At 45.6% G+C, this 143,268-nt stretch overlaps 7 protein-coding genes, 1 long non-coding RNA gene, 1 other non-coding gene and 1 pseudogene across 12 annotated transcripts; 4 read left to right on the plus strand and 6 right to left on the minus strand.

The window, feature by feature from the left end:
* Positions 1 to 7,579: 7,579 nt before the first annotated feature.
* LOC133905389 (probable glycosyltransferase 3) lies at positions 7,580 to 12,023 on the plus strand. The gene is made up of 2 exons (XM_062347145.1): positions 7,580 to 8,173; positions 11,625 to 12,023. The coding sequence occupies exons 1-2, from the start codon at positions 7,607 to 7,609 to the stop codon at positions 12,021 to 12,023; spliced, it is 966 nt and encodes a 321-aa protein (XP_062203129.1). The 5' UTR covers positions 7,580 to 7,606.
* On the plus strand, positions 9,000 to 9,138 carry LOC133905603 (small nucleolar RNA Z247). The gene has a single exon (XR_009907655.1). It is a non-coding gene; the product is annotated as a small nucleolar RNA Z247 (small nucleolar RNA).
* A 9,622-nt stretch (positions 12,024 to 21,645) lies between the features above and the next one.
* On the plus strand, positions 21,646 to 27,153 carry LOC133904319 (cysteine-rich receptor-like protein kinase 44). Its single transcript, XM_062345788.1, has 7 exons — positions 21,646 to 21,749; positions 24,252 to 24,420; positions 24,512 to 24,767; positions 24,871 to 25,099; positions 25,182 to 25,332; positions 25,446 to 25,631; positions 26,527 to 27,153. Exons 2-7 carry the CDS (start codon positions 24,292 to 24,294, stop codon positions 26,944 to 26,946), a joined length of 1,371 nt encoding a protein of 456 aa, XP_062201772.1. The 5' UTR covers positions 21,646 to 21,749; positions 24,252 to 24,291; the 3' UTR covers positions 26,947 to 27,153.
* A 7,670-nt stretch (positions 27,154 to 34,823) lies between these two features.
* On the minus strand, positions 34,824 to 37,772 carry LOC133904987 (uncharacterized). The gene is made up of 2 exons (XR_009907541.1): positions 37,343 to 37,772; positions 34,824 to 36,405 (listed from the first exon to the last, which is right to left on the minus strand). It is a non-coding gene; the product is annotated as an uncharacterized LOC133904987 (long non-coding RNA).
* Positions 37,773 to 40,512: 2,740 nt separating this feature from the next.
* Positions 40,513 to 59,943, minus strand: LOC133904347 (mannose/glucose-specific lectin-like). 2 transcript variants are annotated; one of them, XM_062345813.1, is made up of 13 exons: positions 59,787 to 59,943; positions 45,546 to 45,714; positions 45,170 to 45,425; positions 44,838 to 45,066; positions 44,608 to 44,758; positions 43,583 to 43,759; positions 42,736 to 42,942; positions 42,325 to 42,588; positions 42,191 to 42,253; positions 41,749 to 41,964; positions 41,383 to 41,646; positions 41,090 to 41,296; positions 40,513 to 40,942 (listed from the first exon to the last, which is right to left on the minus strand). In XM_062345813.1, exons 2-13 carry the CDS (start codon positions 45,672 to 45,674, stop codon positions 40,715 to 40,717), a joined length of 2,391 nt encoding a protein of 796 aa, XP_062201797.1. In that variant the 5' UTR covers positions 45,675 to 45,714; positions 59,787 to 59,943; the 3' UTR covers positions 40,513 to 40,714. The 2 variants fall into 2 exon arrangements, with proteins under 2 accessions (XP_062201797.1, XP_062201798.1); XM_062345814.1 differs by lacking the exon at positions 59,787 to 59,943 and adding an exon at positions 46,182 to 46,271.
* A 1,906-nt stretch (positions 59,944 to 61,849) lies between these two features.
* Positions 61,850 to 68,272, plus strand: LOC133905391 (serine/threonine-protein kinase AGC1-5-like; annotated as a pseudogene).
* Positions 68,273 to 83,161: 14,889 nt separating this feature from the next.
* Positions 83,162 to 91,070, minus strand: LOC133904277 (IQ domain-containing protein IQM3-like). Of its 2 annotated transcripts, none has more exons than XM_062345737.1 (9): positions 90,605 to 91,070; positions 86,275 to 86,389; positions 86,090 to 86,164; positions 85,764 to 85,852; positions 85,504 to 85,591; positions 84,831 to 84,977; positions 84,619 to 84,711; positions 83,875 to 83,976; positions 83,162 to 83,788 (listed from the first exon to the last, which is right to left on the minus strand). In XM_062345737.1, exons 1-9 carry the CDS (start codon positions 90,790 to 90,792, stop codon positions 83,345 to 83,347), a joined length of 1,341 nt encoding a protein of 446 aa, XP_062201721.1. In that variant the 5' UTR covers positions 90,793 to 91,070; the 3' UTR covers positions 83,162 to 83,344. The 2 variants fall into 2 exon arrangements, with proteins under 2 accessions (XP_062201721.1, XP_062201722.1); XM_062345738.1 differs by having other exon boundaries at positions 86,099 to 86,164; positions 90,605 to 91,068.
* A 1,218-nt stretch (positions 91,071 to 92,288) lies between these two features.
* Positions 92,289 to 96,278, minus strand: LOC133905331 (IQ domain-containing protein IQM3-like). Its single transcript, XM_062347100.1, has 9 exons — positions 95,817 to 96,278; positions 95,407 to 95,521; positions 95,253 to 95,318; positions 94,870 to 94,958; positions 94,607 to 94,694; positions 93,928 to 94,074; positions 93,703 to 93,795; positions 93,024 to 93,125; positions 92,289 to 92,934 (listed from the first exon to the last, which is right to left on the minus strand). The coding sequence occupies exons 1-9, from the start codon at positions 96,221 to 96,223 to the stop codon at positions 92,434 to 92,436; spliced, it is 1,608 nt and encodes a 535-aa protein (XP_062203084.1). The 5' UTR covers positions 96,224 to 96,278; the 3' UTR covers positions 92,289 to 92,433.
* Positions 96,279 to 113,388: 17,110 nt separating this feature from the next.
* LOC133905280 (cytochrome P450 94C1-like) lies at positions 113,389 to 115,083 on the minus strand. The gene has a single exon (XM_062347037.1). The coding sequence runs from the start codon at positions 115,007 to 115,009 to the stop codon at positions 113,474 to 113,476; it is 1,536 nt and encodes a 511-aa protein (XP_062203021.1). The 5' UTR covers positions 115,010 to 115,083; the 3' UTR covers positions 113,389 to 113,473.
* A 23,646-nt stretch (positions 115,084 to 138,729) lies between these two features.
* On the minus strand, positions 138,730 to 141,406 carry LOC133905053 (purple acid phosphatase 22-like). 2 transcript variants are annotated; one of them, XM_062346749.1, is made up of 7 exons: positions 141,196 to 141,406; positions 140,971 to 141,046; positions 140,585 to 140,849; positions 140,167 to 140,458; positions 139,368 to 139,942; positions 139,166 to 139,254; positions 138,730 to 139,044 (listed from the first exon to the last, which is right to left on the minus strand). In XM_062346749.1, exons 1-7 carry the CDS (start codon positions 141,308 to 141,310, stop codon positions 138,825 to 138,827), a joined length of 1,632 nt encoding a protein of 543 aa, XP_062202733.1. In that variant the 5' UTR covers positions 141,311 to 141,406; the 3' UTR covers positions 138,730 to 138,824. The 2 variants fall into 2 exon arrangements, with proteins under 2 accessions (XP_062202733.1, XP_062202732.1); XM_062346748.1 differs by having other exon boundaries at positions 140,585 to 141,046; positions 141,196 to 141,327.
* Between the last annotated feature and the right edge of the window lie 1,862 nt (positions 141,407 to 143,268).

The following is a 143,268-nucleotide window of genomic DNA, read 5'->3' on the forward strand; positions in this document are numbered from 1 at the left end:
TTTGGTAGTCGGATGAAATCCGATGAGCTGTTCTTCTTGTTTAAGTTGTGTCTTCACACTTAGTAAATAGGATGCCTGATTCTGGGAGTTATAGATTAAGGTTGCTTAGTGCAGGAACCCGGTGTCTAATCCTTTCTTGACTTAAGCCCCATGTCATACTTTTCTACACTTACAGAGTACGATATGTACTCACACTTACTATTTTCAATAATAAATATTGCTCAGTTAGAGAAGACCTCATCAAGATCAAGGAAGCTGAAGGCTATATGAAGACGGAGCGTTCCGGGTCATGTTGCCTCCAGTCGATTACCTGTGGTGTGCCCAGAAGATCCTTAGGAGTCCTCTTGTGTTCTTTCACTGCTGTCTTGTAAACTCTGGCATTTATTTCAATAAAGATGTTTTGTTCGATGTAGAACTCTATATCACTGATAATATCACCGCATGTATGATGAAACTGATCCCGGTATACATGTGAAATGCAGTTGGTTATTCTTTTGAAAACCGGGTGTGATAAGTGATATCAGAGCTATATGTCGACTATAGGAATGTGACCTAGTTAGAATGGATTTTTGAAACCCCTGCTACTGAAGATGAAGGTTCGTTGCCGCTGAACATGAAGATTTGACGCTGAAGATTCTCCTTAACGCTTAATATACTCCACTCACTTAGGTTCCATTTTGTTTAGTGAGTGAAAGCTCATCCTTGTACACAACAAGATAGTAAACGTTGTTTGGTGTTTTCTAAGTAAACAAATTTTTAAGGGGTAGCTGATCGCAAGACAAAACCTAAGGCACCCGCTCTTCCTTCTATCTCTCTCTAGACTATCCAAATCTCAGGGCGAGATTTCTTTTAAGGGGGGTAGTTTGTCACACCCCAAAATTCATATTTTGGGTTGTGAGCATTTTAAAACAATAAAATAACTTTTTTCCTGAAATTTGAAAGCTTTTCCAAAATTTTGTTTAGAGTTTAAAAAGAATTTATTTTGTGTGATGAAAAATGTATTTATAAAATATTAGAATAGGTTAAGGAATTTTTAGGTTGGGTAAATCCTTATTCCATTTTCCCCACATTATCCAAAAATCCTCCATGGACAATCTCATCTTGCATCATTTTGATCCAACCCAGCGTGCACTGCTTTTCCTCAATGTTTTTTTTTCTAGCCTGTGGCTCCAAACCAGCATCATGCCATCAACCTTGCATCACGTTGGATTGCTAGCATGACGGCACACATGTGCGCTAAAGCCAATCCAAACTAGCTCTCTTGCATGCGCATGTACCTGATCGTTTCATCCATTTCCAAATGATGTCATCCTTTCGCCTGGTAGCCAAGGCCAGCCAACAAAGCTCGAGTTAGTGCTCAATCAAGACGCATTGACATCCATTTATCCTCTTTCAATTTCTAGCAATTCATAGTGGAAACCGCCGCTTAAATGGCCATAATGGCAATTGAAGCCGGCTACCAGTTACACCTCGTCATTAGCCTCATCTTCTCACGCAGTTTCAGAGTTCAATACGACTTCAAATGCAAATCTTGACAATATCAAAGTTGTAGGTCTCGTCCAGAGCTTCGATTTGAACCTATAGAAGTTCCCTTTTGGATAATGGACCTAGGAGTTATGGCCACTGAAATTAGTGCTGCGCAGATAAGTCTGAGTTCAAATAGTTTATATTGTGGTGTATTTTTAAAAATTAAGATGATATTTTCAGAAGTTCCAATGAATTTCAAAGTTGTAGATATTTTCAAGTACTACAATTTAGAGTACAGAAAAGTCCAATTTGGAGTCCGAAGGATGGAGATATCATCCTCGGAATGGAGAGCCACGAAAAAGAAAATCGTAACTGACTCGAACTCGAATCCGATTCGTGTTCGGCTTTGACTCCACCTCAACCAGTCGCCCCTAACCCTATAAATAGTAGTTGCACATCCTCTCATATCCCTATTCTATGCCCTTAAGCCCTAGACGTCGCTACTTCCCTGTCCGTGCACCGCCGTTCGCCGGAGCCGCCGCCGCCTGTGATGCGCTACCTCATCATCGTCTCCGTAAATCCTTCTTCCCCGATCATCACAACAAGGTGAGGACCCCGAACTAGCCCTTTCTCCTCCTCCTTTACCCTATGTTGTTGTCCCATGTGATCCCTAGCCAAACCCCCATCCCCTCGAATCCATCGTCGTGCCGCCATGGTCGCCGCCGTCGCGGACAGGCGCGCCGTCGCGTTCCCAGACCGATCAGAGCTCGGATCACAGCGCCCTTTAACCAGCACGTACCCCTGGATGTCCCACATGCCCTCACCGAACTGTTTGTCCATTAGAGCCCCGACGCCACCAGGATCACGATCGCCGTGCCCGCTACCCAGTTTGGAGTTCTGCACGTGTAATGTGGGTTTAGATCGCGTTCCCCAGTGAACTAGCAGTCCAATCCACGAGTTCTGTGGCCGAGACGTGCCCCTGCTAGTCCTCTACATCCTCCCAAAATTAGTTTATCCAAAGCTGCAACAAAGCCTCCATTCTCGATGTCGCAATCCTGCCTAGTCCCGTACATGTTCTGCGTACCTAGAATGCCAACCGCGTTCCCCAACGAACCGGAGCTCCAATCGTCGATCCCTTTGATAGAGACATGCCCCTAGTTATCCTCAACAATCCCTAAAAGTAGTTCGGCCAGAAGAGCACCGACGCAGACAATTTTGTGGTCGCTACGCCACTGCCCCCATGTCTGTGAGTGTTCTGCGCGTGCACCCAGAATGCATTCGCGTTCCCCGTCAATCCAGGAGCCGTTTGGATGCACCGACCATGTCACAGTGTGTCCCATCACATCTTCTGTGCAGCCACATGAAGGTTCCCTCGCATCTGCAGTGACGCCACCTAGAACGCGATCCTAACTTCGAATGTCGTTGTACAATCTCGCCAAAGTTCCAATCGATCGATCTCCTTCTCAGGTGAAGCCCTATCCAAACCATCACTGTAGAATCGTGTTACAGAAAATATGAATATTTTTATTCAAACCGTTTCTTGAATATCACAACCAATCTTCGAGAACATGCACGTCTTCTTCGTTGTGTCTGTGCGCTGTCACCTCCGAACCTAGGATCGTTCGTCTCTCTTTTACCGCTACCTCGGAACTTCTCTGACAAGACCAACCATAAAACCGAGCTTGTCTTCTCGCATTCTATGCCCATGCTCTCCTTGATTTGTTGAAACACCATTGTTGCCCAATGTCAACATCAGTGATCGTCGTTGCTATCGCCATCTAATCGTGCACTTCGTCGCCTTCAGCTTGCCGGTGTGCGTGTCCTTCTGTACCTCAGGTCAAACTAAGCCCTTCATGAGTTCATGGCTGCGATGCGACCCCGTCTGCACTATCTCCATCAACCCTGGGCCTTTTCCCTCACCGGCGACGCCGAGAGCCCTTCGTCGGCCGACTCCTCAATGCCAAACTCCCCTACTCTGCTCTCTGATCTCGCTCTCTTGGTGAGAATCCCAAATAACCCCTCTGGAGATCCTTTATTTCTATCTTTACTTTTCTGTTTATGATGTTTACACGTTAGCCCCTACCTTCTATAGTTAATTCTGTTTCAGTCATTATTATTCAAATAGAATCATCTATTCAAATCTTGTTCAGCGAATTTCATTCAAATCCAGGCAACGCTCTATGAATTCACCTAAATCTTGTATCCTATCCAACCATAGAGTTTTTTTATGATGTGATGCCTCTGTTTGATGTACTGTTCTTAGTTATTTGTGTTTTCTCTTTTGTCAGTTGTTCTTGCGAGTAGACGACTAAGTTCTGAAGCAATACAAGGATCTCCAAGAGCAACAGTTCGGAAATCGATGGTTTGCAAAGTCAAGACTTCGAGATATGCCAAAACCGAGTTTACGAATATCACTGAGCAACAGCTATGCAAGTGTCCTTGAACATCTTGCACCTATTTTAGGAATTTATATTAGTTGTTTATCCTTCATTGCATGCTTGTCTAAATTGGAAACCTATGAATAGGGTTTACTAGCTTTTGTCTGAATATCCTTGTCGCCATTGATGAGTCATGCGAAGAAAATGGTAGATATGCTAGTTGTTGTTTTGGTTGGGTTAGAAGTTAAACTTGACTAACGATTATGCAACATGAATCGGGTATGGTAATCTTTCGTAACAACATAGAATAGGGATCTTAACATGATGGTTGGTATGTGGATGGTGCATGAAGGCGCATGTGTTGTGCCGCACAATGGGAATGTATCTGTTCCTGTGTGGGGTCATAAGGATCGGTTCTTGAAGCCTGTAACCCGGCTGAACAGCGCAACCACAAGCCTTATATGGGTACAGTCTGACCAATTATTAGATATCCTCCTTATTCTGTATGCACCAGTGGACGGTTGAGTGGCATAAAAGGGGGCCTCTACTGTGGATGGAATCCCTGTTAGTGGTGAAACCTTAGTGGGTGTATATGGATTTGGAGGTGCTTTGTAAAGGTCTTGTAGTGAGACCCTGGCTCTACACCTCGGAAGTGTGAAGCAAAACGGGAATCACGACTCGTGGGTAAAGTGTGCAAACTCTGCAGAGTATAAAACTGATCGATCAGCCGTGCTCACGGTCAAGAGCGGCTTGGACTTCTTCTTGATTAGTTGGGATCAGGATTCTAGTATGGATGGTCGTGTAGACAGGTAATGGGATTACCTAGTGATTTATGGTAGCCGGATATGGAATATCTGGTGTGTTTGGTAGTCGGATGAAATCCGATGAGCTGTTCTTTTTGTTTAAGTTGTGTTTTCACATTTGGTAAATATGATGCCTGATTCGGGGAGTTATAGGTTAATGTTGCTTAGTGCAGTAAACTGGTGTCTAATCCTTTCTTGACTTAAGCACCATGTCATACTTTTCTACACTTGCGGAGTACGATATGTACTCACACTTGCCATTTTCAATAATAAATGTTGCTCAGTTAGAGAAGACCTCATCAAGATCAAGGAAGCTGAAGGCTATATGAAGACGGAGCATTCCAGGTCGCGTTGCTCCCAGTCGATTGCCTGTTGTGTACCCAGAAGATCCTTAGGAGTCCTCTTGTGTTCTTTCACTGCTATCTTGTAAACTCTGGTATTTATTTCAATAAAGTTGTTTTGTTCGATATAGAATTGTATATCACTGATAATATCACCGCATGTATGATGAAACTGATCCTGGTATACATGTAGAATGCAGTTGGTTATTCTTTTGAAAAACCGGGTGTGATAGAATATGGTACAACTGATTGAAAGAGTTCCTTCTAAAAAAGGGTACTCCAACAATGATGATTGTCCATATGCTTTCATAAAGAAATCCTCCTTCCAAGACTCCTATGGTTGTTCAATATCTTGATACGAAGAAAGATCCATTTAGACTATGGGAGGAAGGGGAAGAGATACTGGGATCCGAGGTTTCTTATCTCGATGCCATTGGAACAATTATGTATCTTGCAAATTGCATCATACTTGATATCACATTTGCAGTGAACTTACTAGCTAGGCATAGCACTGCTCTAACTAAACACAATTGGACGGGAGTTAAGAATATCTTTTGATATCTCCAAGGTACTATAGATCTTGATCTTTTCTTTCAAAGAAGAAAAGATGTGAATATGATTGGATACACTGACACTAACTACTTATCAGATCCCCACAATGCTAGATCACAAACATGCTTTGTGTTCTTATACGGTGGAACAACCATTTCATGAAAATCTTCTAAACAGACTTTAGTGGCTACATCCACAAATTATTCTAAAATAATTGCATTGTATGAAACATCACGTGAATGCGTATGGCTTCGCAGAATAATAAATCACAGACAACAATCATGTGGTATTGATTCCATTGAACCACCAATCATTATCTATAAATATAGTTCTGCATGCATCGCTCAAATGCAAACATGTTACATAAAAAGTACAGTATAACCAAACATATTGCGTCTAAATTATTCTATACTTATGAATTGCAAAATAATGGAGAGATAGAAATCTTGCAAACTAAATTATGTGATAACTTTGCTGATTTATTCACTAAGTTTCTACCAACTTCCACATTCCAAAAATATATTCATGGAATTGGTATGCGATGACTCCGAGATTTGCAAGTTTTAGGGGAGTTGATTTATGAATAATGACATGTTCATATTATATTGCACTCTTTTACTTTATGTGTTTTTCCTATACGGTTTCTCATATAAGATTTTTAATGAGACAATATCTACCTTATTCCTCTTATTTTCTCAAGTGGTTTTTGAGATTTTAATATGATCCATAGATCATAAATATTGTCCTTTAAGCTCACCAATAAGTTTTTCCTATCTAAGTTTCTCATACAAGTTCTCAAAATGAGGCAATAACCAATATATATCATATCATTTTCTCTTTATATTTTTTATTAGGTTTTAAAGGAGCTTTAATGGTATATCAACATATTACTATATTGTTTTCTTCTCATTTCTTCCCACAGAGTTTTAAAGAGTTTTCAATAAGAAATTTACATTACGGATAATTGATCAAGGGGAAGTGTTATGAACAGAGATATCCTTTAACTTGATTAGCATGTGATCAATTAATCATATAAATGTCATTTGCAGTTATCAATGCAATTAACAATTACTAATGAAGGGGCACCCTGTTGGGGAAACTGATCTCCCTAACGGGTGCTTTGCCACTCTTTCACCGTGTGTGTACATATATAAACTCTATTCATCAATCAATACAATTTACTATTTACTCTCTATTCTCTCTGTCTATCTACTTTCTACTTTCTCTAATCCACTGTAAATGATCAACACCGATAACTGCTTTGGCAATTGCTCATATTCATTAGGTGGAAATGTCCGTTCGAAAGGGACATGGCTAATGATACGAGGTGCTGCACTGCTGATGCTGGGGCAATACGTCTGGAGCGCGGATTGGGTCTGGGCTTTGGGTGGCAACCGGGGGACACGAGACGACGATGAGAGCGCGGTGGGGGGTCATGGCCCGGGAATTTCTGCAGCGGTGTATGATCACCGAGCATGTTTTTTTCCAGTCCCTTTTGCCTTGGTTGTTCAGGCTACGTAGACTGCAGTTACAACGATCATGCTATGTGATGTTCCATCGGATGCAAGTCAGTCAGCCATGGATATGGAAGAACATGGCAAACCAGATGCTCTACCTAATGGAGCACACCGTCCTTGTACCTTAATCCAGTTGTTAATCCATTTCAAGATTAATGCTTGATGCTTCAACTTTTGTTAAGTGGACGATGAAGCACACGCGGTCTGATTAATCGACGACGAGCCGAGCCGAGCCAAGCAGAGCAACGCTTTCTTCGCCTCGTAGATCGCCGCCATCTCTCCGCGCCGCGGTGACCATTTGCCGATACAAAACGTACAGGAATCAAGCTCGCCCGTTGATCTGCCGCACTGCAAATCGAGCAGTTTCATATTCACCTCTCCCTCGAAGTTCCCGCGCGCCGCTGACTTCCTCTGCAGTCTGCAGCCAGACCGAACAGAATGGAATCGTTCAGTAGCCGCAACTAGCAACGCAACGCAACGATCGAGAGAGAAGCTACCTACACTGTGCGCGTCGAAACGTGCACGGTGCACCTGCAAAATCTGCTGGCATGGCGGCGGCCGGCGGGGGACGGCTGGGGAGGCAGTGGCAGGCGCGGGGCAGCAGCAACAAGCAGACGCAGCGGACCATCAACAGCATCATGATCACCCTGCTCGCCACCTTCATCGCCCTCCTCGTCCTCCGCGGCACCATCGGCATCGGCCGCCTCGCCTACAGCTGCGTCGTCGTCGCTGGCTCCGACGGCGCAGTGGCCGACGCCGGGATCGTCGAGGACATCGAGCGCGTCCGCCGCGAGATCGGCTCCGACTCCGACCCTGAAGACGATGACGCAGCGTCCAGCTCGGCCACGCAGTACTACGACCACGGCAATGCCTGGTCGACGACGAACTACAGCCTCGGCCCCAGGGTCACGCGCTGGAACGCCAAGCGCCGGCAGTGGCTGTACCGGAACCCGGGGTTCCCGTCCCGCGACGCGAGCGGCAACCCGCGGACCCTGCTTGTCACCGGTTCGCCGCCGGGGCCCTGCGACAACCCCATCGGCGACCACTACCTGCTCAAGGCCACCAAGAACAAGATCGACTACTGCCGCCTCCACGGAATCGAGATCGTGCACAACATGTTAGACAAAGTCAATTGTATTCATAGTTCGGTTAGTGGCGTGCGTGTATGCAGGTAGTGCCGAGTCTATCGGATCATGGCCAAGTCCATGGCCTGAATATTAGGATCGTTAGGTAGTGGCGTGGTGCCGCCACTCCTCTCTCACTCTGTACCGATCTCTATATATACAACCTTGATCCAGAGGGATCGGTGCGTTTTTGTCACAACACCTTCTTCTCATTCTCTTTTATGGTGTCAGAGCCTAAGATCCAAAGCCACACTGCTTCATCACCATGTCCGGCACCCCGGCAACCCCGGTTTCCTCCGCTGCATCCCTCACAAACATTTCCACCTCAACCTCAACCGCTGTTCAGCCAGGCCTACTGCCAACACCAACATTCAATCACTTGATCAACATCAAGCTCTCGTAGGACAATTACCTACTGTGGACGGCGCAAGTCCTGCCCTACTTGAGAAGCCAACATCTTCTTGGCTACGTCGACAGCACTGTGGCGCGCCCCAATCAGACCATCACCATTGATGGCGAAGGTGGTCCTCAGATAGCCATCAACACAAAGTATGCCCTCTGGTACCAGCAAGATCAATTGGTACTGAGTGCGCTCCTATCTTCTCTCACCGAGGAGGTACTCGCAAGCGTCGTCCTCCTGTCTACGGTGCGTGACGTGTGGCGCACACTGGAGACCATGTTCATGTCAAGTTCACGGGCACGTGTCCTGCAAATCCGTATGCAACTCACCACAATTCAGAAGAAGGATCGTAGCATCACTGAATATTTCCGCAAAGTGAAGGGCCGCCTCACCAACACACTCTCATCAATCGGCAAGCCGCTCGAAGAGGAGGAGATCATCTGCTACATGCTGCGCGGCCTCGGCTCCGAATATGATCCTCTAGTGATAAGCATCACAACGTGCCCTGACCCCGTCACGATTTGTGACGTCTATGTGCACATGCTGAACTTCGAGCTACGCATCAAACAACATAACACAATTGTGCAAGTTTCTGCAAACAATGCCAGCAGGAATCATGGACGCAGTGGCGCGAGAAATGGGCGTGGTCGTGGCAATCGTGGCCGATCTTTCGGTGATCGCAATGGTAGCCAGAACTCTAGATCACAACCCAGCCGAGGAGGACAGACTGATGAAGCTCCCTGTCAAGTGTGCCACAAGTTTGGGCACGACGTCCTCCGCTGCTGGCATCGCTTCGACCACACCTATCAAGCCGACGACGCCACCAAAGTTATTGCAGCTGTTTCCAATGGGTACTCTGTTGACCCTAACTGGTACATCGACACCCGCGTGGCGGACCACATCACGCACGACCCTGAGTGTCTGACGACCAAGGAACACTACGCGCGGAGGTTATCAAGTTCATGTTGCGAATGGCGCAGGTCTGTCTATCACTCATGTTGGAAATTCACTTATTGCTGGCTTAGATCGACCACTTCATTTGAATCATATCCTGCATGCTCCTAGAATTTGTAGGCATTTGATTTTTGTTTGCAAACTAGCAACCGACAACAATGCATTTGTTGAATTTCATCCAAATTCCTTCTTTAAGGAGAAGACATTCACAGATGGTACCGTACAGTATTCAAATCGCACCTGTGGATTCTCGTGTTTAGTTACTGTTCATCAACCGACAAAAGCATTTTCTGTTTCTTCTGTGTCTAAACCTGACAGCCTCCAAGCTACTTTGGATCACCCAGCGTGGAGGCAGGCCATGGACAACGAGTACACAACATTGTTGAGAAATGACACCTGGGACTTAATTCCACCAAAACAGGGGATTAACCTGATTGACAGTCGATGGGTGTTTAAACTGAAGAAGAAGGCAAACGGGTCCGTGGATAGGTTCGAGGCCAGATTGGTCGCCAAGGGATTCATACAGCAGTATGGTGTCGATTACCTTGACACCTACTGTCTAGTGGTTAAACCTACAACAGTGCATGTTATTTTGTCCCTTGTAGTCTCTAAAGGATGGACGATGCACCTGATCGACATTCAAAATGCCTTCCTCCATGGTGTTCTTGAAGAAGAGGTGTGTATGAAGCAACCACCGGGGTACGAAGATCCACACAAGCCATCCAATTACATATGTCATCTCAAGAAATCTTTGTATGGATTGAAGCAGGCTCCTCGAGCCTGACATTCTCGACTGACCAGCAAGCTACAAGAACACAGTTTCAGACCGTCAAGAGCTGATGCTTCCCTATTCATATTCAACATAGAAGGGGTAACCATGTATATGCTTATCTACGTGGACGACATAATCATCATCAGTTCATCTCCTGGTGCCACAAGGAAGCTGATCCATCAACTGACAGAAGATTTTGCTGTTAAGGACCTTGGCAAGTTAGAATACTTTCTGGGGATAGAAGTGAAGCCAGAGGAGGAAGGCACTGTTCTACTCTCTCAGAAACGTTATGCTCTTGATCTTCTAAAGAGGGCAAACATGGAGTGGTGCAAGCCAATTTCAACACCCATGTCATCAACAGATAAATTGTCCATAGAACAAGGGAAAGAATTGACGGAGTCTGAGAAACTTCAGTACCGAAGCATCATTGGAGGGCTGCAGTACTTAACCGTAACATGACCCAATATCTCATTTGCTGTTAATCGGGTATGTCAGTTCATTCAATCCCCAACCGATTGTCACTAGGCTGCAGTAAAGCGAGTGCTTCGGTATATCAAAGGCACACTGAATCAAGGACTGAAGTTTTAGAGGTCAACCACATCCACCATTAGTGGGTTTTCGGATGCTGACTGTGTTGGATGCCCTGACGATCGTAGATCAACTGGTGGCTTTGTTGTTTTCCTGGGATCCAATTTGGTATCCTGGAGCTCACGCAAACAACCAACGGTTTCTCGGTCAAGCACAGAGGCTGAGTACAAGGCTATCGCAAATGTTACTGCCGAAATCATTTGGATGCAGTCTCTGCTTAAAGAGCTCGGTGTATTTCAGTACAAACCTCCTCTACTTTGGTATGATAACCTCGGTGCAACCTATCTCACCACAAATCCAGTGTTTCACGCTAGGATGAAGCACATTGAGATAGACTTCTACTTTGTCCGTGAGCAAGTGGCACGTAAAGCTATGGAGGTACGGTTTATTTCGTCGAAAGATTAGCTTGCAGATATCTTCACGAAGCCATTGTCATGAGTTCCATTCAACTCAATTTACCACAATCTCAACTTAAGAAGACTACATTGTGATTGAGGGGGGCTGTTAGACAAAGTCAATTGTATTTATAGTTCGGTTAGTGGCGTGCGTGTATGCAGGTAGTGCGGAGTCTATCGGATCATGGCCAAGTCCATGGCCTAAATATTAGGATCGTTAGGTAGTGCCGCCACTCCTCTCTCACTCTGTACTGATATCTATACATACAACCTTGATCCAGAGGGATCGGTGCATTTTGGCACAACACCTTTCTTCTCATTCTCTTTTACAACATGGCTCACCTGGACCCCGAGCTCGCCGGTTGCTGGTCCAATATCCCGCTGCTGCGCCGGCTGATGCTGGCGCACCCGGAGGTGGAGTGGGTGCGGTGGATGGACAGCGACGCGCTCTTCACAGACATGGGCTTCGAGCTCCCGCTCGAGCGCTACGTGGGAAGCAACCTCATCATACACGCCCACCACGACCTCGTCTTCAAGAAGCGCTCCTGGGTCGCCCTCAACACCGGCAGCTTCCTTCTCCGCAACTGCCAGTGGTCGCTGGAGCTTCTCGACGGCTGGGCCACAATGGGGCCGAAAGGCCGCACCCGCGACGAGGCCGGGAAGCTACTGACGGCGATCCTGAAGGGCCGGCCGGCGTTCGAGGCCGACGACCAGTCCACGTTCATGTATTAGGCTCATGCGTCTTGACTTGTTGTCTTCACTCGCCGTGAACAGGTGTTATTCTCATCATGTGAGTGACAGAGGCGGACCCCGTGAGGCAGCATTCCGTTTGGTATCCTGCATTCGTGCTCGTGGAAACATGCTGCCCATCCTGCTTGAACGACTAACTCATTCGCCAACTACTCGTGACTATGGATCTGTTTGGATCAGCTAGAGTTTATAGAAAACTGTTTTTAAAAGCTCTAACTGATTCAAACAGCATAGCTTTTTGTCCAACTTATAATAATCTAACCACCCAGTTTTTTATAATCTCATAAGCTAGAGAGAGCCAGCTTATTTCAGCCAATACATGTCAAAAAAACCCTTTTGCCCTTCACCCCCTCTCACCCGTACGCGTTTGCATGTCAACAATAAAGGTAAGGGTACTATAGATAATCAACACACAAAACCAACAATAAGCCAGCTTATAATTTAGAGATCCAAACAGTTTCTAACTTTTTACTAGCCAGCTTTTAACAATTCATAAGCTATAAGTCAACTTTCTATAAACTCTAGCTGATTCAAACAAGACTTATATCTGTTCATGGGCAACCAACCCATCTCTCAGAAAACGAGCAACCATGCAAAATTCTTCAAAGGGTGCGTAGATGTCAGGGTCGAAGTCGTCATCGAATCTGACTCCTCCTTCGATCGAAGGGAAATCCATGTGATGAGTCGGAAGATGTGAATCTTTGACTATCTTTTCCACGAACGATGCCAACTGTTGACAATTCGTAAATTGGTATTGACAATTCGGAAATATTGGGAAAAATAGCAACTCAGCGTAGAGGAAATTGGACACAAGAGACACAAGAATTTTTACACAGATTCGAGCTTCTCAAAAATAATAATCATACGTTCTGTTTGGATGTGTATTATATATCGAGAAGGATATGCCTATTCTACAAGGCTACTGGACCCTTAACCTAGTCGGGAGGAACTCGCCGAGTAGGAGGTGGTCTCGAGTAGGTATAGACATCGAGAGCTGTTTCTCGGGACTTGGCTAGATTGGCTCTGCCTTGAGATCCGATTGGCTTGACTTGACTTGAGATGTGATGTGTTCTCTTGTCTTCTATTTTGTTTTCTCCCTCTCCATCCTTCGATTTTACAGGGGAGATGTAGCAGAGTCCGGACCTGATTTTGTTTTGGGATTATATTAAGAAAACGAGACGGTACAACCCCTTTGAAATTTAGGACCCTGAGAAAAGAACAAATAGCAAAAAAACTTTGCAACTCCTCAGCTTCTTCTTCCTCAGGTCCGGGCATTCCTCCTGGTCGCCATCACGCTGCAGAACCAGAGCCAAGCAGCGGAAGGCACCGAAGATCACTCCTCCCACCAAATCCGAAAAAGAGACCCCAACCTTGGAAAGCCGCATGTGGCAGTGCCACGACGCCATAGACGGGACACATCTAAAGCTAATGGGGAGCATCGACAGCCTCTTCATCGGATTGAGTGGAGGTAAGACTTCCCTAGCGCCACCACACTCGAACACGCGAAGGATGAAGACCTAAACTCATTTTTGCCATCGCCGGCATAACGCTATGCCATAGTAGATGGGGATCTCTACCGGTGCGGTGCAGGCGGCGTCCTCCTGAAATGCATCACCCGGGCAGAAGGCGGCGAGCTTCTCACTGAGGTCCATGAGGGCGAGTGCGGTGGCCATACATCGTTCCGCACGTTGGTCGGGAAGGCCTTCCGGTAAGGTTTCTACTAGCCTACAGCCCTCCAGGATGCTTCCGAGTTGGTTCGGCGCTGCAGGGCGTGCCAGTTCCATGCAAAGAAGATTCACCAGCCAACTTAGGCTCTTCAAACCATCCCCCTGTCATGGCCCTTCGCGGTCTGGGGGCTGGACATTCTGGGTCCATTCCCCCGAGCAATTGGGGGCTATGAGTACCTCTACGTCGCCATCGATAAGTTTACCAAGTGGCCGAAGGCGGTTCCTGTCGTCAAGGTTACCAAGAACACGGCGCTCTAGTTCATCCGCGGTATCACCAGTCGCTTCGACGTCCCGAACCGGATCATCACCGATAACGACACTCACTTCACAAGTGCCTTGTTCGGGGACTACTGCGAGGACCTCGGCATCAAGCTCTGTTTCGCCTCCGTCGCTCATCCTCGGAGCAATGGGCAGGTCGAGCGCGCCAATGCGGAAATACTGATGGGGCTCAAAACCCGGACCTACAACATACTCGCAAAGCACGGGAAAGGGTGGATAGGCGAGCTGCCTGCTGTGCTATGGGCCAATCGGACCACGCCAAGAAGCGCTACCGGGGAAACTCCTTTCTTCCTTGTGTACGGCGCTGAGGCAGTCCTTCCCTCCGAGCTCACTCTAGGCTCCCCTCGGGTGCATACCTACTCTGAAGGCAAACAGGAACAACGAAGGCGCGACGACGTCGACTACTTGGAAGAGCGCCGGCGGTGTGCCACCGTCCGAGCAGCCCGCTACCAGCAAAGCCTGCGGCGCTATCATCAGCGTCACGTCCGGGCCCGGTCCCTCGAGGTGGGGGATCTAGTTCTCCGACGCGTCCAATCACGTGAAGGAAGGAATAAACTGTCCCCTATGTGGGAAGGCCCCTTTACCGTGATCGGTGTCCCGCGAGAAGGCTCCTTTTTTGCTGGCTGCAGAGGACAGGCAGCCGCTCCCCAACGCGTGGAACATCGAGCATCTGCGCAAGTTCTTCCTGTAGATGGCATGTATGTGCTCGGGCCAACCAGGCCGGGGGCTCCCCCCCACCCCGCCCAAGTTGGCCGGGGGCTACCACTAACCGGGTAAGTCACCCAGTCTTGTAAAAATTGTCAATACAACATATATATGTTGTCAATGTCCAGTTCTTACTTCAAATTTTATTTTTTCTGGAAACCATATGTTTAATCTGTCTGGTGAGATGCTCGATTGTGCGAGAAAAACTTGCTCTCTCATTTTCCCTGTTGATAAAAGAATCCCGATTGGTACGCGCATGGGCAGTTGCCTCTGACTTATGTCTGTCGTGGTAGGCTGTGGTGTTCGGTGTCATGCCAGTACCCCGGGCATCACCGAGTCCCTGGGGTTCTCGGATAATCCTATCGCTCAAGCAAAGAGTAGTCCGGAGCCTAGGCCCTAGGGGCGGGCTGTCGGTGCTCGGTCTGGTCTGTCATACCCGGGCGCCACCGAACCATAGAACCTCTGGGTTATGCCTCTACCTGTATAGTCCGCCGTTTCAGGTATTCGAGAGGTCTCGGGTCGAAAACGAGAGCAGTCTATAATGAGTACCGCACTAACAGAGCGCACCAAGCAAAGAATCTTTCTATTTTCTCAAGTCACAGATCAACAACCAAGAGAAAAAGCAGCTCGACCGCGAGGGCCTCAGTGCCCAGGTCGCTGCTCGGGCCTAGGGGTCCTCGGTTGGTCCTACCGCTCGGGCATGAGTGGTCGGGATAGCCTGGTCCCGGGCTCCCCATCATGCTCCCCAGTGCTCGGGCGCTCCAACCGAAGGAACCAAGTTCCCGGACACCCCGAGCTTGGAGCGTATGCCTCTCCTGGATCGATCGGCCGAAAAGCTGACAGCTGTCCGGTGAGTGGTTAAAGTTATATGAATTTACATTCAGTAATCTACTGTTCCCGAGTTATCCTCGGGGCCCTCGCATTCTAATCTGTTCAGCGAGATGGTCTTCTCATGCACAAAACCCTGCCCACGTGTCCGCTTTTCCCAAAACGACAGAACGGACAGTAAAAAGGTGTACCGTATGAATGGCAATGTCTTACCGAAGTCCTTCATAGTGGTCATGGTGTTCGGTCCGCTTAAAAGGCCCTGGGCAATACCGAGCCTCTAGGGTTCTCGGGTAATCTCACCGCTCGAGCAAAGAGCGGTTGGGAGCCTAGACCCTGGGGGCGGGCTGTCGGTGCTCGGTCCGGTCCGTCCTAGCCCGGGCACCACCAGACCGTGGGGACTCTTGGTCGTATTTCCTCCCGCACACGTCTCCGGTCTACTTATCTGAGTGGTCGCAAAATGGGAAAGCGTTCACTGGTCCTAGCGTGCCCCGTGCTGGATCGACCTATCTCCCGGGCAAAAAAGTTCGTGCCTTTGTCTCTTGACTTAGCCGCTGCGGACTCGCGAGGGCTTGGGGGCTGAACACGTAAAGAAGGCCTCACTACTCAGGCGATGAGTGGTCAGGGCGACTTCGTTCTCGGGGAGGGAAAGGTCGGGCTTGGTCTGACTGAGTACTCCTTGGGACATCAAGTGAAAAGAACAGAGACTTCATCAAGCATTTGAGAGAACACTGGAGTTGCGACCCCAAAGAAAGGCTTCCATTATTTTCAACAGAAAGGATAGCTATTCTGAGGGATCACTCCCATATTTACATCAAGTCAAAGAAAAAGAAAACTACAAAAGCCTAATCTAAGTCTGAGTCGTCGGGCTGAGAAGGTGGCGCGGACTCCTCGCCGCTGCTGCTAGTGTCCGGCGGCGGCTCCCGCATGAAACAAGCTGCCACCTTGGCGGCGACGCCCAGGACAGCCTCCCGGGCGACCTCCTCCTCGGCCTCGACCACCCCTTCCCGAGCTGGCTCCAGCGAGAAGTTCGGGTCCCGGCTCCGGTAGCAAGCCAGGACGTGCTAGGCCACCGCTTGGGCCAGGCCACGCCCTTCCCGGGCAGCTAGCTCCTGCACGACCTAGGGAAGCGCCTTGAGCCGATGGCTAATCTCCTCGAAGCCGAGGACGATATGGCCGATGGTCGCTCGTTCCATCCCCTTCTCACCCATGTGGACTCGCCTGAGCCCGGCCACCCTCACGGACCTCCGTGCCTGCCGAAGGATGTCTCTCATCATCAGCTTCACATTGGTCCGCTCGGCGCTAACGGTCTCGAGCTCGTCCTTCAGGATCTGTAGCCACTCCTCCAAGCTCAGTCCCTCGGCCGTGCTGGTCGGGACGGCGACGGGTGCCGAGACTTCGGCTTGCTTCTGGTTCACCTGCTCAGTGAGGGCAGAGAGGGCCTGCTCCCGAGCAGTCAGCTCTGACTCCCATTGGGCGGCCCGCTCCTCCCGAGCAGTTAAGGCTGCCTCCGCCTCGGCAGCCTCCGCCTCCCGGCGAGTCAGTAGCTCCTCCCGGGCGTCCAGAGTCGTCGCCGTGATGCCGACGTCGGTCTCACGGATCGCGACGTCCTCCTCCCGACGCTGGAGCTCGGCGCGGCTCTGCTCAATCTCGTCCTTTTGGCGGGCTAAGTCCTCCTGGGAGGCCTCCACCGCCCTCTCGCGTGACAGGATTGCGTCCTCCCGAGCCCGCACCAATCTCTCCCTGGCGAGTACCTCAGGCGGGTGGCTTCTTATTGCTCGGTGATGGCCTCCTCGCGTATCTCGTCCAGGGTCTGCCTCTCTGCGTCCATCGCACGCTGCTCCTTCTCGTGGGCGGTGCGCGCCGCGGCGACGCGGGCCTCCAAAAGGCGGCTGATCTCCACCAGCCGCTCCCTCTCCTCAACAAGGGCGGCGCGGTCCGCCTCAAGTTGTGTCCTCTCCCCCGCCACGGTCACCTCCAGCCGCTCGATCACCTCCCGGGCGCTTCCTAGCACGTCCGGGAGGGGTTCTGCGGCCTGACTGGAATACAGCCGGGCGCTGGGTCCCCTGCGAGCCCTCTCTGCCGAGGTGCTTGGGGTCCCCGAATGCTGCCACGCAGGCACCGCCCTTGACGAGGACATCCGCCCCGCACTCGATGTGCTCAGGGCGGGCTCGGCCGGTGCCGGCTGCTCGGGAGCGGCCTCTGCCCTCGGCTCGGGGCAGGGCGTCGCCTGCAGCTCTGGTTCGGCCGATGCGCTCTGCGGCTCCGGCTCCACCAGCGCGCTCGGCTCAGGCACGCTTGGCTCGGGGGCTGGAGCCGGCCTCGGCGCCTCCGACCATCCTTGGTCTCCGGCGGCGTCTTTAGGCGGCCTGAAAGAGAAAATAAGGTCAGTCTCCTAACTTACTCCAGGCGAAGCATGCTCGGGGAAAAGGAAGAGACTTACGCATTTTTGGGTCTTCGGTATTGCCATCGTGATTCCGGGATCTTGTACTCCGGGCCCGACGGCTTTGGCCAGGAATCTTCCCTCCTCCTCTTCGGTGGGGGGCTCTGCAGGGCCACCGCGGAGTCCGTCTCTGGCGGCGGGCCGGCTTGGGCACTCGCTGTACAGGCGCTCCCGTGCCGGCCTTGGTCTCTGGGCTCTGGCGCCCGGGTGCCCGTCGCCGGCGGCGGGCCAGCTTGGGCACTCGCTGTAGACCCGTTCGAGTGCTGGCCTTGGTCTCCGGGTTCCAGAACCGCAGATGCCGCCTCCGTCGCAGACCCCGCGCCGGACGATTGGCCGCCCCGGCCTCCCTCCTTCGCACAGCCTACCGACGGTCGCTGCCACGGAGGTGACGGCGATGACGAGGACGTCGGCGTAGGAACGAAAGTCCGGGGGCGTTTCCCTTTGTCCCCCGGCGCTGTCGCCACCCCGCTGCCGGTGGTGCTTCCTCCACCGGCCTGCCGCCCATGGCGCTCGAGCCATCGGTCTGCGCCGGGCCGCCCACGGCCCCCTTGCCACTCATCTGCGGCCTGCTGCTAGCGGCGCTCCCGCTGGAGGCACTCGGAGCGCGGCTGGTCGCCTCATCCACCCCTGTAATCTGGATAGTCCCGGGGTTCCGGCGCCCTGGCCGGTCGACCAGCCCTTGGGCGTCGAACTCGGGCAGCGTCGCTTGCAGCACCACCCGGTTCGAGTCGGCGCAAAGCGCCAGCTGCTCCCAGGGAAGCACCGCCCTGGTCAGGTCCTCCACGCCCGTCACCACCCGGAGCAGGCCCCCAGTGCCGCATCGTCCAGGTCCCACTCCGCGCTGATCTGGGTCCTGGTGATGTCCTGGGAGCCCGTGTACATCCAGTAGGGCCGGACTCGCTCCTGCAGAGGCGCCAGGCGGCAGCGCAGGTAGTCCGTCACCACCATCACCAAAGTAAGGCCGGCCTGGCGCAGGAAGTCGATGCGGTCCAGGACCGGCTCCATCCGCTTGTCCGTCTGCGGTGGTGCCTCCCAGATTGACCTCTGGGGCTCCGCCGCCATCTCCGGCAGCATAAGGCGGTCGTGGGGACTAACGTCGATGTAGAACCAGTCGCGCCGCCAGTCGTTCCATTTGCTCCACAGCAACTGGGGAATGTACTGCTCCGCCAAGCCGTCCCACAGCCGGAAGTTGCAGTAGTCGGTGACATCAGTGGTGGAGAAGCCCCTCTTCTTCCCGGCCGGCCGCAGCACGAAGAAGTGTCGGAAGAGCGACACCGACGATGGCACCCCCACGAACATCTCGTAGAAGTGGGCGAAGATCGCCAGGGCGACGACCGAGTTCGGGCTGAGGTGCACCGGCTGGATCCCAAACGTGTCGAGGATCTGGAGGAAGAAGGTCGAGAACGGCGGCACCAGCCCGGCCGCCACAAAGGAGGCGAAGAGAACGATGCGCCCCGGCTGGTCCGTCACCGGTGGGAAGCTCGCCGGCCTCACCACCGAGGCCTCCCGCTGGCCTTCGGGCACCATCATCTTCCGTACTTTGTCCGCCGCCTCCTCATTGACGAACCGGGACTCCGGCAGCACGCTGTCGGGTGTCTTGTCGCGGCGGCTTCCTCCCGCTCTCGGCATATTGTCAGGGTGGGGGATGAGTTGGAACGGTGGGGGAAGAGAGGTGCGCTGATCGCCTAAGGAAGGTCGAGAGCTCAGGAGCGCAAGGAAGAAGAAGACTTGATCGCAAAGATGGCGTAAAGAGGGGGGCGGTTCACTCCTCTCCTCCTTTTATACTCCAGGGAAATTCAAACGTCGCCTGCCGCGGCACACTTGCGAGACGATTTCCTCGGCTAGCGCAACCGCCAGGCGAATCTCCCTCGGGCCGCGCGGTTGTCAGCAGTTGCCAGGCGCACTTTCCTTGATCAACGCGGTTGCCACGCGCGCCTCCTGCCTTGTTATCACGCGCCGCCCGCCTCGTTATCACGCGCCTCGGGAGTCGGCTGGACGCGCGTTCGTTCGGCTCCCCGTTGGGTCGTACCAGAAGCCCAGGCCGAAGAGACCAGCGCAGTCTCTGGGCCATCGCCTGCCAATGGGCCCGGGGGCTGCTGTTGGTGAATCAGGAACCAGAGGTCCCCGAATCCCGAGGTCGGGCCAGAAATCCGTCACGTGGCGCCCTCCCGCGGGGTCATCTCCGCGAGGTAAAAAAGACTAAGTCCCGGTAGAGGGTGCTCGGGGCCACAGTCAGTGGTCCCCGAGTACCCAGGTTCCCCGATGATCTGTGAAGACTAAGTGACCGGCAAGAAAGTGGTCGGGGAGGTGAACAGTGACCCCCGAGCACCCAAGTCCCCCGACGACCAGGAGAACCGAGTACCGGGAGGGGTGTGCCCAGGGCTGCGAGCAGTGGCCCCCAGGGCACCCGAGTACCCCGAGGACCCAAGGAAGGTAGTTCCAGGAGAGAGTGCTCGAGGCTGCGAGCAGCGGCCTCCGAGCACTCGGTTCCCCGAGGATCCGTACAGCCAAGCCCGGGAGAGAGTGCTTGGGCCATGAACAGTGGCCCCCGAGCACTCGGTTCCCCGAGGACCAAGAGAGGGCGTTCTCGGGAGAGAGTGCTCGGGGAGGTGAACAGTGACCCTCGAGCACTCGGTTCCCCGACGGCCCAAGGAGTCTTCCATCGGTGGCCCCCACAGGGGTCCAGCGATGAGGTGTCAGTCAGTGAAAGGCCCGATGCCGCATTTAAGAGCGCGCGTGGCCTGTCACCTCCAACTGCTCCCGCCACGCTCGGTGTCAGTCCCTGCCATACTCTGGTAGAAGGGCGTGGGGACATTTAATGCACGGGTCCCATCCCGTGCCATCCGGCGTGCCTCGGGATAGCATCGCGAGGCCCGAGGCATTTCGTCTGCAGTGCTGCTGTGGCAGGTGAACAAGACCGGGCGGGCACGCCGGGCTGCTCTACGGCTGCCCGGTGGGCCCTATCCACGGCGCCTGTTGCCAGCGCCATTATGATGACTGAAGACTAGGCACGGGGCGCGTTTTCAACCCCCGTCACTTCACGCAGAGGCCATGGTGACGCCCTTTCCATTTATGGCGCATTGGAACTCGTGCCCTCCCTTTCAGGGCACGCTACCGCCGGCGGGTATTTAAAGCAGCCGGCAGCACGGACAAAGACAAGTTGAAGTCTACGATGAAAACAAGCTCGAACACAAAATTGCACACAGAGCCAACAGAGTCCAACAGAGATCGAAGAACACCTTCGTACGAGCATAGAAACCGAAGAACAAGGAGCCCGAGACTCTAGGATAGACAAACATTCTTGTAACTAGCACATTCCTGAGAGACATTCTTAGGGCATTTATAGCATCTACACAGGAGTAGGGTGTTACGCGCAGTGCGGCCCGAACCTGTCTAAAAATCCCCCAGCGCATTTACTCTTTTCTGCATTGGATCATTCTACCCCACCTGCCATCACATTTACATCCATTTATTTCTCCAGCAAACTTATTCAGAATCATTCCCCGGCCGAATCTCTAAAAAGAATCTCTCAGGATCCTTGCGACAGGAGCTAACCCTCCAACACTTACCAATCCAAAAAAAATTATTGTTCACGCGTAGCCGGGTACCTTCTCCCCTCTGCAGGGCCTCTCCCTTGTCAAGTCAATTTAAGGAGAGCTTACTTCTCCCTCTCCATACGCACGTAGGCCGGAACCGTCTCCCCCTCTGCAGGGCCTCTCCTCTTTCCAGGTTAGTGCATGCAAACTCTTGCTTCTATCTATGCTCAAATGTGAGTTTCATATGCACTAGAATTAAGCTGCGCTCTTCCATTTCTATTGGTTTTCTTTATCACTTCCTTCTTGCTCTAGCTCTCGTTAGTTAATCATGTCATGTGAAAGGATTTCTCGCTGGTTAATCGCGTCGAAGCTTAGCTAGTTCTAATAGGAGATATAGAACAGTCTGGAGTAGTAGCTAGCTTTTTGAGCATCACTTTCTATATTTTGCTGCTCGGTTCGACGCTGGAGATGGCACTGAGTGTGCCCTATCTGTGGGTGAACAAGCAGGGCTGCTTTATATTTTCTGTCTTTATAGTTCTGATTTCTGAACTGCTAGCGATAGCAGTAGCTTTTGAATCTATTACATATTCTAACATCCTGGGATCGGCGGCCTCTCAGGCCAGTTCCCTAGCTGTAGCTAATGTTCATAATATGTGGATCTACCCCATCACTGTCGGTTTTAGAAAATAACCGACAATGATGGGTTATTATCACTGTTGCCGGTTCATATCAACAACCGGTGTTTGTTATGCACTGGCAGTGAAATAGGAGCCTGACTCGTATTTTTCATTGGATCCACTTTAGTCACGCGTTCATATCTGCTCATTACTGTCAGTTCATATTAACAACAGCAATGATACTATCACCGCCGATGTTTGTTATGAACTGGAAGTAAAACAGGAGCCGGACCGAATTTTTCATTGAATCCACTTTAGTCATGTGTTCACATCCGCTCATCACTGCCGATTCATAATAACAACTGAAAGTGATACTATCAATACCAGTGTTTGTTACGAACCGGCAGCGAAACAGGGGCCGGACCCAAATTTTCCATTGGATGAGTAATTTGTCCCATGGGCGCGCGTAGGCGCACCAATCATCCTAGTTAAGCTTAATTTAGTGAGAATCTCCCCTATCATAATTTTCCCAGTGCAAAGGTTTATCTAACGGAAAAATGCAAAAACCCCCCAAAAGTCACTTGAATTTTGACTTCCCCCAAAAGTTATTTTGTTGCAAAAAGCCCCCCCCCCCCCAAAAGATTGACTTTGTTGGAAAAAAAACCCCAAAAAGTAAAAAAAATAAAAAAAATCACAAAAAATTCTAAAAACAACTAGAGACAATTATAAGACCTTCTGTGAAATTTGTTTTCAAAAATAATATCCTTTGCATCATATTTCATGAAGAGGAAGTTTGGGAAACAAAGAAAAATGTGCAGCTCATTTATTAACTCGTGTTATTTTAACTTTTTCATGTCTACCATTATTTTTCTTACACAAATAATTGTTTAAGTAAACTAATAAAAGTGGTTTCACTAATTTTGGGGGTGTTATGGATTAGTTATGAATTAATCTATCTGCAACACATTTACTCAATCATGCATGTTACAATAACTATTTCAAGATTTCATGTATTTTTACAAGATAGAGGATCATGTAAGAAGACTAAAAAAATTTGTTTCATGATTTTTGGATTAGTAAATAATTAACTACACATTTAACTCGAATTAATAAATGAGCTGCACGTTTTTCTTTTTGTTTTCAAACTTACTCTCCATGAAATATGATGCGAAGGATATTATTTTTGAAAAAAAAAAATCACAAAAGGTCTTAGAATTGTCTCTAGTTTTTTTAGAATTTTTTGTGATTTTTTTAAAATTTTGTTTGAATTTTTGGGGGTGTTTTTGCAACAAAACCAAACCTTTGGGGGTTTTTTTGCAACAAAATAACTTTAGGGGGGAAAGTCAAAATCCAAATGACTTTTGGGGGTTTGCATTTTTCCCTTTATCTAATGTTAAGGTTCTTTTCTGAACATGAAATTTAATAGAGTTGGTAGCATGTTGCTTTCATGGAGAGATTCATTTCTTGACTTCATAGACTTGACAGCCTTTTTAAAATTTGCAGAGTGCATAAACTAGGACGGAATTAGCTAGGGAGGGTGCATGGAACAACTAGTCGTGTTCATTTGTTGGATTTTGGAAAAGCCTTTGACTGACATGAGGTTTCATCCATGTATGGTCATACGATCCCTGTCTTTCTTTTGATTGCGTAAGGTGCAAGGAGTCGGAGTTTTTGGTTTTTGAACAACTAAACCTTAACATGTCATGCAATACAACTAAGTCCTATGATCAGGTACATATATACAGCTAAGCAAGGCATCTTATAAAAGCAAACATTTTATGTCACACCTGCTTATTACTAGCTTATATTTGTTTAAGACGCCATGACAAGGAGCAGAGCTGGTGGCTTGTCGCCCGGCCTTGTGGACATATTTTAACTTCACCATCTATGTGGCCCGGGTAATTTACTATTGTGCAACTTGCTTGGATGATTAGAAGAGACTAAGCACTTGCAAACAAATTTTAGCAATAATACATCTGCCTGCGGGTCATGATGAATACTCCTAGGGTGTGTTTGGTTACCTTTATACCCCTAGCCTGGCTCGTTGTTGTAAACCTTTAATCTGTTATCAATGATAGTGAAACCTAGAGATGCCCTCGTTTCAAAAGAAGAAACAGCATGGAGAATAATTCACAGCATGCAAGTTCGACGCCAACGGATATTACATTACGATTGCTAGAAGATATTACGCATGATTTTTCTGAGGAGCACAAAGTTGGTAGTGGTGGGTATGGACAAGTTTTCAAGGTATTATCAATTAATATACTTATATTGCTATTTTTCATAAGAAACCCATGACCACGTATATACTAACAAGGCATCTTCATGACTTTAACAGGGAGTACATAATGGGGTAGAGATTGCTGTGAAGAAGCTTCATCACATGCCGGGGCTTGACGATGTGCAATTTAAGAATGAATTTAATAATCTTATGAGGGTCCAGCATAAAAATATTGTACGACTGGTTGGCTACTGCTATGAAATACGGCATAAACATTTTGAGCAGAACGGAGGATATGTTTTTGCTCAGATGGTAGAAAGAGCTCTATGCTTTGAATATTTGGAGGGTGGAAGCCTTGACAAACATCTTTCTGGTATGACAGTGCTCTACTTAGAGTATGCTAATATTTTATATGTAAGTAAAGAGAATTGATCTCTAAATTTACATGGTAACGTACTTTCTGTTTACTTCTACAGATGAATCCTGCGGACTTGATTGGGACACACGTTACAAAATAATTAAGGGGATTTCTGAGGGTTTAGATTACCTTCATAATGGATCCAAAGAGTCAATTTTCCATTTGGACTTAAAACCTGCAAACATATTGCTGGATAAGAACATGATGCCAAAAATTGGAGATTTTGGCTTGTCAAGACTCTTTGCTTCAACAGCAACCTATACCACCAAAAAGATTATAGGAACAGCGTAAGTTGATACTTTATGAGAAAAAATCAATTCTTTTATTGTCTTTTATATAAAAGTGATAATTTTATTTGATACCATGCAGTGGATACATGCCACCAGAATACATCGACAAACGCAAAATCTCACCGAAGTTTGATGTATTCAGCTTGGGTGTTATAATCTTACAGGTAATGGTGGGACCTTTAGGTTATGCCAAATGTGCAGATATGCCTTCCGAAGAGTTTATTGAGCTCGTAAGAATTCTTTTTCCCCCTATATCATGAACAGAAATCTTTTTTGGCAAATAGTATATTGTGCCTTGCTCTACATGCATACCACCTATTGGCATTATGTTTCAACTTTGCAGGTACTTGGAAACTGGGGGAAAAGGCTACAAGCAATAATGCCATGGCATACATCACAGCAACTGAAGACATGCATCGAAATAGCGTTAAGATGTGTGGAGACAGACCGAGCGAAAAGACCTACCATAACCGAGATTGTCGATAAACTCAAAAAGATAGATACTGCAAAAAGATCACTCATAGGCCAGGTATTGTCACACTGATTTCATCAGTGCCTTCCCTCTTTCTTTTTTTTGTCCTTTCTTCCTACCCGTGAAATTCAAGTCTCGAGAAATTCAATAACCGGTTTGCCTTTGTCGCGAGCTACTAACACCATGAACTAGACCATAGAATCAAACTAGAGAACTCGTTTGCATTGCAAGACCGAGAAATATTACGGCAAGAATGTTAATTTTTCACTAAAAGAGCAGGTTTGTCAAACGAAAATTATCCAAACCATAGAGATTCCAAACATAGTAGTATAGAATTACTCATGGACACATTTGTATCTTGGTGCCCTTCTCCAATACAATATATAAATGAATGTAGTATAATAGTTAGATTTCCCATTATCCAGATTTAAGGTAATGGGCACACAGTATCAGGGTTCAAGTACCTCCTTGTCCACACCCTTTCAACAGGGGAAAGGCCTTTGCTTTCCCCTGAGGGTAGAAAAATCATGACCAAGATAGCGGTTGTAAAGCTACAAAACTTTCATCAAAGTGGAATCGTAGAATATCCTGTAATACGATAAGATAGTATATATACAATAGACATAGAAGAATTTAAATTTTCAATTGGAGGTTCATACTATAAAAAATGTAAACTTCTCGGATTTTATGCATTTTTATATCTTTTGGCTGACAGATTAGTAAAGATTTCATAGAAAAATTTGAATAGTTTTAAAATCCTATCACAAGTTAATTACTCATTTTTTCCAGAAAAAAAAAAGTACTCATAGAGTTATTACCGTATAATTTTTAGGGGTTATTAATTAGTACTGTAGGACGTACTTAGGGTAATGGTCCAACTTCAAACCTGAGCTTTTGGATTATACAATACCCTGTGGTGTCATGAAAGCAATAACCCTTTTCTTCCTCACAGAGCTCCGAGTCCGCAGTGTGTGCCGCGATGGACCCCCTCGAGCTACGCTTCCCATTCGAGCTAAACAAGGAGGTATCGTGCGTACTGCAGCTAACAAACAGGACAGACGACACCATTGCGTTTAATACAAAGATGAACCGGGAGAAGTACTACGCACAGCCAGACAAAGGCACCGTCCCACCATGGTCCAAGCGCTACATCATCGTGACCATGCGAGCACAGGAGAACACACCACCGGATATGCAGTGCAACGACATGTTCCTTGTGCAGAGCAGAAGACTGAGTAAGGAAGACCTCACACCTGACAACATTGCCGAACACTTCACGAGACTGATGGGTAAAGCGGTGGTGGTGGATGAGGAGAAGTTGCCGATTGTTTATGTTGGCGTTGCCTCAACCTCCACGCCCATCCCGCGTTAAGGGCCTGATGCGCGCACCACCTGCACCTCCGCCGATCCGCGTGCTTGTTATTTTTCCTTTGAGGGAATGCTAGCTTGTTATGTTTGTTGAACCTTTTAATGACACGTTATTCTGCCACTTTGTTGAAGAGCAAACACATGGCTCACTTACACGGAACACTTTATATATAGTACTCCATATTCATAATAGTGATCGTTTTAGACGTGATTCATGATGCCAAGGTGGGTTAACTATGGTGGCTTGTTTACCATTGTACACATATTAAGTCGAATGCGTTGGAGTCATACGTCACAACAATAAAGCATTATAGTCCATTTTGCAGGAACTCAACTCTCTATGTCAGCAAATACTTGATCGAATCCTAGCACGTATCTGTATCTTTTTGTTTGGCTGCTTAGATTTTTTACTCTTTTTTGGTATTCCTACTGGTTCATGTGTACAATACCAAACGGTTGCACCAGTCCGTATATAGTGATACAAGTATTCCAAGGGTCAAGTGGAGTTTAATCACATAAAACTCCCCAACTCCTGTGTTTCACCATTCTTCCTTCAAATATGCCGAGAGTCTCTCCTCCCTCCGGCTATAATTTCTAAGACCTCCTTTGAAACGTAGGATTTTTTTTCGAATCCTACATTTTTTTAAATTAAACTGATTCCTGTAAAATTCATGTAAATTTTCATAAAATTCCTACATTTCAAATGAGCCCTAAAGCAGAGCAAGGCATAGCAATGACCGACGGTGGAAACTCTTAAGCAAGGGAGTAGTGGATGGACACCTAACTACTAAGAACATCTCAAAAAAAAAAATAGCTATCACACAGGCTATTTCGTTTTTGGCTTAACACTTAGCTATGTTTGAAGATGCACAATTTAAAATATAGTAGTGGTAATACTCCCCCTTGTATCATTGATCTCAAAATGTATAGTGCATAGCTGTTGATTACCTAGATCATCTCAAGATGGCGGTGGAAAGTGGCAACATAAACTAGCGAAAGAATGCCAGTTGTGCCAATCCATGCTATTAGGGTAAGATGGTTATTGTCTCTGAGGTGGTAATTGAAAGTTGTGAGAATGGGTAGAAGCAAATCCACCGTAATCTTCAGGGTCCTTAGTGTCCTCCGGAGATGGAGGCCTCCGAGGGATGGGTCGTTGTGGCATGAAATTGTTGTCCTCGTCGTCATCTTGAGCTATCACGGTAGGAGTACGTTCTATTTCCTTGTTGGCCGTACGCCATGTCGATATGGTGCGTGAACGTCCTCTTGTAGTGTTCCTTGAATCTTCTCCTGTATTACTGCTAGAATATCGAGGCATTGGTGGCATGAAATCATCGTCCTCATCATTTTCTGGTTGAATAGTAGAGGATGCCCTTGTACCCCTTAGGTTCACTGATCTTCGTCGTCTTCTAGCGAACCAGGTATCACACCCCTGCCGAAGAGCATATACATCACCAAGAAGTTTGGGATTTCTTTGTTGATCAACTCAGCGTCTTCCGGGAACGCTTAACGTAAAAGAGGAGCATTTGAATCAATGAAAAAAAGATAAGCAGGCTGACCAAATAGAAAATGATGAACCTGGATGTGGAATGCATACTGGTCGGGTAACATCGCCATCCTTCTTTACCTCATAGAGAAACCTAGCACAGAAGGATGGTCGGCTAGTTCACACACCCTGAGATACATTTGCCGTCGCTCGTGCAAGAGGGCCCTAAGGTTGTTAGTGGTTATATGTTAGAGCGGAGCGGTTAATGCAGAATAGAAGAGTTTTGCATGCAATTTGGACACGCTTGGATTAGGTTATTCTCCTTGAAGGAATCATCCTTTCCTCCATGCACAACTTGCAATGAGGCATTTAATGCTATATTTAGGTGTCCATAAAAAGCATGTACTAGAAGATTCCACCATAGATTTATTGCTTCTTGACTACAATGTTATGGCTCTACACCAAAGTACGAATCCCTCATTATTTAAGAAACATTAAACAATTATTAAATATCATAATTAATATGTAACAATGCTTAATAAATAAGTAAGAAATAAAGTTATGTGCCATAATTATTTGACAAACATTAAATAAATTAAAAGTAATTACATTAGCAATATAGTGAATAAGACATAATAAAGATGACTATGAAAATAAAGTGATGTATACATGTGTCATGAACAAGTACAAGTGCACTACCTACTCAACGACGACGACGCCTCATGCAATCCCTAGGAGTGTAAGCGTCTGGCAGGTGCGTGGCCCTCATCCCAGCGGCATGCGCTGGCCCCTACCACGTGTGCCCTTGCTCGTCATCGTCATCGTCCTGCCCTGTTGGACCCCCACCGAACATATATCCAGACCCGCTAACTCGGCCCTACATGTACCATGATGAAGGATTCTCATGCAGAAGTGTGGATGTATGTAGTACGTGCTCCGATGGAGTCTGGTGTGCCGAAGTCTCACCATGCTGGTACCACTGTGAACCCCTAGGTGCATCGGGATATTGGGGGAACTGGCCACTTAGAAGCTTGGCGAAGTTGCTAGCCTGCATTGCAGTATCCCAGTCAAAATCATGTGGGCCACTCCAGTTAGGCGTTTGCTGCGTGGAGTCAATGACGTCCTCGTGATGAGTCGATACTACAGGCGGAGGTGTCATCGTAGTCTAAGGAGGTTATGTCCACTGCGGGGACTGCGAACCCAGTGTACACTGCTCGGGCTCAGGAGCCTCCGTGCACTCCTTGGCTTCAGCACCGGAACGTGACACATGATGCTCCGTAGCCGAATGTGCCTCTCATGATTGTGCCCGAAAGGGTTCCTCACGGGCACTCGACGAGCGACTGATGTGGGAGGCACGGGACGGGTCCATGGATGGTAGGTCGTACCCCCTGTTATGAAACCATTGTCCGACCTGGATGTCACTATTCTGGTATCCCCAGTTAGATAAGGTGTTATACTCAATGACGGCACAATCCAGCAGCCCAGCACCACGAAAGTACTGGATCACCGGCACCGGGTCATCGTTGTCAGCAACTTCTTCATCCCCGCTACCATCGGCTTCATCATTCATGCATCTTGCATCTACCTCAAAAGGGTCCACTCTAGCTCCCTCTGTACCGAAACTGCCCTCCCCGACATGCCCTCCCTCCTCTTCATGCATCACATGCTGACCTGAAACTTCCACGCTAGTCACTGCATCACCTTGCACCAGTTATGACACTATGTTTACGTATACCCCTATTTCAAAGTTCTCCTCTAATGCCTTACGTGAGTACAAAGCCCATGTGTTGTTCCTTCTCATCTCGAACAACATATGGACAACGACCGAGCTGTTTGGAACAAGACGTGGCTACACACCCTCTGGGATAACATTATAGGACTGTTGGTTCACACGTAAAATGTTCATAACATGTGATTTCAGGCCATCTAGATCAATAGTTACCTCAACTGTACTCTCTATATGTTGGCAGTTTTAAATTGATACGAGCCTCCCGTGCAAAACAACGGGACATTCTCCATAATAAATATGGATAGTCATAGCGTATCTGCTAAACAAACGTACATGTAATAAAATAACTACTTAGATGTATGTACAATACACAACTAATTACGCCCCTCGATAAATAATAAATACATTAACCTAAGTGATTAAGCTAATTAATCAAATTAGTTCTGTTAAACTATTTACTTCGATTAATTATATAACTCTAATAACTCTGATTAAATTACGTAAATACTCTAATTATACGGGTTAATAACATACATACAATTATACTAAGGGAATAATCTAATTACACTGATTAAACTAAGTCAATAATATAATTACACTAACTAATTAAATTCATATAGTCAAACTATTCAAATAATCTAAATACTCTATTTATCAACTTAATATAATTTAATAAATGTAATTTAACAGATTAAACAATCTACTTACTCAAATTACTATTACTAATCTAAATATTAATTACATACATAACTTAAGTACTCTAATTTATCAACTTAATATAATTTATCAAATCTAATTAAACGGCTTAAATAATCTACTTACTCTAATTACTATTAATAATCTAAATATTAATTACGTACATAATCTAATTACTCTAATTTATCAATTTAATATAATTTATCAAATCTAATTGAACGGCTTAAACAATCTACTTACTCTAATTATTATTACTAATCTATATTAATTACCTACATAATCTAAGTACTTACTATAACTGATCTCGCGTTGCTGCTCCTCCTCTCCTCACGCCGCTGCTCCTCCTCTCCTTGCGATGCTGCTCCTCGCCTCGCACTACGCTGCTACTCCTCGCCTCGCGCTACGCTGCTGCTCCTTACCCCGCGCTCCGTTGCTCGCCTCTGCTGTTCCTCCTCACTTCTCATTTTGTAATGGGCTGCAGGCGACGCACCGAAAGCACCAACAATAACAAAACGACGCACTGACACGTAAAAGAAAGCAACATGCATGCATACCGGCCATTCGCGTAGAAAGAAAAGCACTGAAGCGACGGTGATGCGACAAAAACAAGACATGACCGCACTGCAACCGGTACATGCCATATTCGGCACACGAGGTGCCGAATATGGCATTGTAGCCCATATTCGATACCTCATGTGGCGAATACACCTAATTTTTGGCATATGAGGTGCCGAATATAGCTGGATCCGTGTTTTTTCGACGTATGGTGTACCGAAAGTTATTTTTCGGTAAATAAGGTGCCGACTACGGATGCTAAAATTGTAAATACGATAATATGTTATCTATTTCAGCAAATACGGTCACGCATGTTGTCTAATTTTGGATTTTTGCCATTATACTAGTGTGCGTACCTTTTTCTGTGATATGATTCATCTGATGACCAATAAGCAGGTACTGTAATCTTTATCTCTCACTAATTATATTAGTGCATACCATGAGGCAGTTGGAAATATAGCTATTACAAATATAGCCATTGAAATTATAGCTGTTACAAATGTAGTCGTTATAAATATATGGTTAGTTATAAAAAATTATTAAAATATATATATGAGAATGGAATATGAATAGATTGTTGGAGTTGGAAGAAATATGAAAGAAAAATCTTTTTGAATGACCTCCATATGAAAATATAAAAGATATAATTTGACTAGTCTGCTGAAAATACTCTAAAGTGGCTCGTTCTAAGGGTTGGCAAAGCGGTGAGACCTAGGACGGCCAGCATGCTAGCCTGGAGCGACAAGGATGCGAAGTAGCACCGAAGGAAGCGGAAGTCTTAGGTTTCTATGAGCTATGCTGGAGGAGGGGTGGATTAAGAGTGAGCACAACATACCACATGACACGTGGTTACCTATCTCAAAATTAAAAGACAAAGAGCCAGCACTATATATTGTAGGACGCAAGACCCATTCCTAGCGGCTTAAGGATTTGGCTATGAATCAAGCGAAAGGAGTAAGGTTGGGTTCCCAATAGGACGGAGAAGACGAAGACATTGGAGAATATAGCAAAATTGGCACGTGATGAGTACTTGGGAAAGGTTGACATACGTACCACCCTTCTATGCTCGGCCGGCTACAAAGCTGTGGTTATGTCTTATCGTGTGAGTAAAGTTGAATACCTCTGTAGGGTTATCAATCTATACGAATAGTCGAAGTCTTGGTTATGAGCATATCTTAATGTCACGTGTAGTTGAACTCACTCGCTCTAGGTATACTAATACCCAGAGGTTACCCCAAAACCACGCTAAAATCCTAAATCTGAAATTCCCCCATGTACTGGGAGCACTCTGGATAAGAAAAACATATATATCACATATTAATCATATCATGTATATCAAATTCGTCGCCACAGCCCATTACGAAAACCTGAAAATCCATCAGCCCAAACTTTGTACCTTCTCAACCTTACAACACACTTAACTGAACTGAAATTAATTAAATTAGTCTCTAACAAGCTAATATATGTAATTAGAGGTGAATGAAAGTATAAGTGCTCAATGTGAAGTTCCTATTCCCATCCCATGTATGCCGCTTCACTTCGTACCTAAAAACCAAATAAAACACGAATAAAATACAAGAGTGAGTAAAAACACTCAGTAAGTATAATATAGAACTCAAAGAACATGAATATCATCGGATCAGCAAAGAACAAGAATAAACGGTTTTTCTTTTCTTGAAATCAAAACATCAACGGAATAGTACACTACTAAAAAAGGCATATCAGTGCCGATTGAAAAATAGCTTCACTGCCAGTTTTTCAACCGGCATTCTTTACTTGACACTAATAGTCGGCTACTATCAGTGCTGGTTCACCACCTGACAGTGATGCAATTTTCAAAGAATAAAAAAAGAGAAAATTGGTGACGACGGGAGCGGCATCCGAGCCGGCTTGAAATAAGCCGGCTCGGATACCACTCCCGCTACCGCTCCCGTCGCCGCTGCCGCTGATTCCCGTTGCTCCTGTCAAAGCTGATTCAACATCAGCTAATCCTCTTCTCATTTCTTCAGACAAAAACCAAGAAGAAAGAAAGAACCAACCCAAGAAAGGAGAGAGGAAAAAAGAAGAAACAAGAACCACCACTCCTTCAGCGAATCCGAGCAGAGCATTTAGACGAGAGGCCTTCGTTCATGGCTTGGTCTCCTCATCTACACAAGATCTCGGTCTCGGAGGAGCAGGAGCAATCGCACATGACCGCGGCCTCCTTCTTCCTGCCTTGCATGAGCCAGAGGATGCCATCGAAGACCTTGCATGAGCTAGAGGATGCCATCAAAGACCTTGACGTCACAGGGGATCCGGAGCATGCCCTCATGGTAGAACCCGAACTCCTCCTGGGCCTCCCAGAGCAGCTCCGTGAACGCCTAGTGGCCCAGGTACTCGGTGGGGATCACGAACCGCCGCATCTCCTCACCTGCCGGATGTGTCGTTGTCGAGGGATGGCGATGGCGCGCGTGCCACTACCGTTACCATCGGTGGAGGCGCTCGGCCAGAAGACCACCGCTGCCGCCGCTCCCCTCACCATCCACTCTCGTGGTAGCTGCGCCCCTCGCCGTCAAGAAAAGCCCATCTCTAGAGGACTATGTGAGCGCTACTCCTTTGAGCTCGTGTCTGTGAGTGAGTGAGGGAGAGGAAGAGATACGGTGGAGAGAGAGGGAGGAGACAAAGAGATAAGATCATCGCAAACCATATTCCCTTCCTGATTTCCCTCCCCATTCTCATTCCCTTTATTTCCACCCCATCTCCAACAGCTTCCTTTCGAGGGAATTCGTGAAGGCAAAGGAGAGAAAATCCTAAGGTGAAGGGAATGAAGGTGGTAATCCCTTCGTGATGATAACCACGAAGGAAAACCATTATAGCGTTGTAGGAAATGAGAAATTTTAGATCCGTCCGTATCAGTGGCGGGTGATGGCACGAACCAGCACTGAAACCGATCATGAGAGGCAAACTGGATGTGAGCCCTCAGCCAAAACTGAAATTTATTAAAATTTCGGGTCCAATCAAGTTTCAGTGCCGGTTGGTATATGAAACCGGCACTGAAAAAGACTACTAGTCCCGGTTCGTGGCTGAAACTGGCACTGACTGTGACTGGTAGTCCTTTTCAATGCCGGTTCTAAGCAGCTCACTCATCTTTTGTGCGTGGAAGATTAAGAATCAAGACCGATACATCTTCAGTCGCGGTTACTGTTTAACCGACACTGATGGGACACTACTTTTGATCAATTCTGTAGTAGTAGTAGTTTCCGTCTGAAATGGACAGAATATATCCTTAGCGCTTACCAATAAAGCTGAGCAAGTGAGAACAACACTTACTCATAGGAACATGAATATAAGATCTAAACTACACATCCGAAACACCGGAACATGAATGGTATGAAATTACACATCCGGTACTACCAGAAAATGAATGATATGAAACGAATTAACCAGAACTTGAATTGTCAGACCCGTTCAAATTACACTCGGCTTAAACGACAATTAAGTCAATTAAAACGAGAGTAATTCCGACAGTCCTGATATATGCTCAATTAAGCCCAAGATCTCAGTATATACCGTTTACAACATAGTTTCATCACAAGATATAAACAAAGTGCAAAAGTTTTAACTTTTATTACAGACCTTGTTCACAAATATTATGTCTACTTAGTAGCAAGGTTTTCATACACACCGGAAAGATATAAATAAACAAAAGGCTAGTGGTGTCATCGCCGGTAAGGCACCATCAGGACTAACTCAGATATTCCTCTCTACTCCTGACCATCACCGGCATCGACAGGATAAAAGTAGCTATACACGAATTCATCGTTACTTGCATCAACTTAAAGGCAGCACCTTAAGTACAAAGGTACTCGCAAGACTTACATAATATGGGTATATACTATCATAACTATAAAAGATACGTAAGACTTACACAATATGGATATATACTATCTCGACTCCAAAGATAATACATTTAGTTGAATAGTAAGAAATATCCACAAAGTTAATTTGATTTAGCGAAAAAGCACTTTAATCAACATGATGACCCGGACAGCTAGCATTGACTAACAATAAACAAAAACTTTTATGAAGTAAACTTGCTCAACTCAATTAAGTACCAGCACATGCTTCTAAAGCCCACATACTTTCTATTTCCCACACTGAATGGAACTCTATGACTGATGTCCAATGAAACTTAAGCATGCTAATGACCGAGAGCGCAACAATTCGAATTGATATTACACCCTGTAAGAATACATCTTTACCCACACAACTCGGGTCCATCCTCTTGACCCACAAGATAACTTTTCTCATACCCAAAACTATTTACTTGCACATGCTCCTATGACACCAGGGTTACCGTGAGCGTGTCCCAAACACCTCTAGCTCCCTGCCACCTTGCATCTCCTCATCCTTTTTCTTACGCATCATAGGACCGCAAATCAAGTGTAAGCACGGCATACGATAATCAGCTTATCTTACCATTAAATAGACATATGGTAAGTATGAAAAGTGCTTAAACCAACGACACCAACGATCAGTACTTAAACGATGCAAGCGATCTATGACACACGGGTCTCCTCTCTCGAACTACCCCTGATACCCGCCCACATCTCATCTCAAATCTCACCAACTCATCATCCCAACTTGCCATTCCTTTATAACAGTGATTGAAAATCCTGTAGCTCGTGAACGACGGTGACAACCACCGCTCAACTTCTACCAAGGACCTATGCAAAGCTAAGCAATTACCGCATCACTTTTAAGTTAGACCATGACACATTATACCCTAACTACAAGGATCAGGATTAACAACTTTTGTCAAAGTAGGTATGATACAACAAACAGGATCTACCCGATTCTCGACATCGACTTGCATATACGACATATAGCAAAACCTAGCAAATTGACAACAATTCATAAAAATATAGGAGAGATATGATAGATGCTTGTTTGGTGCTGCACAAACAATTTCGAGATCAGGTTCTCGATATTTTCCACGTCACTCTCTATTTCGTCATTCACTAAATAAAGAAACGATACATCACAATGAGTATGATAGCATGAAATAGGAGATGCTCCACAGTGCATGACGACCGTGAAAATACTATGCATCATGTCATGATTTTTAAATCATCAACGATTTTCTTAATTAATTTTTTTATTGTTAATTATTTAATATCTTTCTGGATTAATTAAGATTAGCTCAAAGCTTAACCCTAATTAAAAAATTAAGCATGCTTAACATGAGGGTGGGTATTTTTAATGAATAGGACATAATATAAGAAATTAAACAATTAATTTCACCAAATATAAGAAGATTAAAAAATTAATTTCACCAATTTTAGACTTAACAATAATTAATTATAAATTAATGAAGCTTAAATACATTTCGTTAATTAAACAAATCTCAGTACATATTTCATAGTTCCTAGTATTTTTATTATGTAGAGAATGATAAAAAAAATCTAAAAAAATTGGTTTTACAATTGTTGGAGCTATATTTAATTTCCTATTCATTTTACAAGTTTTTAGCCGATTTACAGTGTAACAATAAATCTATTTCGCATTTTTTCCGAAATATCCGAATATTAAAAGCCCCAAAACCTATTTGCACCCGGGGGACTCAGGCCTCGGAGACAGCGGGTGGGGCCGACTGAGTCTGACCGGGTCAAAATTGACCCGAGGCCATTGCCTCGCCGGCGCACGTGGGGAGCTACGGCGGCGCGGTGTACCGTCGGCGAATGGAGGCGAAACCCGGCCGAACGAGGGCACAAAAAGAACCAGCGCGCCACGGGGAACCCTTCTGGGTGGGGTTTAGCCGGCGGGCCTGGCCGGAAGGTGGCTGGCGGCGACGCACAGGAACGGCGGCGGCACGGCTCACGCGGACAGCCGCGCCGGTGACAGGCCGGAGCAAAAGCGGCGCGCGCAAAAGGAAGAGGTGAGCGAGGATAAGCTAACCGCATGGTCAGCTAGGGCATAGGAGCTTCGGACCGGCGGTGCGTCGGTGAGGGCGGAGAGAGACGCCGGAGTCGGGGAAGACGAGGCCGGCGCACCAAATTCGGTGGGGATTCGAGAGGGAGCCGCTGGGATTTGCTCTAAGACTCTCCGCGCGACCTTCCTCCAGGGTTCTTGCGGCTCGGGCTCGAGGGATTTCGTCGGGGCACAGCGGATTTGTATCAGCGGTGGCGGCACGTGTGCATGCTTTGTGCTCTGCTCTGTCCTGACCCCAGAGAGGAGAGCAAAATGAGGGAGGGAGAAAAGAGGGCAGGGGGAGATAAGGCCGGCGGCAGCAAGAAGGTGCGGCGCGACTCCTTGATGGCGTGACGCGTCGGCCGAAAGCACTGGAAGCCTCGGTGGCCAGCGACGTGGCCGGTTGGCCGACCTCACAGTCAACACGGCGGCGGGCAGAGAGCAGAGAGGCTGAGAGAGAAGGGGATGACGAGCGGGTCCGTGAACAGTGACCGTCCGAAGAGAAAATATCTCCTCTACTTCTCTGATTAAAAATATGTCTTACCATACTCCAAAATTTATAGGACAAATTTTGTGTAGTAAAAAAAACATGTGTAACTCATTTTAACTTTTTTTTGTCAAAACATCCTGAGCTAAATTTGAATTAAAATTCTTTAAAAATGCAACCTCTTCTAACTTGCATAGATTTTTAAGTCTTCAAAACAATTCACAAAAATTTGAGAAAATTCATTAATATTCTTTATATGGCATGGAATAATTTCTAAAATTATTTCCAACCCTATGTTGCATAGAAAAATTGTGAGTTCCTTCATAAAGCATCACTTCAATTTAATTTTAATAATATACTCAAAATAATTAAACATGATGCTAACGACGCTCACAAATGCTTAATGAAATGTTTACAAAATTTGGACTGTTACATGAATCTTTCGAAACACAAATGAGCAATCATGAATCTTGAATAAGGAAATTCGAATCTCATACTCGAAAGGAAACATAAGTACTGCACAATATAAGATCACATAAGTTATGAAAGTACTGAAACCAGAAAGATCAAAGAAAATCCAAACCATATGGCACTCAACAATCCGAGTTCGTCATGCACTTACCTTAACTTAGTGAAGACCCTGCGACACGTCCTCAGCACCAGAATTTTTGAAACCCTTGCAGCAAAGAACGTGAATTTGTGATGAATCCAACAATATCACGGAATCCCTCTTCCTTTCCCTTTTATCCTCTTCTTCTCTTCTTTACCTTCCCCTTCCTTTCTTGTCTCCCTGTTGATCCTTTTGGCTGCAGAGCAGCACGCAGGACAGCACCTACTGATCTTCCCACGTCCGCCTCATCTACCTCTGCTTCTTGCCTTGTATTCCTTCTTTTCTCTTTCTTCCTGGGCAGCAGCTGTAGCACGTAGCAGCAGCAACACGAAGCTCAGTCGTGACGTTCCGGTGATCCATGGCGAGATTAAAAATAAGACTCTATTATTAAATATAAATTGTACAGATCTAATTTTTTTAATTTTTTTAACTAATATACACAGTATACATATACATATAAGGATCTCTGGGTTCTGAGGGCCGGGGTGGCCGCCCCACTGAACCCCCCAGGGCCGGCTGACGAAGGCAGGGGTACGCAGGCAGGGCAGCAGCTGCACGGCGGCACACACGCAGCAGCACACGGTAGCAGCACGCTTCAGCAGCACACGGCAGCGGCGTAAGGTCGCAGCAGCTCGACAGGATGCAGCAGCCAGCGGCTCGGCGGCACGCAGCAGCGACAGCTCGGCGACGCACCGCAGCGGCAGCTCGGCAACGCACAGCAGCAGCAAGGCGGCAGCCGACGGCCGGACAGGACAACGGCCTCCGGCGGTGGTGTAGCCGGCGATGGCGGTGGCCAGGCTAAGCAGCGGCGAGCAGGGTTCACAAATGCGATGAAATGCGCGGTTTTTGACCGATTTGGTCCGGTTCGCATTTAGAAACCGAGCGGTTTTCGATCAAATTCAAATTCGAAATTAAAAAATTTGACAAAATTCGATTAAATTTGACCAAATTTTGACGAATTCTCCGGTTTTCGAAAAATACGCTGTGTCCAGTTTTCGGTCCTCGGTCGCATTTGTGAACCCTGAAGGTGAGCAGGGGTAGCCACTCGAATGAGTTGGCAAGGGCGACGGTGAACAGGGGCAGAGGAAAATGGATGGGTCTGCAGCCGGCCCATCCGGGCATGGGATTTTCCCTTTTTCTTCCTGAAGTGAATAGTAACCCTAGTAAAATCAAACAGCCAAAAATTATGGGGCTCGCTGCGGCTTCATCCGTTGTCCAAACGAAAGTATGAATAGTCAAACAGACTCGTTTCAACGATTTCTACACATCCACAGTTTCCAATCGTCCATCCAAGCTACAGATCAAAAGGTCAAATTTTTGCCACTCTGGACTGTACCCAGTCAACGTTCTAGTTTCCGTGTTTTCATATTAGCCGGGGTATGACAGTCATAATGTGTTCTTATGTCTTGGTTATGTTCTATGTTACTCAAGAGTACTTGGTCATAAAATAGATGTGTCTTCATGGGCATTTGGTGGATGAATATGTAGTATTAGTAAGATGTTTACTTGCTGTCCTAAAATGGTTTATTGCTTTTATTTAGATCAAGTAATGTTTTCATCTCATTTATATTGATAAAACCAGCTTTATGCTTAGAAAGGAAAAGTAAACTTGGCCTTATCCTTGCTAAATCCAACCATATGATCCTTGAATTGTGGTTATATATACATATATTAGACAAGTCTTACGAGTACCTTCGTACTCACGTGTTCTTTTTCGAGTATGGAGGCCGAGTATGGCTACTTCTGACTCGCGGAAGGTGGCGCGGAAGGTGAGGAGTAGCCGAGCTACTATAAGCTAATCCTGGGGTCGCTTTATGGGCAACGCACCACGGCTTTTGTGTTTTATGTAATATATATCCGCTGCGTTTTTAGTTGGAACTATGTCGTGATCGAGTTAGGTTATCAAATACTTGTATATGTTGGTCGAGAGCTTTCATATTAAGCACTTTACAATACAATGGAAAGAGATGCAGCATGAATGAAAGCAGATTTCGTTGACCATATTGTGAATTATTCATGCGTAGAACTCATAATAATGGGGGCAGGAACATGTTTGCGCACCAATAATTCAATCAACCATTGAAATTCTGAAACATCAACGAGCAAAAATATAAGTTGAGCAGTCGACAACCAATGCTCAATATTCAGACAAATTCACAAAACCAATCTAAGTAGCACGAGTCCTGCCGCATAACAGCTATCTTTTCAATTCTTCTTAATAACCATCACAAGAACAACTATGTGGAACAAGCTATAGTACGAATTAGCCAACATACACACCAATTCCGCCAACATATTCGTTGGCATCGGCAAAGAAGCCAACAATGCTACCATTGCTCTGCAACGGACTGCGGAAAGGAATTCCCCCACCTTCTCCAAAAGGTCCATAGATACCAGCATTGGTGACAAACAAAAGTGACGTAACAGCATTGATAACTTCACTTACTGTTCCAGAAACTTCCTTCAAAATCTCTGAAAGGCCAAACTGAATCTGCAAGAGAAGAAAAACGATTACCAACCTAGCTATTTGTACAAGGAGATACTTAATTGGTAACATGGATTAACAAAAGAAACAGAAAAGACAGACATTTATGCTTGCTTATCTCAAGAAGATAACTTTAATAAGACTGATACTCACCGTATGAAAGCTCCCATCATGACGCGGACCCTCTCCCCATGAACCAGCAGTCCGCTGCTGTCCATCACAATCACTATATGTAAACGCAAGTGAATTGATTACCTTGCCGCTATGAACAAGCACGCTTATCAGACGTCGGGGTAACACCTCCACATCATGATACCCCCATGAATTTCTACCCCAAGGCCCAATTTTCGTAATCAAAGCCTGAGTGCAAAACAATCAAACCAAAATCTGAAGAAAAAACTGAAAACTAAATAAATAGATAGAATTAATTGGAAGTAATTTGGCACCTTTTCTTTCATTGCTTTCCTCTCATGGTTCAGATAGACACCAATTGCATCAACATACCCTGTGGCATGGGCAAAGAAGCCAACAATGCTTGCATTTCCCAGCACTGGACTGTGGAAAGGAATTCCTTTTCCTTCTCCGAAAGGTCCATAGGTACGAGCACTGGTGATAAACTTAAGTGACGTTACAACATTGCAGTGATATTTGGTACACAGACCAACTGTTCCAGAAATTTCCGTCAGAAACTCCGATGGGCCAAGCTGAATCTGCAAGAAAAATTATTATCAGCCTAGCGATCACTACAAGGAGACAGACACATGTATTCTTTCTTGTCTTCAAAACATAGCTCGAATAAGATTTACACTCACTGTATCAAAGGTCCCACCAAGAGAAGGTCCGTAAGACCCCCATATACCTGCATGGTGCGGCTTTCCATAGTCGTCACTGTACGAAAATGCAAGTGCAATTACGACGTCACCGCTACGAATTGTGATGCTGTTCAGACGTTGGGGTACCACCTTGATGTCCATGTCCCTACGCCAGCCTGATTGTCCACCCCAAGGCCCAATTCTAGAAATCCATGCCTAAGTGCAAACCCATCAAACAAAAAATTAGAAGTATGAAAAGGAAATAATATAAGAATTAGGGCTTGTATACATTGATTCCAACTAAGTAGATTCCACTTTTGAACCTGAATGGTTCATGATTAGTAAATAAACAAAGCCCAATGTATGTTGGATATTAAACTTGGTGGAAACAATTGTAGCATCAGAGACTTTGGATGAGATTGGTGGTGTTGCCTAGGCTCACCTTATTTTGCTCCTTTATATCACCTTCTAGCTTTCCGATGGCACTTGCGGTCCCACCATCATCCTGCAAAATCCATATCTTACTGGAATCATTTTTTTATGAATGATCACAACAGCCTGCAAGGTAGGTGGTACCTCTTCTTTCACTGTTTCCCTCTCAGGGTTAAAATAGACACCAACTGCGTCAACATGCACCCCGGTACGGGCAAAGAAGCCAACAATGCTGCCATTGCCCTGCATGGGACTGCAGAATGGAGTTCCTCCTCCTCCTCCAAAAGGTCCATACCTACCAGCATTGGTGACAAACAAAATTGACGTTACAATATCTGCTGCATAATCTGGACTCCGACCGATTGTTCCATTAACTTCCTTCAGAAACTCTGATGGGCCAAGCAGAATCTGCAAAAGAAGAAAAACAATTATGAACCTAGCTATTTGGACAAGGTGATAGCTAATGGGTAACATGGATTAACAGAAGAAATAGAAAATACACATATTTACACTTGCTTATCTCGAGAAGATAATTTTAATAAGACTGATACTCACCGTATGAAAGCTCCCATCATGAGGCACACTCTCTCCCCATGGACCAGCAGTCCGCTGCCGTCCATCACAATCACTGTATGTAAACGCAAGTGAATCAATTACCTTGCCACTACAAACTACCACGCTTATCAGACGTTGGGGTAACACTTCCAGTTCCAGATCATGATGCACACCTCCAGGTCCACCCCAAGGCCCAATTTTCATAGCCTGAGTTGCAAACCGATCAAGCAAAAAAAAAAAAAAAAAACCTATTAACTAATGATCAGTAAATATGCAAAGCCCAATATACATCTTGAATATTGCTACGGAATGATGATGGTGTGGAACTTATCGTGCCGATGCAATGCCTCTACTTAAATGCACTTGGTTATTTTGTGTTTTGTAACAGTATGATGTGCTTATGGTTCTAAGTGACATATTGGCGAGGAGTCTGGGATGTTACAGCCTTGAGGGGATGAAGATTTCACAATAACTTGAGCTCAAAACTCAGAAGAGCCATTCTTCCATGAAAACATGACTATTTTTTAAAAAATCAATAGAAAAAAAATCCTTCTCTGGAACTAAGGAAAAAATTACCTTCATGCATGTAAATGCTTTAAACTAAGGGAAAAGGGTAGTTCATTAGCAGTTAAGAGTATTACTGGGCTTTGAACTCCATAAATATTTACTAGTTCATATGAGTATATAGTTCTTTTCTGCTAATAGTAAATAAATGTTCTGGTTCACACTTGGGCAAACATTATAATTAACTTAACAGAGTATATGGATTGATAGTGTCTTATCATACCTTATGCACAATTTCTGCCACAGTGGGTACCTTGCCCACAATTTCTGCTACAGTGGGTACCTTGCCCACAATTTCTGTCTCATTCAGGTTATGCACAATTTCTGCTACAGTGGGTCTATTCTCTCTTTCAGTACCCACACATTTTATAGCTATTTTGATACATGTGTCCACTTGATATAATTCTCCTGTAGGGTACAGTGATGTTGTCTGTATCCTATTCCTCCAATTCGTATTTACCTATGAAATCGAAATACAAAGAAAGAATTGAAGATGGAGTGGTATACAAAAGTAGAGAGAATTCCCTGTTTGCCATCAAAAGATGTGGTGGTTCCTTATTTGCCACTGAAAATTTCCATCTTCCTTATTTGCCACTGCTTCTAATTTTCATTCCTTATTTGCCACTGCTTCTAATTTTCTTTCCTTCCTTGCCATTTTATCCCAAAAAAAGACAGATTTGCCCTTGGAGAGCCACCGACAGTTAATCGAAGTTTAGGACTATTTAGGGACCGAATCATAGAATGTGATGTACTAGAGAGTTGTAAAAAAAAAAATTTATGTTTCCATAGAATTTTTTAACGCTGAATTTGGATGAATAAATCAAGAGATATGAATTTCTGAAGTTGTGTTGTTTTCCAACATTTGTGACAATAATTAGGCATAACAAAATTCAGAATTAATTTTTGTGGTGAATACCAAAGTTGTATATAATTTTATTTAGATAATTTTAATGTCCAAATTTGTTGTGTTTACTGTTGTAGAAAAATAGATATGAAAATAACAAGGTGAAATGCAGTTCATACCTATGTGTATAGTTCACTTTGTTATTTTCATATCTATTTTTATACAACAGTAAACACAATAAATTCGTACATTAAAATTATCTACACAAAATTTTATACAACTTTGGTATTCACCACAAAAATTAATTCTGAATTTTGCTCTGTCTAATCATAGTCACAAATGTTTGGAAAACATGACTTCAGAAATTCATATCTCCTGATTTATTCATCCAAATTGTTCAAATGACAATTGTTCTTTACATAGACAAATAATTTTTCTTTACGTAGACAAATAATTTTTCTTACCAGCTCAATAAATTCTTGGGAAGGCATATCTGCATATTTGGAGTGGCCCAGAGGTCCTGTCATTATGTCTATGATTATCACACCTAAGCTGAATACGTCATACTTTTCAGAGATTTTGCGCTTTGTTATGTATTCCGGTGGCATGTAGTTACTGCATGATATCGAACACAACTATTTTCATACAAAGTTAGTAAAATAAGTTGATCATTTCTCATAAAGTATCAACTTACGCTGTTCCTATAATATTTTTGGTGGTATAGGTTGTTGTTGAAGCAAAGAGTCTTGACAAGCCAAAATCTCCAATTTTTGGCATCATGTTCTTATCCAGCAATATGTTTGCAGGTTTTAAGTCCAAATGGAAAATTGAATATTTGGATCCATTATGAAGGTAATCTAAACCCTCAGAAATCCCCTTAATTATTTTGTAACGTGTGTCCCAATCAAGTCCGCAGGATTCATCTGTAGAAGTAAACAGAAAGTACGTTACCATGTAAATTTAGAGATCAATTCTCTTTACTTACATATAAAATATTAGTATACTCTAAGTAGAGCACTGTCATACCAGAAAGATGTTTGTCAAGGCTTCCACCCTCCAAATATTCAAAGCATAGAGCTCTTTCTACCATCTGAGCAAAAACATATCCTCCGTTCTGCTCAAAATGTTTATGCCGTATTTCATAGCAGTAGCCAACCAGTCGTACAATATTTTTATGCTGGACCCTCATAAGATTACTAAATTCATTCTTAAATTGCACATCGTCAAGCCCCGGCATGTGATGAAGCTTCTTCACAGCAATCTCTACCCCATTATGTACTCCCTGTTAAAGTCATGAAGATGCCTTGTTAGTATATACGTGGTCATGGGTTTCTTATAGTTAGTAATGTGGTGGTATCATTAATATGAAAAATAGCAATATAAGTATATTAATTGATAATACCTTGAAAACTTGTCCATACCCGCCACTACCAACTTTGTGCTCCTCAGAAAAATCATGCGTAATATCTTCTAGCAATCGTAATGTAATATCCGTTGGCGTCGAACTTGCATGCTGTGAATTATTCTCCATGCTGTTTCTTCTTTTGAAACGAGGGCATCTCTAGGTTTCACTATCATTGATAACAGATTAAAGGTTTACAACAACGAGCCAGGCTAGGGGTATAAAGGTAACCAAACACACCCTAGGAGTATTCATCATGACCCGCAGGCAGATGTATTATTGCTAAAATTTGTTTGCAAGTGCTTAGTCTCTTCTAATCATCCAAGCAAGTTGCACAATAGTAAATTACCCGGGCCACATAGATGGTGAAGTTAAAATATGTCCACAAGGCCGGGCGACAAGCCACCAGCTCTGCTCCTTGTCATGGCGTCTTAAACAAATATAAGCTAGTAATAAGCAGGTGTGACATAAAATGTTTGCTTTTATAAGATGCCTTGCTTAGCTGTATATATGTACCTGATCATAGGACTTAGTTGTATTGCATGACATGTTATGGTTTAGTTGTTCAAAAACCAAAAACTCCGACTCCTTGCACCTTACGCAATCAAAAGAAAGACAGGGATCGTATGACCATACATGGATGAAACCTCATGTCAGTCAAAGGCTTTTCCAAAATCCAACAAATGAACACGACTAGTTGTTCCATGCACCCTCCCTAGCTAATTCCGTCCTAGTTTATGCACTCTGCAAATTTTAAAAAGGCTGTCAAGTCTATGAAGTCAAGAAATGAATCTCTCCATGAAAGCAACATGCTACCAACTCTATTAAATTTCATGTTCAGAAAAGAACCTTAACATTAGATAAAGGGAAAAATGCAAACCCCCAAAAGTCACTTGGATTTTGACTTTCCCCCCTAAAGTTGTTTTGTTGCAAAAAAAAACCCCAAAGGTTTGGTTTTGTTGCAAAAACACCCCCAAAAATTCAAACAAAATTTTAAAAAATCACCAAAAATTCTAAAAAACTAGAGACAATTCTAAGACCTTTTGTGAATTTTTTTTTCAAAAATAATATCCTTCGCATCATATTTCATGGAGAGTAAGTTTGAAAAAAAAAGAAAAACGTGCAGCTCATTTATTAATTCGAGTTAAATGCGTAGTTAATTATTTACTAATCCAAAAATCATGAAACAAATTTTTTTAGTCTTCTTACATGATCCTCTATCTTGTAAAAATACATGAAATCTTGATATAGTTATTGTAACGTGCAGGATTGAGTAAATGTGTTGCAGATAGATTAATTCATAACTAATCCATAACACCCCCAAAATTAGTGAAACCACTTTTATTAGTTTAATTAAATAATTATTTGTGTAAGAAAAATAATGGTAGATATGACAAAGTTAAAATAACATGAGTTAATAAATTAGCTGCACATTTTTCTTTGTTTCCCAAACTTCCTCTCCATGAAATATGATGCAAAGGATATTATTTTTGAAAACAAATTTCACAGAAGGTCTTAGAATTGTCTCTAGTTGTTTTTAGAATTTTTTTGTGATTTTTTTTATTTTTTGACTTTGGGGGGTACAAAGTCAAACTTTTGGAGGGCTTTTTGCAACAAAACAACTTTTGGACGCGCCTTATTTCTAGACTCCTCTAGCGCACTCCCCACCCCCAAAAATGCGAAGGGCAGGAAGAGGCCGTCAGGATGCGTCGAGCGCCAACAGCGTCTTGCCGAGGTCCCGCCTCATGAACGAGGAGGGGGTGGAGAAGGTCCGGAAGCTAATGGTCCCCGCTGGCCAGCGTGGAGCGTCGATGGTGACGCCGGCCAGCTACCCACCCACCCCGCGCAGGCCCGGGCAGATCGTGGTCTTCGTCTCTTTCGTCGCCACCGGTCTGGTGCCGCCGTTCTCAGTGTTTCTTCTGCAAGTGCTGGACACCTTCGGCGTCCAGCTGGCCCATCTGAGTCTGAACTCAGTGGTCATCCTGGCGGTCTTCGCCCACCTCTGCGAGATGTTCGTGGGGGTGCCACCGTCAGTCGCACTCTTTCGCCATTTCTTCATCCTTCGAGCGGCCAGGAAGAAGAAGGGGTCGGACGAGGTAGAGGTCGTGGGCTGCTGTAACTTTCGCCTGCGGGAGGGACTCGGCGACGCCTACATCCTGTAGGTGTTGTGTGGCAAGTAGGATGACTGGCGCCGGGACTGGGTTTACATCGACGTCTGTCCCCACGACCGCCTCTCACTACCCCGATCGCCGACGGAGCCCAACAAGCCGATCTGGGAAGCCGCCCCCGCGGAGGATGCTCGCCTGCACCCAGTGCTGAACCGCATTGAAGATCTACGCTGGGCGGGGCTTACCTCACTTATGGTGGTCGCCGACTTCCTGCGCGCCGTCTGGCCCCCCTGAGGGAACGCACCCGCTTCGCCTGGATGTACACCGGGTCCCGCGACTTGACGAGGACCTGCATAGGCGAGGATGGGGACCTCAACGAGGGGGCTCTGGCGAAACTGCTTAAGGTGGTGACCGGCGTCGATGACCTCGCCCGGGCGATCCTGCCACACGAGGAGCTGGCGCTTTGCGCAAACCCGGGCCTGGCGGCTCTGCAAGAGTCGATGCCGGCCTTTGACGCCCCGGGGCTGGTTGACCGTCCAGGGCGTCGAGACCCCGGGACTCTGCACATCCCGGGGGTGGACGATAATGGAGGGCGGGGCGCCACCGCCGACGACAGCAGGCCACCGACCCCGGGCAATAAGGGGATGCGTCCCCCAGCGTATGTCCCTCAATCGTCCTTATCCTCGTCGCCGTCACCTTCGCGACGATGGCCGATGGCAGGCGGCGCGATGGCGGGCGGCCAGTCTTTGGGAGCAGACTCCGGGGCGGAGGCTGGGACTAGCTCACGGCAACCCGGGGGCCAGAGCTTGACCGACGGCGCGATGGCTGGCGGCCGAACTGGCCAGTCTTCGGGACTAGACTCTGGGGCGGAGATGGGACTAGCTCACGGCAACCCAGGGGCCAGAGCCCGGCCGACGGCACGACGGCTGGTTGCCGAACCGGCCAGTCTTCGAGAGAAGGCTCCGGGGCAGCCACTGGGACCAGCCCACAACGACCCGAGGGCCAGAGCCCTCCCCCGAAAAGAGGAGGTTGGAGCCTGGGCCTGAGCCCAGGCCGCAGGACCCAGAGTTCCGGATCCCGCAGTCCCGATGGCGGTACCACGGGCCCAAAACCACGTAAGCCCCTTTTTCTTTCTCGAGCACATTTTGCCCTGATTTTGGCTGGAGGTTAACCTGTTCTCGTTTCAGGCCGCCCAAGGACTCTACAGGAGGCCAGAAGTCCCCGGAGTAGCCGAGACCATCCCCTGTCACTGAGTTGAGCACCCCGGCGGGCTCCGAGTCGAGGGCCCCGGCCAGCTCTGAGTTAAGAGCCCCGATCGACCCTGCCCCGAGCCCTCCGAGGAAGGAGCAACCGACTGCAGGGGAGGTGGTCGTGACAAGGGTGGTGCCGGCACGGCGGCCATCGGGGTCCCCGAGTGCCTCTGCTGAGAGGGCTCGTATGGGACCCAGCCCTGGTCATCCCCTGGCTATGCCCCGGAACCCCTCCCTGAGGTGCTGGGAAGCGCCTGGGCGGTCATCGAGCGGCTCGAGGCGGCCGTTACGACAGAGAAAGTCGAGCTCGAGAAGGAGCGTGCCACCCTAGTCGACGAAAGGGGCCGGCTGGAGGAGGCCTGCAAGTTGCTGGAGACCTGTGTGGCCTCGGCTCGCTCGGCCTACGAAAAGTCCATGCAGGAGGTGGCCGCAGAGCAGGAGGCATTGGAGGAGGCCCGCGACGAGGCCGTTGCCGCGCAGGAGAAAGACGACCGCTTGGAGCGGCTCACGGCAGAGTGCGACCGAGCGTCGCGGAGGCGCGCCGGTGAGCTGGATGCTCGTGAGGAGCAACTTGCCCGATGCGAGCGGTAGGTTGCCTCTCGGGAGGAGGCAGCCAGGCAGAGGGAGGAAGCCATGTGGTCTGCACAGGCGGACCTTTGCCGTCAGAATGATGATCTTGAGCGTGGCCGCGCCGCTGTCCTCCGCCGAGAGGAGCAGGTCACCCTGCGTGAGAAGGATGCTGACTTGGCGTTGTCAGCACTGGCTGCCTATGAGGTGCAGGTCACACGGCATGAGGCGAGTGCCGATTTGGCATCGTCAGCACTCGCCGACCGGGAGGAGCGCGTCGCCAAGCAGGAGGTCGACCTAGCCGCCCGAGAGGAAGCCATCAAGGCCCGGGCCGAGCAACCGGAGCAGACCCGGATCGAGGTGGTTGCCCGACTCGAGGAGACACGGGCCACGAAGGGTGTCCCTGCCATGACCGCCGACAGCAGCAGCCTCGAGGCTTGGCTGAAGAACGCCGAGGAGGAGCTTGATGATGTCCTTTCAGAGCGGACGAATGTGAAGCTGATGATGCGGGACATCCTTCGGTGGGCGCAAGACTCCGTGGAGGTAGCCGGGCTGGGGCGTGTGTTTGTGGGTCACCAGGGGCTGGAAATGGAAATAATAGGCCACCTCGCCCTGGTGTTCTCAGAGATCGCCCGCGCCTCGAGGCTCTCCCTGCCGCTGTCCAGGAGCTGGCGACCCGGGAAGGGCATGCGCTGGCCCAAAGTGTGGCCGAGCACATTCTTGCCTGCTATCGCAGCCGAGACCCCACCTTCCCGCTGGAGCCAGCTCGGCAGGGAGTGGTTGAGGCACAGGAAGCCGCCGCCCGGGCGACCGTCCGCGACGTCGCCACCGAGGTGGCAGAATCTTTTGTGCGGGAGCCAGACCCGAGCAGTGACAACAGCAATGAAGCGTGCCCGCCTCCTTAGCCTGTAAAAAGTTAGGGTTTTTGTTCCTTTTGAATGTTGTAAATATGGGAGTGATTCCCTTCTGAACGGTTCCTTTCAATGTAATAGAAGCCATTCTTGTACTTGTTCTTTATGTTGTACTTGTTCTTTATGTTGTTTGTTTTTCCTTGATGTCCCGAGAGGCACTGGCCGGGCTGAGCCCGGCATTCTTCCCCCGAGAAGTTAGGTTGCCCCGGCCACTCATGTTCGAACAGTGGAACCACTTGAGCGTCCAGCCCCCGAGCCCTCGCGAGTGCGTGGCTGCTGAGTCAAAGAGACACATACACGAACTTCTTTGCTCGGGAGGCGAATCCACTTGGCACGGTACATGCCACGACCAGTGAACGCTTTTCACCCTGCGACCTCTCAAACAAATAGACCGGAGACGCGTGCGGGTGGAAATGCAACCAAGAGTCCCCATGGTTTAGTGGTGTCCAGGGTAGGACTAACTAGGCCAAGCACCGACAGCCCGCCCCAGGGGTCTAGGCGGTCCCGACCACTCATGTTCAAGAGGTAGGATTACCCGAGAACCCCAGAGGCTCAGTAGTGCTCGGGGTACTGCCAAGCTAGCCGGGCACCACGGCCACCATAAAGGACCTAGGTCAGCCATCGCCGCCTGTACGGTACACCGACTACTGTTTGTTTTTGTCGTTCCGGAAAAGTGAACACGAGGGCGGGGTTTTGTGCGCGAGGAGACTGCCTCGCTGAACAGATTAGCATACGAGGGTCCCGAGGATAACTCAGGAAGAATAGTAGATGCCCTGAGCTCGGGGCGCCCGGGAACATGGGTTCCCTCGTGCAGAGCGCCTAAGCCCCCAGGACATCCTTTTAGCACCCGAGCACTGGAAACCTGGTAATGGAACCAGGGCCTAGGCGGTCCCGACCACTCATGTCCGAGTGGTAGGATTACCTGAGGACCCCAGAGGCTCGAGTAGCTCCCTGGGCACTGAGGCCCTTGTGGTCGGGCTGCTTGGTTCTCGAGCATTTATCTGTAAGCTTGAAAAATAGGCAAAGGTTCTTTGCTTGGTGCGCTCTGTTAGTGTGGTACTCATTATAGAATGCTCTCATTTTTTACCCGAGACCTCTCAAATACCTAAACCGGTGAAGTGTACAGACAGAGACATGACCAAGAGGTCTAATGGTTCAGTGATGCTCGGGGTAGGACTGACCAGGCCGAGCACCGACAACCCACCCCTGGGGTCTAGGCGGTCCCGACCACTCATGTTCGAGCGGTAGGATTACCTGAGAACCCCAGAGGCTCGGTAGTGCTCGGGGTACTGCCACGCGGCCAGGCATCACAGCCTACCACGACAGACTTAAGTTAGCAATCACTGCCCGTGGCGCATACGTACCGGGATCCGTTTTTATCATCGGGAAAAATGAGAGAGCGTGTTTTTTCTCGCATAAATCGAGCATCTCACCAAGCAGATTAAACATATGGATTCCAGAGGAAAAACTCAGAATAAGAGTAAAATGATCGTATATTGATGATTAATACAGAAGTGATGAAAATAAATAGCAAGTGCTAACTTACATGGTTGGTGGCAGCCCCGGGCCAATTTGGGCAGGGGGAAGACCCCTGACCTGGTTGGCCCGAGCACAAACAAGCTCACCTAGGGGTAAAACTTGCGTAGATGCTCGATGTTCCACGTGTTTGGGAGAGGCTGCCCGTCTTCTGTGGCCAGCCGAAACGAGCCTTGCTGCGGGGCACCAGTCACGATGAAGGGGCCTTCCCACATGGAGGAGAGTTTATTCTTTCCTTCGCGCGTCTGGGCGCGTCGGAGAACTAGATCCCCAACTTCGAGTGATCAGGACCAAATGTGGCGCTGATGGTAGCACCTCAGTCTCTATTGATATCTGGCGGCTCGAACGGCGGCTCGTCGCTGACGCTCCTCCAAGTGCTCGACGTCGTCGCGTCTTTGCTGTTCCTGTTCGCCTTCTGAGTAAGCATTCACCCGAGGGGAGCGGAGCGTGAGCTCGGAGGAGAGGACCACCTCGGCGTCGTAGATGAGGAAGAAAGGCATCTCCCCGGTGGCTCGACTTGGCGTGGTCCGGTTGGCCCATAACACAACGGGCAGCTCGTCGATCCACCCTTTCCCATGCTTTGCCAGCACGTCGTAGGTCCGGGTTTTGAGCCCCCTCAGAATCTCGGCATTTGCGCACTCGACCTGCCCGTTGCTACGGGGATGAGCAACAAAGGCGAAGCAAAGCTTGATCCCGAGGTCCTCGTAGTATTCCCCGAACAGGGCACTTGTGAACTGGGTGCTATTGTCGGTGATGATCCTGTTCGAGACGCCGAAGCGACTTGTGATACCACGGATGAATTGGATTGCCGTGTTCTTGGTAACCTTGACAACTGGGACCGCCTCCAGCCACTTGGTAAATTTGTTGATGGCGACGTAGAGGTACTCATAGCCCCCGATTGCTCGGAGGAATGGACCCAAGATGTCCAGCCCCTACACCGCAAATGGCCAAGACAGGGGGATGGTATGAAGAGCCTCAGCTGGCTGGTGAATCTGCTTTGCGTGGAACTGGCATGCCCTGCAGCGCCGAACCAGCTCAGAAGCGTCCTGGAGGGCTGTTGGCCAGTAGAAGCCTTGCCGAAAGGCCTTCCTGACCAGCGTGCGGAATGATGCATGCCCACCGCACTCACCCTCGTGGATCTCAGTGAGGAGCTCACTGCCTTCTGCCCGGGTGATGCATTTCAGGAGGACACCGTCCGTGCCACGCCGGTAGAGATCCCCATCTACTATAGCATAGCGTTTGGACTGTCGTGCAATCCTCCCCGCAGAGGCATCATCCCCGGGAAGGATGTTTTCTTTCAAGTACCCTCGGATCTCGTCGATCCACGAGGATTCTTGAGAACTACCGACAAGCGCAGAGCACTCGCCGGGCGGCGGCACCCTGACGGGACCTCCCACTGAGGGTGCAACCTGGGTTCCCCCAACTAGGCTCGAGGGTTCCCCTTCATCCTGGTCGGCAGGCAAGATGGATGGCCGTGTGAGCCTTTCTTCAAAGGTTTCGGTCGGGACGAGTGCCCGGGCGGAGGCCAGGCGGGAGAGGTCATCGGCCAGAGCGTTGTCGCGGTGAGGTACGTACCACAGCTCCAGGCCATCGAAGTGCCGCTCTAGCCTCCTGACTTCCGCCACGTACGCCGCCATCTGCGGGTCTGCGCACTGGTATTCCTTGGATACTTGGTTGACCACCAGCTGGGAGTCACCTTTGACAAGCAGCCGTCGAATCCCGAGAACCACCGCTGCTCGGAGGCCAGCGATGAGGCCCTCATATTCCGCCATATTGTTTGTAGCTCGGAACTACAGCTACACGACATACTGGAGTACTTCACCTGTTGGGGAGGTGAGCACCACTCCAGCCCCTGCGCCTTTTAGCGTGAGGGAGTCGTCAAAGTGCATGACCCAGTACCCGGGCCCATCTTGCCCGGGGCACGCAGACAACTCTTCATTGTCGATCTCGGGGACCGACATCCACTCTACCACGAAGTCGGACAGAGCCTGGATTTTGATTGCTTGGCGGCTAACAAAGTGCAGATCGAATTCTGCAAGCTCGACCGCCCACTTGATAATGCGCCCAGTGCCTTCTCAGTTCCACAGGATCAGCCCCAATGGGTATGTGATTACCACCGAGACCTTGTGCGCCTGGAAGTAATGACACAGCTTCCTGGAAGCGATGAGGACTGCATAAAGCATCTTCTGGGCTTGGGAGTATCTTGTTTTGGCGTCTCAGAGGACTTCACTAATGAAGTACACCGGTTGTTGCATACAGCGGGCCCCGACTGCGGCCTTGCCTGAGGACTTGTTATAGCCCCCAAACTCGACGTAGTGGTCGGGACCGGCCAAGGTCTCGAGCTCGATTCCCTGGTCGGGAGGGGTCCCGAGAGCTGGAGACTGCTCGGGGGCGGCTGGGAGCTCGGACCCAGCATCCTGCCCCGAGCACTCATCACGCTCCACCACCAGTACCATGCTCACGACCTGAGGAGTGGCCGAGATGTAGAGCAATAGAGGTTCCCCCTCGGAGGGGGCCACCAGTACGGACGGTGAGGTGAGGTACTTCTTCAAGTCTTGGAAGGCCAGCTAGGCCTCCGGTGTCCAGTCGAAATGACCGGTCTTCTTCAGCAGTTTGAAGAGTGGGAGCCCTCGCTCCCCGAGCTTGGAGATGAAGCACCCCAGGGCTGCCATGCACCTAGCGAGACGCTAGACCTCTTTGAGCCGAGCCGGGGGACACATCTGCTCGATGGCCCGGATCTTCTCGGTATTGGCCTTGATTCCTCGACTGAAAACTAAGAAACCAAGGAGCTTGCCGGCGAGTACCCCGAAGACGCACTTCTTGGGGTTGAGGTTTAGGCGGGTGGTGCGGAGACTATTGAATGTCTCGGCCAAATCTTCCAGCAGGGTGGTCCGATCTCGGGGCTTGACCACGAGGTCGTCGACATAAGCTTCGACGTTGCGACCAACCTGCATATTAAGGGTAATACGCACGGCCCGCTGGAATGAAGATCCAGCGTTGCGCAAACCAAAAGGCATTGACACATAGCAATAGGTCCCCACCGGGGAAATAAAAGATGTTTTTTCTTCGTCTTTCTTGGCCATGCGAATTTGGTGATAACCCGAATTTGCATCTAAAAAAAATAAAAGATCGCACCCCGCGGTGGAATCGACTATCTGGTCTATGCGGGGTAAAGGAAAAGGATCTTTTGGACAAGTCTTGTTAAGGTCAGTGTAGTTGACACACATCCGCAGCTTACCGTTTGCTTTCGGGACGACGACGGGATTTGCTAGCCACTCCGGGTGGAGGACTTCTCAGATGAAGCCAACATCGAGGAGCTTGTTGACTTGCTCCCGAATTAACTCCTGGCGCTCGGGCGTCTACCGGCGGATCTTCCGCCTCACCAGCCGTGCGTTTGGGTGCATATCAAGGTGGTGCTCGATCATCGCCCTAGGGATCCTGGGCATATCTGACGGCTGTCATGCAAACACGTCAGCGTTAGCCCGAAGGAAGGCGACGAGCGCGCTTTCCTATTTGTCGCCCAGGTCACCACCGATTCGGATGACCTGGGATGAATCTTCGCTCACCACGACCTCCTTCGTGGGGATGGAGGCATCGGCGGCGAGTCGGAGTTTGGATGAAGAGGGTCCCGGGCCCCCTGGGTGTCCTTCGACCTCAACCCGAGCGGAGACCAAGGCCGAGTATAGCTGCTCGGCACAGGAGACGGTGCTGCCGGTCTCAGTGGGCACGGAGATGGGGCCAGCAGGGCCCGGCATCTTGACCGTGAGGTAGGCGTAGTGTGTCACTACCATGAATCGGGCGAGCACCGGGCGCCCGAGGATTACGTTGTAGGGGAGAGGGACTTCCACGATATCGAAGACGACGTTCTCTGTGCGGAAGTTGTCCCGGCTCCCGAAGGTGACGGGCAGCTCAACCTGCTCGAGGGGTAGTGTGTGTCCCGGTATCACCCCGTAAAAGGGGAGGGACGGCTTCAGGTGCTTGAGAGGCACCTGCAGCTTCTTGAATGCCTCATAGGAGAGGAGGTTCAGGCCTGCACCCCCGTCGATCAGCACTCGGCTGACCTTCACATTGCAGATGGTGGGGGACACTACCAGAGGCAGTTGCTCCACCCCTACTGTACTCGCGGGGTGGTCCGCCTGACTGAAGGTGATCGGGGTCTCCGACCACTTGAGGGGCCTTGCGACCGCAGCGCCCGGGGTTGCCGAGCACACCTCACGCCGCATTATCTTGACGTAGCGGCGAGAGGAGGGCGTGTACGCAGCTCCGTCGATGAAGGCGACGGTGTGCTCGGGCTCCTGAAACCCGAGCTCTTGGTTTTCGGGGGCGCCTTTGTCGTCGCCACCCCTGCGGCGCTCTTCGCTCTCCTTCTGGCGCCGTTCCACGAGACCTTGACCGACTGGCACTCAGTGAGGTCGTGCCAGTCAGTTTGGTGAATTTCACACCATTTTCCCGGCTCGGGCCTCGCGGGAGCGGGCTTCTTGTCGACAGCTGCCCGACGTGCTGGCCTGCGGGCAGCGCCTTCTGTCGGCAGGACGGGGGCAGCGTCGCACTTCTTCCTCCTTTTCTTTTCCCACTTGTCAGAGCGGGAAGGACCTACTTTGTCAGCAGTGGGTTGCTCAGGGCGCGGAACGTGCCATGCCCAAGCCTTCGTCGCCTTGGCGCACTTGTCGACCAACGCGAAGAGCTCCACGGTGGTCTTGACCTCGTGCGTACCAAGCTTCTTGAGCATCCGCTCGTCGCGGACGCCCTGCCGGAAGGCAATAATGATGGCGTGGGGGTGATCCGCGGAATGGTGTTGCGGGCCTGGCTAAAACGCTGTATGAATCGCCTCAGCGTCTCCCCCTCTTGCTGCTTAACGGCATGGAGGTCGCACTCCAGGCCGAGGCGCGTGAAGTGCCCTGAAAATTAGCCACAAAAGTGTGGCACAGATCATCCCAGGAGCAAATAGATCCTGGGGGTAAGTTCATAAGCCAAGAGCGGGCAGAGCCCCTCAAGGCCACGTGGAAGTAGTTGACCATCACCTTTTCATTCCCGCCCGCTGCTTGGATGGCAGTGGTGTAGATTTGGAGGAACTCGACGGGGTCGATGGACCCGTCGTACTTCTCCGGTAGTTCTGGTCGGAACTTCGTGGGCCAGTTGACCCGGCGGAGCTCGCTGGTGAATGCACGGCAGCCCGTGCCGTATCCCACGGCGCCAGCAGTTCCCTTAGGGGGGCGAACGCCAGCGCACCGGGGAACCCCGGTGGTCGCGGGCCGGCATAGAGGAAGCCTGGTCCTCTGCCTCGGCCTCACACCGGGACTCCCGGTGGCGCTTGAGAGTAACGCGCGCATCCTTGAGGTGCAAGCGGAGGTGCAAGCAGAGGTCCTGAGCTCCTGTTCTGACCAGGGGGCGGCGCTCCGTCTGGAGCCCCCCTGACTGGTTCTGCCACCACCCGAAGATGGTCCGGCTCTTGTTGCACCGTGGTGGGAGGTGGCACGGGAACTTTCGGCAAGTACTTGCCGGTGAACCGTGCCCACAAAGGCAACCACCTCCTGCAGCCAATGGCCCTCCGGGGTTTCCCCCGCTGCCTGGACAGGCGGGTGCCTAAGGAGTGCTTGCGCCGCAAGCAAAGCACTCCTAGGGCTGGCGTCACCGAAGGTGAGTCTACGTCGTAACGGTGCCCGACGCTGTCCGGACGTCAATCTTGCAGCAGGGACGTTTGTCGCTTGCTAAAGGTTTGGCGGCCCGCCTACGGCGGCGGCAGCCCTGCTGGGCCCAGCGTCGTTGTCCCCAATGTAGGGAGGCACCGTACGGGCCGATTGCTGACGTGGCTGAGGGTCAACAGGAGCCGGGGCCTCCTGGGCCACGTTGTCCATTTCTTCGCTCGAGTTTGAGCCAGTGCGCTGAAGACGATGTACGCCTGCCATTTTTCCTGCAGAAAACAAGGCAGCTTCAAGGATGCAAGCCCCCTACCTGGCGCGCCCGCTGTCGGTGGATGAACACCGCAAGCGGGGATCCCGAGTGACCCCCTTTGAGATTCAGCTAGTGGGCTGATTATGGATCTATCTCGTACGTGGATTTAATGCGAATGTGTGAGATCTAGGCGGGACGGACGATCGTCAGCTAGTAAGAGTAAATACTCAAGAGATTTTAGACAGGTTCGGGCCGCACGGAGCGTAATACCCTACTCCTGTATGTCTGATGTGTTATTAATGCTCTTGGAATTCCTTTCTCTGGATCTCTGTGTTACAAGATTTTTTATCTATCTATCAAGTCTTGAGCTTCGGTCTTCAAGTGCCGGTCTCTTTGAACTTAACGAACTTCTAACTTAGCCTGCTGAACCACTTCCAGTCTTGACCTGTTCTTCTATGAAGTGCTCCCCCCTTTTATCCTACCGGGGGGAGGCTCGGCGTGCCCAAAACAGGGGCACGAGTTCCCGGAAGCCATAAATGGAAAGCAACCATTATGGGTTGTCAGCTTGATGTTATAGGGATTGAAAATGAGCCCTTCGGCCGGTCCCGTCGCCCATTACGCCCAACTTTAGCAGGTGCAGGGAGGTCCCATCGGGCAGCCGCTGAATATCCCCGCATGCCCGTTCGGTCAGAGCAAATCTGACATGGCAGGGTGGCAGGTGATATGCCTCGAGCCCAGCGACGATATCTTCATGCCGTTTCCTTTATGGGCCCTGCAGGGTGACGTGCGATGGGACCTGTCGCATTAAATGTCCCCACACCTTCCTGCCAGACGGTGGCAGGGACTGACGTACTCAGTACAACAGGCGTGGGGGGTGGTTGGATGTGACCGGCCACGCTCCCTCTTAAATGCAGCATCGGGCCTCCCACTAATTGACACCTCACCGTGAAGCCCTTGTGGGGTCCACCAGCAAGGGGCTTCTCAATTCCTCGGGGAACTCTGGGTACTCGGGGATCAACTGTTCATGGCCTCGAGCACCCTCTCCCGGATTTGACTCTTCTCGGGTCCTCGGGGAACTCCGGGTACTCGGGGGCTAACTGTTTATGGCCCCGAGCACCCCTCCCGGAACTGGCTCTTCTCGGGTCCTTGGGGAACTCCGGGTACTCGGAGACCAACTGTTCATGGCCCCGAGCACACCTCCCGGAACTGGCTCTTCTCGGCCCTCGGAGAGATGGTCCCCGAGAGATGGCGCCACGTGACATTGTGCTGTCCTGGCCTCGGGACTTGCAAACCCCTGATTCCCAGATCACTGACAACTGTTGTTGTTGATGTGAACTGACAGTAATGAGCGGACATGAATGCGTGACTAAAGTGGATCCAATGGAAAATTCGAGTCCGACTCCTATTTCACTGTCAGTGCATAACGAACACCGGTTGTTGATATGAACCGGCAACAATGATAATAACCTATCACTGTCGGTTATTTTCTAAAACCGGCAGTAATGAGGTAGATCCACATGTTAGGAACATTAGCTACAGCGAGGAAAGTGGCCTGAGAGGCCACCGATCCCAGGATGTTAGAATATGTAATAGATTCAAAAGCTACTGCTACCGCTAGCAGTTCAGAAATCAGAACTATAAAGACAGAAAATATAAAGCAGCCCTGCTTGTTCACCCACAGATAGGGCACACTCAGTGCCATCTCCAGCGTCGAACCGAGCAGCAAAATCTAGAAAGTGATGCTCCAAAAGCTAGCTACTACTCCAGGCTGTTCTATATCTCCTATTAGAACTAGCTAAGCTTCGATGCGATTAACCAACGAGAAATCCTTTCACATGACATGATTAACTAACGAGAGCTAGAGCAAGAAGGAAGTGATAAAGAAAACCAATAGAAATGGAAGAGCGCAGCTTAATTCTAGTGCATATGAAACTCACATTTGAGCATAGCTAGAAGCAAGAGTTTGCATGCACTAACCTGGAAAGAGGAGAGGCCCTGCAGAGGGGGAGACGGTTCCGGCCTACGCGCGTATGGAGAGGGAGAAGTAAGCTCTCCTTAATTGACTTGACAAGGGAGAGGCCCTGCAGAGGGGAGAAGGTACCGGGCTACACGTGAACAATAATTTTTTTTGGATTGGTCAAGCAAAAGACCACTGTAGTTGACTTGACTTGACTTGGGATTGGTAAGCAAAAAAGCAAGAACGCTTTCCATTGCTAAACACCCTAAAGTACTGGATGCAGAACGAGATCGTGCAGCAGTTAGGAACAAGGTTTTATGATGGGATCTTAGGTAGGGCCGACGATGCCGAGGCGGCATCCGTCTCTCACCGCGCGATCTGCTTCTTCCGGGCATCAAGGGCCACCGCCGTTATCTCGACGTCGGTCTCGAGTACCGTGACCTCCTCCTCCTGACAGAGGACTTTGGCGCAGCCACGCTCGAGCTCGTCGTTCTGGTGGGCCAAGTCCGCCTGAGCAGACTGCGCCACCTCCTCTCTTTGGCCAACCGCCTCCTCCCGAGACAGCAGCTGCCACTCCTGAGCAAGCAGCTCCGCGGCTTACCTCCGGGATGCCTAGTCGAGCTCGGTCGCGAGCCGCTCCATGCGGCTGGCCTTCTCCTGCGCGGTGACGGCCTCGTCGCGTGTCTCCTCCAGGGCTTCCCACTCCTCGGCCACCTCGCGCATTGACTTCTCGTAAGACACGCGGGCCGAGGCGATACGGGTCTCCAAAAGCTTCCGGGCCTCTTCCAGTCGGCCCCTCTCAGTAACCAGGGCGACACGCTCCTTCTCAAGCTCCGCCCGCTCTGCCGCCACGGCCACTTCAAGCCACCCAATGACCTCCCGGGCGCTTCCCAGCACCTTCGGGAGGGGTTCCAGGGCCTGGCCAGAAGGTGGCCGGGGGCTCAGGGTCCCCGATGGCTGCCGTGCCGACGCTGCTCTTGTCACGACCACCTCCCCCGCGGCCACTTGCTCCGCCCTCGGAGGGCTTGGGGCAGGATCGGTCGGCGCTTGCTGCTCGGGACCGGCCGAGGCCCTCGGATCAGGGCTGGCCGGTGCCCTTAGCTCCAGGTCCGTTGGCGCTCTCGGCTCTGGAACAGGCGCGCTCGGCCCCAGAATAGGGGCAGGCCTCGGCTCCTCCGGTTGCCTTTGGCCTCCTGTGGGGTCCTTGAGCGGCCTGAAAACAAAAAAGATTAATGACAAGCCAACATCCGGGCAGGTATGCTCGAGACAAAAAGGGAGCTTACGTGGTTTTCAGCCCGTGGTACCTCCACCGAGACTCCGGAATCCGGAAGTTGGGGCCCTGTGCTTCGGTCTGGGCTCTGCCTTCCTCCTCTTCGGGGGAGGGCTCTGGTCCTCGGGCCGTTGTGGGCCGGCCCCAGCGGCTGCCTCGGAGCCTGTCTCCGGCGGCTGGTCGGTCCGACCGCCAGCCGTTGCGCCGCCAGCCGGGCCCTGGCCCTCGGGCTGCCGCGCCCTAGGTCCGGCCTCCGTCCCGGACTCCGCTCCCGAAGATTGGCCGCCTAGGCCGCCCTCCGTCGCGCCGCCCGCTACCGGCCGTTGTCGCGGTGGTGACGGTGACGATGATGAAGACGGTTGAGGGACGTATGCCCGAGTATGCTTCCCCTTGTCTCCTCGTGCCGCCGGCCTGCTGCCCTCAACAGCGGCGCCCCGCCCTCCGTGGTCATCCACCCCGGGGATTTGTATGGTCCTGGGGTTACGGCGCCCTGGATGATCCACCAGGCCCTGGGCGTCGAACTCCGGCATGGATGCCTGCAGTGCCGCCCGACCAGGATCCGCGTAGAGCGCTAGATCCTCTCGGGGCAGGATCCCCCGGGCGAGGTCGTCTACGCTGGTCACCACCCTCAACAGGGTCGCCAGCGCCCCCTCGTCGAGGTCCCCGTTCGGGCTGATGTGGGTCCTAGTGATGTCGTCGGGTCCTGTGTACATCCAGGCAGCGCGGGCACGCTCCCGCAAGGGGGCCAGACGACGGCGCAGGTAGTCGGCGACCACCATCGGCGAAGTCAGCCCCGCTCGGCGCAGGTCATCGATGCGGTTCAGTACCGGGCGCAGGCGCTCATCCTCCACGGGGGCCACCTCCCAGGTCGGCCTGTGCGGTTCCGCCGGCGTTTCGGACAGCGTGAGGCGGCCATGGGGACTGACATCGACGTAGACCCAGTCCCGGTGCCAGTCCTCCCATTTGCTGCACAGTACTTACGGGATGTAGAGTTGCCGAGCCCATCCCATAGGCAGAAGTTGCAGTAGCCGGCCACCTCCATCTCGTAGGATCCTCTCCTCTTCCCAGCCGCTCAGAGGACGAAGAAATGCTGGAACAAAGCGACCGACGGCGGCACTCCCACGAACATCTTGCAGAAGTGTGTGAAGGTTGCCAGAATCACCACCGAGTTCGGACTCAGGTGGGCCAACTGGATGCCGAACGTGTCTAGCACTTGGAGGAAGAACATCGAGAAGGGCGGCACCAGCCCAGCAGCGATAAAGGACACGAAGATAACAATCCGCTCCGGCCGGCGTCACCACCGATGCCTCCCGCTGGCCGGTGGGCACCATCAGCTTGCGGACTTTCTCCGCCCCCTCCTCGTTCACAATTTGAGACTTTGGCAGCACACTGTCGGCGCTCGACGTATCCCGACGGCTGCTTCCTGCCCTCGGCATCTTTTGGGGGTGGGGAGTGTGCTGGAAGGGTTGGGAAAGAGGGTGTGCTGCGGGCCGAAGGGGGGCGAGAGCTCCTGAGCGAAAGGAAGAAGAAGGAGGCAGAAACGGCAATCGCAAGAATGGCGTGAGGAGCAACGGTTCGCTCCCCGTTCCCTTTTTTATCCTAGGGATTTCAAACGGCATTTTCCGCGGCGCAATCTGCGAGGCGCGTTCCCACGATCGGCGCGGTGGCCAGGCGAATCTCCCTCGATCCGTGCAGTTGCCAGGTGCACTACCCTCGATCCACGCAGTTGCCACACGCGCCTCCCACCTCGTTATCACACTCCTCGGAAGTCGGAAGGACATACGCCCTTTCGGTTCCCCGCCTGGGCCATACCACAAACCTGGACCAGGAAGACTGCCAAGACCGCAAAAGACCAGCGCCTGAGAACAGGCCACGTGGCATCGATGCTGGGACCGACCTCGAAGAAAACAAGGGCCCCATCCGCAGTCTCTGGGCCATCGCCTACCAATGGGCCCAGGGGCTACTATCGATGACATGGGAACCGAGGGTCCCCGAGTCCCGAGGCCAGGACAGCAGAGTGCCACGTGGCGTTCTCCCTCAGGGATCATCTCCCTGAGGCCCGAGAAGTACACAGTTCCGAGAGAGGGTGCTCGAGGCCATAAACAGTGGTCCCCGAGCACCCGAGTTCTCTAATGACCCAAAGACCAAGTTCCGGGAGAGGGTGCTCAGGGCCATGAACTGTGGTCCCCGAGCACCCGAGTTCCCTGATGACCTAAGCAGACATAGTTCCGGGAGAGGGCGCTCGAGGCCATGAACGTTGGTCTCCGAGTACCCAAGTTCTCCGAGGACCAAGAAAAAGCGTATCCGAGAGAGAGTGCTCGAGGCTATGAACAGTAGTCCCCGAGCACTCACAGTTCCCCGAGGACCTGAGACGCCCCTTGCCGGTGGACCCTACAGGGGCTCAGCAGTGAGGTGTCGATTGGTGAAAGGCCTGATACTGCATTTAAGAGGGAGCATGGCCTGTCACTTCCAACCACTCCCCCCACATCTGCTGTCAGACCCTGCCACCGCCTGGCAAGGAGGCGTGGGGACATTTAATGCGGCGGGTCCCATCGCGTGTCATCTAGCGCGCCTCGAGATAACGTCGTAGGGCTCGAGGCATATCGCCTGCCGCTCTGCTGTGTTAGGCTCGCTCTGACCGGGCGGGTATGCGGGGTTACTCGGTGGCTGCCCGGCAAGCCCTCCCCGCAGCACCCGCTGAAAAGCGGGATGATGACGATAGGACCGAACGAGGGTGCGTTTTCAACCCCCCGTAACATCAAACGGCAGCCCATGATAGTTGCTTTCCATTTATGGCGCCTTGGAACTCGCGCCATCCTTTCTGGGCACGCCAACCTCACCGACGGGGTATAAAAGGGGGGCGGGCTCCCCGGAGGAAGAAGAGGGGAAGCTTTGGAAGCTACGGGCTGAAGAGATAGAACTCGCGGCAGATCACACAGAAGAAAACAACTTCTTCAAGACCGAGACAAACCGACGAAGAGCAAGAAGCACGAAGCTCTAGACTTAGACAAACATCCTTGTAGGACAAGAGATCCTCAGAGAGGTATTTTCAGAGCATTTATAGCATTCATACAGGAGTATGGTATTACGCTCTGTGCGGTCCGAACCTGTCTAAAATCCTCCGGCCATTTATTTCCTCCTACATCTGATCATCCAACCCACCTGCATCTTATTTACTCCCATTTATTTCACGTACGAGGTAGATTCAGAATCATCCCCCGGCTGAATCTCAAAGGGGTCCCTCCGGATTCCCGCTTGTGGAGTTCATCCTCTGACACATGTGGAGATGTTGCATGCACGTTACGTGATAGTTGTTGGCTAATTAGCTTAATTAGTGGGAGTTGTTTGTCCTCTTATGATTAGAGGAAAGAAAAGAGACCTTGTTGGATACGGCTGAGAGTTGTAGTCCGACTAGGATTCGTAGGTACGCTGCTGCCCAATAAATAGAGAGGGTCTGTTTTGTTGGGTAGTATGCGAAGCAGATGAGGCTTTGGGATTTCATGAAGATCCTTGTAGGGATGCTTTGGAGATGCATCTTATAAACATATCTATGTAATAAAGATCAAGCTTTGGTAAATTGATGTGTTAGTAATTTCGTTCCTCATCTATGTTCATCTTGTTGCATGTCAGATTTGGTTTTTGATTAATTTCGTGTTTGGACAAGTTTAGACTTGGTTTGATCAATCTGAAACGTTCTTAGGATATTGAGCGACTACTCTGAAAAGTTTCATTGGTTAGAACCTTGTCGATTTTGCTCAGTCAAGTTTTAATCTTTTCACGACTACGTTCTCAACGAGATCTGACACTGTCAAATTGCAAAGGTTGTAAATCTTGATCCACGTATCCGATTGACTGAAACCTGTCAAAAAAGTTGCGTAATTTTGTCTAGTTTATGCTGTCAAAATTTCAAGTCCATCCGAGTTACGGGTCGAGTTCTACATCGATTTTAGTAGCGAGTCTGCAGTCTGTCTCGAGTAGTATTCCGAGTAGGTTATAGTCTTCCGAAAGGGTCATAGAATTTCGAGTAGAATTTTGGCTAGGTTATAGGATTTCGACTAGGATAAGATTTCAAGTGGAATATCTAGTTTGAGTTGGGATTTTGAGTAGGGTGATTTGTTTAAGTTAAAAATTTGCCATCGCTTCCGCATAGCAATCATTCACCCCTCTGATTGCCTGATTAATGAGTATTCGATCCTACAATTTTCTTGTTTTTGGGCGTGATCCGTAGCTATTAAGCTAGTGATTCTAAACTTTTTGGAGAAGAATCCGGCCGGTTTCCTGCACTCTGATTGCTGGCCCTGTTTCTTTCCTTTCGTCTTTCCTAGTGCTTTTCTTTACTCCTTTTGTTTTATTTGTGTTTGTAGTGCAGTTTAAGGATCTAGTGGATGCAGTCGGCCCCATGTGTCTTCGGTTAGGCATATGCACCCGTCTAGTTTATCGTACTACAGGTTTAATCGGAATGCGTTTCATCATGACAAAACATAAACTCTCTTCTCTGTCTATGCTCTCTTCTGTTTTTCGTTGTTTTTTTTGTTGTCTGTTGTAAACTCTCTCTCTCTCTCTCTCTCTTACTGAAATCCGTGCATTACAGGTCCTCGGAAAAATTGAAGAAAACATAAACATACCGCATAACATCATATTGCAGCCTCTTTCTTGGATGCATCCTTAACCATAAGAAACTATTTTGCGAACTGAATTAGCAAATGCTTGTTCACCACCCTCCTGTTCTGTCATCTGGAAATGGCTCCGTGTAGTTGTCAGATTGGACATCATAGATGGGAGCTCACTGTGACAACACAGTTTCGTACCCCTACTAAGGCCATCTCAAGGGAAATCGGCATCGAAAGCTGCTGTGGATCGGAGACGTCGGAACGCTGCTCTAGCAGAATCGGCATCACTTAGATCATATCCAAGGGAATCCCTTCACGGGCAGATTCTCGTCGTGAAGGGATTCCCGTTCCCTTTAGCGCTCTCAACGGATTCCCTTCACGGTTCCCTTCACGACGGGATTCCCAAGGTCATTCCCTTCAGGACGGGATTCTCTCTCCGTTCCCTTCGCGATTCCCCTTGAAGAGAAGCTGTTGGAGATGAGAAAAAATAAAGGGAATGTGAACGGGAAAGGGAATCGGGAAGGGAACGAAATGAAGGGAATATGGTTAGGGATAGTCTTACAACAGGGATACGGAACCGGCAAATTTGCCCGGGACACCCCGAACTTGCTGGAGGTGACTGTAGATCCGAAGAGATATAGAAAGTAGTGGAAGATAGAAGATGGGTAACTACTAAAGAAAAAAAAATATTATAACAGTATTAAAAAATACTGTTGGGGACGAGTTTTTAGGATGACTGCTGAAGACCATGTAACACTCGTAGCCACAGCGTTGCGAACTGCGATGGTACGACGATCCCATCTGCCTGCGACCAACAACATCGCCTTCGACAGATTACGCATGGTAACGGTGAAGGCCGGCTGACAGACGTCCGTGTGCGGCGCTGGACTCGTTTCGAGAACATGACACTACAGTATCATTATTTTTTTTAGCCTCTCCACTGAGTACAGCTGTAACATCTACTCAAGCACGTGCGCACACCCACCACACCTAACGCGCGTACTCACCTAGACTTACACCTATACCCAGCTCTTTTTTAAAAGAACGCGACCCTAACAGATAGTGGCGAAACCTCATAGCACCACACGCGGAGAGGCCGGAGAAATAAATCCTCGATGCGACCACTGCAACGAGCAGCGCTCGAACACAGGGGGCAGGCGCTACAACGAGCGAACCTACCAACAGGCTTACAGCTCGTTCGCCTATAGTATCAGTAGTTGAGTACTGTCCGGAACTAGCCTTGGATCAAGCCCCAGGCTGACCCATTAAGATTTGGATTGAGCCTACAAAAATTCACTGTTTTATACAGTAATTACCTCAGAAATTTAGACCCAAACCCCAGGCACAAGTCCAGCTTGCGTGGGACCTGGTTCCGCCGCTGGTCAAGGAGGCTTTTATTAATCCCCATGTGATGTCTAAGAATGACAGCTCTGAAACACACGGTCATGCACCCCCAATGAGTAGCCTGAATGGAGATCAACTTAGGGTACTTCTTGTAAGGATTAATCTAATTAACCAAGGAATTAGCAATTCTTTTGTCGCGTTAAACTAGACTAGCCCCCACCGTGCAACTTCCAACAGCAATGATGTGCTAATTCGAGCACTGTTTGTGGCCTTTCTTTTTTCTCTCTGCTCCCTGTGACTCTGCTCTGCACTGGAGCTGGAGCAAACAGCGGCATCCAACATGCCAGCACTACATTCCACGTCGTTAGTCTGTGCGCCCTTTTGGTTACATACATGTGAATAAAGTTAGGGGGATGCGCTTCTATGGTTTTGTACTACTCCATGCAATTACCAAGTGTTGATGGATGCTGCGGGCACTGAAAATGCATCTCTTTTACGTGCATCATATCTGGTAGTATGGCTTACTAGTTTGTTTGACACATTTGATTCTGCGTCGTGGATGACACTGACAAATGATGAATCATTAGTGCAATTTAAGAGTGACCGGCTGTTACATGACTAATGATGCCACTGTCATTTACTGCGGCAGGTTCTACACGGCGGAGGTGGTCATTTACCGCGACCTCAAGCCGGAGAACGTCCTCGTCCAGTGGTGGCAACGGTAGCTTCCCCTCCGGCGGTGGCCTCGAGCCCTCGACATGGAGTTCGTGGCCGAGCCAGTGGAGCTCCGGTCGATATCGTTCGACGGCACGCACGAGTACCTCGCGCCGGAGATCGTCTCCGGGGAGGGCCATGGCAGCTCCGTCGACTTGTGGACGCTGGGCATCTTCATCTTCGAGCTCCTCTACGGCACCACCCCGTTCAAGGGCTTCGACAATGAGATGACGCTCGCCAACATCGTCGCGCGAGCCCTCGAGTTCCCAAAGGAGCCCCCCCCCCCCCCCCTGTGTCGTCCGCAGCCAAGGACCTCGTCACCGCGCTCCTCGCCAAGGACCCCGCGCAGCGGCTCGGGGCCACGGTCGGCGCGGCCGCCATCAAGCGGCACCCGTTCTTCAACGGTGTGAACAGGGCGCTGCTCCGGTGCGCCGCCCCGCAGTACGTGCCTCCGCCGTTCAGCATGGCCAACAACAACGCCGGCTGCTGCGGCGGCGGCAACAATGCCAACGACGACATGCCGGACGACAGTTGTCCTGGCACCAGGCCCGTCCTGACATTTCGGTGATCCAAGGCGAGATTAAAAATAAACCCTATTATTAAATATAAATCACCTAAATCTTATTTTTTCAATTTACTTTTGGATCGATATACACAGTATACATATACATACGGGGTCTTTAAATTTTGAGGACCCGAGACGGTCGCACCGCTCGACCCCCTCGGGACCGGCCCTGCACGGCACGCCCGTGGAGTACTACTAGCCAAAAAAGCAATTTCAGAAGCGTCCATGTACGTGCGAAAACAAGTTGCCCTGCCATCGCTGGGACCCAATCAGGCACCTCTTGTCCGAATCCGGCCCGGCGCACGTGGTGAGGCAGCCGGTCAGCTGGGGGAGTAGAGCAGGGCGCGTAGGCGCTGCGTTGTCGGTTCAAGTGGTTGCCGTCTGCGTGTCTCGAGGGAGCTTGCTCGAGCGCGCCATGACAAGCGACAACGGGCACACCATTTGAATAAATTAACGTTGTTTGATTTGCACTTTGTCTTAACCTGGCTGCCACTAACAGGTTGTCTGGTGCCTGCGCCTAACATGAGTGTAGAGCTATCACTACTACACATATCTTCATCAGTGTAGGTTTAAAATCATCATCAGTGATGGATTTTGAATCGACACTAATTACTCAGCACTAATAGTCTGTGACTATCAGTGCTAGGTATAAAACCGGTACTGAAAATTACTACCAGTGCCGGTTTGTGGATCGAACCGGCACTGATAATACACATATCAGTGCCGGTTGATAATACGAACCGGCACTGATATGTGTACTATCAGTGTCAGTTCGTTTTTATCAACCGGCACTGATAGGTGTTTTCCTGTCCTTTTTTAAATGTGGCGATTGCCGCCAATAGCGTGACATTTGCAAATTTTAACCATTGCGGGCAATAGTATATGTTATATTTATAGACACGCACTGATAAATATCACAACATATATACACAAGCACATATAAATTTTATTTCTAAAACATGTAAGGTTTCATTACAAATCTTGTCACAGTATATATACGCCGTATACATGTAAGGTTTCATTACAACAATAAAAAAGAGTTTAAGGTTTCTTGCTAATCGAAAGTTCTGAACTCTGTTTTTTCTTCTTGGATGATGGTAACGAGAGAGAGAAGCCAAATTCATAGAACTCATCAGTTGGACTGATGACTTAATTATTGATGAAACCGACAAGTTGTTCTTAAAGTGCGTTGATTTCAATGGCCATGAGTCGATCTTTGGACAGCTCGAGGAGCTACAATTTCAAGAATTAAAGAAATCAATCCTTATGAACACGTGTCGGACCTAAAAATTAATCATCAAGATATATGTTGCATACCTCAGTATTGATCACATGGTATGACATGTCTCCGTTTAATCCGTGTATGAATTCCATTACATAAAAACTACATAAATTATTGTATGAGCCCTGCTTCCTACAAGGAAAGTCATATCGGATAATCCATTCTTTCGTGAATGGCTGATGTCTAACACTCTTCTTGATGTATCATAGGTACACTCTGCATGTGTGTGATTATTACCATAAGTAGACTTAGATTCAATCAAATCAAATATTACAAGAGCAATAACGAAATGGTCGGGTTTTACCTTTGTAGCAAGTCAATGACGGGTTGGTAGGTTTCTTTTCGATTATTTTGTGAGCCGTAGACAACGATCTTGCTAATGACTGGGTGAATGACAAGGAGGATCCAGTGATAACCGCACATAGGTCACCATAGGTTAGTTGGTCCTAATTTCTAACTATTTATTGCTAAAAAAGAGTAGAACATTCATAGAGGGGAACACATACCCAAAGTGGTAGGACAAAAGTATGTATTTATTGAATTGTAGCTCCAAAATACACTTCAATGCATAGTCCTCAGTTCCTTTTAGATCGGATTGCATCATTGTTGGGTTTACATGATATGGGTCGATGAATCCCACATGGTCGATTCCCTCTGTCCTGCATCTTTATACCTCCATTCTACATAAGGAATAAGTTAAGACAATCAATCCCATGGTACATGAATGTATACTATTAATTATATGTATACAACACTTACAAAGTTCAACAACTCAAGACAGACACATCGAGGCCATCTTGTTGGTACAGTCGATCTATTTCCTCAAAAAATATATAAATAGAGCTGTCCCCGTGGAGGAAATCTCGATCATTATATCTAGCCTCGAACATTTCTCTACCATCCCGCGACTCCTTCATGTACCACGCATGGAATTTCCGAAGTTGATATGTCAATTTGTCACACATGTTTGGCACGACCAAGAGTTCGCCTAACTTAAATTGCCATCTCTCGGCTGCTTTTGGTGACAGGGACTCATCTAGAAATTGCTCTTTTGTTATTTTAGCATCTTCAATAAATCTTTCTATTTTTTTTTTCCGGTCGTATCTGTTCGATAGAAGACTCCTTTAAGTATTTCTTGCTTTTGATGCGCGCGTAGTCTGATTTACTCTTACGCTCAATAGGTTTGGCCATCTTCAAGAAAAACTTCTGTATTTCTGCATGAATTAGTATTTTCTTCTTAGGATCTAGCTTTTGAAAGAATTTCTTGACACTGGCGTCCTCTGTCGCTCTGGTTTCCTCTGGTGTTTGTTCATAAGGCAACTTCTCAGGTGTTGCCACCTTCTTAGGTGCTCTTGGCTTCTGGGATGAAGCCAACTTCTGAGATGAACTCAAATTCTTAGACTGTGCAGCTGTTGTCAACTTCTGAGGGGGAGGAGTTGCCTCTCTTGGTGGTGGTGGTGCTGACTTCGGAGGAGGAGGAGTTGTCTCTCTTGGTGGCACTGGTGCTGACTTCTAAGGGGGAGGAGTTGGCTCACTTGGTGGCAACTTGCATAAGGGAGGAGTTAGCTCTCTTCTAGGTGATGGTGGCGGTGGCAGCGACTGTGGAGGAGTTGGCTCGCTTCTTTGTGATGGTGACAGTGGCAGCGAACGTGGAGGAGTCAGAGAAATTCTGTGTGCTGGGTCTGACTCCGTATCAAACAACTCGTCTATCTCATCTTCAAACACTATGTAGTGCTTGGGCTACAGAACGAAGCCACCCATGTTTAATCTGAGCCTCTTGGAACTCGTCTCTCCAGGGTAATCCATGTCAATCTTATGGTACGGCCTTCGCACGGAGTCCACGTGGACCTTAGCATATCCTTGCAGTATCGGAAGATCGTTGAAAAGAGCTCCTTCCACGCATTAGTTGACCTGCCCCATAGCCATTGTGGTGGTAATATTCAAGGTGGGCATGATAAGCTTGCACACTTTGCTTTCTGTGATGTCGTCCACAGGGTAACTGGTTGATTCTTCTTCTGCAAACCCCGTGAACGCGTAGCTGCTCCGACAACCACCAGGGCTCACAACATTTTCTTCGCCTTGTTGCTGTCTGTTTCCTTGCTGAAATGCTTCTTTGATTTTGGCGTCTGTCATCTGATGCTCTTGTACAAGTTCTTGTTGTACTAAAGCTAGCAGATCTTCTAGTTTTTCTCTCCTTCTCTTTCGACTCCTGTAACTTTCGGCGGCTTCTGGAAATCCTTCTTTCCAAGGCACCACACCCTTGCCTCTGGTGCGACCTGGGTGCTCCTTAGTTTCCAATACCAAGGTTAGCTGGTCTTTCTCCCTTTCTGGCCTGAAAGAGCCTTGGAAAGACTGGGCATGGGCATCTGCAATTCTTTGCGTCACTTCCTGTTGCTTTTGAAGAAGGCTGCCATCTGCCGACAAAGTCACCCCCCTCGCGTACAGATAGTGCATTGCTCGTGGTATCCAGTCGACCGTATGAGGTGTGGCATCACTACGGGTTACTTATTCTTCCATCTCTTCCCACTCGTTGTATTTCTTCACGTACCCACGTGAGCCAGTTTTGTGGGGTACATGTTCTTGTGAGAGTTGGTCTTGTTTACTTCACTTAGTCGTTGTGCTTCCTATGGCATCCTGTACTTTACAAAATCGTTTCAAAATGGTTCCACCATCGGATAATCATCCCATTTCGGTGTCTGGCCCACCAAGTAATAATTTCTCCATAGCTTACCCTTGAAATTCTTGAACGCGATGGCCATTGTTGATAGGGCACGACGTTTCGCTTTGGTCATGTTGCATCCTTCAGGGTATTCAAACTTTAACACCAACTTGCCCCACATAAGATCCTTGATGTTATCGGAAACCACCCACATGTCATTTTGTTTGCCTCTCCAACTTCTATATGTGATTGCTACATGGTCCCTCATTAGACACCCGATTGCTGTTTTGAATGACCCTAGAACAACTTTAGATCTCATGGGCTCCCCGACTGAATTGACCTCCATGATGATAAAATGTCCCTCGGGCATCCTGCTAGGACCTCGTCCACTCCTCTATTCTCTTGTCATCTCGTCACCCTTCGAAGCATCAGCATCAGGATCGATTTGACCAAAAACCACGGTTTCTCTAAAATGGTTGAATCCAACAAAGACACCAAAAGGCATGTACTCTTTGTTTGTTCCAAAAGTAGTGTCAAATGTAACAACGTCACCAAAGTGTGCATAGTTCATGATCATTTTAGCATTAGCCCAAAAGATATTTATTGTTTGTTCATCATAGTCCATTTGCAAAGTATATTGGAATGAAGGGTTCTCTGCAATTTTGTCTTGAAAATACCTCAACATACTTCCAGCTTCACCATATGCCATCTCACGTTGACGCTTGGTGAGCAAATAGTTTTTGTGATCATGACGAGTATAGCTGAGATTAAATGATCCTCCAACTTGTCGACTAGCCATCTCATGTGCAACTTTAGGCCCAATTCCAGATTCATTGGCTGTTTCAATTTCAAAAGCTTGTAATTCTGAAATTTTCCTTTGTGATGCCATCAAGTAGAAGGTTTCTGGCAAGTGAAGGATGTGATTGTGATTTAGAACAAGATCAGTCACTTTATAGTTTTCCACCCCTCGGTCTAGTACAAGGCTCATGCGTACTTCACAATTGGTCCTAGTTTCAGCTCGAGAACACTATGAGATGATCTATTTTATCTTGTTTACGACAACCCTCGTTTGCACAAACATACCTACATGATCTAACCTTACCATCAGACTTTCTTTTATTTGTGTACCTCTTTCTGACCTCAAAACCTATGTGACCTCCATAGGCTACCCAAGATTTCCAAGCCTCATCCACATTATGAAACTTCATCCCAAGTTGAGGCACCCAACTAGCTACCATCCACTCTCTGAAAAAACATGAGCATTTTACCAGTGCATCATTTAACAAGCATATAACTCATGTGCATATAACAAGCTTGAAAGTGGTATTCTTTACCCATTGGATCCATGGTGCTCTCCACCAATCCTAGTTCGCAGCTCGTCCTCAAAATCCGACCTAACCACCGTCCCCTCGCTCCCAAGCCTAGTTTCATGAATATAGTTATGGCACCAATTCTACATTACGATTATATGGTACAACAAAGATTGGGATATCTATACCCCTTTGTAGCCATTGGAGGTGCCCCTATCGTAGCACCCGATACATCCATCCGAAATTGATCAATTCCCTACCCTCATTCACGTTGCTCCTATGTGACACACACCTACGCCTACATGAGCATCTCCGATCTAGGCGGCTAGCTGGACCGAGCATCCTGGTGGTACAATACATCACGAACTATTAGTTTAGAGAGAGGAACTGCTAAGCGTTGTTATATAGCTAGTACATGATTGGTACCTTCATCTTGGATTTCTTGGCTTGCAGCTTCTTGTTTTGCTTCTCCTTAGCCTCCTTCTCCCCTGCACATAACCACCAAATCAGACTAAACTAGTCCAATACAAGTAACCAAAGAAATGAAAATCCAAATTAGTATCACAATAATACTCTAACCCTGTTTCAGAAAAAAACAGAAATACTTTCTCTAAAAGAGAAGGAAGCCAGATTATCCAAAAATATTGTCCAAGAAACACCAAATCAATCAATCCCCTATGATGCCAAGATCACGAGAAGCCAGTTGCCTGCAACAATCTTGAAGAGGAAAACAACAAGAAGCTATTTAAGCTACCCGACGAATCTTTAGAACCGCAGACAAGCAGAAAAATTGAATATTTTCCAGCAGAGCTAACACATATCACACCAAAGAAAGAAAAAATTGAATATTTTCAAGCAAGAAGATTGAATTGTTTAAAAAAAAAACATACTCTAGAGGTAGAATTTGTGCTCTAGCTGGGCGGGTACGCGACAGAAGGGGAGAGAAATTTGTGGGAGAAATTTGATGGCATGCGCGAGGATCGTTTTTTTTTTTACTCTTCACCACTGAATACAGCTGTAGTATCTGAACATGAGCGCGCGTACTCACCCCCCACACACGAACCCACTCCACACACACCTAACGCACGCACATGCTAGTCCTACAACTACACGCAGCTTGAAGAAAGCGTCCATCCGAAGATCACCAGGACCCATCGAGAATCCCGTAGACGACGAGCACATCGTAATCCTCTCTGTAGCGTCACGCTGGAGAAGCTGGAAAAACCGAAATAAATCGGAACCCCGTGTGTCACCCAGGCATCGAGCCCAGGTGGGCTCAGCTCATCACCGGAGCCTTACCACCGTGCCGTAGGATCGTTTTCCCGCGAAGGTTTCCCGCGAATTTGATGTATCGCGACATTGCGTGCCGAGGCCTGAGACGAGGCGAGTCGGGCAACCGTCAGATGACACGCTCAACAGCGGACGGCGCGATTAGGGATGAAGTCACCGGGTGACTTCACGCCGTGAAGTCAGAGGAGCCGAGTCCAAGCGACGGAGCGTACGCAAAAACACCGCGCTCTTTTCTCGCGCCAGGATTTCTTTTCAAGAGGTCTGATCTTTTGCTAAGTTTATTGTGAAATGAAGCCATAGTAAAGTATTCCTATGGAATTTTTCTTTTCCTTTCTTATGAACCAAACAGGTGTATAGAAAAATTCCTTAGAAATTTCAATCCTCCAAAAATCCTATGTCAATCCTTCAAATCCAAAGGGACCTAAGAGTTGTCACGTCCTCTGAAACGTTAATTGTGTGGTCATGTCATTTTAAATTAAAGGAAAAAATGTAAAACCCCCTAAAAAATCACTTGAATTCCAATTTTCCCTTCAGAAATTGTTTTGTTAAAAAAACCCTCCAAAAATTTAGCTTTGTTAAAAAAAACCCCAAATTTTTTTAAAAAATAAAACAAATCATAAAAAATTCTAAAAAAATTAGAGATAATTCTAAGACCTTTTATGAATTTTTTTTTCAAAAATAATATCCTTTGCATCATATTTCATGAAAAATAAGTTTGAAAAAAAAGAAAATATGCAACTTATTTATTAACTGTATTGTCAAAATCCAAGTAACTGTGTTGTCGTGTAGTCTGCTAGGAGTTGTCACGCCCTCTGAAAAGTTAGATCTGCCACGTTGTGTAAAAAACATTGGACACACATGTCACTTATGCTCTTCATCACGTAGATGACAAAGGCACAGCATTAAAGGGAGATCGGGAAATAGAGCGGATGACTAGTTTGCGAATCGAAGATATATTATGAAACAAATATCTATATTACAAAAGTAAAGATATAATCTTATTGTTATCTCTCCCGCTGTTGTCAGCTGTTCCCACCATCATGGTCCCGTCAGCGTTGCTGTGGGTTCGCCCTCACATGGTCCCTAGAGCAGGTCAGGTTGTCCGATGGAACAACCTGCCTGCTAGGCCTCGTAGCGATAGCGGGTGTCGAGGCCTCCTCCTGAGTCTATTGCATCGGTAGTGGAGCACCAAGAAACTAGGACCCTGTGATGACATCATATCCGGTTCTGCCCCTGAAGAAGTCCCTCATGAGGTCGAACATGAGGCCTGGCCCAAACTTGTCCTCCTGACTCGGGTATGACGACTGCGTTGTTATCGCCGTCGTCCATGAATAATCAGTCGAGGGGCCTGCGAGCGGATGAATTTATTAGATATGGTAAATGTGAAAATTAATGTATTAGTAAAAATACAATGTTGTACTAGTATGGTATGCAGGGGCAACTGTAGACATTCCGATGTGATCACCGTAGTAGGATGCGAACGGTGGAGGTGCAGACGTCCTGGCTTCATCATTGTTGTAACCTACGAACGGATGAATTATACTAGATATTACCTCTATTTTCATTTACTTGTCACCAATAATTTATTGTAGCAATTTTGGCCATGTGTTTTTTACAAAAAATTACGAATACTTAAAAGTATACAATACTAATGAAGTACATTTCATGATGAATCTAATGATACAAAAGTTTTAGGTATCTATAAACTTTTCGTAGAAAAAACGCAAGGTCGAATTGCTACAGTAAATTATTGGTGACAAGTAAATGAAAATGGAGGTAATATTACGATCGAATATATTGAATAAGGTAGTATATTGGATCCCATTACCTGAGATGCCTACGAACAGTGAAGGTGTCGGCGCTGACCATGGTGTTTAGACTAGCCCATAGGACGTTGAACTTTCTTTGTCGATTTTGACTGCACAATTTCTTAAAAATATTCATCAAGTGCTTGTTCTTGAATTATCTGTAAAAGTTTGCACACATATGCCTCATGTATCACTTGCTCTTCAAGTCCAACCATTTTGCTGTTACACCCCGTCTAACTATTATGTCACTAAACCCTAGGTTTACTGGTATTCTAATTACTAATAAAAATAAAAGTCTAAAAAAATACTGGAAACTGAAGTCCAAGACGTCCGTAGATCGAGAATGGTAGGACTTCGCCTCGCTACCGTCATGTCCTCTCTGTAGAAAACATGGCTCTTTTAGGGCATGTATATGATTTTGGTGATTAATGACAACATAATCAATGTGACTAATATGTTTATCAAGTATATGCTTTAGTAAGTCTCATAGATACATGAAGAAGCCACCGAAGCTAAACTCAAGAAAGTTTGAATTGGACGAGTTCAGAAAAAATTGTTAACATCTGACGATCCGGTGCGCAGGAAGGATAACACACCGAATGGTCCAGTGCTCAGCAAGATATATACACCAGAGCGTTTTTACTTAGCAGAGAAAATTGAAGAACACACTGGATGGTCCAGAGATAAAAAAGAGTGTACACCGGAGGCTTCACCGGAGTATTTTCCAAGAGATGTTGCAAAGCCGGTCTTGTGTGGTTATACACACCGAATGGTCTGGTGATCAAAGGATTGTACACACCGAACAAATGCACAGTGAGAAGTGGCTCGGTTGGTTGAAGTCTACACACCGGATAGTCCGGTGATGGAGTTGAAGATTACACCGGAACATTCGGTGTTCACAAATATGTTTGAGTGGGGTTCCAACGGCTAGTTTGTACTACTGTACACACTGGATGTTCCGATGTTTGTACTATTGTTGACACCGAATCATCCGGTGTTCACAGTCTGTTTGAGTCGTTGGGGGCAACGGCTAGTTTATGAGGTTGAGGCTATAAATACCCCTCACTCTGCCATTTAAGTGTGCTGGAGTCCAAGGAAGCTCATAGACACTTGAGAAGATATCCAAGCCACTAAAGTGCTAAAGTGATCATCCAAGGTGATTAAACACAAGATTAGAGAGTGATTAGTGCTATTACGTCTAGAGAGAGTTGTTGCTATGTGTTGCTGTCTAGAGAGGGGGGCAAGGAGTGATCCCACGTTGTACCTAAGTGGTACACCGGCACCTTGGAGTCTTGGTAACTCACCGGCACTGTGAGCCTTGATGGCTCATTCTTATTGACCCTCCAACTTGGTGTGGAGCGGCGGCAAGACGCTTGTACGGGGACGCGGAGACCCTTGCCTTGGTGGCTCAAACTCCGAAGTGAAGACGGCGGTAAGAGATCAGAAGAGAGGCTTGTGGTGAGGTCTTGCTTTGGTGGCTAGGTTGCTCAAGGGTCATGATCGGGTGCCATCCGGGAGCTATAGCCTTGGTGGCTGCTCCAACATGGACCAGGGGTGGCGTTTATGCAATTGGTACCACGGGATAAAAATACTTTGTGCTGATCCCTACCGTCTTTACGTTTCTGCATTTATATTTTTGCAATTTACCTTTGCTTGTTTACCTTTCTAGAGTAGCTTGCTAGGGTTGGCTATATGTTGCAAAACTTTTGAGCGGTAGAGTAGACACACTAGATAAACTCAGAGCATATTTAAATAAAAATTGATAAAGATTTATCTTGTAAATTTTTTGGAACAGATGAGTTTTTAGATGTCCTAATTCATCCCCCCCCTCTTAGGATGTCACCGATCCCCACAAGTGGTCTCAGAGCTAAGGCTCACATCTTTCACAAGGATACGCCAATCCAAGTGGTATTTGAGCTGTTGTCTCATTTTGATCGGTTAGGCTTCACTATTTAGTGAGTTGTGATATCCGGGGTAGGGATGAATACCGGTAGTGCTTTATACTTTGATGGCACTTATTTCTCCTGTTGAAAAATTCTAATGACTTGTTATTTGTAAGTAAAGATTTAGATGTTTGGAGAGTCAACGAGGCGGAATGAAGAATCTCACATACAAGGAGAGGTTATTCGATGCATTGGCGAAGAATATCCTTTTATCATCTTTATGTGTTGATGTATTCAATCGAGTATATTCTCTCACAAATGCATATGATATTTGGACTAACCTCATTGAAATACATGAAGACACAAAGGATATGCGCAATGAGAAATATTATGTCCTAGTCTCTAAGCTAAATAGCATTAAACAACTTGCTCATGAAAGTGCTAATGACATGTATTCACGTTTGAATATTCTTATCAATGAGATCAATGGGCTATGTTTGACGCCAATTAAAGATGATAAAATGGTGAGAAGAATACTTCAAGTTCTACTTACAACGTGCAAGTTGACAGTCTCCATCATCTATGATAACAATGATATTAGTAAGATGACTTCAAGCCAAGTTCTCGGTAAGATCACTGATCATGAGATAACCAGGAATATAGAGGTTGAAGCTTTCTCCTTATCCGGTACCAAGAATCTTTCCCTCACAAGCAAACAAGCTCATTACCCACATATGAAAGAGAAGATGAGAAAGCAAGAGCAAAAGTCAAGCTCAAGCGAAGATGATGGTGATGAAGTTGAAGAGAGCGATGAACAAGATGAGCAAAGCATCTCAAGTAATGAAGAAATGGATCCCAAGATCACCAAGCTTATCTCAAGATTGGAGAAGGACCTCAAGAGGATCAACGCCAAGATTAATCATCTAATCTCTGTGAAATACTTGGTAAACACAATTGATCATATTAAGAAGGAGAAGAAGACCAAGAACAAGAGGGAGACAAGGGGGAAAGTCAAAGCATTCGCAAACATAGAAAAATAGATAAGTGAAGATGAAGATTCAAGCTCAAGTGATGAGAGCATTATCATCCACTCCTTCAAGAGAAGCTCTTACTCTAAGTCGTCATCACATAAGTGCCTTATAGCCAAAGGTATGGAAAGTGATGTAAGTGATAATGAATTTGATGAGGATTCACCCTCTCAAGAAAAACTTATTGAATTGATCAATGAGCAACAAAGGACCTTAAATAAACAAGTTAAAGAATTTAAGAAATTCAATACCCTTAATGATATTCATACTTCTTTTGTTTCTAATTATAAATAATTATTATGTAAATTTGAATTACTAAACAAGGAGCACGAAGAGCTTAAGGAAAAATTTGAGGGTATTAAATCTCAATCTATACCCTCTTTGAAGCAACATATCTCTCTCTTTAATTTCAATCCTAAGGTAAATACTTCTACTTCTTGTAATGATTTGATTGATCTATCTAGCTCACTCATTTGCAATGAGACATGTGTTGAGAATGTTATTTTAGAATCGTGTAATGGTCTCGTTACATAAGAGAATGAGGAGCTCAAGCAAGAAGTGGAGAAACTCAAAAAGGACTTAGCAAGACTGAAGGGCAAAAATCATGTCCAACCTCCTCAAGATAACCGTGACAACATGGTAAACAAGCTTACAGAGAGATCCACCATAACATGCTTCAAATGTCATCAAGAAGGTCACATGTCCTTCCAATGTAAGCAAATCAAGAAGGAAACCAAAAAGATGAAGACGATGATGAACTTCTCAAATAAGGCCTCCTAACTTCTACATCAAGCTCAACTATAAGATCAAGACCAAGAGTAACCACTATAAGCTAAAGAAGAAGGAAAATGATAAAGTGGTTACACATATGGTTGGAAGAAAGGATCAACGATGAAAACAACCCATTTGGATGCCAAGGAAGTCATCACCAACATGAAGGAGCCCCAATCGGTTTGGATTCCAAAGAAGACTTGAAGACCACGGGTCGGCTCGGGGGATTTGAAGACTTGGTACATGAGATAAAGTGAAGGTTCAAGCAAAAAGGTCAAAGTGTATAAAATTGAGCGCATTGATGAAAACCTTGATTATCATATAACCAAAATCCCACATCTAAAGGTAAAAGAGGTATTGGTAGCTAGAGTTTTGTTCATACCTTTTATTTTGCATCTAGTATATTTATCTTGTCTAGGATTACATGTGTATATTTTATTTTCTTGTAATGTATAGCGTAAATTTTTCATATGGTAGGTTACTTGTGTTTCTCTCTAACGCATGAGCAATCCACATGATTTATTAGTTGTAGGTTCTATATATGGCATACTTATAAAATTTGTATCTTTTATGTGCCATGAATACAATCTATATGATAAATTTTTCATTGTCATCAATGATAAGTACATGTCTCTCACAAATATTCGACACTTGTATGCACATATTTAAAGGAACATATTATGTGGGTTTTGATTTTAAAACTAACATGTGTTTCAAGTAATATCTTTTGTAGTCTTATAGAGTAATTTACAAGTCCTTAGATGTATACAATATTTATTCGTTAATTGGTATTATTGTTAATTGATTCGTACATTTAAGCTACTTTCATACATAATATAACTTAAACCTCTTATCTTGACATGTTGTCTAGTTATGCTATATTTTCACTCTTATTATATGTATACACTCATATAGGTAGAGTTTAGAAATTATGTGATTTTTATGAATTGTGATTTATGTGTTTTTATTTTAAATGGTATCTAGATAGCTCATTTCATTTGCATCTCTATAGTTTGTATCATTTCTTTCAATTGGATTCCTATAAGTGATATCATTTTATTGAATCATAGTTCATGAAGATATCTTTTGTGTGCTCTAACGTTTTTCGTTCAACGTATGTTTGTAGCTTTTTTGAGATTGTTAAGAAGAATTTTGGTGATCAAAGCAAGTTCAAGTTACATGATGCAAGATTGTTAAAGATTGTTAGTAAAAAGAGAAACATGATAAAAAAGCGCGCACGGAAATATTACAAGTGACCCTGTTTCCTTCCAAAAAATCAAGAATTCTTCCGAGAACAGATTCTCTCTGCTAAGGCCTAAGGGCTCTCGAACTTGGCGTCCATCTTGAGAGCCGCCTCCTTGGCCTCCAGCGGGCTCGCCGTCCGGTTGGCAACCCGCCTGACCTTGGCGCTGGCCAGCGAGCGGTGCTGAAACCCGTAGATCCTGAGCACCTGGTTGTCAGCGAAGTTGAAGGCGCGCTCCATGCTGCTGAGGCACCGGTCCCTACCAACCCGTGCAGGTAGAACTCGGTCTCGATGTCCACCTTGTCGATCCACTTCTCCTTCTCGGTGAGCAGCAGATAGATCAGCGCCGATTTGCAGTACGGCAGTCGAGCTCGATTCCCGTTCTGCATCACTATGTGCTCACCTCTGGGAGATATGCCGGTGATCTGCGACGACCTCGCGAGATGCAGATGAAGATTAATGGTACCCTGTTCTGCTCCTCGTTGATTGATCAGAAGCTGAGTATGTAATTCTAGTATTATTACCGGTATTTCTCCTTCGATTTCTGTACAAAGACAAACGGCACATCAACTGGAAACAAATACTGCACAACTCGTGTGTCACAGATGCTCTAAGTCCAAAGTCCAAGATCAACTAGGCAACCAGAGAGGGCCAGGACGCTCCGGCCTAAGAAACACGGGTAATGCAACTCCGTATGTTTTTGCTCATATATGATATATCTTGATCGTTCATCTCTCACATCTGATACTTATTTATTCGTTAATTCTCTTACATATTTTATAATTTTTTATTTACTTCTCTGATATGAATCTTAATATAAATGAACGGCATCCATCTGCATAACTAGTGGAATTTTTGTGTTGGCGGCGGCGGTGCGTTCAACCCTCGAATGGCCCATTAGCCTTCAAACGCGTAGTCATATTGGGCCTGACGGTGGAATCAGTCCAAATTCTTTCGCAGGTCAATACGTATTTGCTCTAGTTTAGCCCAGTCAGGCCCATTTCCATATCCAGCGTTAGAAGCTTGTTCCCAACTTCTTATTCTCCTCTCAAAAAAAAAAAAAAAAAAAAACTTCTTATTCCCGGCGGAGCCCTAAATTTCTTCTCCTATGATTTCAGTGTTCGTCACAGGTGCGCCTGTAAATCAATGCAAATAGATCTCTCTGGTTTAGTATTTGTGTTAGGAATTTCTCTTTCTCTCCAGTTTCCGTTTATGTATATAGGATAGAATTTGTTACTGGATATGACTCATTAGCCAACTGTTGCTCAATTATGAGAACTGACAGATATAATGTGTCCATTTTACAAAGGATATGGTATGAATTATGGAACAACCTTTACAATTGGGACTTCTTTTGCCCTTTAAATCAATCATGACTTCAGCATGTTTCGTCCGGGTATCTGAGCTGATTGTAAACAGCTGGATGCATCTTTTGATGTAGAGGTCAGGATATGTTTTAGATTCCATTATCTAAAAAATCTGACCTGATTATAGTAATCGAACATACTATCATATCAGCTGCAAGCTGTCCTGGTTGTGAGATATAGGAGATTCTGCACAGAGCCTATTTCTGCAATAGTTACCCTCCGCAACTGCACACTTGGAAAACTCTGCAGTATAACCAAACATCTCATGTATAAATGCAACCACAAAACAAGATAAAACAGCAAGAACCAACCGAGTGTCTGAGCTTTACAGCATAGAAAAATGACAATGCAGAGTTACAGTAATCCGATAACTGAACAGCAAAGGTTTCATGCTGCCACGCGCATTGGTTGCGTTTCATAAGATCTTCTCGGCTTCAAACCTGGCTGGGGACAGGGAGGTCTGCATTGGCGTGAGCGGAGATGTATGCCGATGGTATTGATGCCCTTGGTAGCAGGTCCACCATTTCCAGTGCTTGCACTCTAAGCTCCATTGGATAATCCTTCAAACACCCAATTCTAGGACCAGCCCCAGTGCTCCATTTCAGGGACAACTTGTGGCCAAGCTGATAAGATTCAGACTCGCTATTGGATTTGATCCTCTCGAGGATTGCCTTCTGCGGGACATCAATGGCTTTAGGGCAATGCAGACCACCTGATAAGGTTCTTCGGTAGGTTGGCCTGACTTGTGTAAGAGCATTCTCGCCTTCATCGCCTTCTGTTGTTTTTGGAGAGAGAATCACTTGTGGAGAATTGATAGCACCAGTAAGGTTCTGTGTATTATTAGGCACTGGATCGTCATCTTTGGTGAATGGACGCACCTGAATGGCCAAAAACCAGCTCATTATATGAAATGATCTGCAATAGCATAGGTAAATTTTAGGTTATGGTGGTTATATTGGTGCACCTCAACTTCTTTGAGATCAACTCCATTCTCTTCCAGGAAGTTCATGAAATTGTTGAGGTTCTCTATTCTTGGTTTGTAGTGACCACTATAGGCCCAGATGGACTTATCCAGAAAAGATCATAACAAATGATCAAAATGTAGCCAGTAAAAAGATCAGAAAAACCAATCAAAGTATTAAATGATATTATCGTTTGATCCTAGCTAGAAAAAAGGGGCAACAAAGTCATGTTTGGCAGAGCTTTAATTCCTGGATTCACATATAATTTAGAGTTTCTAAGCTAAAATAAAGTGGTTTAAGACTTTATTTTTTAGTCTAAATACGAATAAGATGGCTAACTCAAACATCCCTAATCTACCCTAGTTCCATCTCCAAGAATTCTTGGAGCTATGCCAAACAGGCCCAAAGTCCATGGCCTAATGTCCATTAACTTGCATGTAAAATGAAATAAGATAAGTAGACAGTCTAATGAGAAGGACTATCCCTTTGGGTGTATATTTTATATTTATCCTAATAAGGGATAAATATTAAAATGGTTGCTTTTCTAGATAATTAAAATAGTTATTCATAGTAGCTCATGAAACACAAAAGGAAGATTTAAATGTCCATATACATTGAATAGTGCATCATTCTTTTCGTTCACGGACGCAGGATTAAGGAACAACATAAGTAGGAATACCAAGAACTAAAATAAATACTTTGACAAAAAAGTGACGTTTCAATAGGGCTTGGTTGCTAAAAAATACCTTGATAACTCCATTTTCTGCAGTAAACATTCCAGCAGCTATGGCAGCACCTGCTGCTAAAAAGCTAGAGTGCTGGAATACTCCTTTCTCCTTCTGGATGGATAAATCAGGTTACATAAATAGATTTCCTGATCCAAAACATAATCTTAAAAAATCTTATATGACATTGTTTCTGCAGAAATGCAAGTGCGAAGTCCTAGTAGACAAGTTACCTTGCCAGCATAAATTCTTTTGGCTGTGCTCATAACAAAAATCCATCCAGCCCCTTTAGGATCATGGCTTGTATCAAGTGGTTCTCCAGACTGTTTATGGATAATCTTTCCCTCGTTAATGATGTATTCATAGAGCTCACGCTCTTGCTGCAGAACATTGGATAATTGTAAGAACTTACAACCATCTTGTAGGTTTAGTAGAAACAAAATGAAGAGTTTGTGTAAAAGAATTCTTTTTCCATCCTCGACAGTATATAGTATTTTAGTCGATTGTATATATTTCATGTCGTCGTGATTCATGAGAAAAGGGAATAGTAGTGTGGAAGTAAGTAGGCTAGGGCATGATATATTGTATTCATGTTTCAAGTGAAACAATAATTCATACTTGAAGCTGGGTAAAATCCAGTTCATATATAAAGCAATTTAATAGTAATAACAAGATTACAAGAAGATGCAACACATGTTTGGACGTGAGAAAAATTATTTTAAAAGTTGAACTTATCTTTACATTAAAAGGATAGTGGTATTAAATCATGGAAGTTTAATGAAACAAAACTGAGGTTTTGTGGGTGAAGTTCGTCAAGCCCTTAAATAACTCCTCAGAATATTTCAGTAAGGACACATAGCATGGTTTCCAGATAAAGAAAGCCAGCCATCATAGAACATTTCTTACCGGACCAAGATATTTTATGCATTGCTTCTTCAACAGTGTTCTTGGACACTCGGGAAGATCTACATCTTTGCCATCCCCAACATCAAGCCTACATATGCAAATAGACTCACTGAAATTTCCATGCAATCAAATTAATAAGTAAAATTTCTGAACATATATTCTAATATGCACTCTGTTGACATATGTTATGCAAATTGCATCAACTCGTTCGACTGGCAGAATCTGTATATGCAAATGTGCAAATTGCAGTAGTTTCTTACCAGTAGAAGAAGGATTGGCCGGCCTGGCTTCGACACCAAACATTGTAGTAGAACTGCAGATTGTGCCCAGACCGATGCCGTGAATCGATCTATACAACAACAAATGGAAACTGCTGTAACACTACCATCAATGTGATGCAACAAAAGTTACAGAGAGACCGGCAAAAACTTGTATGATGTCAATATATGGATCTTTTATTCACATCTATCTAAAAGTCCAAGTAAGTGGTATTGGAAAGTAGCTTGTTTTCACACACATATAAGCACAAAACCAAATACTAAGCAATACTAAACTACAAAAACAATACTAGTGGATTTGTACTAACTGTACTCACAGCCTCGATCCAGTGCTGGAAAGCCAGCTTGAGAGCCTTGTCATATCTGGATAGACCCTGACCCACCTGTGTCAAGCACATAAACACGACAACTTGTTAAAAGCAACGCAGGAGAAGTCGATACAAAAGGATTTATTTCACAACATAATGAACATTTTTTAGGTAGCAACTAAGACCTTAGATGCATTGAAGCTGACACGATTCCAAAGCGAGGCAGCGGTCTTCAGCCTAGGTTTGTCGAAGAAGGAGACGGTGTTGTAGTTGAGCCTCGCGAAGTCTAGTGCTTGCCACCTTGTTAATTCATCCCAACAACAAACCCTCTTAGTCTCGATTAGAACTGATTTTGACACTCGTAATGTTGTAACCATCCAGGAGAATCAAATTGTTTTTTATGTCAAAATATCAAAGATAGGAGGCATCCTTTCATGGAATCCAAATCATACAAAACAAGAACCAAGAAAAGCCAATTAATAAAGAAGATTCCAAGAAAGGGGATGCTCTCCTTTACCAAACTAGCGGCATGGCACGCGTAATTGCGCGGATAGCATCACTTTGAGCACCATTGTGAATATGTAAGTTTCAAACCATCGTTTTATCATTGTGTTATATGTTTGAAAGGGACAAATGATGACTAAGTATATTTAAGATTTGACTGAAATAAACATGATGAATTTTGATCCAACGTCTTAACTACATAACTGGAATTCAAGAACTATAAGACAAATCTACACTATTGTTTAGCCGAGACTCCAGCTAATTATAAACATGATGACTACAAGGATTTTGGTTACCCTAAAGCATTGCAATGAGGTTGTTAGACTATCAATAAGCATGTCGATTTCTTGAATAATCCACACTTGCATCACAAAAATATCGATGTGCACACCGGAGCACGGTGGTCGCCAGTGAGGCCGCCACCACTCACCATCCCCCTCTCTCACCATCTCTCTTTCTCAAAAATTTAGTGAAAATTTCAAGATTTTTAAAAATCTTTTTTAGAACTTAAAAAAAAAGGAAATATTTTCGTGAAAACCTCTTTCGCTAATTTTTAGGTTAAATTTGTCGCAATTGTTTTTTAAGAAAAATCATGATGAAAAATCTTCCCTATATATATTTTTAATTTTTTTCTAAGTTTTTGCTTGTCGATTCTTTTGTTCATACCGATAAGAGGAGAGGATATGTGTTGTCCTCTTGCTGTTGGAAATGGTGCGCGTGTATTAAGGTCTGATTTTGATTGTGGATTCTAATTTCTAAAATCAGAATCTAAAATAAGTAGGGCGATTCTACACTTCAAAATTCACAATCTGGATCAGATTGTGTCACAATTCACAATCCAGAAAAATATTGCTTCTATCAGATTATGACACATATTTACTCACCATTGTCATTACAAACATAACGTTTTATTTCGTTTCTTTCTTTCTCCCTTCGCTTCTTTCTCCACTCACTCCTTCGCTCTCTCCCTCTTGCTGCCGCTCGACTGAGCTGCCAAGCAGAGTAGAGCACCAGCTCAACGCCGCCGAGACGCCTCAACCGTCCTCCCCACCGTCTGCCACCTGGATCCAGTGGAGAAACCGCACTTTGAGCTCATCCACAACCTCCCCGAGCCGAAGCTGACCCGAGCTCCCGCCGCCTGTGCCTCCCTCTTCCTCTCCGGCAGCTGCCTCGACCGTCCTCCTCGCCGTATGCCGCCTAGATCCAGTGGAGAAGCCATGCCTCAAGCTCATCCACGACCTCCCCGAGCCAAAGCCGACCCGAGCTCCCATCGCCCGTGCCTCCCTCTTCCTCTCTGGCAGCCACCTCGACCGTCCTCCTCATTGTCGGCTGCCTGAATCCAGCGGAGAAGCCGCTCCTCGAGCTCGTCCAAGACCTCCCCGAGCTGAAGCCAACCCAAGCTCCCGCCAGGCCGCCACCCATGCCTCCCTCTTTCTCTCCGGCAGCCGCTATCGCGAGCTCCTCCACATCGTCGTCAATCTCCCGGCCGCTGACCTCCTTCCTCGACTTCAAGCCTAGGGTGAGCTTCTCCGTGCTCCACTGAGTGTCTCATGCCTTTCCTCCCCCTTCTTCCTTCGCATTAGCGCACTATCGTCATCGACCAAGCACCTCCGTCCGCCATGCTTGTCGCCAACGCTCAATCGAACCGGATGAAGGAGTCGGAGAACACTATCTTGGCCAGCCACCCAGGCAGCAGTCAATGGTGAACTTTGGCCTCCAATGGCGGAAGTAGAGAGAGACTCCGGGATGGAGAGAGCGAGTCTGTAGGAGAGGGGAGATATTCTAATAATCTAATACTGTTTATTTTAGATTGTACAATCCAGATTCTAGATTGTGAGAATCAAAATCTAAATTATTAGAATCATAATAAAAAACAAATAGACCCTTAGGCAGCCTTGTTTGGATCTCAAGATTAGAAATCAGTATTAAGAAAACAGGTTTTATTAGGAATTTTAGAAAAAAAAACAATATTGTGTTTGGATGGCAAGTACTCAAACTTGTTTGTGCTAGGCTCCGAAAATAACGACACGCATTTTGTTACCATGCAATCCAATCCTCATCGTCAAAGCATAGTTAGGAATGTGAATGAACGGAGGCGCGAGATTTGTGGCTAGAGAAATAAGCGTAATGTATCCTGGTTTTGTTGATAACACCTTGGACTCGATTTTGCTAAAACACATAATTTTGAGTTTTACGATAACTTTTAGATATCCAGGAGTTTGTTACGGTATCCAAACAATATTTTGTTAAGATTAGGTTGAAACAGGTTTAATAAATTCTAGTCTCTACTATATAAAAAATAGTTGGTTCCCATATTATCTCTTTTCATACTCTCCTCCCATCTTTATCTTTATATATTTACTTAATTGGAGGATCCTTTGAAACTTCACGGTGATCCTAGATGAGACATATTAAGGCCGTGTTTGTTTGAGCTTCTGTTTTTGAGCTTATCTGAAAAGCAGTGTTTTTGGCTTTTCTGAAAAGCTGCTTTTGGAAATAGGTTGTTGGCTTCTACAATAAATTTTTGGCTTCTCAGCACATAGCTTCTCAGAGAAGTACATCTCAGCGAGCTTCTCAGCTTTAGTTCATTTTCCTCAGAAACAGGCTTCTGGCTTCTCCAGAAGCCACTTCTTCAGAACCTCGTTTGTTCTGGCTTCTGCCAGTAGCAGAAGCAGTTTCAGAAGCAGCAAACAAACACAGCCTAAGATAAAAAGAAAAATTCTAGAAATTCTAATAAAAAAAAAAACATCCGGTCGTTGATTTGGTAGACTAAGAGCAATGACCATTGAATCTAACTTGCATCTAAATTACCACATATGCCATTATAAAATAATGACCCAAAATATCCCCTAAATCAGCTTCTAAATTACCCACCTATACCATTAAGAAAAAATAATCCAAAATACCCCTATATATGTTTGTATATTACACATCTTCGCCATTATGAAAAATCAAACTGAAAGTATAATGTATCATGCGGGCCATCATCATACATGCATGCCACCATGGATACCACTGCGCTTGCACCAGGCTACCAATGAGATTAGGAGGGAGCGATGAGCATATCGATTTCTAGGTTTAGTAATCAAGAAAAGGTTTATTTAATATTAAATAAGAATTATGTAAGTTTCTACTACAAATTACTTCATTATATTTTGACCAAAATATTATAACATATATATTGATAGTTTTATTATAGACGACATTCAACATAACAAGCACGGTGGTGCTGGCCGAAGTGCCTGTTTACTAAGGATACAATCTATGAGCTGGAATCCTAATTTCTTAATAAAATTCAAAGAGATTGGTGCAACAAGAACTAAGGTTTCAACTTAACATGCAGAAGCAAAAAATTATTTTTACAACTGCAACCGTTAATAATAAATTGAGAAGCCAAAATGTGGATTCATAAAATCACGATAGATAGACTGTAGTTGAGAGCTGATATAGCTCAAACTAATGTTTCAATGAGACACGCGTCGAACTCATGCGGAGGTGCAATGTGGAAGGGCAAAAACAATAAATGAGAACGACTAGCCCATGCAAAAGCATAAGTTGATGGATTAGTTTAATAAAAATCTCTAAAATTTGAATAATTTATCTATTTTATTATCTACTCTTATCCTCCAGCCTTCTCACCTTGTTTCCGGCTACGGATATATGACCTATTTACTAGTAAAAATAAAAAATTATAAAACAATTAGCGGATAATCCCCTCTCTATTTTCGGATCCTATCTGAAATCAAACTATCTGAAATCAATCTATAGCATTGCTTCCAGTTATTCATTTGGTGGTACTTCTATAACGCATCAACGTCTCTATACTGAGTTTATATTTAATGTTACTATATTTAATATTTATATTTTTATTACAACGCTCAGTTAGTTTTAGTAGATATTTGTCTTTTTCAATAAGACCGAACCGAACAGGAAGAAATCTCACGCAAGAAGATCAAGTAAAGGAGAGGCCGGAAGAGTAAACAAAACTTGAACGGCTTGGGATATCGTTACCAGAGCTCCTCTACGACGACGGCGGAGTCGGCGAGCTTCCGCCTGGTCCGGTAGCTGCGGTACACCTTCTGCAGCTTGGTAGCCGCGCCATTCACGTCGCCGCCGCCGCCGTCGCTTCCCGCGACCGGGCACCTGGGAGAATCCGTAATATCCAATCCGGCCGGAGGCAGCGCCGCCTCCGCCTCCATTTTCTGACTTCTGCGAGGACCGAGCAAGCAGTTCGGTTTGGTTGCGAAGGCGCGAGAGGCAGAGAATGGTTGCACCCCTCAGGAGCAGGAGCAGCAATTCCTCTACTATTATTACTACTAGTGGAGAGTATCAGATCCCCATTCGCGTTTATCCTAGCTAGCTCGGGTCACACTCTCCATGCTGGATCGGAGCTCTGATCGGTGGTTTTCGTGTGCGAATCACACGTACATGTGCATCATGTTCTGTCGACGCTCTTGTATGAACCGTTGCTACAGAATCTTATACTAGCACCTAGCAGCAAGTAGCTTTGGATATATGCCGAGAGAACAGGATTTGTTGGATTAGCGCAAATTGTTTCTAGAGTGTAATTTTCTTGGTTTTTTTTTTGTTTGGTTTTGGCCTTTGTAACACCGCACTATATTTTTGTTTTTGATTAATTAATACAATAGGGTGACCTCCTGCCTGTTCGTTTAAAAAAACGATTTTTTATAGCACGGACCATTATTAGCTCAGCACTACATTCTGAATAAGTAGATAAATAGTACTAATCTTGATAACATGTTAAATTTATCTTGAGTAGATATGGACGGGTTTAACAAGCCTCTGAAAGTCTGAAATAGCTCTAGTTCTTTTTTAGAGAGAGAATGAAGTAGCTCTAGCTAAAGTGGTGCGGTACCCTTTCTTTCCTCCGAAGGCCTTTTAAGGGATTGGGATCCTCTGACTTAGCAAAGTCATCGTGTTACTGTAGCATCGATGTAGTAATAAATCTCGGCTATCCGTTCTCGATCCAACAGTTTGTGGAAGAGCTAAAGTCATGGATACTGTAGCACGGAGATTTTGCTATGTAAAAGCAGATGATCCCAGTCCAGAGAAACTCTCGTGATTGGAGTCACCCAAATAGGCCATGCTTTCATGTTGGATTTTGATATTTGGTGGTCAACCACTAGGTAATTAGCTACTGGTTAATTTTCGTTTTTGGCAATCAGGCAAATTTTACGATGATTGTGAAGTCCCATTGGCTCGTTTCTTTGCTTGTTCTTGTTCACTGGTGTGCCAATAAGTAATAGCTGTTGCTTCATGCTGGGCACCAGGAAGATCGCTCATATTTTTTTAGAGCAATGCCCGTCAAAATACAGAACACGCAGAGGATCAAATTGAGGGAGGGAGAATTTCTAGGCCAGTCTGAATGTTGGGCTCAGCCCAAAGGCACACCAGCTGACCAGCGCCACGGAATTTGACTCATCAGCTGACTATTGCTCAATTCTGTGAATGGACAGGTATAATGTGTCCATTAACAAAAGATATGGTATGGAGCAAACTTTAGTTGGGGCTTCTTTTGCCTGTTAAATCGATCATGACTTAAACAGGTTTCGTCCTGGTTGTGACTTGTGAGATATAGTTACAGTCAGCAACTCGCCACACTTGAAAGAACTTTGCAGTATACCAATGCAAACATCTGAGGTGTAAATCGAACCCAGAACCAAGGACAAGGGTAAAGCAGCAAGAAAGAACCAAGTTTCTGAGCATTGCAGTATATATACAAAAATCATAATGCAGAATTACAGTAATCCGACGGCTCAACAGCAAAGGTTTCGGGCTGCCGTGCGTTCTAGTTGCATGTCATAAGATCTTCTAAGCTTCTAACTTGGATGGGGAAGGGAGGCCTGCATTGGCGCAAGCGGTGACGTTGGTGAGGTAGCTTTAGTGGGGGAGAAGCATGAAGGTAGCCTCATTGAGGGTGATGGTGTTGATGCCCTTGGTGAGAGGTCTACCATCTCCAGAGCCTGCATTCTGAGCTCCAGCGGGTAGTCCTTGACGCATCCAATTCTTGGACCAAGCCCGGTGCTCCATTTCAGGGACAGCTTGTGCCCAAGCTGATATGACTTGGACTCCCTCTTGGATTTCATCCTCTCGAGAATTTCCTTCTGTGGGACGTCGGTGGCTTTAGGGCTTTGCAGACCACCTGATAAGGTTCTCTGGTAGGTTGGCTTGGCTTGTTCTGTAGGAGCATTCCCGCCTTCCTCGCCTTCTGTAGTGTTTGAAGGGAGAATCAGTTGTGGAGGATTGATAGCAGCAGTAAGGTTCTGTGTGTCATTAGGCACTGGATCTTCATTGTAGTCTTCTTTGGTAGATGAACGCACCTGAATAGCCAAAAGCAAGCTCACTAAAAAGGCATCTGCTGTTTGGTGCACGAGCATATTTTAGGTTGTGAATGGCTGAAATAGTGTACCTCAACTTCTTTGCGGTCAACTCCGTTCTCTTCAAGGAAGTTCATGAAATTGCTGAGATTCTCTGCACTTGGTTTGTAGTGACCACTGTAGGCCCAGATGGACTTATCCAGAACATAGCATCAGAAATTAGCAGAATGCACCCAATGAAAAAGCTTAATAACAAGACATGATCAAAGGATAAAAATAAGATTATAATGTGATACGTAGACAGAAAATAGAAGGATGCAAAGTCTATGGACAGTGGCTGAATAAAGATAAGTAAATACTCTGATATGTGCTAGACAGAAGTAGATTCAGAAACTATATTTTCCACTATACTTACTCCAAAAGTTGTGGGAAAATACTGTATGCATGAAGCACAATGTTCCAGTTTATATTTCATATTTGTCCTCCAAAAAGGATGCATGTTAAAATAGTTATTCATGGCAACGCTCTTGAAAAAAATAGTTATTCATGGTAACGCTCTTGAAAAAAATAGTTATTCATGGTAGCCCATGGACCAGGAAAGAATGGTTTGAAGAACCATGCACAGTGAATGAATCATCAACTCCTGGACACTAACAAAGATTTTTGGTCAAAGGTGCAGGATTAAGGAATAGCATAAGCAAGAATACCAAGAAAGTAAAATACTGCAATCAAACACTAACATTTCAATGTGGCATGGTTGCTCAAAAATACCTTGATAACTCCATTTTCTGCAGTAAATCTTCCAGCGGCTATGGTAGTACCTCCTGCTAAAAAGCTGGAGTGTTGGAATATACCTCTCTCTTTCTGGACGGATAAATCAGGTTAAAGAAATAGATTTAGCGGTACTAAACATAAACCAACAAAATGTGATATAAGATATAAAAATGTTTCTGCAGCAATGCAAGTGCAAGGTCCTTGTACGAGTAGACACATTACCTTTCCAGCATAAAGCCTTTTTGCTGTGCTCATAACAAAAATCCATTTAGTCCCTTTAGGACCCCAGCTTGTATCAAGTGGTTCTCCAGATTGTTTATGGATAATCTTACCCTCATTAATGATGTATTCATAGAGCTCACGCTCTTGCTGCAAAACATTGGAAAAATTTTAGAGCTTGGAACTATGTGGTAGGTTTAGTAGCAAGAAAATGAAGAGTTTGTTAAAACGAATTCCTTTTTCCATTCTTGACTATGTATAATATTTTAAAGTCAATTATACTTTTATTAATTGCCATGATTCATGAGCAAAGGGAATAATAGTGTGAATGGAAGCAGGCAAGGGCATGCCGGATTCTTTTCATGTTTCAGAATAAACAATAATTCAGACTTGAGGCTATGCCAAATGCAGTTCATATATGCAGCAATTTGATAGTATACAAGAAGATGCAACTCATGATTCGATTTGATAAAATATCCCTTAAAAGTCAAACTTCAGGGGAGAAAAGTCTTTATAGTAAAAGAATAGTGATATTCATTTTATAAAAAAATAGTGACACTTAATCAAAAAAAGATTCATGAAAGCAACATGTCATTATACAGCCCTTCATAGATGTTTTCAGTAAGGATATATAGCATGAGTTCCAAACAAAGATAGGCAGCCACTGTGAAACATGTCTTACCGGACCAAGATATATTATGCATTGCTTCTTCAGCAGAACTCTTGGACACTCTGGAAGGTCCATATCCTTTCCCTCTCCAATATCAAGCCTACATTTGCAAACAGACTTACTGAAATTGCCTCGAACCCATAACTGAAATTGTTGGTATGAAAAAACATTTTAGTATGCAAACGCTAATCCATATATGCCATGCATATTGCATCAACTCGTTCCACTAACAGAATTTGCAACTGTAAATGTGCGCATTGCAGTTAAGATCTTACCAGTAGAAGAATGGCTGGCCGGCCTGGCTTTGGCACCAGACATCGTAGTAGAAATGCAGGTTGTGCCCATATCTATGCCGTGGGTCGATCTGCAACAAGAGATGAATACTGCTATAGCGATTGCATACTTGCATCAGAGTCTCGCAAACAATAGTTTATCAAGGATTCCCTGAAAAAAGGGTTATCAAGAGATGGAGAACCGCAGAGACATGCCAATTGGTGGACCTTTTATGATCAATGTCCACACCTGACTAGAAGTCCAAGTCAACTAATACTGGAAAGCAACCTCTTTTCACATACATGTAAGCAGAGCACCAAATCCTATGCAAGTAGATTACTACTAAACTAAAAAACAGTAGTGGATGTGTACGATTTGTACTCACAGCCTCGATCCAGTGCTGGAAAGCCAGCTTCAGAGCCTTGCCGTCTCTGGATAGACCCTGACCCACCTGTGTAAAGTTTACAAACACAACAAATTCAGAGCAACAAAGGAGAAGTTCAGAACATAACGAGCTTTCTTGAGGTAGCTATTGAGACCTTGGATGCAATGAGGCTGACGCGGTTCCAGCGCGAGGCGGCAGTCTCCGGCTTGGGTTCGTCGAAGAAGGAGATGGTGCTGTGGCTGAGCTGCGCGAAGTCCAGCGCTTGCCACCTTCATTCATCCACATCAAACCTTTGTCAGTTTAGTTAAAAAATTCTCCAAAATCAAGCCTCAACTAGAACCATCAACAAGAACCAAATTTGGCATTTATTTGGGAGGACAAAATCTCCAAGAAAGAGGCACCTTTACATGAAATCCAACTCATTGTACAGCAAGAACCAAGGGGGGGAAAGCAAGATGTAATTGGGAAGATTTTCAAGAATGGGACAGCTCTTCTTTACCAAATAAAACAGTGCGATCGGGAAGAAATCAGAGCCAAAAAGATTCAAGAGCAGGATCTAAACACCAGAGCTCCTCTACGACGACGGCGGAGTCGGCGAGCTTCCGCCTGGTCCGGTAGCTGCGGTACACCTTCTGCAGCTTGGTCGCCGCGCCATTCGCGCCGTCGCCGCCGCCACTTCCCGCCACCGGCGAGGAATCTTCCAGCTTATCCGAGTAAGACCTGGAAGAATCCACAGCATCCAAGGCGGCCGGTGGCAGCGTCGTCTCCATCTCCATTTTCTTTCTCTGAGGTTTAGGAGCGAGTCTAAGCACTGCACTAGACCGAGCGAGCACTAAGGTTGTGAGGGCGAGCGAGACAGAGTCGCACAGAGAACGGCTGCTGCTGTCGGCGTCGAGGAGGAGCAGGTGGGAATCCGATCCACGCAAAACGTGGGAATAATTAAAGGCGATTAATCTGATTCTGGACGCCATTCGCGGGAAGGACGCACTACACGTTCTTGTTCCTGCAGATTGGGATGTGGCTCCAGAGTCCAGACAACAGATTGGCCCAGGTCACCCCAAGTCTTGTAGGGTGACTTGGGGTCACACCGGAGACCCGAGGGGGTGTGGACCGTGCCGTTGGCCGGTCGCACCACGCGCGGCACCGGTTGCTCTCCGTGCCGGATCGGAGCGTTGCTCGCCGTCGTGTAATGCGTCATGTTTCTGTGGACGCTTCGCTCCTGTGTGAATTGAATAAAGGACCGACTGTGCATCATGGAGGCCCTAGCAACGAGTTAATTAGCCATGGATATGATATGTCAGAAAAACGTGACACTCCTCTGTCGATCTAAAACTGTTATCACTGTTGGTTATGACATTGACGTTAAAATAGCGATAGTGATAATATATAATTATTATAACCAGTTTATATATGGATAATAATAGTATTACTGTCGATTTAAATGGGGAACTAATAATGATAATTCATCAACATATATAAAAATACTCTACAGCGAACTCTTCAGTATGAGGATTTATCTAAGTTTGATTTTAAATTAATATAGTGATCTTATACTAAAATATCTATGATAGAGTATTTTACATTTCAAACTTAGATAAATAGAAATGGATATTGTAAAACTGCTATACCAGGAGCTCTTTGACCTGGGAACGTCGAAGAACTCTTGGTGTAGCCGCCTTACACCATATATTTTATATCTTGCGCTATCTAAGTGATAATAGTACATCTAAATAAATAGAAAAACACAATTATTGTGAAAGCAAATATATTTTCTACCACTCATTTATATGTGCCTATTGCCACCATCTAGCTACTCAACTTGCCACTCATTTAGTTTGGGAGATGGGGAGACATGCCCAGGAAACGGGAGACAGCTAGCTCGGGAGTAGAGGCAGCTGCGATGGCTATGATAACCATCGCACCACTTCGATCGTCACTACACCTCGAGAGCGGCTTCGAACGGTCGCGAGTGGCTCGAGAAAACAAGGGTGATCTAGAGGTGGCTTAGGCTAAGAGGACATGGAAGCCTGGCACAAGGGGTAGAGGCAGCTGTAGTTAGGGGCGGAGCCAAGATTAGATGATATGAGGGGCTGAGAAGAGATAAATTTAAATCAGTTCTAGAAGCTATTGAATTTATCCTCATAAAAGTACATAATTTTCTCTTAATATTGGTCAATCTCTTTTCCAATCTTAGGAAGAACGAAATACAGGTTTTGGTGTCTTGCGATGGATCTGTGTTCTATGATCGGATTAAAATATTTTTTTATCCATACACAAAGTCACCTATAGTAACAAATATATAGAGCTTCCATACATTTGCTAAAAAAATCTCTATAAATGAAAATAACTAAACCTCATGTCAATAAAAGAGTAGAGTGATAAAAAATGAATCATGATCATTAAGGACAAATACATTAAATTTGGTAAAGTTTGGCAAGAAAAAAAAACACTTTGTTACTACGCATAGTAAATTAATTATACTTGGCGATATCTAATACTGAAATATATTAAAAAGACATATAATACTTGAAATATAGATAATAGATAAAATAAATTTGTATTCTCAAAAGAATATTCTAGTATAAACTTGTAAGGATATCTTGATCCTTAATTAATTATATTAAACTTGTAAGGATCTCTTGATCCTTAATTAATTAGAGTATTCTTTTAAAAATTAAATAACACCATAATTCCTAATTACGCAAGCGATAAAGATTCCTGAACGTTGCTTCAGTAGTCGTATTTATGGACCGGCACTTGTTACCCTATAGTCATGTAAGAAATACTCAAGTATATGCATGATACAGAGGAGTACATGCATAGAGGAGCTAGTACATGCATGCATCATGCATAGGGGGCCTGCCCCTGCCCCCTGTCTCCACCCCTAGCCATCGTGGCGACGATGATCATCGCACCACTTCAACCGCCGTTACTTCTCAGGAGTAGTTTCTGGAGGTTAGGAGCGAAGTGAGATAGGGCGCGACTCAAGGAGACATGCTTGATTTATAGAAGAATTATCATTGTTGATTTGGAATATAAACCGACAATGAGAATAATTAACACTGTCGGTTCATCTTTGTTTAATTATTGCTCTATCGGTGAGCATATGAACCGATAATGATAATCCTTATCACTGTTAGTTTGGAATACGAGCTGTTAGACATGTATATATAATCCTTATCCTTATCATTGTCGGTTTGTATTGGCTTAATTACTGCTCTATCTATGAGCTTTTGAATTAGCAGTAATAGTTATTATCACTGTTAGTTCACATTACGAACCGACGGTGATAGTTTATCAATGCTGGTTTTTAAGGGTTCACAGTTAGATATGTCGAGGATTTGTTCCTAATAAAGTGTCTAGAAAATAATGGGTTTACCTTCGTAAATCAGAGATCGAACATGAAGCGAGGCACATATGATATATACAGATTTGAGCATTCGATTGGAGTAATATCCTACGTCATGTGTGGATGATTATGTATATGTATTCACTCGAGTACAAGCAATATTGCTGGCCTATTACAAAGAGTAGATCGGATTTAGTCTAACCTACGGATAAAGTCATCGAGTTCTTTCTGTGTCAAGGTCCTAATGCTTGCCTCGAGTAGCCGGAAAGAGAGAACCTCTCCCGAGAGATCTGGGTCCCTGCCTTATATAAAGGTGATGTACAGCCTCCTGTCAATCTGTAATCGATAGGGAGTCTGTCTTGTCGTCTAAGTAAATAAATATATTATGGATACTAGTCTTCTCGAGTTGGGTAAGCAATATACTAGTCTTCTTGAGTTGGGTAAGCAATCGAGACTTTCCTAGTATATACCTTCTAGATCCCTGGCGTATCAGGTACCGTGGATTCGATTACGTAATATCCACAGTTTTGTTAAGTATGCATATGGTATACCCTATTTGTATATAGTATATTTCTTAGACATATATACCCTATAGTTACATATTCGATAGTAGCTCCCTAACTCTACTCAACATGAAGGATTTCTACAAGCGCCTACTCAAGTACCACCAAGTTCAAGTCTGGTCAAGTAAGGTAGATCGAACTCATACTCGAAACAGTCGAATAAGAAGAGGCTCTATTCCGAGTATTGAGTGGAAACACTTTTGGGTCGAGTGCCCTGCTATTATCCGCACTCGATACTTAATAAGGGCCATCAATATCAACTTCTCGATATCCGTTTTTGAGTAGAGTTAAAAAACCTTTCAAATTTGAAATGTCGGGTATAGGAGCATTAAATGCTTGTAGAATGCATACAAGCGTGCAGAGATTCGCATGATGTTTTCATTCTACTTTTCACGCCGATTGAAGCACCATAATTTTTATTCGAAGCGGAAACAAATTCTGAGTCTCATCTTGAGGCAATGCCTATTTAATTACCTGAGGGGAGAAGTTCACCGCCATTGTCTTAGCCTCATTGCCAACTCTGCAGTCTCGCCCTTCAAATTCATCCACCGTTGTTTGCCTTCTACTCAAAGACTTCATCTTTCACTTTGGATCTTATGGTGGAAACTCCTGATTGGGCGACTTTGTCTTTAGGGGTGCTCGACACTATCTCCAACAAACTACATCATCTAGAAGATTTCACCTTCTTTCATTGTGTCTGCACCTCATGGTGTGAAGTGCGTAGGATGGAAAAATTTGCTCCTTGGATCCTAAAGGGACCGTTCATGCACGAGGATGGCTTGGTAGACGTCCATTGCCTAGAAAGTGAAGCAGTTTTGACCTTCATTTTCGAAGTTTAGTTAGCGACAGCTGGGAGATGATTTAGGCCTCGACCGGGCTCTTGATCGTCATCGAGCGAGGACGTCAGATCAAAGGTAGGGTAATTAACCCAGTGACCGGATGGTTCTGTAATCTCTCATCGCTTTCCTATAATGCGTTATGGGTGAGCCTGGAAGGATTCATAGTGCAAAAGGAAGGGAAATTATTCATCATCATTGTTCTAAGTATGCCGTGCTTTCATCTTTAGTTGACGAAGGGAATGCATGTTTATCTTATCAATGGACCATCATGGTGGTTTTAGATTTCTAGTGGCAAGTTTTGGTGGCGTATTTTGGATTTTCTGAGTGGAGTGGCCTTGAAAGATCCATCGGGAGCTGTGACGACATTGGAACAATTGATGTTCGAGTTCAAGATCTGGCAACCTGGTCTGAGAGGTTCTCGGCTGCTCCTGGTCGAGTCTCATGCATTTTTCCTAAAGGTTGGTGAGCAAATTGATGATCTAGACGAGCACAATGGATTGACATCGGCTTCTCTCGACACATTCAATGATGACATTTGGGAGCCACTAGAATGGGAGGTTGTTCTTTGGACGAAAGGAAGATCAATTCTGTTGGGCATGACCTCTGAAGTCGTACCATCAGTACCCAAAGTTACCAACCTTGGTCAAATTCTTAGCTTCCACTGAGTGAACTCAGCTTATGACCAGGATGATTATGACATGCTTGAAGTTTCCTATCATGAAGATATTTTTAGGACCATAAAGTCCCTTGAGGGGAATTTCAAATGTCGTTCTTGTAAATGGATATCATCGAAACTTTCTCCTTAGTCGAGTAGTAGGCTTTTTGGTATGCCTTTGTGTGATGATTGCAATGAAATGTTGCTGATATTTTGCCTATTTAACATGCTTTGTCACTATTTTCTTATCGATGAAATAGAGTTAGCATGAGTAGATGCAATCTTGATTCGTAGGCGTGTAGACCACCTTTAAGACTTATTAATCGAATATCCATTGATATATGAAAACTCAACTAGACGAACGATTAGAAATATTGGCCCTCGAGTAATCACTCGAGACAACTGTAAGAATAAGAAAAAGACTAGTGTAAAACTACAAACAGAAAACATGACGACCTTTTGCAATCTTTCACTAACTTGCGTGCTTAACCAGCGTACTGACATGAACTCGACAGAGAACACACATGAGATTGACTAAAACTTCAGAACCGTTTTTAGCCATTAGGTGTGAGATGTTAGACAATCTCTTGTGTTGTTATGCTTTATTAGGTGTAGTTGTCCATCATCAACCCAACATATGCCTCTACTGGCTCTTATCCAAAACAGTCAATGCAAAGCCAGATAAACTTTTGCAAAAAAACATATACAAAATCTACAAAAAGTATGGTATTATTATGTAGCTCCTGACTCTATGGTCGAGGAGAAGATTACTCGATCTAAGAATAGAAAAATGACATATTTGTAACATTGAAGATATGTGTTGCTATAGCTCTCGACTATCTACTCAATGATGGAATTGAGTGAAGAGTAAAGTTATAGCATTGAAAGTATGCGATGTAGCCCCCGACTCTCTACTTGATGTGATAATCAAGGCAGAGAATAGAGCATATGCATCAAAATATACTTGATCTGCCCCCTGTCTCTTTGCTCAATGACTGAATTCGAGTGTAGAATGAGCATAAGTATTCACACAATATGGCTTCTGTCTCTCTGAATGGTGCGATAACCAGAGACAAAGAATGAAGCAAAAGCATCGAATCGAACTTATATGATGTAGCCCTTGACTCTCTTCTCAATGAATGAATCGAGTGGAGATTAAAGCATAAGCATAAAAAATGCACGATGTAGCCCTCGACTTTCCGGTCGATATGATAGTCAAGATAGAAAAAGAGCATAAGCATCAACACATTACTCTCGACCACACAGTCGAGAGCGCTAGCCTTCAAGCTCATGGCTGTGACTATTCCACACTCATCGAGTAAAGTCAAACAGGCGGATAGGTGAGCATTAAAAACCCACTCCCTCTCATGCTCGTTTTTATTGCAATCCTTGATTTGATGCGTCATCACAACTACGCACTCCTCTTTACAGAGATTAGACATGTCATAATACCGTAGCGACGCCTCGACTTTCGCCAGATGCACTGCGTGACCGAGACTTCTAATAACTCTGAGTGAACCTTCCTAGGAGATCAACAAATAATCTAAGAAATAGATTCCTAAAATGATCAAAAGCTTTATCCTTATATGCCATAAAGAAAACCAAAGAGTATCTAGAGAAATTATCAACAATAACAAGTACATACCATTTACCTCCAAAAGATTGTAGTCTAGAAGAACCGATAGTATCAAGGTGCAAAAGTTGACTAGGTGTATTTGTCATAACCATGGTAATAGGTGGATGTGAACTTGAAGGCATTTTACCATGTCTAAAAAAGAGCAAACTAACTCGCTATCACCCTTAAGGTTAGACAGGCCACGAATAAGATCTAAACTACTAACTTGAGTGAGATGATCTAGACCAATATAACCAAGTCTACGAGGCCAAACGAATATATCTTTAGAGTCATTTGCAACAAGACATCTAAGCTTAGAAGAAGGTGATGCCTCAAAATCAACCTTAAAAACTCTTCCAAAATATGAGATACTAAAAACAAGATTACCTGAAGCATCTAATACTTTGCATTCATTTTTCTTAAGACACACCTTAAGGTCTTCATCAATTATTTGTAAGATAGAAAACAAGTTAAATTTCAAGTTATCGATTAGAGCAACATCCTTGAATATAAACTTGTCATTTACTTGCACTATACCTTTTGCCACAACAGAAGTAGAAGAAGTATCTCCAAATGTAACACTTTCAGCACGAGATGCACATACAAGGGAGGAGAACCAATTCTTATCACCGGACATATGGCGTGAGCATTCGGAATCGACTAACCATATGTTCTCCTTCCTTGCTCGAGAAACCTACAAAGCAACAAAAGATGTCTATGCCTCAGTACTGGGGTTAGTAGTAAAGTATTTGGGGATCCAATACTGAGTAACTCGACTAGAAATGCGAGTTGGCAAAATATGAGTAACCTGAGTAGACTCAACTTGAGAAGCTCGAGTAGATTCAACTTGAGAAGCACTAGCAGTCCAAGTAGTCTCAACTTGAGAAGCCCGAGTAGGCTCTTTACGAGCTACATGAGCAGCAAAAGGTGATGATTGTTTCACCTGAGGCATAAAGTGAAGTGCCACAACCTTACAAGGGATAACACATGCCTTTCAGAAATTAGACATAGCCTTAAACTTTTCTTTCCTTTGGTATTTAGCTAGTCTAAAGAAAAACTCTATTTGAATATTTATCTCTACCACAATGAGTGCAAATGTATTTAACCCGATGTGTGGATTTAGAAGAAGAAACTACATTTTTATTCATTGTAGAAGATAAAAATCCAGCAAACTTAAAAACAAACTTCTAAGGTTCAGATTTAGCAAGTGTTTCAAATTTGCTACTACCAAGAGCTCTAACAACAGTGGGCGCACTTGTCTTAGAACGAGCATAGGAATCAAAACCTAAACATTATTTACATGTGCTTGACTTAGATGGATCTAAAATCGGGTTTAAATTTTTCTTTCCCTTAGAAAACATTCTAAAGTTCCTTTCAAGTAATCAACCTGTTTAGAAAGAGCTAATCACTTCTTACAAGCAACATTCATATGTTCCTTTTGTTTACAACAATTAGAGTATGAAAGAACATCATGAGTAATCATGTCATTAACTATCTGAGAAAATCTAGCATTAGCGTCATACAACTTCAATTCTAGAATTGAGCAATTAGAACAAGAAGTTGAATCAAACAAATCAGACGTTGAACAACTAGCATTTTTAACTTGTCTGCAATTTAACACAACAAGTTTCTCATTCTTTTCAATTTCTTCTCTGCGTTTCTCGAGAGTAGAAGCATGAACATCTCTAAGAGAAGTGAGCTTAGTATAAATTAAGTCACATGACTTGCAAGCATCATCGTCAGGAATTAAAATCTTAAGTCTTTTAATTTCAGAATTCAGTGATTCAATTAAAACATCATGTTTCTTAATTTTTTTGTTACGTTTCTCCAAGAGAGTACCAAGATAAACAACAGCATTAGATAGATCATCATAAGTAGGTAATACCTCGTTACCGTCAGTGTCAAGTTCATCCTCGGTATGGCTTTCTTTGTTCCTTGCCATGAGACACAACTCAGTCAAATCACGTAATGTCTTGCTATTGAATGCTGTGTCATCCTCACTACTCTCCGAATCAACGTAACTCAAGTTGACTTGTTCAAGTGCCAAAAGAACTCGATGCACAACCTTACAGTTGAGAAAGTTCTTCTTCTTATCATTTAACGAGCACTTCTTTTTCTCCTCCTCTTTTAATGCCTTTTCTATAAGATTAGGACAATTAGAACGAATATGATTGATATCACCACATTCATAGCATCTTTGAGGACCTCCACTTCCTCTCTTCCTCATACGCACATTCCACAATACTTTCGAGAAACGAGTAGAGAGTAGTGCTAAATCTTCTTTAGTTTTCAACTTAAGCTGATCATCGGTTAGTGAAGATATAGAAGATAATAAAAAGCTTCAATATGAGACATGCTGGGTTGAAAGACCAAAGTAATTGATTTATTAACATTCTTTCTATCAAAGATATCTAACTCATGAGTTTTTAATTTATAATAAAGAACATCTAATATAAGTGTACTCATGATAGTAGATTCTCTAATAGATATAACTTTCATCTTCTACACTGACATATCTAAAGCTCCTAGTAATTGATGTGTATTTTCAGCATCAGTATATGTAACATTAACAGTACGCAACTTGCTAAGAATTTTATTAAAGTGAGCAAAGAAATCATCAAGAGACTCACTAGGTTTCATCTCAAATTTCATGTACTCTTTCTTATATAAATCTTGACATACCTCTTTAATGGTAGATAAATCTTGATGTTAATCACATAGTGCTTTCCATAACTCATACGCCAATTTGAGATGTATCACGCGGTTGAAGTCGCTTCTTGCTAAGCCTTGGATGATCAAATTCCTTGACTTGCTATTCACCTCAACGGCCGGTATGTTCTACACCGTCACCTCATTGTTCTCTAGAACCACATATGACTTGTAGACCTTTTTCCAAACTACAAAGCCCTGTGCTTGAATATAGACATCCATCTTCGCTTTCCAGAACTGAAAATCAACTCCATCGAAAAATTAAGACTCTAATATCAATTGTAGGATCAATTACACTCTAATAATGCAATCAGAGGGGGGGGGGGGTGAATGATTACGGAAACTAAATTCAAAGATTAACTCACCCAAATCGAAATCGATTTAAACTCGGTATTCCACTTGAAAAAGATTGTATATGCTTTAGTAAAAACAATGTATAGAAAGATCCGACAGTCCGGTTGTCCTCAAATTTGGTCAGATGGAACTAGATTCAAAAACAAAACTAACCCAATAAAAATCGAGTCAATCCGATATGTGGATCAAGAATTATAAGTAGTAAAAGCAGACTATGTCAACCAGAATCGAGTAGATAGAAACCAAGTCAAGTTGACCGAAAAGCTACTTGAGACCAAACCAAATCCACTCAAAAATTTATAGATCAAACACTAAATATTCTAGCAAGGTTTTGGATGGATTAAAACAAGATGAATCTTGATAAAAATCAATTTTGAGAAAGACCATATTCATCTTTTTACGGTGAATTTCATGAATGGTCTCATGCAGGATGACTACCCCTTCTAGGACATTTCGCCCTCGTATAAATGCGGTTTGAGTGGGTCAAATTATCCAATCTGCTATGCAATTTGTACGATTTATAGCCACTTTTGTAAAAATCTTGAAGCTCACAATCAACAAGCATATCAACCTATATTTTTGGATGCGACAGGCATCTTTGATCTTAAGAAGTTGGGTAATTCCGTAAAACTTTATATTGTGAAGTGGTAAAGTACCATAATGCAAATCAAATCATGGAATGACTGGTAGAACTCGGCAGAGAATGCCTTTTACTTTGCATTCAGGCCACTTGATTCTTGAAGCACACATGCCTGGATAGAAAAATGGCGATTCGAGTACTAATGTATATTGCATTTCTATACACTGTTCAACGATGCAGAGCAACAGAGGAACAATTTACGGCTGAACAGAACATAAGCAAAAGAGCAAGTGCAGCCGTTTTAAGTTGTCTGGCCACATTCTCACTACAAAACAAGCACATTTTGCAGGCCATTTCTGAAAACAGCAGCATTTCTATCCAGTCATGAGAGAAATGGCTCATCACGTATGTGAGGATGAGACTGCACAAATGGGCAATGGATGGAAAGAGCAAAGCAAATCTCACTGAACATACTAGCTTCAACGCTCTGAATAATTATTTGAAAGATGGCTCTAATCCTTGAAAGAGCTGTAAAGGTGTAGCCAACCAACCAATTGCAGAATGCAGATATATGATCCAACGCCATCACTAGTAGGGAGCTAGCGTCTTTTATTTTTCCTCCAGTGACTGGCACAAAAGGTGAAAAGCTTGAGCAACTAACCGATATATTGCCCAGTAATGTGTGTTTTTTCCAGGAAAAGTAATGCTCAATAGTGTGTCGTTTTCTTTGGAGTTCTTCTGGAACAATTGGTTGCTTTCTTGTCAATTTTTATATGTAGATTTTGTTCTACAACGTGGCCCCAACTTTCTTCAAGATTCTAGACGTTCTGGAAGTATCAAGGTGATTTCAGCACGCACGTTGCAGCTCAAGTTGTCGATTGGGTGCAAAGTAGGATCAGGTATAGTGTTAAATATCGACATTCTGTATCCGTTGTATTTCTCTAATCCCATCACTGACTAATTGCGTCGGAAGAAAGTGTGAAATTATCAATGGAAGAATCAGGTTTACGTAGGCTATTAGTTGTCAATGACGCAGCTGATATGGACAGGCTGTTCACTGTTTGGAAATTGGAGAAGAGTCAGGACAATTGGTAGAAGAAAAACAAGGGTAGAGAAACAAGCACAGCTGCAAATGATGCTGTAAACAGGTGCTGTAGAAAATTCAGACTTTCATGAGGATAGCATATAGCATATATCATATTTGGAATTGGATGTCTTTTTTTCAGCACGTGTAAGGTCTTTTCTTTGCTTATCCAACAGAAACACTAACTGAATTCTTGTTCTAGAATACAACTATTCTTCGACCCAACTATGAGAAAGAGAAGGAAATATGTATGAGTTCACCTCACATCAACTAAAATTTCAGCAACATCTTTTAAGCATTACGTCTCTTGATACAGAAGAGACGAATACAGGAATCCATCATTTTCACCATATCATCTCTGCAAATGCAAACACAGTCCTACAAAACCGTCATGCTACCTTCTACATGCAATTCACTTGTCAGTGTTCTGGAGAGAACTGTATGTGTGCAGAAAAAAACAGTCAACACCAGCCACTGCAGGTTCCCAGTTGCTTCTAGTGTACAAACAGAGACAGTTGTGTGGATCCTACGTAGGACCTGGCAATCAAATTAGCAGAGGTAGGGAACAGAATTAGCAGAGGGACCATTATGTTGCTGTTTATGTACAGTTCCCATGGTTACACCATTAATCTTGTTGAGGCAATTATGGTTCTTGCACTGATTTGTCATCAGGAATTCAGGATGATCTGAAACTGCTACTCCTTGGCGTAAGACTGAAAATCTCTGCAGTTGAAGGGGCGTCTTTTGAAATAAAGTAAGCTCAAACACAGGTGCAGAAAAAAGAAGTTGAAATACAGAATGGAGTATGGAAGCTCCATACGTAACATTCTGAAGATGAAAAGAACTGTTAGCTTACAGGTCAGTGGGCTCATAAATGTAAGACAAGCAAACTTTCACGCCAAGAAACGGTGCATGCGGAGGATCCGGCTCATGGAATCAGATAGGGATAGATTACTTGCCTCCTTGCACGTCAACCTATTCCTATGTAAATCTTCCGTGTACATGTATTGAACCAGTGTATAAATACATGAGCTGCCTGAGGTTTTCCTCACGGCTTGACCTATCCAATTCTACATGGTATCACGAGTCTAGCCTCCTGTGCTCTCCGATCCAATCTACTGCTTCCGCCTCCTTCTTCCCGTCGCTAAGGTCCCTGCTCGTCTTCGTCTCCAATGGGCGACAACGGCGACAAGAACAAGCCAGTGGTCGTCCCTCCCGACGGTCCGTCTCTCTCCGTTCAGGCCGTCAACCTGGGCAGCATCAAGGCACAAATCCCTGTCATCCTTGATCTCCATAGATCTTTGATAGAGTAGTTTCGTTCCATTATCCAAGGCTCCCTCACCATCTCCGAGTATTGCTCCAAGGTGAAAACCTTGGCCGATGCTCTTCGGGACGTCGACGTCAACATCACCGACGAAACCCTCGTCCTCAACCTTCTTCATTCGCGGACTCTCTGACGACTACTCGCATGTTCGGTCGTTCATACCCCTGCAGACGCCCTTCCCATCGTTTTTGCAGGTCCGGTTGGTGCTTCTTCTCGAGGAGCAAAGCAAAAAATCTGTTGTTCCTGTTGAATCCACCAGCGCACTCGTGGCCGTCAATACCTTCTTCATCACGCGGAGCCGATCGCTCCTTTGGGCGTTCTGGCGACCGCGCCGGCGATCGTTCTAGCGCTTCTTCTGGTGCGCCTCGCTCCCAGGGAAGGGCACCAACTCCGGCAACAACAAAAAAAGAAAGGCCAAAACCAGGGACGTTCCAACAACGCCGGCGACCCCAACTCCAACAATGGGCGTCCTCCTGTACCGGCGGGTTGGATCCCGGTCCATCCATGGAGGCATGGACCAGCCCTACCTGGTCGCCCTCGGCCCTCCTGGACCCCTCAATGGCGCGCACCCGGGGGTCCTGGCCTGCTCGGCATGCGGCCTCCTGGCGGACAGCAGCACGCCTTCCACGTATATGCACCAACGCCAGCGCCGCAGTGGGACAACTCTTCGCTGATCTCCGCGCTCAACTAGTATCAGTACGGTGGGCCGGACTGGTGCATGGACACCGGCACGACTTCTCATATGACACCGAATGGCGGTAATCCACACCGGTAGAAAAATAATTTGTATAGATTGCTAGTTATTAAAAATATCTGTATAAATGATTTATATAGATGGCTCGTTATTAGAATCGTGTATATATAATTTTTTTACATGAAATACTACGAGTGTGTTTTCTAAGAATCGAACTCGCAACCTCTAACCTTGCGCGAACCTTCCTTATCGTCTCACTTGTCGTTTATTGTTAACCATTGTATGAAAATAATTTATATAAGATATATGCTCAAAACGAGTAGAACACTATTAGTACAGACGGTTCTAAACTGGAACCGATCTGGCTTAAAGGGTTAAATCAACAACTTAAATACCACTCTTTGGTTAGGGCTAGTGCTCTTTGCTGGGCTTTATTGTTAAGTCGTAATGACATGGTCTTTAATAAGGTAAAAACTCAATCTTCTATGCAGGTTCTTTTCAGAGATACGTACTAGATATGTTTCTGGTCCATGCTACAGAAGGTGGAGGAGAGATCTCGTTTCACATATGCATGTCGACATTTGGAGACCACAGTGATGGAGATCTACGCTTGACATGGATGGCAGTTTAGTAATAGACTTTGTGTTTAATCTCTGTTTTCCTATGTTGCGGTGTGAGAAGTATTTTGAGTTCCATCACGGATTGCTTTGGTGTGTGTGAGGCTTGTAATAATGAACGGCTGTGTGCAAAACTCTTTGCAGAGGCCGAAATAATCTATTCCCTTATCTAAAAAAAAAAACTAGAACTGTCTGTACTATTAGTACAGATGGTTCTAATTTGGAACCGTCTGTACAAAAAGGAACAGTACAGATGGTTGTAGTTTGTAACCGTCTGTACTGTAGCGTCCCACTTTGTTGCAACTGCTCATTACCATTTTCTCAAACAGTTCTAGTTTGGAGCTGTCTGTGGTACCCTTTGTACAAACGCTTCATAAATCCGTGTGTACAAGGACATCTCACTAAATAGATTCTGTAGTAGTGCCACTGTCATCATCCGCAATGGATCATCTCTTCCTATCACTCAACTAGGCTCCTTCAGTATTCCTACAGCTACCAAACAGATTCATCTCGAAAACATCCTTGTCGTTCCACCTTTAATTAAAAGTCTTATATATGTTCGACGTCTCACCACTGATAATCATGTTTCTATTGAGTTTGCTCCGTTTGGCTTCTCAGTGAAGGACCTTCATATCCGGAGAGAGATTCTTCGCTGCAATAGTTCGGGTGACCTCTACACCGTCCGTCCGACATCCCCTTCTTCATCTACCACACTGGTTGCTGCTGTCCACCCCGCGAAGCTGTGGCATCAATGTCTTGGCTATCCTGGTCATGATGTTCTATCTCATCTTTAGTTTAGTCATTTTATTGCGTCAAAAACCCTTAAGTCTGGTGTATGTCATGCATGTCAACTAGGATGTCATCTTAGGCTACCTTTTGCTTCATCAATGTATGTTACATCTGGTCCTTTTCAGCTTATTCACAGTGATGTTTGGACGTCCCCTCTCACTAGTTATTATGGGTTTCATTATTATTTGCTCATACTTGATGATTATACCAACTTCATGTGGACCTTCCCACTTCGTCGAAAATCTGATGTTGCCACAACGCTAGTGGCCTTTCATGCCTATGTCCAAACCCAATTTTTCCCTTCCTATTCGTGCTTTTCAATGTGATAATGGGAAGGAATTTGACAACACCACCACACTTAATTTTTTCCTCTCGCATGGTATCCATCTACGTATGTCTTGTCCCCATACATCACAACAAAATGGCAAAGCTGAGCATAGTCTTCGCACAATTAACAATACCATCTGATCATTGCTTCTTTATGCTCCATGCCACCTCAGTTCTAGGCATAAGCTCTTCATGTTGCCACATATGTCATCAACATTCGTCCTTCCAGTGTCCTCCACTTTCGTCCACCTCATGAAGCCTTGTACGGCTTATCCCCCTTTATAGATCATCTTCGAGTCTTCAGGTGCTTGTGCTACCCTAACATAGCCTCGACAACTCCCCACAAACTCACACCTCGGTCTACTCCTTGTGTCTTTCTTGGATATTCCTTTCATCATAAGGGCTACATGTGTTTTGACAGATCATCCGGATGTGTTATCATCTCGTGACATGTCATATTTGATGAGCAGTCGTTTCCCTATGCTCTCACGTCCCCTTATGTCTCTTCTTCACTTGATTTTCTTTTGGATATTACTGCTGCCATAGCTCCGGTGTCGCACCCGCATCATGTTGTACCTGCCTACAATGTGATGTCTCCACATGTAGCTACTCATCCAACGTCATCGCATACTACTGCCACACTGCCCTTGCCACATATTATTGATGCACCGCCTGCACCATCCGCTACATCACCTGTTGCTACGCCATCACCTGTAGTAGCACCACCCGCTGCTGAGCCTTCCAACATGCACGACATGCGCACCAGGACAAAGGCTGGCATCCCTATCAAGCCACCTGATAAGCTGAACTTGTTGGCTGCTATGACTTCGGCCTCGCCAATTCCAAAAACTTACAAATATGCCTTGCAATATGCTAATTGGCATGCAGCAATGATTGAGGAGTATAATACGCTCATGCACAATCATACTTGGCATTTCTTCCTTAGCCTCATGGTGCAAATATTATTTCTTGCAAGTGGATATTTCGGCATTAGATGGGTTGTTCGTGGCTTCTCTCAGCAAGCTGGTGTTGACTTTATTGAAACTTTTAGTCTGGTGATCAAGCCTACAACAATTCGAGTGGTTCTTGCACTTGTAGTTTCCTCGTCTTGGCCAATTCATCAATTAGATGTGAAGAATGCCTTCTTGCATAGTCATCTCTCTGAACGTGTGTTATGTCAACAGCCGAGTGGGTTTGTGGATCCTGCTCATCCTGATCATGTCTGTGAACTTACTCGATCACTTTATGGTCTCAAGCAAGCACCCCATGCCTGGTACCAAAGATTGACTCAGTTTGCGGCCTTCATTGGTTTTATTCCTGCTCAGTCTAACACATCACTATTTATTCTACGGTCTGGTACTCACATGGCATATCTATTACTTTATGTTGATGATATTGTCCTCACTACATTCAGCCCTGCTCTTCTATCTTAGATTATAGATGCGCTTAGTGGAGAATTTGCCATGACGGATCTTGGACCCATACATCATTTCCTTGGCATTACTGCCCATCGCACCAAGCATGGATTGTTTATGTCCCAGCATCGTTATGTTGAGGATCTCTTGGAACGTGCTAGTATGAAGTCTTGTAATCCGTGTAACACTCCCATGGACACTCGAGCTAAACTGCTAGCAGCATCTGGACCTCCTGTAGCAGATCCCACACATTACAGGAGTATTGTTGGTGCTCTCCAGTACCTAACACTAACAAGGCCGGATATTAGCTATGCAGTACAGTAGGTTTGTTTACACATGAATGATCCTCGCGAGCCTCATCTTGGCCTCGTTAAGCATATTCTACGCTATCTTTAGGGCACCATGCATTATGGACTACACATGTATCCCTCTCGTTCCATGGCTTTGTCGGCTTATTCTGATGTTGACTGGTCGAGCTGCCCAGACACTCGCCGGTCTACATCTGGTTACTACGTTTACTTTGGAGATAATTTGGTCTCATGGTCCTCTAAACATCAGCCGACTGTCTCTCGCTCCAGTGCTGAGGCTGAGTATCCTGCTGTAGCTAATGCCATTGCTGAGACATGCTGGATTCGTACTCTACTTGCTGAACTTCATCGTCCCATCTCCACGGCGACTATGATTTATTGTGACAATATTAGTGCTGTCTACATGTCCTCTAATCGCGCTCAACATCGACTAACAAAGTATATTGAGATTGATATTCATTTCATTAGGAAAAAGGTTTAATTTGCCTTGGTCAGCGCACGTTTTGCATGTCCCGTCAACCTCTCGGTACGCTGATATATTCACCAAGGTTTGCCATCCGCATTGTTTCTTGATTTTCGCAACAGCCTTAACGTCCATGACGTTCTGTCTCAGGGGATGTAAGACAAGCAAACTTGCATGCCAAGAAACGGTGCATGCGGAGGATCCGGCTCATGGAATCAGATAGGGATAGATTACTTGTTCCTTGTACGTCAATCTATTCCTATGTAAATCTTCCGTGTACATGTATTGAACCGGTGAATAAATACATGAGATGCCTGAGGGTTTCCTCACGGCTTGACCTATTCAATTCTACAATAAAACAGTGGTGATAACTGTATGGATTTCACAGTTAGCTTTATGTTGCAGCATCAAAACTCAAAAGAGTAACGAAGAGCACATCAAATGGATGGAATTTCTGAATGGAACTTTCGAATCAACTTGCTATTTCCCTCTTCTTTTCCCTACTCTGTGTACACTGAATTGCTTCTTCACTTCGTTCATGAAACAACGTTTTCGACTGTCTGATTTCTAACTCTCCTAATCCTCACTGGGAGCCCGCCGCTGATGGACGCGGTGAGCCCTGACACGAACTTTGGGGCGCACGCGCCACTGCCACTCTCCCCGACCACCTCGACGTCGAACGCTCTCACCACCGCCACGCCGACCGCCTTCATCTCGGTGACCGCGAGCTCTTTGCCGAGGCACACGCGGAGACCGCCCTGGAACACCGGGTACTTGTACAGGCTCTCCGGCACGAACGACCCGCCGGGCCCGGTGAGCCACCGCTCCGGCCGGAACGCCTCGTGGTCGGCGCCCCAGATGCGAGGCATCCGGCCCATGGCGTAGGGGTGGTACATCACGCGCGCGCCGCCGGACACGTAGGTGCCGTCCGGGAGCACATCGGCGACGGCGCAGAACTTGGAGTCGAACTGCACGGGCGGGAACAGCCGCATGTTCTCGTACAGCACCGCGTGGGTGTAGTGCAGGCCCTTGAGGTGCTGGTAGGTGCACGGTGTCGTCTCGCCTCCGGCCTCCGCGCGCATGGCGGCCGCCACCGCCGGGTTCTTGGACAGGAGCATGAAAAGCGTGGTGAGCGCGGAGGACACCGTGTCGCGCCCGGCGAGGAGGAAGCTGACCACGATGTCGCGGAGGTACTTGTCGTCCACGCCGTGCGCGTCTCCGGACGAGGCCATGAACCGGGACAGGAGGTCGTGGCTGTTGGCGACGCCCAGCTTCCGGCGCTCCAGGATCATCGCCGCCGCGAGCTCGTCGATGAGCTTGACGGCCTTCTTGAGCTCCCTCTCGGACCCGATGTTTAGCAAGCGCTTCACCTTCCATATAAACGGCGACGCCGCCGCGCCCCGCATGGCACAGAGCCGCGTCGCGGTGTCAAACGCGTCGGCAAACTTCGACATGGGCATTTCTCGCTTGAGGCAGCCAGGGTCTAGCCCGAACGAGATCTTGCAGATCGTGTCGAAGGCGAAGCGCCGGAACACGTCCTGCAGGTCAACCACCGTGCCCTTGTCGGCGGCCTCGCCCAGGACCGGCATGAGGCGGTCCTCCACCTCCCGGGCGACGATCTTGTAGGCGTATGAGCGCACGGCGACGCTGCCGAGCTCGAGGCTGGCCATCTTGCGCTGGTGGCGCCACGCGTGGCCGTCGACGTTGAAGATGCCGCCGCCGAGGAGGTCCCCGAGGAGCGCGGCGAAGGGCTTGCCCTTGGGGAAGTTGTCGAAGTTGGTCTTGAGCATGTACTCGACGTTGGCTGGGTTGGCGGTGACGGTGCAGCCGAGGACGTGGACGTGGACGGTGCCGGTGGGCGACTCGCGGAGCAGGTGCGCGTACCAGTCGCCGAGGTTGGTGAAGTCCCTCGCCCACGACCCCGTGAGGTACGCCCGGCACACATGGCAGCTGCACCACGGCCACCGGCGCACGAGCTGGAGCACCACGCCGAGCGCCGCCAAGCAGAGGGAGAAGCCGAAGAACGCCATGCCTGAGCACCGTGCGGCCCATGACAACTCCATGGCATCCATGGCTGACTCTTCTTGATCTCGAGAATTAGCAAGGGGAAGATGGAGCGAGAGATCGAAGGGGATCGGATAAAAATGTGGGTTTGTGCGGAAGACTCAGGAGGCTTGTCTATATATAAGGGGATAAATGCAAAAAAAAACCCAAAAGTCACTTGGATTTTGACTTTTCCCCCCAAAAATTGTTTTGTTGCAAAAAAAACCCCTAAGGTTTGATTTTGTTGCAAAAACACCCCCAAAAATTCAATTTTTTTTAAAACAAATCACAAAAAAATCTAAAACAAACTAGAGACAATTATAAGACCTTTTGTGAAATTTGTTTTAAAAAATAATATCCTTTGCATCATATTTCATGGAGAGTAAGTTTGAAAAAAAAGAAAAACGTGCAACTCATTTATTAATTCGAGTTAAATGCATAGTTAATTATTTACTAATCCAAAAATCATGAAACAAAATTTTTTAGTCTTCTTACATGATCCTATATCTTGTAAAAATACATGAAATCTTGAAATAGTTATTGTAACGTGCAGGATTGAGTAAATGTGTTGCAGATAGATTAATTCATAACTAATCCATAACACCCCCAAAATTAGTGAAACCACTTTTATTAGTTTACTTAAACAATGATTTGTGTAGGAAAAATAATGGTAGACATGACAAAGTTAAAATAACATGAGTTAATAAATGAGTTGCACATTTTTCTTTTTTTCCCAAACTTCCTCTCCATGAAATATGATGCAAAGGATATTATTTTTTAAAACAAATTTCACAAAAGGTCTTGGAATTGTCTCTAGTTTTTTTAGAATTTTGTTTATGATTTTTTAATTTTTTTGAATTTTTAGGGGGTTTTTTGCAACAAAGTCAAATTTTTGGGGGGTTTTTTGCAACAAAACAACTTTTGGGGGGGAAAGTCAAAATCCAAGTGACTTTTGGGGGGGGGTTTTGCAGTTTTCCCATATATAAGGGTGGACCTGGAATAAGCACATGGAACACGTGCGTTATAGCTTAAACCACGTTTGTTTTGGCCTTTACTTTTTTCTCATTTCCCCGTCAGGAGCAATTGCAACAGTTTATGGTAACTACATCTTTTGAAAGGGAGAAAGGTATATGCACGCATAATTATTTCATACAAACACGTACCATAGCTCTCAAACGTTTAGATGACTGAAAAAAATGTTAGTATGTTTGAGCCATATCTATGGTCTCTTCGATCTCGATTCAACTGCCATTTTTCATCTCGAGATGCTTTCTTTACAAGCTGCATGCTCTAGTTAATCAAGTCGGCATGCATGTTCTAGTTAACCCACGCGGGCTTGATCCTAGAAAGTGGGGACTCCATGCCTTTTCTTGCCCATGCTGTGGTCCTTTCCTTGACTTGATCCACCTGACGGGTTTAGGGTTGCTGTGCATTACTCGCGTCGTCGCAGCTGCTTTGATCTTGCCACCATCATGCCTGCATGCAATCATGTATCTATTATATTATTACTTAAATATTAAAATAGTCATTATTTGCTTTAAATTTTATGAAATTACTATATTAATAAAAAAAGCATCTAGATCATTTATTATTAGGAAAAAAAATGCAAAAACCCGTCAAAGTCACTTGGATTTTAACTTTCCCCCAAAAGTTGTTTTGTTGCAAAAAACCCCCTCAAAAGTTTGACTTTGTTGCAAAACCCCTCCAATTCTAAGACCTTCTGTGAAATTTGTTTTCAAAAATAATATCCTTTGCATCATATTTCATGGAGAGGAAGTTTGGAAAAAAAAAATATGCAGCTCATTTATTAACTCATGTTATTTTAACTTTTTCATGTCTACCATTATTTTTTCTACACAAATAATTGTTTAAGTAAACTAATAAAAGTGGTTTCACTAATTTTGGGGTGTTATGGATTAGTTATGAATTAATCTATCTGCAACACATTTACTCAATCCTGCACGTTACAATAACTATTTCAAAATTTCATGTATTTTTACAAGATAGAGGATCATGTAATAAGACTAAAAGAATTGTTTCATGATTTTTAGATTAGTAGATAATTAACTATGCATTTAACTCAAATTAATAAATTTGTTGCACGTTTTTCTTTTTTTCTCAAACTTACTCTCCATAAAATATGATGCAAAGGATATTATTTTTGAAAACAAATTTCACAAAAGGTCTTAGAATTGTCTCTAGTTTTTTAGAATTTTTTGTGATTTGTTTTAAATGTTTTTTAATTTTTGGGAGTGTTTTTGCAACAAAACCAAATCTTTAGGTTTTTTTTTTCAACAAAACAACTTTGAGGGAAAGTCAAAATTCTAGTGACTTTTAGGATTTTTTTTACATTTTTCCTTTATTATTATGAATATCTATCTATCCAGATTAAATAAAGAGTTCATATTGAACAAGGAGTATACAAAATGTTGACCTCAACCTATCATGTATGTTTATCCAGCATGTAAAAAGATCAACTTGAAGCTAACACGTACGAGTGTTCATCCAGAGTGTTCATCCAGAGTTGATGTCAAATGTGCGCGCAGCAAGCATCGTCGGTGAACGGAGAGGCGGCCACGTTCCGCTTCCGGTGCTGTCCACTACGCTGAGAAGAAGCATGTGTTTGAATACTGTGCCACCGGATAGGGACTCGGTCATATCACTCGATCTTCAGAGTGCAGCTGAGCTGCCTGCCTGTCCCATTCTCCCGGCCATTCACGTTGCCGACTAGCTAGCAGCGCGGGCGCGGCTGGCCGGGTCCCTATCCGTCCCCTCCTAGCTACTCCACTCCGTGCCACACGCCGTGGTTGCTGCTAATCGGCGGCAGAATTTCTGCACGTTTCAGGGATCCACCGGGAGCACGGCGCGGCGCTACGCCAGCATATGGACATGTTTAGTTGGCGTTTAACATGGTCACAACTAAACATAGCTAAAGTATGGCTGCTATAAAAAGTGTGGTGAATAAAATAGCCATTACACTTATAGTAAAGTTTGGTAACAAAGAGTCTCTATGGCATGTGGGTAGAAGAATAAGAAAGTTTAGCAAACTATGTGATACGTATAACATGTGATGTGATGAGATGTAGCCGCAACCAAACATGCCCTATACCTCTTCCATTCTTTGTTGTCATCGATCCCTACCGACTCCAGAGTCGCCAAGTAAGGGTTACAACGGGTTAGCTAGGGGTTGGGTGGAGCGAGAACACATCCGACCCGAAACCTGATACAATAAATCTGACCTAGCTCTGAAATACTTATTGGGTGAAAATCAACCTCAGCCCCGCCCCCGATAGGGACCCGATGGCGTGTGGCAGGCAGCCAAGGCACGATCGTGAGCTGACACTGGGTTGCGCCGGCTAGCTTGTTTTGGGCCCATGGGGGCACCTGCAGAGTAAAGACAGCCCCATCCGTGAACCTAATTCAGGTCGAGCCTCTGACCTGATGGCCTCGCAGAACCATTTCCGCATCCGAACCCACCCCTGTCAGATGTGGAACCTGCGGGCACCTAACTCGACGGGACAAGCTGCCATCCCTACTACCAAGCGCCGGTCGGCACCCTATGATTGTTAGTTTAGCTAGCTCGATTAAAATAATGTGGGACTATTTGGTAGAGCTCTAACTTTTTTTAAAAAAAACTATTCATCTATAACTATATAAATTCTTGGAGTTCGAGCTGTGGCCATATTGATGATCTTTGGATTAAAAACATATATTTAAATTATTTTATTTTTTCTTACAAACTTTAAATCCTATATGTATTTCGGACATATAGCTCCACCAAATAGGATCTGTACCGTATTATTATTTGCCAACGATTTTGAGGCCGCAAACTTTAATCGTTTCACCGGCAGCACCATGCGTGCTTTCTGCAATCTGGACGTACGACGATTGCATCATGCCGGCGACCAAGCCAATTATAACTTTTCAACCAAGCCATAAAAGTGCGTTTGATAATTTTTGTTATCATATTATGATTCTTTCCTTGACGATGGCATCGCCGACCAAATAAATATATAAAGAAGGGGTGTGTAGTACGTTACGTTATGACATGTTGCCGGGTTTATGACAATGGTTGTAATCTATATACTGACTTTTGTTACCATTTATTTATGTTTGAACAAAGGTCAAGCCTGGTTGCACTAAAAAAATCAAATGGAGTGCACTATGAGACTCACAAATATATGTTTTTGTCATCTTAATGAAAATACTACGATCATATCAAATGTACATGTATAACATGCACGCCAATACAACTAATAACTTTTCGTTGACGACCAATGGCTTGATGCTGAGGGTGAGAGCGACTTGTCAAATGGTAAAACCTGTGCATATGCTCTCTAAAGCCCTATCTCTCTCCGACGAATCCTCACAATCGGCTTGAATTTTGCGGGATGTATGTCGACCTGTTTGGAGTTTCACTATGCAACTCATCAATCCTAGATCAATAGCTAAGACATATATATTTTACAAAAATAGATATCACAGACATATATCGATTAAAATATAATACTTAAAGTACAACATAGAGTTCATTACAACGTAGACTCAGACCTAATTAAGCAATTATACAACGCAATAGAAATTAAAGTGAAGGCGACTCAAACCCAACAAGCAGCTTGAGGGCAGATGAAATCTAACTTTTCTATTCTTCACCTTCGACGAAGTCAGCTTTTATGATATCTAAATTCAAATATAGCAAAAGTGAGTATATAAGGTATTCAACAAGTATAAGGAAATAGAATTTATAGGTTTTGGCAAAAAGTCAGTTTTTTATGTAGAGGTTCAATTTGTAAAACCTTTTTTAAACAGTAAGGAAAGCAAGTTGAGTTTAAAATTGTAGGGTTGTTAGCCCTGTGGAGATGCAATCTATCCCACCAGTTTTCAAATTTTATAGTTGGTGGGCATCTCTTTTTCTTGTCAACTCAAGGCTCAAAACCTGCATTTTCCAAAACATAAGTACACTGCTCTCACTCACTCATCAAAGAATATAAACTAATCACTAAGATCAAACCATAGCATTGTCCATAACCATCCACATGACTATTCGAATAAATTTAATACTCTGCAGAGATATACAGTTTTACCAACATGATATACTTAACCTCTAATTATGATCAGCAGGAGTGACATAATAAGCTTACTCGCCAATCCAACCTTTTCAATTTTCACCTACTGGAAATCCACGACAAGGGCTCCTGGCTTTCATATTAGCCTCTCCAGGCTTGGGCCTCTCAGGGCTAAGTAGGAACGTTGTCAATGTAATGAGTTAGAGGTGACCTGTAGACCTCACATTATCAAATGTCAGTTGATTGTTAATATTTTTCAAGACCACGATCTCCCCGAAGAACGATTTGTAATGTATTTCACTTAATTTCAATCTTAATTTCGTTGGATTAATTTGTGATATAATACATATCACATATGTTGTACTTAGAACGAACACATCGATTCAAATTCAAAATTTTCTAGAGCGCTACTTGCCACCGGAGCACCAGACCACGTCGCCTGTGCTCGCGGCCGCAATCCTTTTGTCCATCTGGATGCCTCTTTCCGGCAGTACGACGAGCTCACGTCGATGTTGGTTGGTTGGTTGTGTTCTATCACCACGCACGCATGTACTTGTACTCGTGTCTCGTAGCTTGTCCATAGACATTGGATTGCGTGGATTTTTTAGAGTTTAGCTATTTCTAAAAACTTTTTCTGTTATACGTATGGATCTATGAAAAACAATGTTAAAAAATGAATCATTTTTAGCACGGTGCTGGTGCCGTGCTATTCAACCATAAAAGAGTTTTTTTTAATTATTTTTGCATGAATCTATTTATAAAATATATTTAAAGAAGATCAAAATATAAAAATTCCACTTGGATTGTCCTCATCCAACGTTTGCAATCACGTGAAAAGTAGTGAGATATATGCGAGCGTTGTCGTGTCGTGCCTCTTCATGTTGTTTTTACTGACGACGCTAACAAGAAGCAGAAGCCGGCGGTGAGTATAGTATTCGTCAAGCTGTGTAGCCAATGATGACATTGACGTGAACTTTCTCCGTCCTTTTTTAGCAGGCACCAGCTAAGTGTTTTTAAAAAAAATATATAAATATTGGATATAGAAATATTAAACATAAAGTTAATGTATAAAGATATGCATGTGTCATAAAAATACTGCCGAACAAATATGTTAGGAGTGATAACGTAATTTGATCTCAAATCAAATTAAAAAAAAAGGGAGAGATTACATGCTAATTTTTCTTCTGAATTTTTATTTTTATTAGTAAAACGTGTCATATATCTGTAGCTAGTAACGATGCAAGAAATGGGACTGGAGAACGAGATTAAATGGTAAAAATAAGTAAATTATTTAAATTTTAAGGTTTTATTAGATAAAAAAGAGTAGAGAAAAACGTGACATGGAAATCAATTGGTGCTTTATACAGAAGAGGCTGCTTTCTCCTTCCTGTGTAGCCGGTCGGGCATGCAATGAATCGGCCTGGCGGTGGTTGCATTGTATCCTTCTTCCGCTGCGACGTTGGCACCGTGTGTACTGCTGCTGTTCCTGTGATACTGAGTTCCCGAAAATGACTTGTGTGCTGAGCTGCTGAACAAAACACATATATAGGCGCAGGCCCATGCCGGCCCTCTGGTCCCTGGTCTACCCAAAAGTTGTCATCCTGTCCAGTCATATATATACGCACATGCTAAAGTGACGTTCGAGAAATACTCGACGTAAACGAAATGGGCAAACTTGGAAACAACACGATATATAGTCGTCAGTGAGTAGTTGATTGAATTGAATATTATTGAATTAACACATGTTTACCGGCGGTCGTTTTCTCTTTAAAGAACTCGCTTTTCTTCCTTGAAGAAATGGTTCGCCTTGCTAGCGGAATAAATCACGTGATTTTTTATTGATTGAATATTCAGATTATAACTTATAAATATATAGCACTCAAGGTATCACAAGATAAACGCAAAAGAGTGTAAACACTTAGAGGCAGACGAAGCAACTAGAAGAAGAAACAAGGAGTCACGCTGTGCATGCATTCATGCATGTATACATGGGAAGATGTAAAAGAGGAAAGTAAAAGGGATGGTCATGTGAATGGGTAGGTAGTCTAACACTCCCCCACAGTTGAGATGGGAGCTTGCCAAATGTTGAGACTGGAGCAAAACTCTTAGAAGATAGAAGTGGGTAACCCTTTGGTGAAGATGTCAGCGTACTGAGAGGACGTCGGGACATGCATAACACGGACGTCACCGAAGTCGACGCGTTCACGAACAAAATGCAGGTCAATCTCTATATGCTTGGTACGCTGATGCTAGACCAGGTTGCTGGAGAGATAGACCGCGATGACGTTGTCACAATAAATAACAGTGGTACACTGAAGTGGACTGTGGAGCTCCATGAGCAACTGGCGCAGCCAACAAGCCTCTGCAACACCATTGGCAACAGCGCGGTATTCAGCCTCAGCACTGGACCAAGACATTGTATTCTGCAATTTGGACGACTAAGAGATAAGATTGTCTCCAAGGAAGACCGCATAGCCGGAGGTGGACTTCCAAGTGTCAGGGCAATCAGCCCAATCAGCATCGGTGTAGATAGTCAAAACAGTGGTGGAGGTGCGATGAAGAGCAAGACCATAATCAAGAGCCCCCTAAAGTTATCTCAGAATGCGTTTCACCAAATTAAGATGAGGCTCACGAGGGTCGTGCATGAATAAACAGACCTGTTGTACAGCATAAGCGATACCCGGACGAGTAAAGGTCAAATATTGTAGAGCACCTGCCAGAATACGGCAGTGAGTCGGGTCATCCACGGGAGCACCATCACCAGAGAGCTTGGCATGTGTCTCGACTGGGGTGTTGCAGGGCTTACATGCTGACATCCCTGCCCGCTTCAAGATATCCAGGATATACTGTCGCTGTGAGAGAAAAGAGCACCATCACAATGATTAACCGTAATCCCAAAGAATGATGAAGATGTCTGAGGTACTTCATCGCAAAATCCTGCTGAAGAGCCTCAATAGTGTGACGAAGAAGACTCAGAGATGAATCTATCAAGACAATATCGTCGACATATAGGAGCAGGTAGATAATATCTGAACCACGCTGAAAAATGACTAAGGATGTGTCAGACTTGGCCTCCACAAAACCAAGAGACAAGAGGTGGGAGGCAAATAGACTATACCATGCTCGAGGCGCCTGCTTGAGTCTATAGAGTGACTTGTTCAACGGACACACATCGTCAGGCCGAGCAGGGTCAACAAAACCAGAAGGCTGCGTACAGTAGACTATCTTAGAAAGCGTTCCATGTAGGAAGGCATTCTTCACGTCGAGCGGATGAATTGGCTAGGCACGGGAGAGAGCCAATGTGAGAACTGTGCGGACAATAACGGGCTTGACGACAAGACTGAAAGTTTCATCAAAGTCAATGCCGAGACATTGGGTGAAACCACAAAGAACCCGACGAGCCTTGTAGCAATCAAGAGAACCATCCGGCCAAAACTTGTGAAGAAAGACCCATTCGCCGGTGATAATATTTGCGCTTGTAGGTCAAGGAATGAGATCCCAAGTGTTGTTTGCTTGGAGAGCCTCAAATTCTTTGGTCATAGCAGCGCGCCAATTAGGATTTGACAGAGCGCCACGGTACGTCTTAGGAATTGGTGATAGGGTGGAGGCATGAAGGTGCATGCGATTAACTGGGAGATGAAACCCGGTCTTGTCGCGAGTGACCATCTGGTGCTAGTTGGCCACTGATGGAATGGAGATAGCAACTTCCTTGCCGATTTGATTGGCAGCAACTCGAGTCACGGGGGCAACTGAACCAGAAAGAGGGGCCACATGACCTGGTGCCTGATGGGAAACAGGCACGACTGCTTGAGCAAGTGCGGGAACCTGTAGCTCATCCGACATAGGTGCCAAGGGTGGATCAGCGCCACCAGCTAGGCCGACATCCTAGGGCGTGACAACGATCGACCCAACCCGAGCTGGGCTGACGCAAGCGTCCACTGGCTGGGCTGAAGGAATGTGAGTTTGGTCAGCCAGGGGGGAAACCAGGTGGGCGGCCGGACCGTGACCTACTGGCAATAACCTTCAGCCAGAGGTCGGCAGAGGCAGCAGGAGAAAGGCCCGCCTCGCCTGGTACAGTAGTAGAAGCACCCCCTGGTGTAGCTTCGGTGCTGTTGGTAGCAGCCTATGGTGGGAAACCAGCAGGGGTAGTAGCACCGTGGGAGGGATCTTCGAGTGTACCTGCACGGTTAGTATAGAAGGGAGGCAAAATAGTGTTGAGATCGGTCAAGAAATCAAAGTCGGATGAAGGTGGGGATGGAACCTTAGAGAAGGGAAAAGAGGACTCATCAAACATGATGTGATACTGAGTTCCCGAAAATGACTTGTGTGCTGAGCTGCCGAACAGAACACATATATAGGCGCAGGCCCGTGCCGGCCCTCGGTCCCTGGTCTACCCAAAAGTTGTCATCCTGTCCAGTCATATATATACGCACATGCTAAAGTGAAGTTCGAGAAATACTCTACGTAAACAAAACGCGCAAACTTGGAAACAACACGATATATAGTCGTCAGTGAGTAGTTGATTGAATTGAATATTATTGAATTAACACATGTTTACCGGCGGTCGTTTTCTCTTTAAAGAACTCGCTTTTCTTCCTTGAAGAAATGGTTCGCCTTGCTAGCGGAATAAATCACGTGATTTTTTATTGATTGAATATTCAGATTATAATTTATAAATATATAGCACTCAAGGTATCACAAGATAAACACAAAAGAGTGTAAACACTTAAAGGCAGACGAAGCGACTAGCAGAAGAAACAAGGAGTCACGCTATGCATGCATTCATGCATGTATGCATGGGAAGATGTAAAAGAGGAAAGTAAAAGAGATGTTTATGTGAACGGGCTGGTAGTCTAACACTCCCACACAGTTGAGACGGGAGCTTGCCAAACATTGAGACTGGAGCGAAACTCTTAGAAGACCAAAGTGGGTAACCCTTTGATGAAGATGTCAGCGTACTGAGAGGACGTTGGAACATGCATAACACGGATGTCACCAAAGCCGACGCGTTCACGAACAAAGTGCAGGTCAATCTCTACATGCTTGGTACACTGATGGTGGACCGGGTTGCTGGAGAGATAGACCGCGCTGACGTTGTCACAATAAACAACAGTGGCACACTGAAGTGGACTGTGGAGCTCCATGAGCAACTGGCGCAGCCAACAAGCCTCCGCAACACTATTGGCGACAGCGCGATACTCAGCCTCAGCACTGGACCGAAACATTGTATCTGTAATTTGGACGACTAAGAGATAAGATTGTCTCCGAGGAAGACCGCATAGCCGGAGGTGGACTTCCAAGTGTCAGGGCAACCAGCCCAATCAACATCGGTGTAGATAGTCAAAACAGTGGTGGAGGTATGATGAAGAGCAAGACCATAATCAAGAGTCCCCTGAAGTTATCTCAGAATGCGTTTCACCAAATTAAGATGAGGTTCACGAGGGTCGTGCATGAATAAACAGACCTGCTGTATGGCATAAGCGATACCCGGATGAGTAAAGGTCAAATATTGCAGAGCATCTGCCAGACTACGGTAGTGATTCGGGTCATCCACGGGAGCACCATCACTGGAGAGCTTGGCATGTGTGTCGACTGGGGTGCTACAGGGCTTACATGCTGACATCCCTGCCCGCTTCAAGATATCCAGGATATACTGTCGCTGTGAGAGAAAAAGAGCACCATCACAATGATTAACCGTAATCCCAAAAAATGATGAAGATGTCTAAGGTCCTTCATCGCAAATTCCTGCTGAAGAGCCTCAATAGTGTGACGAAAAAGACTCAGAGATGAATCTATCAAGACAATATCGTCGACATATAGGAGCAGGTAGATAGTATCTGAACCACGCTGAAAAATGAATAAGGATGTATCAGACTTGGCCTCCACAAAACCAAGAGACAGGAGGTGGGAGGCAAATAGACTATACCATGCTCGAGGCGCCTGCTTGAGTCCATAGAGTGACTTGTTCAACTGACACACATCATCAGGCCGAGCAGGGTCAACAAAACCAGAAGGCTGTGTACAGTAGACTATCTTAGAAAGCATCCCATGTAGGAAGGCATTCTTCATGTCGAGCTGATGAATTGGCCAGGCACGGGAGAGAGCCAATGTGAGAACTGTGCGGACAATAGCGGGCTTGACGACAAGACTGCAAGTTTCATCAAAGTCAATACCGGGACGTTGGGTGAAACCACAAAGAACCCAACGAGCCTTGTAGCGATCAAGAGAACCATCCGCCAAAACTTGTGACGAAAGACCCATTTGCCGGTGACAATATTTGTGCCTGTAGGTCAAGGAATGAGATCTCAAGTGTTGTTTGCCTAGAGAGCCTCAAATTCTTCAGTTATAGCAATGCGCCAATTAGGATCCGACAGAGCGCTACGGTACGTCTTAGGAATTGGTGAGAGGGTGGAGGCATGAAGGTGCATGCGATTAACTGGGAGATGAAACCCGGTCTTATCACGAGTGACCATCTAGTGCTGGTTTGCCACCGGTGGAATGGAGATAGCAACTTCCTTGCCGATTCGACTGGCAACAATTCGAATCACGTGGGCAACTGAACCAAAAAGAGGGGCCACATGACCTGGTGTCCGATGGGAAACAGGAACAACTGCTTGAGCAGGTGCAGGAACCTGTAGCTCATCCGATATAGGCGTCAAGGGTGGATCAGCGCCACCAGCTAGGCCGACATCCTAGGGTGTGACAACGATCGGCCCAACCAGAGCTGGGTTGGCGCAAACGTCCACTGGCTGGGCTGAATGAATGTGAGTTTGGCCAATCAAGAGGGGGGGGGACCAGGTGGGCGGCCGGGTCGTGACCTACTGGTAACAACCTGTAGCCGGAGGTTGGTAGAGGCAGCAGGAGAAAGGCCCGCCTCGCCTGGTACAGTAGTAGAAGCACCCCCTGGTGTAGCTTCGGTGCTGCTGGTTGCAGCCTATGGTGGGAAACTAGCAGGGGTAGTAGCACCGTGGGAGGGATCTCCGAGTGTACCTTCACGGTTAGTATAGAAGGGAGGTAAAATAGTGTTGAGATCGGTCAAGAAATCAAAGTCGGATGAAGGTGGGGAAGGCACCTCTGAGAAGGGAAAAGAGGACTCATCAAACATGACGTGACGTGAGATGATGATGCGATTGGAATAAAGGTTGAGGCATATGTATCCTTTGTGATCCAAGGGATAGCTAAGAAAAACACAGAGGGTGGACCGAGGTGACAGTTTATGGGGAGTAGTGGCAGAGAGGTTGGGGTAACACTTGCACCCGAAGACACGTAAATGAGAGTATGTGGGCTAGACACCATGTATAGCGAAATAGGGTGTAGAAAATTGGAGTGTCTTTGTGGGGTGGCGATTGATGAGATAGGTAGCAGTGTTTAGTGCTTCTACCCAATCGTCACTTCTTGACTATGGACGACTACATCCTCATGAGCTTCAATGACTTATACGACCTCTTCAACCTCGATGGCCTGGACGTGGGGTTATCACGATACTTTACATTGTAAGTCCTTTCAAAATAGACGTTCATTAATTATTACCACTAAATTCTTCAATCTAACTAATTTCCTATCTATAGACACTTGATACAAGAAACGAGGAAGAAGGAGCCCTTTGGATTCCTTGACCACCAAAATAAGATGATTTCTTTGATGGAACAACAAAGAGAATTCGTTGTGGAATATGTGGCTAGGGCAATAAGCCACTTTTTGAAGAGGGACTACCTGATGGCTGCCCACAACATGAGTAGCTATTGGATCTTACTGGACATTGTCCCTAAGTGAAACTTGGTCTAGTACCTCAATTCATCAAGACTAGTGGTGGGACCTAACAGCGAATGAGGACAACGTGACTATACTTTCGTCAAATAAATCCTCCATGAGTAAGCTCTTCATGACTTAGGTTACATATTAAACTTTTCAAACTTACACCAAATGTTGACTATTAGATTCCTCTTCGCATGTAGAGCTTTTGACATGTACATACACTGTGATCCAAAGGAGCCCCGTACACTGACACATAAGACTGTTTTCATGGTAAGTGTCAGCAGACATATTTGCAAAATACTCTACTACTATATTTTTTCCTTTCGAACTGTCGATTTTTTTTCCTCTTTAGTGCCACCAACAACCACCGGGCAACTCCTACGGATTCTACGTTGCGCGTCACATGTTGGTATTCATGGTAGCAAAGGATATGAAATCCCCAGATGTAAGATAATTGCATAATTTGTTTATAACTGCTTTTATTCATTACTAAAATGATTTTGCTCATGCTAACTGCATGCTTTTTCCATAACTACTTCTATTCAACAGGAATTCTGCTTACTGGATGGCAACATTGAGGAGTCTACACTCTCCAATATTCAAGCACGGATCGCCTCATTCTTAATGTCCGAAGTCATCTCTTCGAAAGGTGAGTTCTATTATAGCGAGGCAAAGCTTTGACTTATATAATTTGTGGTTGTACTTTCAACTTATGTAATTTGTAACTATCTTGATGTGGACTTGCGTCATTGTACATTTCAAGGACTTGTGATTATGTAATTTATGGTTACATATCTCGTAACTTGGTCCCTACAATGTGGGTATATATCTTGAAATGAATGGTGATTATGGCATGAATGTATATGGATATATCTTATTTACAGGAGAAGATAGCTGCCAAATCCTGACATTGCTTTAGGATCAGCCAGGAAACAGGTAAATCCCTTCGGAGGATGAGAATATTAGTGATGGGTGGTAAATTCACTCGTCACTGATGACCGAATCCCATTGACGGGTGACTTTCCAACCCATCTCTGGAATCAAGTCATTAGAGATGAGTTGGAAAGATACCTGTCACTAATACCTCATAACACCCCATCGCTAATGATTAGGTCACTAGTGACAGGTTGTAACTACCTGTCACTGGTTCTAGATAATTAGTGACAGGTGGTAAATACACCCGTCACTAATGACACGGTCACCAGTGACGGGTTGTTGTTAGCACCCGTCACTAATGACTCAATAACCAGTGATGGGTGGTAATAACCCGTCACTGATGACTCGGATAGTAGTGACGGTTTGTGGTTAACACCCGTCACTAATGACCGAGTCCCAGAGATGGGTTGGAAAGTTACCCGTCATTAAGGATTGATAGTTAGTGACGGATGGTACATACACCTATCACTAATGATGGTCACAATGATAGGAAACAGGCCTGCTCAGGCTATAGGAAACGCATTTTAGTGACAGGTCTTAATTATGACACGTAACTGGTGATTGTCATTAGTGGCGGGTTCCAACCCATCACTAACGTTTTATCATTAGTGACGTAATAAGAGTGACAGGTGTGGTAACCGTCACTAATGATGGTTATAACCCGTCACTTATGTGTTGTTCTGGTGTAGTGGTGGCTCCTCTCGTGTTTCGTTAGTAGTTGCACCAGATGTGTTCTGGATTTCTTCCTATGTGAGGATGGCTAATAGGCTTTCATCAGTTTAGATCCATAAGGGTTCATTTCCAAGACGATGGATGATACATCTTTACCAAAGTTTGGAGTCCCTCATCATTGGAGTTTAAGGATCTAGCTCCGATTTGGCTTTTGGTGTTCAGCAGAAGAGGTCGAAGTGGAAGAAGATGATGAACAGGATTTGGGAGGACTTTCTTATGTAAAATGAGGATGTACTGTGCTTTCTTTTAAATATAATTCCTCCTTTTCGCAAAAGAAAATAGCACCCAAGTTTCATCCCTGTGACAATTGCGGCAGTGTCAGTCTCTTAATAGAGTATACACGTGTGTATTCGATAGTAAGACGTGCGCCTATACTCCGTATACCATTGCAGTCTCTGCGTGTATAGTACAAAGCACACTAACACTATATTGCACATGTGGTTTGACTACAAGTATGTGAGGGGTGTATATTTTATTAATTTGCACTTCAATTTTTTTAAGGATGGAGGCCAAATGGTTGCTGGAAAATCCCGAGAAGACACCACATGTTCAGTTTGCTATTATTCGTTGAACGAGATCTCTAGAAGCTTGTGACTTTTAAATGGAGATGCTTAGACAAGAAGCATCCGAAGATTCGAAAGAGATATAACCAGTGGTCCTCATTAGTAACGACTCAAATATTTTTTAGATAATAGAACATTACGGTCATAGTGTGATACCTAAGAAAACAAATAAAATATTACACTACATAGCAATTGTAGCATCTACCACATAGCCTGTTATTATCCCACCACTCATTCTTGGCAAAGACATCCATGGCTATCATCTACATATGTTGGCACGTCTGGTTCATATCTTCCCGCTCTTCTTTTTTCTATAGTAGCCTCCAATACCGTAATCAATATGTCCTCTGAAAAGTGCGGTATTTATTTTTTTAAAAAATAATATCATTATAGTATAGCCATATAGCTCAATATAAAGTTGTTATACCAACAAATATTCTTCATAATGCATTATTTCTATTGGTGAGGTGAGAGTGTAGAAAATGGAAGCTAAATAATACAGGCCATTTTTGTTAAATGTAAACGGAAAATGCAACACTGCGCGCTAGATTGATCTCACGACACATATTCCCTTTAAGTAGTAGCAGTAGATAGTAGTGCAGTTTAACAGTGGTACAGTAACATGTTATACTGGCACTGCCATTTTTCTCTAGCGAGCGATGAGGAGTCCAGTTACCAGGAAGTGATGAGTGAGGTAGTAAGCTGTGTGATTTTTTTCACTATGCTTTTCTATGGATCCTGAACCGATGATCTATGGTCACGTGGCCTTAAGGATGAATGACCCACGGACTTTTGTAGCGCATATTTTGCTCGTGCTGGAATGACAGAACGAGTAAAAGGAAATCAAGAAGTACGGTCAAATAAAGTATCCGGTCAATCAAAGCCATAAATATCCTTACACCATTCCAATCTATTTTTTTCTCCATTTCGTTTTACTTCTATTTTTTTTTCTTATTTTTTATTTTTTTCTCATCTATAACAATTTTCTTTCGAAAAGACTCGTAAAGGGAAATAGATAATCGCCTGCTAGAAAAAATGATTTTGAAAACCACTTCATGAAGAAAACTATAAAAAACTGTTAAAACGTTAAAAAAATTAAAAAAAAAATTTAGATCGCAAATAGTCTTAGGCCTTCTCCAACAGACTCTGCATCCGCAACTTTCCTAGCGCTACAGTAAAAATGCCGGTCGATTTCTTGCCGTTTCCATCTCCAACGGATGTCGTTTCTGCCGCTACAGTAATGCGGAGGCTGCATTTTTGCCGGACGGAGGCTGTATTTTTGCGGGAGATGTTGAGCTGCCATATCACTGTACCGTGCATATGCGGGTGGGTCTGAGGAGAAGAGGAGAGTAATAGAAGGTAGAAAATAGGATAGCTGTTGGAGATGAAAAAAATAGAGGATACTGTAATAGTGTTAGGGGATGCTATAATATTATTATAGAAAATAAAGTTTTAGAGTATCTGTTGGAGATAGCATTAGCCCCCGCCAATACGACTCCAAGCACAAAAATCTACCTCCTCCTTGTGTGGCCCAAGAAACAACTCCCAAACCCTTCACTCGTATCGATCATATCGAGGCCACGGATCGGTCGCCATTTTCGTGCCGACCTGAATGGGTCGAGGTCAAAACTCAAAAATTCCACGCGATTATATCGAGGCCGGCCACGGATTGGACGAGACATGCCATGCAAAATCAACCTCGATTGCTGCACGGATCTGCATCACTTGCAGGATCATCTTGACCAGTTGGATGGGATGGGCACACGCGTTTGCCCGTCCGGGTTGCGGCGCCGCAGAACGACCCGGCGGCAGGGACGTCAACACGCTCGTGTCTTTCGGCAAGGGCTCCGCCGCGTCCAAACGGATGGGCTGAACCCGTGCTTGCCGCCTTGTCGGCCACCACCGGCATATACAATGCATGCATGTAGATTGAGTAGTAACTATTCTAAACTTCTATTCTCATGCACGTGATGGACACTTGTCGCACTCTCATGGCTTGGAGACTGCACCGTGCCATTCATAAAAGAAGAGCCTGGGGCTGTTTGGTGCGGGTCCAGCCTAGCCCTGTCGACATGCCGGCGCGCCAACGATTAGGTGAAGGATTTTGTCATCTCCATCTTGCTCGTACCTGAGCTAAAAAATGAACTAGCACGGGTGTGAGCGTGCGGGCGAGCCAAATTGCGGGCGCCAAACCAAACACGAGCCTCGGCGGGCTGGGCGCACCAACTTCTGATGGCGGCGGGCATCGAAGTCAAACCAAACAGGCCCCTAGTAGCTAGGTAGCATTAGTGCGCCGGCGCGCTTCGTGTAAGGGTTGGGCTCATGTAACCGTTACATTTTTATCTTTCTTTTTACCTTGTCTCTTTGTCCGTCTAGCTGTGCAGTGCAGACTACCTCTAACCATATTCTTTTCATTTCGTTCCCTTCTCAATTTTCTTTCTCATTCTTATTCCTTTTATTTCTTCTTATCTCCAACAGCTTTCCTTCGAGGGGAATCGCGAAGGGAAAGGAGAGATAATCCCGTTCTGAAGGGAATGACCCTGAGAATCCGTCGTGAAGGGAACCGTGAAAAGAAACCGTTGGAGCGTTGAAGGGAACGGAAATCCCTTCATGACGGAAATCTCCCCCACGAAGGGAACCTGTTGGGTTCAGTCTAACATGTTGAAGGTGTGTTGTGACTGTACAATTACTACTACAGAATATATCATTAGTGGCGGTTCAAAATCATCATCAGTTACGGATTTTGAACCGTCATTGATTACTTAGCACTAATAGTCACTGATTATCAGTACCGGTTCCAGAACCTGCACTGAAACTCACCATCACTGCTGGTTGGTGACTCCAATAGACAGTGATGCCTTTTTCCTGAAAAAAAAAGAAAAAGAGAAGAAATCGATCCATGTGTTGCCACTAGACCTCGCCGTGCCGCCACTGATACATGAGATCAAAATTTTCCTATTTCACATAAGCAAAAACACATATACATGAGATCAAACAATTATATGATATTCTTCTCCCTTTATGCCACAAATCAAGTTATTCAAATCAGATTTACAAAGAATTTACAAGGCCAGAGTCATGGCCTCCACTGCACTGCATAGCACGACAGCCGGCCGGAGTAACATACGATGGCACCACTGGACAAAGAGATAGAAGAAAAGCGATATGGAGATCAAACAAACACGCCACCACCAAACTCACCTATGAGGACAACAGGCTCGTGCTTTCCCATCTCAGCAGCAGAACAACGATGGTGAGTAGTGGCAGCAGAGGCAGCGAGGGTTGCGAGGGCTGGCGACGAGTACAACTAGCTTCAATCGGTCCTCCGACTTGGCCACTCGAGGATGGCCAGCGGTCGAGACAGAACACAGTGGCGAAGGCGGATTGGTTCTTGGTTGCAGCGACGTCTCGGTCCGGTAGAGCCTCCGCGTCCTCTCTTCAATTCATCCCCCTTTGGGCACCCCCTCCCTCCTCTTGGATCATGGGGGCAAGATCGAAATATGTTAGGATTCGATCGAGGAGAGACTGGGCACGATATGAAACGAGGCAGAGGGGGGAAAATGGTGGCACGGCTTGGGGTGCTAGAACATGAGGTAGCATGGGCCAATGAAGGTGCAGGCGGCACGGGCTCTTGGAGGGGCTAGGAGCGCAGGCCAACATTGGCCCCCTTGCCTCCCCATGTTGCCTCCCGATGGCACTCCTCCTTCATGCCCACCTCCTCCTCTTGGATCGAGACAGAGGAGAGATTGAGAGAGAGAGGAGAGAGAGAGAGAGAGGAGAAATGAGAGTAGGAGAGAGGGTGAAAGGGATAAGGTTACGCAGGAAGAGATAAGGTTGGGCGTGAGGAGCCATGTGAGGAGGAAAGAGAGCGAGAGGGATAAGGTTACTGTAGCAATTATCAATGACGGTTTGTGACTAGAACCGGCACTGATAGTCAGTATCAGTGTCGGTTCTTAATGGCTCAATTATTGTTCGGCTGAAGAAGGTTAAGAACTGGCAGTGATACATTTTTAATGGCGGTTCTTATACAATCAGCACTGATGAGCCGTCATCTATAGCCGATTCTGTAGTAGTGAATGCAGGCCAACATGTTGAATATGGCCAGAGGGGATAGACGATGGAATCAGGATCTTGTCACGAAGAGTTGAAAGCTCCTTAATTTGATGTTCTAGATGGTAATGCAAAGGCTAAAAACTGTAGAACTAAACATTCACATTATGTAAAACCTAAATTTCTACAGAGTTTAGTCGATTTGCATTGAGAAAAGAAAAGTTTATCCATGGGTCATCGTACGTACGAGGGCAAATCCCAAATGACAAGCAAAATCATTGCCTACCCACCTACCTGTTCCATATAGTTAAAACTCAGTTCAAGTTGAAGTTTTCCACTTGAATTTTTTTCTACAATCAAATCAAAGGAATCAGATTGTATGTCAGATTTGGGGTTTTCATGTCAAAACTGTTCTTTCTTTATTTTCCTACCCGTTAACAATTATTCAGTCAGCACTAACAATAGTAATTTGAGAGTAAAATTTAATTCAGTTTGTTATCTTCCTTTGTCTTTTTTTTCCTGATCTAGCGCCCTGATAGTCGTCTGTGTGTGCTGGCTTGCAAGAGAAATGACGACGTAGGGAGGAGGATGAAGCAAGCCAGCCCACCCATGAACCCCACATTGACAGTTCGGCCCAGCAACCAGGCATGAGGCGGAACGAGACGTTTGCTTGCTGCTGCCTACTACTCAACGCTGCATGCTGAAACCAACTGCGACCAGGAATCTAAGGCAGCAAGCAGAATTGCACAACTGAACTATTACTAAAACGACAATGACAGGGCAAATACACATAATAAAAGTTAGTACAATAGCACCATCCGGCAAATATAAAGCAACTTCTGAGTTTCAATTAACACCCTCAAGTACAAAATACGGCTGAGTTTCAGGTGACACAATAAAGCAATAGAAATTGTGATTAGAGCATAGGATTGGCAAGAACAAAAGCAATGCCACGGGCTACAAGCTCCATAACTAAAATAGTTCTTCAGTGCAAAGGTCGTTGGTAATTGGTCCCTGCAAAGTTTAAGTACATCAAAAAACTCTTAATAGCAATACTATCACTAAATTTATATATTTAGAATATGAACAAGATTACCATCTGATGATGGATACTGAATAATTACCATATCCGGGTACCTAGAGTTTTTCACAATTCTCGGAGCACATCTCTATCTCTAGGAAGGGGATCCCTGAATAAAAAGAAACTACCTGTAAGTATCCAGGGTATCTCGTAAACAGGAAGGATTATCTCCATGAACGGGAATAAAGACTCTAGAAGACGTACGAGAGCCATTAGAAGTCGCTCAAACCTTTCGACAAACTAGAAGATACCCGAAGCCGAGCAAGGAAGTCGTCGACTAGGTTTATATCCATCTAGGCTAGCCACATACCCCTTATAACAGGCTCATATCAATACAAGACAAACAGGACATCGAGTTATTATCTTCAATCAAGGAGGCCCGAACCTATATAAAAACCCTCGTGTACTCTCCTGTGATTCGTCTACTCGAAGCATCCCATACTTCTTCAACAAGTTTGTTAGATTAGCGGTTTTAAAAATCGTTGATGCCGTCAATAGTTTAATGAAGCTATTGATCACCCTATGTTCTTAAAAGTCTCTCTTGTTGTTACTAGAAGCATTATCCTCTTTTACTTGTGCTTTCACACCATCATTCCTAGTCTCTTGTACCTAGCAAGAGAAGATAATCAAAAGATTCGGAGAAAACTTTAGTCCAACTCATATTAGTAATGCAACAAAATTTGGGACTGAATGATAAAAGTAGAAATTTGTAGAATCATAGCGGCCAACTTTGGATTTTCGATTATGCTTCTTCTCTGGTTATCTTGTATAGTTCCATGACGTGCTTCCCGTGTCCATCGCTTTAATACATATTGTGCTGGCAAAGACATGATATTCATGAAATAAAGTACTTTCAAAGCATGAGCACACAATATTCCAATCCTATTGAATAGGCTGCAGCTATATAGAACTGTTTGCTCCAAAGAATTACCAATAACTTTGTACTCCTACTCAAAGGTTAAAACTTCATCAAGACTTCCAATTGCAACAAGATATTCATTATTTCCATTCAATACTCCAGTGCATGCTGCCATGGATCTTTCATATTCAGCTTAGAAAGCTTCAAATATAATGGGTGTGTACAGTTTGCTTGCTTGCAACAATATAGGTATCCTCATTTTGATTCTAGGTAATTTTTTTCCTTGAATCAAATTCCGAATCCAGTTCTTTATTTCTCTTTCCTTGCACCACCCTTTCAAAATGCTTTAGAAATCGAATGAGATCAAAATTTGATTTGAAATGGTCTTTCAGATCACTGTTTAGACTCTCACTTAATTGTGTACTTCTCATTCCCATTGTGAAAACATCCTTCATATAACATTCAGCCTATTTTTCTTTTAACTTGTAAATACTATCTAGCCAAGTCTGCTTGTGCACCTTGCTCCTCATAGCATCAAATGCTTCTTCAAAAGTTTCCATATTCTTATACTCATATATGCAAGCGCTATAATCTAATAGAATACTTGACCCTTCATCCTTGTGTTGAGGTAAATGTTTGACATCATTCTGTATTATGTAAAAGGTGCACAATTCATGCCATGCTTCTATAAACACTTCTTCAATTACTTTTCCCATTGCACTACCTTAATATATACAGATTGGTTTAGGTTGTTTCCCATTATGTGCTTTTAGAAGAGTATTAAAGAGCCACTTGAAGGACTCAAATGTCTCATCATACAAAAGAGTTGCACCAAAAAACGTCGTTTCTCTAAAATGATTTAATCAAAGATACCAAAAGGCATGTACTCCTTGTTGGTTCTAAAAGTAGTCTCAAAAGTGACAACATCATCAAAGTGTGCATAGTCCACAATCATTTTAGTATCAACCCAAAATATGTTTGTTGTTTGTTCATCACAGTCCATGTGCAAGCATATTGGAATGAAGGGTTCTCAACAATGTTGCCTTAAAAATACACCAACATACTTCTTGCTTCACCATATACCATCTCACATGTATGCAAATAGTTTTTGTGATCACAACGAGTGTAGCTGAGATTAAAGGTGTGATTGGTTGCTCACACAAGTCTTACCCGCATGCATTGTATATTCAGACTGAGCGGTGTCATATTTGTTGAAAAGAAGAGTGTTTGGTTGATTATATCTGTCTGAACAGGTTGAGTTGAATTGCTGTTTGGTTGATCGAATATGAGGCCACCTAAGCGGATGCGAGTTGAGATTGTGATTGGTTTCTCGCATGAAATTGATTTTGTGACATTGATAAGTGGGCCCACTTGTATAAGTGGATGCAGGAGTCCGCATCCGCTGGGACAGGCTGCGGATGTATATTTGTATTCGTCGAGCCAGGCTGTACAATGCATGCGAACAACCAAACATGTTTCTTCATGAGATTATACATATATGCCGGGTCAGGTTGCTCTCATACGGCAACCAATTAGACCCTAAGTGATCAGCCAACTTAGCGACTAGCCAACTTATGCAACTTTAGGCCCAATTCCAAAGTTATCGGTTGTTTCAATTTCAAAAGCTTGTAATTCTGAAATTTTCTTTTATGATGCCATCAAGTAGAAGGTTTATAGCAAGGGAAGGACGTGACTGTATTTTAGAACAAGATTAGTCACTTTATAATTTCTAGTTTCAGCTCGATGACACTTTATTAGATATCTCTTTTCTCTTGTTTAATATGATCCTCGTTTGATCAAATATACCTACATGATCTAATCTTATCATTGAATTTCTTTTTATTTGGGTGCCTCTTTTTTAGCTCGAAACCTATGTGACCTCCATAGGCTACTAAAATTTCCAAGCTTCCTCCACGTTCTGAAACTTCATGCCAAGTTGAGGTACCCAACTAGGTAGTACTATGCTCTCTCTGAAACAAACATGAGCATATTACTAGTGCAGAGAAAAGAGAAGATACGTATGGAAGAAGGGTCTTGAAATGAAACTCATTATCGTCTACAACAAGCATGAAAGTGGTAGCGATCACAATTTTTGTGTTCTTCACAGCGCCAAAACTGAGCAGCGATCCCTATTTTCCCACCACGCCATCGTGAGACCTCTGTTTTTTTCCCTCTACGACATCCCGCGCGGCATGCCTTGCTGCTGGGCCGAACTGGCAACGTAGACTTCAGTGGGCTGGCTTCCTTCAATGAACGCATATCGATAGGAGCCGCAGGACTGCTTGGACGGCGGCTGCACGCTCGTGACTTCAAGCCGTGAAGTCGAAGGATCCTGATCCGGCAGCCAGACGTTTTTGGCGACGGCCACAGTGACGAGAACGCAGGGAGAAGTCGTAGGGACAGAAATCGTGAAGTGGAGAACCATATGCTTATATGTCATCCCTGATCCCTGACCTCTGCAGTCATCGGCTCTCGGCAAGCCGTCGTCGTTGCCATGGAGGGCAACGACAGTGGAGGGCTGCTTTACCCGTCTTGGTCTCAACAGAGGAGGGTGGTGGGAGAGCGGGGAATGGAGGTAGGGGCGACGAGCTACGAGGATGAGGGTCGCACAGACGGCTCAAGCCATGGATACTCGAGAGGCTGATTTGTTTCCACTACGGCAAGTAATTAAAAGGAGCACCGAATGACCAGTATTAAAATGATGATGTGGTTGAAGGCAATAACGAACGGTCTTAAACATTTTGAGCCAAAATTAGCAGTATTTGTATGTTATTACATTTGGTTTGTCTTTCCGCATGTGATCTACAACTCATCGATGTGACGACCAGAGGTTGTTGCTAGGGCCGGTTTGGCGGTGGCCAAGCTCTCCAGCCAGACCTCGTCGCGGACGGTGGCGTACTCGTCGTCGTTGCGGTGCCACGTCCAGACGGCGCTCGTCTCGTTGAGGATCCTCAGGCGGCCGTGCCCAAAGCTCGCCTCCCGGAACTCCGACAGGTGCGCCGACCTGTGGTCCTTGATGAACCTTCACACGACAAAATGAAGCACCACCATACACGAACCGGGCATTAGAAATTCAGAATCACGCAGCTATATATGTGCATCAATGAATGCTGAGATCGATGGCACCCGTGGCCGTGACGTACTTGAGAGCAAGGCCTTCTCTGTTGCCTCCGTCGCCAATCGTGATGTACATTGGGCCCCGGCTGTCGGCCTCATTATCATAGATCCTCGTCTGATTAACAAATCAACCCAGAAAGCATCCAATTCGAACAAATTGAAGCTAGTTTCAAGAATTATTTGAAAGAGAACAACTTTAGAAATGAACAGATCAGTGTGTGCACTTACAAATCGCTCGTAGGCATGGACGTGGCCGGCGAAGACAACGTCGACGCGAGCCTCGTAGAGCAGGCGCTCCATGGCCCTGCGCATCCTCTCGCCCTCGCCCTGGTGTGCTTGGTTGGTGCTGTACCACGGCGCGTGCAGCAGGACCACCAGCCACGGCGTCCGCCGCCTGTCCACGCGCGCCAGGTCCTTCTCCAGCCACCGGTACTGCTCCGACCCTTCCTCGAACCCGGCGTACGACCCCAGCATCACGGCGTGCGCCGCGCCGCCCGCCGCGTCGAAGGAGTAGTAGAGGTTGGACGGGGATCCGCTCTCCTCGCGCGGCATCCGCCACCGCGCGTTGTAGGCGAGGAAGGGAGCGAACTCCACCACGGGCAGCGTCTCGATCTCGTGGTTGCCCTGCGTCACCATCCACGGCCGCGCGCTCGCCAGCGGCTGCACCAGGCGGCCGAACGAGTCCCACAGCGGCTGCTGCGTGTCTGCGTACGACAGGTCCCCCGGGAGGAGGAGCATGTCGTAGTCCGCGCCGCCGATGTGGGACAGCGTCGACGCCGTCCACCCCGTCTGCCCCAGGTCACCTGCGTCACAAATTGGAACGCAACACACATGCATGTCCGTCACGTCTCAGTACGTTCTTCCCGTACATTTCGCAGTGCGTTTCCGTACACACCGGTGGTCAAAGAGTGTTTCCAATGTACTCGGCATGTAACATGGAACACAAATTTGACCAAATTTTGTTCTTTTGTTTCCCGGCCATGGATGATGAACTGAAACGAAATTTACATGAGGTGCAGCTACTGACCGATGACGACAAACTCGATGGGTAGAGTGGCCGGAGGAGTCCGGAGGCTGAACTCGTCGCCGGCCTTCCCGCACCGGTAGTAGTACGTGGTGCTCGGCTCCAGCGGGCCCATAGTTACGTGGTGTATCGCGCCGGACTTGTAGAAGAAGTAGCGGTACGTGGTGTGGTCGCCCGTCGCGGACGCCGTGTACTTGCCCGGAGATTTGCCGTACTCCACCACCGATGGCGCGCTCCGGTCGTCGGTGACCCATGAAATCCTCATGCCGTCCACCCCGACCACGGAAATGTGGACCTGACAGAGAAATGTTGGTAGTAATTTGGTGCCAGCAACATCTGTGGGAACGGACACCTACCTGGTGCATTATTGTTGTCCTGCACAATGCAAAATCAAAATCAAAATCATAACCAAAGCCCGCACCTGCTGAGGATGGGACGCCGGCTTGTCGTGCGCCACCAGCACCAGCGGGCTCGGCGGCCGCCGCACATACTCATCGGCATGGGCACAAAGAAACACCAGCGACGTCAGGCCCTGCACGAGCAGCCTCCAAGAATGCGCCATGGCCCCGGCCAGCAGGTTGCCGAAGAAGGTGCCCGTGTAGCTGCGCCCGAGCTCGGCCTGGTTCATGTACCGCAGGCACGGCGCGTTCACGAGCGAGAACGCGACCTTGGCGACGCCGACGAGGCTTTTGACGGGGACGGCCACCGCGACGTGGTACAGGACGCGGATCAGCGCGACGGCCACGCGGGCTATCTTGCACATGAGCAGTAGCGTGCGGATGATAAATGTGATAAGCTGCGTCTTACGCGTGTCGTCGCGACGGGCGGGACAGATCGCCGCCGTCTCCATCACCATCGCCCAGCCTGGCGTGAAGGACGAGACCTGGCAGCGTACGTCGCAGCACATGATTGGTATAGACCTATAGATTAAGGTTGAAGAAGACTTCGCAAAGGGATCGGCGAGAGCATATCCTGAGAGATGCGCGCGTGCAGTTTCGTGTTTGCGCTGTTACTATACGTGGATGCGTGTACCTGACATGTGCCGCGGAAGACGGCGGCGGCGGCCGGGGCTGCCGGAGAGGAAGAGGCCGTGTGTGGCGGTGTCGATAGGGAGGAAGGCAGGGGATAGGCAGGTTGAGGCCAGCATTGCTGGAGTACACAAGTTTTGGCATTGGCTTTGGCTCCCTCCTTTTGAGCCTATACGTGGGCAACAAATTATCGGGTTGGTAGCTGATAGCAACACGTGAGCCGTGAATCGCGATGGCACTGCTAACAGCGTTGCAATAGACCTTGGAAGGAGCTGGGATATTATCAGGTGCAGTTTGGGAGGCGGAGACAATTTGTGAGGTCGCAAGCAGGCCACCTCGATTATGAAACTGAATTCATTTTACGACTTCTCACTGAATGAATAACATGTTCCTCGGTTTGGTGGGTTTCTAGCGAGATGGAGTGGTGATGGATCACCGTGACACTTTCTATGATTGATTTTTTTTTTCTTACGCGATTCTGAGATTGAAAATTGACCTAGAGTAGTTTACTTAAAGCTCAATCTCGTTGAGTAGCTACTCAGTTCCTGCATGATCAACTTGTCGTTGTTGAGAAGGGTGAAGAACAGAAGTAAGCTCAAAGGTCAAGAAGCAAGATGGAGATTGAAATAATCAAATGCATGTAAGTGAGTGCATCCTTTTTTTAAAACAAGGTTACCTTTCCTTCGTAAGAAGAAAGTAGGCTGAAAATGCAACACAAGTTTACGAAGAAGCACCACCAATCGATACAAAAGGATGCGAGCCAGATGAACAGTAAGCAATCTCCTCCTTAACTAGCTGAATTCCCTGCGTGTTGTGGCAGGAATGGTTGATAGAAGAAAAAATGGTACGGTCATATTTTTTCCTACCAGATAGGCCAGTGTTTAAGGTCGTGTCATCATCAGACTATCTAGTGAGTAAAAGGAGATTTTATGTAAAAATATGCTCTCTGTACAAATTGGTTTGGCGAGTGCTCAGGTGTAAACGTCGAACTATCCGGTACTTGTAAGTTGATAGTTGATATTTACCGAAAAACATGTTCTCTGCAAAAATAGTCCAGCGAGGGTTCTAGTGCAAACGTCAGACTATCTAGTGCTTATAGCTTGAATCATGTAGACAGAATTGCTCTCTGTAAAAAAAATAGTTTGGTGTGTTATCCGAGGTAGCGTCGGATCATCTGATGAGTTCAATAGCAAAACTTGTAGAGAAAATTGCTCTCTACGAGAATTAGTTCAGTAAGGCTTCTGATGTCAACGCCGGATCATCCGGTATATGTATTTCAAATTTTTGTAGCAGGATTTGCTCTCTGCAAATATTAGTCTGGCGATAGCCTCCGATGAGTGTATTTTAAACGCCGGGCTATCTGGTGTATATTAGGAAAGACTTCGGGGTCCAGCCGAGTTGAACTTACTGGATAGTTCGGTGATCAGAAGTTTGTTCTCACCGAAACATCCGGTGTTCAATCCGAGTCCAATTCGAGTTGGATTCGTAGATTTGTTCGGATTCTTTTCATATTTTTGGTTGAACATAGCGTGTTTAGAGTTGGAGTAGAGTCCTACTATGATTCCCTAGGACCAAGACGATGTCCCCCTTATAAATAGTTGAAGGTGGAGGCCGATTGCAACAATAACTCAGTCAATCGTAATTATTGCATCTACTTTTCATTTTTTTTCTTTACTTTCCTACATATTATGGTAGTTTTAGAGTAATTCTTCACTGCTACTTCGAGTCCCCGTAATTTGGATGGTAGTTCTTTGTCAATTTACTTGTAAATCATCCTGGTGGCAATCCTCAAGGTTGTCAGTCGAAATTCTTTGCTTGTTTGCTCGTAAACAAGTCGCGTGTCACTGCGAAAAGCGATAGTTATTCAGGATGGATATGTGTTGCACAGGATTGCTAAATTCCACACCAACACAAATTGGCGACTCCGTTGGGGAACGATGGTTCTCCATCGACATCTTCACCTAGGGTTTCGACGACTTCACCCTCTGCAACTTACTGTTGCGCCATGTCTCAGGAGAGGACCGAAATCAACCCTGACAACATCATCGCCCCGACGCTTGAGGAGCTTCCCAAGGAG

This window comes from Phragmites australis, chromosome 22 (assembly GCF_958298935.1).
Source record: "Phragmites australis chromosome 22, lpPhrAust1.1, whole genome shotgun sequence".
Classification (NCBI taxonomy): domain Eukaryota; kingdom Viridiplantae; phylum Streptophyta; class Magnoliopsida; order Poales; family Poaceae; genus Phragmites; species Phragmites australis.

Coding starts and splice junctions, on each gene's coding strand:
- LOC133905053 (XM_062346749.1), bottom strand. CDS start 141,310: ATGCTGGCCTCAACCTGCCTATCCCCTGCCTTCCTCCCTATCGACACC. Junction 140,459..140,584: donor CGGCGTCCCATCCTCAGCAG/GTGCGGGCTTTG, acceptor TTTCTCTGTCAG/GTCCACATTTCCGTGGTCGG. Junction 139,943..140,166: donor CATCGAGTTTGTCGTCATCG/GTCAGTAGCTGC, acceptor TTTGTGACGCAG/GTGACCTGGGGCAGACGGGG.
- LOC133904277 (XM_062345737.1), bottom strand. CDS start 90,792: ATGGAGGCGGAGGCGGCGCTGCCTCCGGCCGGATTGGATATTACGGAT. Junction 84,978..85,503: donor GCATAAAATATCTTGGTCCG/GTAAGAAATGTT, acceptor AATGTTCTGCAG/CAAGAGCGTGAGCTCTATGA. Junction 83,977..84,618: donor CAGAAAATGGAGTTATCAAG/GTATTTTTTAGC, acceptor TTTCTGGATAAG/TCCATCTGGGCCTATAGTGG.
- LOC133905280 (XM_062347037.1), bottom strand. CDS start 115,009: ATGGATGCCATGGAGTTGTCATGGGCCGCACGGTGCTCAGGCATGGCG.
- LOC133905331 (XM_062347100.1), bottom strand. CDS start 96,223: ATGGCGTCCAGAATCAGATTAATCGCCTTTAATTATTCCCACGTTTTG. Junction 94,959..95,252: donor TCCAGCACTGGATCGAGGCT/GTGAGTACAAAT, acceptor CTCTTGTTGCAG/ATCGACCCACGGCATAGATA. Junction 93,796..93,927: donor AAAGGCTTTATGCTGGAAAG/GTAATGTGTCTA, acceptor TTATCCGTCCAG/AAAGAGAGAGGTATATTCCA.
- LOC133904347 (XM_062345813.1), bottom strand. CDS start 45,674: ATGGAGAATAATTCACAGCATGCAAGTTCGACGCCAACGGATATTACA. Junction 42,943..43,582: donor AGACAGAAATTGTGGGCAAG/GTACCCACTGTA, acceptor TTTGCAACTCAG/GCTATGAAAATTGGGCCTTG. Junction 40,943..41,089: donor ATGATGGGAGCTTTCATACG/GTGAGTATCAGT, acceptor CTTCTCTTGCAG/ATTCAGTTTGGCCTTTCAGA.
- LOC133904319 (XM_062345788.1), top strand. CDS start 24,292: ATGGAGAATAATTCACAGCATGCAAGTTCGACGCCAACGGATATTACA. Junction 24,421..24,511: donor GGTATGGACAAGTTTTCAAG/GTATTATCAATT, acceptor TGACTTTAACAG/GGAGTACATAATGGGGTAGA. Junction 25,632..26,526: donor AAAGATCACTCATAGGCCAG/GTATTGTCACAC, acceptor TCTTCCTCACAG/AGCTCCGAGTCCGCAGTGTG.
- LOC133905389 (XM_062347145.1), top strand. CDS start 7,607: ATGGCGGCGGCCGGCGGGGGACGGCTGGGGAGGCAGTGGCAGGCGCGG. Junction 8,174..11,624: donor GAATCGAGATCGTGCACAAC/ATGTTAGACAAA, acceptor CTCTTTTACAAC/ATGGCTCACCTGGACCCCGA.